At 44.5% G+C, this 144,179-nt stretch overlaps 1 protein-coding gene across 2 annotated transcripts; it reads left to right on the top strand.

Moving 5' to 3' along the window:
- Window positions 1–23,036: 23,036 nt before the first annotated feature.
- On the top strand, window positions 23,037–89,219 carry ETS1 (ETS proto-oncogene 1, transcription factor). Of its 2 annotated transcripts, XM_082628986.1 has the most exons (8): window positions 23,039–23,501; window positions 56,116–56,235; window positions 58,016–58,216; window positions 60,961–61,038; window positions 61,806–62,054; window positions 66,443–66,703; window positions 84,145–84,263; window positions 85,446–89,219. In XM_082628986.1, exons 1-8 carry the CDS (start codon window positions 23,420–23,422, stop codon window positions 85,659–85,661), a joined length of 1,326 nt encoding a protein of 441 aa, XP_082485112.1. In that variant the 5' UTR covers window positions 23,039–23,419; the 3' UTR covers window positions 85,662–89,219. The 2 variants fall into 2 exon arrangements, with proteins under 2 accessions (XP_082485113.1, XP_082485112.1); XM_082628987.1 differs by lacking the exon at window positions 66,443–66,703 and having other exon boundaries at window positions 23,037–23,501.
- The last annotated feature ends 54,960 nt before the right edge of the window (window positions 89,220–144,179 follow it).

Here is a 144,179-nt window from a genome sequence, read left to right as displayed (position 1 = left end):
CCTGTTCCTGGTCTGTTGAGTAAAGATTGGAAATTACAGAAAAGTTGTCGTGTTGCCTTCAACCAGATCCAAAATATTCAGGCATTTCATCAGTACTTTGTGCTTTGAGAAATTTGAGTTTCAAGTTCCTAAACAACAAAACCAGCCTACCATGGTGCAAAGTTTGGTTGATGTTTAGTGGTAGTTTTGTTTTGTTTTGTTTTCAGCATGGTTCAGATCCCTCAGAATTTTCAGTTAGATATCTGTGCTTATCTCTCTTCCTTGCTGCTTATCTACCAATCAATTAAAAAATTAAAAATGTAGAGTAAAAATAGTCCCTATCCCATTCTTCTTCAATTTTAAATAATCCTATTGTAGGACATCCAGGAGAAGTCTGCCTTTTTCTAGAACAACTTGAGAGGTAGAATAATTGCCGTTCATGAAATACTTTCTCTAGGCTAAGGATCACATACGTGTGGTCTCTTTGACTCTTACAACATTCCTAAGAGGGCGATATTATTCCCATTTTACAGATGAGATGAATGAGGTTCAGAGAGTTACTTCCCCCACAAGTCTAACTATAATTCTGGGAGGTGGGGAGAGGGTCAGTCAAACTGGGATCTTCCTTCAAAGCCCATGCTCTTAAGCATTGTACAAACTTTGCTGCCCAAACATTTTTTTTTAAACTGCATCGTTGCCTAGTGGCTGATGTCCACCCTATAGGATAATATACGCTTTTCTAATTTCCCCACAAACTAGAGACCCTTAAAAACCTTGCAGAGGTGAAATAGAGGAAATGAGCCTCTGTGGTCTACTTTTTGGACCTTCTCTCTGGTTTCTTTTGGTTCCACATTGGTTCCTTAAGGGCATGAAGGAGCAAGGTCATCTGCAGAGCTGCCATGGAGAACGGTTTCCTTTGCTGGCATTCACTTCGGGTCTGTCACCGAAGCATGGCACTCCCTTTGCCCCTTGCCCCCTCCCTCCATCAGCCAGCTCTGTGAGCAGACAGAGTCGCTGAGCCCAGCTCAACCCTGAGAAGTTTCTGAAAGGTTATACCCTTGAAGCTCTCCACAGTGCCGGCAGCACGTGCTGAAGTTTACACAGACTCCTCGGACCTCTGAATAGAGAGACTAATTGTGGGGAAGCTGCCTTTCAGCGCACAGGATGGGCTGTTCTCTGTGGGTTTTACTATCAAAAGGCTTTCAAAAGTGTAGTGGAGCCATTGTTGAATATTTCACAATGAATTAAATACCATTTCTCTCCCCACAGCTGTTCCATGTGAGTGAGCAGAGTGCTTTTTTTTTTTTTTCCCCTGGCAGAAGACGTCTGCTGTATAAACCTAAGCACTGGGGTAATGAGATTATTTGTGTGCGAATTCTTTAGGAAAAGCATTTCTTTATTTTAAACTCAATGTGATGCAGGGCTGCTGCTCAGGAGATGGCAGGGAGAGCCTCGGAGAAGAATGCGATGGAAATGTCTGAGCAGAGCTGGGAAAGGCAGGGGTGAGGTGCTCAGGGACCAGACCGCCAGCCTCTGTACAGCCATCCACATTTCCCCAGGGCCGCCTGCATCTCCCAGACCTACTCGCTGGGCTATGGAGCCGGGAAATTCCATATATTTTTTTAGTAACAATTAATCACTTTTCCATCTGCCCTTTCAAAATTCCTTCCTGATCTCACAAGTTTTTAATGGCATTGAAGGAACCCTTGTTTTGCTCCCTACCTATTTTTATATCAAGGAGCATTTAAAAACTTTAAAGTGTAAAAGACACAAAGAAAACTGCTTTCTTGTAACATTGAGGGCGGTTTCCACAATTAGGACATATTTGACCTTACTGTTGCTAGAACGTTAAGTGCGTCACGGAGTATCCACTCATCTTCCCTTGCTTGAATTACTTTTCCTCTTCAAATTTTTCATTGCCTTCCGTAGACATTGAGCTTCAGGTAATCAGTGAATTGGAACTAAGTATAAAATTGATTAATATTAAATACTAGCATATCCTTAACTCTTCTTAAAGTATCATCGGGGAGTTACCAGCTATTCTTTAGATCCATTGAAATCCAAGAAAAAGACAGGGGAAAAAAATGGGAAGAAGAGGGATTTAGATTAGCCACGGTGAAATTTAACTCTGAAATCTATTATTAAAGGACTTTGCAAATTGCCTCTCCCTTCAAATATCCTTCAGGATATTTCAGAAGTAGTTTAAGTAATTTTTTATTATCCTTCTGCTTCTATCACATAAGACAAAAATTTTGAACCTTTTGAGAGAGGTTCAAGGGAATGTTTCAGGATGCTATCAAATGGGTAAGAGTAGGCCAGGTAGGAAAAGAAGAGGGCAGAGCGCCTGAAATGTAATTCTGAATTTCTCCCATTTTGATCCCTTACTCCCTCCGCTTCCCAACTTTCCCAAAGTCTGTGGCAGGGTGGGCAGGTGGGAATGAATCATTCTTTCCCCGCTCTAATGGATGTGAAAGATCTGCTGGAAAGGCAAGAGCAAATCTATGCTGTTTCCGTTGCTTTAAAACACCTAATCTTTTCCCTCTTCCTGGCTCTGTACCTGTGCCATGTGCGTATATACCAGGCTTTGTTTATTTTGTTGTAATAATCTCTATAAAAATCATACATCTCTTTAAACAAAATGTGTAAATTAAAGACTAGTCGGGAGGGGAGGGGGAGGCAGTTCAGTTCCATCACTAATGGTTAACACACTGAAGTCTCTTCCGTGGATATTTTCTCTGTGACCAGTTCACCTGGATATCACACAGGTATCTCAGTTACCACTGGGCTTATCTCTTACTCTTTGCCTCTGTAGGAAGCCTGTCTTTACCCTCTACCCCAGTGTCACATCCTGTACCAATCACCAGGCTGGAAAATGGGGACTTATTATCCACTCCCTGCTTCGTGCCTTAAGCCTTGTGTTGGTCAAGGCTCTTTTTGTTTGCAAGTGGCAGAAACCTGGCTTAACTGGCTTTATTTTATTTTATTGTTTAACTTTTTATTTTATATTAGAGTAGAGTTGATGAACAATGCTGTGTTAGTTTCAGGTGTACAGCAAAGTGATTCAGTTCTACATATACATGTAGCTAGTCTTTTTCAAATTCTTTTTCCATTTAGGTTGTTACATAATATTGAGCAGAGTTCCCTGTGTAATGCAGTAGGTCCCTGTTGGTTATCAATTTTAAATATAGCAGTGTGTGCATGTCAGTCCCAAACTCCCTAACTAACCAATTTCAGAAAGGGATTTATTGAGTTATAGAACTGAGAGATCCAGTAGAAGAGCCAGCCTGGGGAACTCTAGACAATCAAATAATCTTGCCAATTCCCCTTTTCTCCTCTCCCTCCCCCACTTCCCCCTCCTCCTCCCCCTCTCCCCCCCTTCCTCCTCCTTCCCTTCCTCCTTCTCCTCTTTCTTTAGCTCATGTCTTTGCTTTAGTAGAGGGGAGCTGAGAGGGGTCCCATGCTCTAAGAAGAGGGGGAAACTCTCGAGAGAGAAAAACAGTAGATGACCAAGTCTGTCAACTTTATCTTCTAAATATCTCCTGAATTTATCCCATCTTCTCTCTTATTATTGTCAAAACCTTGGTTCAGGTCCCAGTATCAGTGAGCTAACCCTTTATTGTTGAGATCATCACACTGTGTTACAGTCACTGGTTTTTGTTTTCCCTGTTAGTCTACATGCACCTTGAGGGTAGGACTTTGTCCTTGTCATGTTCATAGGACGTGGCAGAGGGCCTGAACTGTCATAGGCACTCAATTCAGGTCTGTTGGGTAAAGAGACCCGGGTTATTAAATTCATCTGTCAGGATGATTGTGAAGACTACCCAGGATTTTAAAATCAATTAAGTCGCTAAATTAAAAAACAATGAAACCACCCCCCCGCAAAACCCTTCAAACGAAAATTCCAGTATGGTCCCAGAAGGCCCTTTGTATTCCGGCTCTTCTCCTTCTAAGGTCGAGGGACTTTACCATTTATTCCTGTGTCCCCAATACTGAGCCTAATACTTGCCATGGAGCAGAAGGTTGATCAATATCTGTATCCTGCTTGTCCAAACTCACCACGGCTTGTGGTGGGTGGTTGGTGGCTTGGTAGTCAACTGGATCAGAAATAATTCAAAGTTTTGCACTGCGTTAGGGTCCAAGTTTACCTTGGTTAGAGCCCTTTTATTCTGTCCTTCATCAATCAGCACATACATATTGAGCTCTTGTTCTGCATGGGATATTGGGCCACAAAGTAGGGTGGCACACTTGTCTTCAAGGAGCATCAGCACAGCCTTGGTGGGACGCTAAGGCAGATACAGCTACGCCGGGCAGTCAGGTGAGCCTGGGAGGAATGGGGATGATAAGGACGGTATTTTTGCTGCAGACTCCAGGTAAGGAGAGACCAGCACAGCCGGGCTCCCCCAGGGCCTCTTTCCAAATTGAGTGAAAGGGAAGGTGGTGTGGGGGGAATTCATCTTGAGGTTCATTCATTTGTCCAAACTTGGTCAGGGGAACAGGACAGAGTTCAATTTGAAAAGGGGTTGTTTTACTGATGTTTAGAATAGTGGCCACTCTTGTTCTGCTTTATGTATCCTGGTTCCTTGTTAGTCTTTCCTGCGTTCCCCTCTGTTGATTTTCACCTCCCTGGCCCTAATCTGCCTGCCTCCAGAGATGAGTTTATCCTCTCCTCGGGCTTCCCAACCTGAGTGCAACGTTCCATTCCCTGGGTCTGCTGCTTCTCACTTCGTTAGCGTTGCCGATGTTTATAAAGCCAGGAGATAATATTTTTAGGTTCCATTTGGAGTTTCCCGGGCAGCCTCTCTTTAAGCCACTTAGGAAGTTTAGAAAAGAAGGTCACAGAAATGTTAGATGTTTTTCCACTGAACTTTGGTTAAGCAAATGGTCTTGGGATGATGTTCACAGACTCCACTGGGCAGACTTACTGGACGATTGGAACTTCTTTCTCTTTCTTTTATTCGTCTTGCTTCACCTCTGGAAAAGCACAGGTTTTTTTATTCTTTTTAAACAACTTTATTGAAATAAGCTTCATTGAGATATAGTTCATTATACAATACAATTCACCCATTTAAAGTGTAAAATTTAAGGGTTTTTAATATATTCACAGTACTGTGCAATTATCACCATAATTTAATTCTAAAATATTTCTGTCCCTCCTAAAAGAAGCCTCATACTCATTAGCAGTAAGTCCTATTCTCCCTCCTCCCTCCCCTCCCCCCCCCCCCATGCCCTAGTAACTACTAGTCTAAGTCTGTCTTTTAAAATTTGCCCTTTCTGGACTTCTCTTGTAAATGGAATCATACCATATGGGAGCTTTAGTGACTGATTCTTTCACTATTTTCAAGGTTCCTCCATGTTGCAGCATATATCAGTACTTCATTCTTTTTTTTTTTTTGCGGTACGCGGGCCTCTCACTGTTGTGGCCTCTCCCGTTGCGGAGCGCAGGCTCCGGACGCTCAGGCTCAGCGGCCATGGCTCACGGCCCCAGCCGCTCCGCGGCATGTGGGATCTTCCCGGACCGGGGCACGAACCTGTGTCCCCTGCATCGGCAGGCGGACTCTCAACCACTGTGCCACCAGGGAAGCCCAGTACTTCATTCTTTTTTAATCACTGAATACTCTTCTGTTATATGGATATGTCACAACTTACGCGTCCATCATTTGATGGACATTTGTTGGCCCTTTGTATCTGTTAGAAATAATCCTGCTATGAGCATTCATGTGTAAGTTTTTGTGAGAACATGTTTTCATTTATCTTGGATTTATGCCTAGAAGTGGAATTGCTGGGTTGTATGGTAACTCTATGTTTAACTATTTGTGGAACTGACAAACCATTTTCCAAACTGGCTGCACCATTTTACATTCCCACCAGCAATATACAAGTGTTCCAGTAATGACATATCTTCACCTGGACTTGTTATTTTCTGTTTTCTGGTTAGATTTCATAGCGGGTATGAAGTAGTATCTCATTGTGGTTTTGATTTGTGTCTCCCTAATGATTGATGATCTGGAGCACTTGTTCATATGCTTATTGGCCATTTGTTTATCTTCTCTGGAGAAATGTCTATCCAAATCTTTGCCCGTTTTTTAACTGAATTGTCTTTTTACTATTGAGTTCTTCATGTAGTTTGGACGTAAGTTCCTTCTCAGGTATATATATATATATATGTATATGATTTGCAAATATTTTCTCCACTGGTATGAGTTGTCTTTTTACCTTCTTGATATGATCATTTGCAGCATGAAGGTTTTTAGTTATGATTAACCCAATTTATCTATTTTGTTTGTTTGTTTCATTTTGTTGTTGTTTGTGCTAAGAAATCATTGCCTGACGCAAGGTTATGAAGATTTATGTTTTCTTGTAAGAGTTTTATAGCGTTAGCTCTTAGGTTTAGATCTAGGATCACTTTAAGTTCATTTTTGTGCATAGTGTGAATAAGGGATCCGATTTTTTTCTTTTGCATACATATATCTTATTGTTCCAGCCCTATTCGTTAAAAGATTTTTCTTTCCTCAATGTCTTGGCCCTCTTATAAATTTAAAATACATAGGCCACCTATGTTTATGAACTGTCTTCTTAATATATGGCATAGATAATAATTTGTAGGGCTTCCCTGGTGGTGCAGTGATTAAGAATCCACCTGCCAATGCAGGAGACGCGGGTTCAATCTGTGGTCTGGGAAGATCCCACATGCTGCGGAGCAATTAAGCCCGTGTGCCACAACTACTGAGCCCGCGAGCCACAACTACTGAAGCCCACACAGCTAGAGCCTGTGCTCCACGACAAGAGAAGCCATCACAATGAGAGGCCCGTGCACTGCAAGGGAGAGTAGCCCCCGCTCACCACAACCAGAGAAAGCCCGCGTGTGGAAACAAAGACCCAACACAGCCAAAAATAAACAAACAAACAAACAAATAAATAATAAATAAATAAAATTTTGTATTAAGTGGTTTTTTCAACATTGTTCACTATGATAAATCAGTATTTTTTTGGTTTATAGTGAACTTGGTGGGTTAGGATACCAGGGTTCTAAGTCTGGTTTGAAATGTGATTTTTTTGAACCTGAAAAATACCCCAAATTGCCATTTATTGTTTATTTTGAGCCAGATACTGTCAAACATTTTACATATATTATCTTATTTAAATCTCACCAAAACATCCTGTGAGTTATTATTAGCTCCATTTCATAGATGAGGAAGCTGAGCTTTACATAGTTGAAGTAACTTGCCAAAAATTACACTGTTAGTAAGTTATAGAGCCCGAATTTGAGCTCAGGTCAGCCTGACTCTGTAGCCTAGTATTAAACACCGTGCTGGGACTTGAGCAACTTATGTGAAGTAATAGTAACCAGGAATAAGAAACAGAAAGCACCCACTATGTGTACAATTTTTGAAGAATGCAAAATCTGAAAATCTAGTTATGCTAAATAATTATCAATTTCCACATCTCTAAATAGGAACATAACACCTTCCCCTGACCTCCTGTGTTACAGTTAAATGAAGACAAACGGTATTTAATTTTGAAGTTACTTAGTGTATTTTAACTCCAAGAAGAAAAAAAAATCAGCAGACTTTTTAAGGAAAAAGTCACCATGGTTTTATGAATTAATTGTACAAATCTCAACTTAATGCAAGTGCGTTTGCCAAGACATCGATATTTCTGTTTCATCCTTTTGGTCTTATGTTTGATAAGTTTCTAACAAAGTTACTAACTGTTGTCTGGAGAACACCCTGAACGTACAGAGTTGACCATACAAAAGACTTTTAACCAAATTAATATGTTCAATTTGGGCATCTTGAAGGAATAACCACTGTGAAGCCCAGGGAAGTAGAAACCTGTATTTCTACTGTATTACACCTGTAATATTGGAGGTGTCAATACACAGAAGACTTGAAATCACCCCCACATCCTCTCCCCCATCTCTTTTCTCTTTCTCCCTTCTTTCCAGTGCTCACTTCCCTTTGGTGAAGAATTTGGGGTCTGTGACTTTACAACAGTGGAATGTCTCCCAGGATGTATTGTTTGTGTGTTTGTGATGCCTCGTCCTACTTGTCATGAAGTCTCTACTGGAACGTGTTATTATAAAGTCCCAATGAACATATATAAGTGGGAAAAGAACTATTAGAAATATGTGTTTTGTGACCAGCTGCTCTTACTGCTAATACGTCCCCACTTTTTCCTGCTGTAGCTGCAAGGAGATGGGAGGTTGACTGGAATGTTCTGGGTGCAGGAATCCTCTTGTCAGTTTCCTTTGCCCCATAGTTCCCGAGGGAAGGGAGCTAACACCATCCTCCACTTCCTCTTAATCCCCAATCCTGATCTCATTCCTCCTCTGGTTCATCCTTGAGTTCAGGCAGATGCATCACTGGGAGTCCTACTGTATCCTCCTCCCAATGACAGCTTCGCTTAATTCTATTTTGAGTGGAGATGGGTAGGAATTAATGCATGAATCGTCTTCTCTCCGCTGCACCATGCCTTCCCTCCTTCTCCCCCTACACACACTTTCTTGGTGGAAAAATGATGACTCGGTTTGTGATATGTAAGTGATAAAAGGTCTAATAAGAAATCCAACAAATGATGACAAAAGACTTGGCAGGAGAAAACCACATTTGAAAGTCCCCGAGTGATAGAGGAGAGTAATTCGGGACATAGGAATCATCTGAAAGAGTTGCATGAATGTGTGCCTTCAGTATTTTGCACAGCTGGCTTGGATCAGAATCATGCAGACTAGGAAAGCCTCTATACCTTGGACAGATGCTGTATGCTGAGGGCCAGGAGGCTTGCCTTCCTCTTGGACATTTCTCAGAGGTGCTGTGAGATGTTGATGGAAGTGACCTTCCAGGCTATAAGGTGAAATGTTGCTGTTATTTCAATCAGAGGAAAGGAACCTTGCTTACTCACATTTAATTCTGAGGTTTGGCACATAAAGGACTTAAAATGACCCAAACTCTATGAAGATAGTGGGAAAGGGATATCTCCTAGTTGCTCTTCTAAGGGACCCCATTTGCAGAATTACATGGCCAGCTTACCCTGAAGTCATTGCTTAAATAACCTGCTAACTGGTGTATTGACATGAACCATCAACACAACTTCTCCCAACGGTCAATTCCAATCTCTTCCTGCTCCAAATAAGAGGTTCCTTGTGTGTTTTGATTTGTCTATATTGTGCGTTTTAATATTGCTCCAAACCACAACTGGATTTAGAAAGCAGCTATTGCTATCACACATAATGTATGCTATTTTCTAAGACCTTAATAATATTGTGTTTACCCATTGTACTTAATTCTTGTACCCAATAGCTTCATGACAGTAGTCATATTTACAATACATATTTCTTTCCTTATGTTCCTATTCTTTGATTAAAGTGCATTGATTATATACATCTGATAGTTCTACTTGATTAATGCTATGGCATTCACACCTACGTTCATTTCCAATCATTCTTCTCTTTCTACTATGTTTTCTATTTATCTTTGTTGTTAGCCATTTATTTCTGCCATGTAGTTTATTTGATCTGTCCTTGATAAATTAACAAGTGGGATTTTTACACTCTCGACGCTCAGTGGCTGCTTTGTAGTCATACTAAGTGGTACGTTGAGGAAAAAGTCGCTATAAAAATGCAGATCGATTTGCCTTCATCTATTATCCTACTTTATACAAATCTTAGAGGTCTTGGATGAGTCTTCCTTAAGGCAAGACCTGAGGATGGAGGCACACTGTGGTAAAGGCAAGTAATAAAGAGCTTATTGCCAGCCAGAATCTAATTTTACAGCTTTCAATCCATTATGATCATTATAAAGTGGGCATTCCACTTTAGCAAGTAGGAGGCTTGCCAGAACAAAGTGGCTGCCAAAGGAATGGCAGTGTTTTCTCCCTTGGTCTTAGGTTGGAGGTTCTGTACTCACTGATATGATTACTCATTGCTGTAAGATCATGGAATCTTTCTCTGTGTGTTTATCCCCTTGCTTTCTCTCTCTATATAGAAGGTACCCTCAAATATTAGAAAAACACATCTTTCTAAATGTTGAGATTGTGATGGTAAAATAACAAAGGAAGAACTGACCCCATATGGCATTGTGCATGGAAGTGAATTTATACAAGAACCATCAGGGAGTGACTATAAGGCTTTATGTTTTAAGGATGGGAATCATTCAGTGACTTTGGCTGTTTTTAGATGTTTGTGGATTTGGCAGAGTTCAAAATCTGTTTTGCCAAGTGCTTTAATTTTTTTTCTGCTAATTTTGAGGTCCATGAGTATTACATGGGAAACTTAAATTGTATATGGGATTACTTTATAATTTAGCCATCCATTCATCTGTATAGGACATTTGAGAAGATTGGTGACTCTTCTTAAAAACACTTAGAAGGAAAGGTTGGTATGGTCTGATGATTAAATGAGCTACAAACCGCAAAGACTGGAGTTGATTTGAAAAGTTAAGCTCTAGAACTATTAAACAGATTTAGAAAAGGGCTGGTCTCCTTTCATTTTATTATTTAAAAAAATTTTGTGTCTGAAAAGTGTGTATGTGTGTGTATGAGATTGGACAATTTCAAATGGGGAGAACCATGTCATAAGGTAATACTGCCCTTTTCTAAACACGCAGGACCATCTATCTATAGTGAAGCTGGAAGTGGGCCTGATTTTACCATCTCAGATCACTTAAAAAAATACTTTATTTATTTATTTGGTCGTGCTGGTTCTTAGTTGCGGCAGGTGTGCTCCTTAGTTGTGGCTCGCAGACTCCTTAGTTGCTGCATGTGACCTCTTGGTTGAGGCATGCATGTGGGATCTAGTCCCCTGACCAGGGATCGAACCTGGGCCCCTTGCATTGGGCGCATGAGTCTTAACCACTGTGCCACCAGGAAAGTCCCTCAGATCACTTTTAATATCAAATGGTTGTTTTAGTCACTCCTCCATTTCTTCATGATTTCATTCATTTATTCATTTATTCAGTTATCTATTCTTTCAACATTTATTAAGCATTTACTATGTCACCAGGTCCAAGTCACTGTGTTTTAAGCTGGAAATTAAAATTTGAGTAGAATATGACTCCTGACCTTGAAGGGCTGAGATTATTTTAAGCCAAGTAGTAAGTGCTCAGTCAGAAGCCCCTGGGCACTGACTTGAAGTCAGTTTGTTGTGAGAGTGCAAAGGAGGAAGTGCCTGATTTTATCCCAAAGACCCAGGAGACCTGCAGGGGGGTGGGGGTAGGGTGGGCAGGGTAGGTGTGATGTTTGCTGCTGTTTCCTGATGGATGAGTGGGACGGGTGGACCAGGGCTTTCCAGAAAGGGAAAGGCCTGTAAAAGTACACAAAGCGGTGAAACACTAGGGCATGTTCAAGGGATTCCAACAAGTCCAGGACTGTTGGAGAGCAGGGGAAGAAGGTGAAACCGGTCTGAGAGCTGGGCGGGGGCCAATTTGGGCCATTTGGCCCATGCTTGGATTTCATCTGGTTAGCACTCCAGAGTCTTTGAAGGAATTTGTAATTTCTACATCGCGTTAAAAAAAAATGGGTTGAGAGGTTCTCTCGTATCTCTGCTTTCCTATATAGTGTCCTTCTGAGAAGCTTGTGCTTCTGCTTCACGCAGGTCTGGGCGGATGTCTTGGCTGCATCCTCCCGAGGCTCCTCGACTTCCATGGAAAGTGCTTCGGAAACGCTCCGCTGCTGGGGTAACACTTCCAGATGGCGATGTGGGTGGATTCCCACCAAAGGTTTTACATTGTGACAGAAGTGTTGCCTCCCCAAATCATTTATTTTTATTTATTTTTGGCTGTGCCACAGGGCATGTGGGATCTTAGTTCCCCGACCCAGGGATTGAACCTGAGCCCCCTGAAGTGGAAGTGGAAGTGCGGAGTCTTAACCACTGGACTGCCGGGGAAGTCCCTTATTTTCAAAATAATATAAAATTTGTCTCTTTCTTTAAGCTGAGTATAACTCAAGCCTGAGCTTTGGATGAATGTGGAGCCTGAACAAACCCGGCAGAACTGATGCGGTGGCTTTTCAAAGGCCAGCAATCTGCGATGGGGGAACAGTAGGAGAAGTGGAACATTAGCTTGTCTATCTCTAGGCGCTTTGCAGAGGTCCTGGATGGAGGAAAGCTAATCAGGAGACCTGCATGGGGAGAGAGGCGTGTTATTTAATTAGCTTTACAATGGGCTGACTTGAAGGCACGTGGTGGTTTTAATAGAGGCAGATAGATGTCCTTTTTTGCAGGGCTAATTGTTGGGAAAAAGCAGGGTCTTTGTTCCGGCCCAGCATGAGGGCTCTGATCTCTTGGAGCCCAGGGCTGCCCCTGCTTATAATTTTAGACAGAGCTATTCAAGGCTGCCCTGTAGAGAAAAGAAGAACAAGAACAGTATTGTGTATGCAGGATCTGTGCCCAAACCTCCCCAAAGTCACTAGGAAAAAAAAAAGAGAGAGAGAGGGAGAGAGAGAGAGAGAGAAAGAGAGAGAAAGAGGACCCAGCCATGTGCATTTTAGAGTATTTCCCCATCACTTATTTGCTATGTTTGTTGGAAAGGGCAAAGCCATCCTTTAATCAACTTGGAGCTGAGGTGGGGTGACAACTTCAGAAATCCAATTAAGTCCACTTTCCCAGTGATATGGCATTAATCTTGCCAAATGGAGCAGGCAACTCGCAAGGAGAGTCTGTGTGTTCCATGCTGCCAGTCTTCATGGCCAGATGCCAGGCATTGGCGATGCCAGAGTACGAATTTTGTAGCGGATGCCCCTAAATAGCAAACTCTGTGCTGCTGACTGGCAGCACGGGGGTCAGGGTGGGCTGTCTTCCCTTAGGGTTCACCTGGCCGGCACAGGTAATGACACAGCACGTAAAGCACTTCATCTGAATGCCAGGAGGCAAGTCCAAGCTCAGAGGGGGGCTGCTACATGGGCCCAGAATTCTGTAGCTAAAAATGCATGGGTACGGCACAGTTAGAGAAGGCTAGAGGTTCAGGTTTACAGCACAAGTTAAGTTGTTAGGAAACTTCTAGCTGTCAGAAACAGAGGGGATAACGTAAGAAAAGACTTCTGTGAAGTGACTGCAATGGTGTGTGCGTGGGGGGCGGTGGGGTGCTAGTTTGGGGAACGTTTCAAGCAGCAAGATGCAAGGTAAGTACTGGACAGTGTGTGTAAGATTCTGCTAAGTTAGTGATCAGCTCGGAAGCCAAATAGTGAGGCCGTTTGCTTGGGATCTTATTTTGCTCAGTTTGTATGAAATCATTGAATGGGTATCAAACATACAACCCAGAGTGGGGAGAACCCAGTATTGGAAGGAGTCCTAGAGGGTGTATCTTCCTCTCTGCCCTGCTAATGTGTGATGTAGCTGTGACCATATGTTTAGAACTTCCATAACCATATTTCATGTCTACAGAATGGGAATCAACTCCCTTTCATCCAAGGGGTCTGGTGTCCGGATCTGTATAATTTACATACTCAGACTTAAAACTACCTTTATTATTATGTCATGACTTTCATGGGACCACCATGTCCTCATCTCTTGGTGAGAACACTATCTACCACAGCTTGGATTAACTTCCATGAGAATTTTATGGTCACCAAATCTAAAGTCACGATTCCGATTTTTTAAATTATTAATAGCGGCGAAGCGGTGTCAAGTGCTCATTCTGCATTAGACATAATGCAAATGGCGAGGCACAAATTCATTCCATCCTCAGATCAGCTCTGTGAGCTGGGCACTATGATCAGCTCCATTTTACAGATGAAGAAACTGAGGCTTTCTGAGGCCAAGGGACCGACAGCTGGAGAGGGGCCAAGCTGACTCAAACTCTTGTCCACCTGTGGCCAAAGCTTGTGCTCTTAACCACTCTACCCCACTGCCTCCTCAGTTCTTTTAGAGTTTAAGGGCATCCCTTGTAGTTAGGAAACCAAAGCCTGATAGTTGATCTGGCAAAAAAATGGGCTCCTTGGAAGCAGGGACATTTATTTGGAATTGTCTCCTTATCTCCACACCTCAGTTCCATTCCATTCAATTAAAAAAATACTCTCCGGGAGAGAAAATGTTAGCGCAATAAAGATGGGGAGTAAATGTGGATGCTGGGCCTTTCCTGGATCTGGAATGGTGGTTGCCAGCCATCTGGTCTCTTTCAAGGTTGTGGAGTTCCCTGAAAGAAAAGTCCATGATCTTTTTGATTTTTCAAAATTCTGAACATTATTTAGAATTTTTAATTCCTGGAAAGGGACATCTCCTGGGAACCTTCCACAAGAGAGCCCCTTGCCGTTTGCCCTCCCACACTCTGCTGCCAGTTCCCCAACCAGCTGGACCTTCCTCCTCCCTCCTCCCCTCCCCTCTCCTCCCCTCCCCAGTGGGTCCCTGGTGGTGCTTGCTTCCACTCAAGGCCTTGTGTGATGAAGTCTTTCAAGATGGTCTCCCTGTCTGGGGAAAACACATGTTTCTGATCAATCTGATGAAATACATTTCCATTAAGAAATAACTTCTCTGTTTTCTACTTTCTTCCTTCTCCACCTTACCTATCATTACCCATCATCTCGAGCCCTCAAGGCTTGAAAGGACTTCCCTGGCCCCGACTGATTACATGGCGCCTTCTTGCACGTCCCATATGCTGGATTTGCTTCTCTCCTCTTCACCAACGTGAAGGGAGAAAGGTTTTCGTTGTACAGGAGCCAATCCAGATAGATGAGATGTGAGCTGGGGTCGCTTCCACCATCCGCTACATTCTGACACCTTCATAAGGGGTGATGCAATGTGCCTAGTGAGCCCAGCTGTCTTCTTGTAAATTAAAGACGGCTTCATCTCTTTGGCCCTGGAGAACAGAATTAAATGTGAGCTGTAATCCCAGAGAAGTTGACATATCCCTTCTGGAGATTGTTTTTCAACTGTCGTTCTATCAGTGACATATTTGGGGCTCAGTACATTCTAAATATGAATAATTACTCAGGACACCCTAGAGTTGTTTTTATGGATTTATGTTCCTGCGTATTTATGAAACTTAGATTCTGTGCACATTTTTTTTCGGGACAGGACACATACAAAAAGAGATTTGAAACAGCAAGGGACTTTAAAAACTGCTCTGCATCCCACTTCCTCTGTTACTAGATTTAGCCTCAACAAACAGAGAATTCGTATAAATTCATTATGAGGCAGGGATGCCACGCACTGGAGGATGCTGAAGGCCAGGGAGGGGTAGATGTCTGAGTGAGATATTTGTAGATGACAGCTTCAAAGTATGTTAGTTTTCTTGGCTAGTAAGACATTCTCAGTGTGATACATTTCATTTTTTCTTGGGTCGATTATGTGTAACTAGCTCAGAGAAAGTGATGTAAAACGATGTGTGTCTCTAATTCTCTTCACAGCTTAGTGGCAATGGTGGACCCTAACCAAACCCATTACTTCCTTGGTTTCCATGGTTTAAAATCAGCCTGCGTTTCCCTTGCAACATTTCCATGATGCATCAGCAGATATAACAAATTAAGTGCAGGGCGGTGTCATCTGCTATGGTCCAGCCAGCCAGAGAGGTTAGGCCTTCTTTGAGTGTCTTTGTGCCACCTGCTAGGTGGTAGCAGCTCATTTGACGTTCCCTCCCCTCCCCTTGCCCATCACCTCTCAACGTATCCCCTTTCTCACTGGAGAGGATGCCTACAGCATGGCCAAACAATTAAAAAAAAATGCATTGCTTCTGGGGACCTGACAAGTTATAGTAAATTTGAGAAGATGGAGGGGATTTGTAACAGGCACTGGACTCCCTATAAAGGGTCTAACTATTCTTCCTCACAAAGATGGAGAAAATTGGGTTCATTTCATGTATTCTCTTATGTTACGAACAATGGATATAGCGATTCTACATCTTACCTTCATGATAATCAGTGAAATAAAAGATTCAAGTTAAAGTTCAGAAATTCCTGAAGCCTGCTTCTGACAATATGAACGATATGCTGTGTAAGAGTTCAGACCGATGACAAAATGACTGGTTTGCTTTGTGGTAAGCCAAATGCCATTTTTCACAAACAGCTATACCTGTATACACTCAGACGAAAAATAAAATGAATATGGTGACCTTAACAGCATTTTCCTTTAAGGGCATGAGAGGCAGGTGATGAGAACAGCAGAGTAAAACTTTATAAAGACCTTTTCAGTTGGAAAAGAGTCACCTGGTTATCTCTTTAGTCTTCAACTTTGGGCAACTTTGAGTCTTACATTACACCAAAAAAAAAAAAGACTGATATTTGAGTTCAAGATCTGTATTTGGAATTTTAGGAAGTTATCTGTTCATTAAGTAAATAATCAGCATAATGTATTGAGCTCATACTGTTTTGAGCTGAGCACTGGAGGTGATGACAGAAACTAATCACTGCCTTGAGGGACTGTAGGAGGCGATGTGCATATTCAAATATTCCCTTGGGGTGTGCTTGGGCTGTTGGGCAGAAAGGGGCACCTTGTGGGTGTGGGGAGGGAAATTCTTTGCATACAGAACATGTCCATGTTGGGGAAATACTGAGAAATACCCTCTGTGTTTGGTGTAGATTTTCAGCTTGACCTTCCCTTGCATCTTCTGTGGTCACCTCCTTTCACCTCCATTCTGCTCTGAATCCTTTGCAACTCTTCCAGCTTGAGGACCTCCTACTGATTTGTTTGACTGTCATCCCTTGACTGTTGGTCACGCAAGTCAATGAAATCGACTCTGTGAAGGTACTGGATCCATGCCCAGGCCTCAGTTTCATTTTGGAATCTTGGAGATTTAAGTCCCAGAATGACAAGGACATAGAATCCCTGGTGACTCTACCTTCTCATGTCCCCCCTCACCGCCCATCCTTCCGCTCTTCTCAGCAAAGTTCCCCTCTACTGCTTCCTCCTGTACTATCTTTCCTTTTTCTCTTAGAGCTGTTTCTTCTTCTAGTACAATCTGCTTCCTCTGCCTAACTTCCAGCATCTAGAACTGGATGGAGAAACTCTCCACCCCATCCCCGCTCCTTCATCTCTAGGGTGGTAAATGCTCCTCCTTTGGGGCAATGGACTTGGCATTTCAAAATGAAAGGGGGAAAAGAAAGGGGAAGATTCCACAATAAAATTATCTTAAGATTTAGACCACAACTGCAAAGAACATCTGTTTTGAAATCTGGTGTTGTCTTTGTAACCCAAGAGAAAAGCAGGGTAAGATCAGAGGAAGGCCTTAGCCTTCCACCAGAAGAAACCACCTGCCCTGTGGGGAAGGAGCCGGGATCCTGTCCTCCTGGGGCTCGGAGCTCCCTGCCAGGAGCCTGGTTCTCTGCTTCCACCCTGTTATTAAAGAATATTGGGTCTCCTGCCATTTGTGCTAATGTCATCGCCACTCTACCTCCTCCAGAGGCCAATTTAGGACAACTTACATTGGAATTCATACTACATGATCCCAGAGGCTCCAGGGTAGCCTGCCTTCTGCATGACCCAGGCCCAGGAGGGAGCAAAAAATGCTGGGAAATGTGCTCCGTTCGCTTCAAGGAAGCCAGCTGCCCGTGGTGTGGAGGGAGCCTCTGGACCCCGCAGCCTTGATCGGCGGCCCCTCACCTCCTTCTGTGTGGGCAGAGCCTGAGCTGCTTCAAGAGGAGTACGTGCCATCCGAACTGGTGGATTTTCAAATGTCGCTTGGTCTGTGGATGAGGCCCATCCATCCCACATTGCTGGGGCTGCAGATGCAGCTGAATGGTTCATAATTACAGTCTAAAGAAACTGCAGACAGCAATAGAGCCAGCCCAGACCCTTTCTCTCCTCACAGCCCATGCCAAGCTGTCACCCACAGGGAATGCTAGTGTGGTTACCCTGCAGTGTGCTTGCCCAGAGACAACACGTCCAGTGCAGAGGAGACTGTTAGATTTCTAGAAATTGAGGCTGATCATCTATCTGCTCCTGTGTGCACTGTATCCTGCTTCCTTTCTCAAGAGTGTCTGGGAACAGACCAAGCTGAACTGCAGTAACTTCCCCTGCAGTGTGGTATCTGTAAACCCAAGGAGATGCCCGGAGAGAGGATCAGGGGATCTCATTCTAGAACTGACACAGTCTTTTTCAGGCTGTGTGGCCTTGGGCAGAATGACCCCTCTGGAAATAAGAGGGCTGACCTTGACTATCTCTAAGAATCTCCATCTCACTCTAACATGTGACAAAGCCAGGACCTAGGGTTTTGTCACCACAAACGTGATCTTCCTTCTGAATTTGAAATACAACTTTTCGGTGACTCTTAAATACAAGTCTGCAGTTTTCTCTCCTAACCAGGTAGTGTTGGAATTTCTCAACTGAGGCCGAAGCTGGGCAGGTTCCCAAATCAGGAAGTGAGAGGAGGGGCTTGGAGAGATTTTTTTCAATTAGATATGACCGTTCTCCTTATCTCTCCATAAGACAGTTCAGGTGAATAGGGGGTCCATGTTACTCTGTAAAGGGGATGACCATGCAGAAGATTTTTATGCGGTTCCTCCTATAGCCTATGGTCTACTGGCTGTTAATATCAGTAACAGTGATTTAACTTTGAGCTCCTCTTCTGACCTAGACACTGCGTTAAATGCTCTCCATGCACTATCTCATTTAATCCTCCAAAGGACCCTACTTTAAGCAGGGAGGGACTGAGGTTTAGGATTGTTTAAATGACTTCTGCGTAGTCATTCAGCTGCCTAGTGGGTAGAGCTGGAATTTGAATCTGAGCCTTATTCCAGACACTGCGCTACTCACGCTCATCTTGGTTTTATCCTGGAGAACTTTCCCAGGGCAAATGGGGGCCCCCCCACCCCACCCCACCCCCGGTCCTCCCCTCTCCCCGCCCACCCTCTCCTCCCTGGCTTCCCTCCTTACTTATCGCTCATTGTTTATTGTACCTTCTAAACAATAGTTAATGAGTCTGTATTACACGGTCGGAGAGCCAGGGGTGATTTTATTCCCTGAAACAGAGATGAGGTTGTGACACAAGAAGGTTAAGTGGCTTTGGTGAGGTCACAGAGCCAGCCCGCAGTCGGCGACAGCGGCTCCGATCCCCCACTTGGGTTCCTGAACTGACCCTAAGGCCTTTTGGCATCAGAATTTAATTAAGGGAGTTCTTTTCATTTTCTCCAATTTTCCATTTTATGGCAGCTCCATAACTTAGGTAGATACCTAAGCCCCAGGCATCTTTCTCCCCCCAGGGTGCTTTTTAGTGACTCAACTTATCACACAGAAGCCACTTGCTTTAGAGTTAAGCTTTAGAAGCCTGTTTCTGTGTGTGATGGGGGACTGCTGCTTCTTTTCTCAGAGAAAAACAACCACAAATGCAAAGCGGGCAGGTTGTTAATCAAGGACTTTTTTTTTCTTTTCTTTTCGATCTTACATTTAAGCCAGTAAATGAACATCTGTGAGTCATAAACTTGCTCTGGATCAGCCGTTAGTGGTCTGAATGTTTTTGCACCTACCTCTAATAAAGCATCTTTTAGCTCAAAACTCAGAGATTCTTCGGTTTGTTGACGGTCAAGATGTGGGAAATAGAAAAGTAACTTATTCTAGCACGCTTCTGCAGGAGGAAAGTCTGTCTTTCAGGACTGTTTATAATTAGGTGTATTTTTATATTTCTTTTTTATTGAGGTTGGAGCGGGAGTTGAGGGAGGAGCATAAAAGAGAAAGTTTATGTTTTTTACATACTTTATGTTTTTGAGGGAATTCTTATAAAAAATGTGACTGTTTTCTTGATGTCACTAACGTCTAACTTCACACCCCTGTCCCTCAACTCCTGCTGTCTTTTTTTAACCCCTTTGACATGAGGCTTCTAGTTTAAGGAATTTCAGCCCTTGCTGGGTGTGATTCCCAAGTTTTGGGAATATTTGAAAATACAATTCTGGTTTCTCCCAAGTACCGGAGGAGCAGACTGCTGCATTACCAGCAAAAAGAAAAAGTTGTCCCTTGGTTGATTTTTCTTGAGTGCCTTAAAAATTAGATATAGTCTTGAAACAACTTGCCCAAGGGGATGGAAGGCAAAGCTCCTCTGATCTTGTCTTGTTAGTGGAGAAACTGAGGCGCAAATGAAACCCAGTGGACAGGAGTGCTGGGGGACAGAGCTTCTGGTCTGCCAAGGCCAGACCTAGAGGCAGAGTGGCTGACATTGTTTAGCTCATTTTCACAAGCGCCAGCATAGCAAACTCACTTAACCTTTGAATTGGAAAGCCATGGTGGCAAAGTAAAAGCCCCTAGTGACCAGGAGGGTGATAGCTCACTATTCAACACATACTGATTGAGCATCTGCAATGTGTCAGGCACCGGGCAAGGCACTGTTTTTTAGGATACGGTAAGATAGAAATAACATCTAGAGTTCATAGGAACATTTAGAAAAAGCTACTTGTGTCCTAGAGAGAATAAAAAATTCGTTGATCAAAATTGATCAGATTAATCAGGTGGGATCATTGCAGGCCTGATCAGATCATTAATATCCCAATTAATATTGGGATATTAACTAATTATTAATATTGGGATATTAATATTAATACCCCAAATATGTAAAAATACTTTAACTTGTCCATATTAAGTGCTCCTTGTTTCCACCAGATCCGAGGTTAGATGCATAACTTCTGATAACATCAATACTCACACTTGGCCTCCTGCAGGAGTAACTTTCCTGGAAGTCTGTGGTGGCCTCTGGCTATCTTCCAAACCCCACTCCCTGATTTGCACAGTCAAACCTTTCAAACTTCTGTGCTTCAGGACAGGGTTAGAAAGGATGATTGACAAGTTGAGCTGTCATCATTGAAAGAACTGAAGGAATAAATTCCCCCATTGCTGAAGTGGACACTGTTTTCGGATTCATCATGGCGGGCTCTTCTAGTGTCTAGTTTGGGGGTGAGGGAGGTAGCAGCCGTGTTTAGGCTAGCCTGGGAAAGAAGGCTGAGAAACCCACTGAGGGAGAGAGACAGGACTTGCTCTGAGGGAGCTGCCTTTGAAATAGAGCACTTACACCTGGATTAAAAAAAAAATACCAGCATTTCCTTAACATAACATCCATAAAACAAAACTCCGCAAAGCAACTCCTGATTTGCACAGTTCTTTTGCTGATGTATTCACAGCGGGTAAGGCAGGATTGGTTCAAGATCCTTTTCTTTGCTGCTCATTTGGATGTGTAAATGCACAATTCATTCATGCGTTGTTTCCCTCAGCTTTTTCCAGGATCAGACGGGTCTGTTCTTGTCATCTGGGGGCCAGCATTGTTTTCTGATACCTTTTGGAAACACAGCTGGATGACAACATTCCTTCGACAATTAGGATTATCACATACAAATACTTCCCTCTGGTCACTGGAAGACTAGCATAATCTGCAGTTTGAACCAGGAGCCTGAGATATGAGATTTATCTCCTATTCTTGGCTCCTTCCCTCCTTGGCTGTGGGAAACGTGTAAGTTACTAATACTTCAAGGGGACAGAACTGGAATTAGATGAAGGTAAGCAGGTGTGTTAAAACTTATCAGAGCTTGAGGTTACAGTTACAGCCAAGTGGTGGGAGCTGAACATATGCTTAGAAATCAGGAAACAGTATTAAAAATAGCTTTCTCTGAGGTTGTTCTGAAAGATTTATGTTTTTAAAAATTTTTTATTTATTTTACTTTTGGCTGCATTGGGTCTTCGTTGCTGCGCGCGGGCTTTTCTCTGGTTGTGGCAAGCAGGGGCTACTCTTCATCGCGGTGCATGGGCTTCTCATTGCGATGGCTTCTCTTGTTGTGGAGCACGTCTCTAGGCGTGTGGGCTTCAGTAGTTGTGGCACGCGGGCTCAGTAGTCGTGGCTCGCGGGCTCTAGAGCGCGGGCTCAGTAGTTGTGCCGCACGGGCTTAGTTGCTCAGCAGCGTGTGGGATCTTCCCGGACCAGGGCTCGAATCCGTGTCCCCTGCATTGGCAGGCGATTCTTAACCACTGCGCCACCAGGGAAGCCCCAGAAAGATTTATGTTTAATCTTTTAGTTCATCAGAGATAGCTATCAGTGCCTGGCTCCAGCTATACATATGTGTCTAGGGTTGCACCTCTGTGTCTACTGCTTGATTTGTTAATTCAGACCAACTCTCTCCATTTATGATAACCAGTGTGCCAGTGGCAAACCATTAATTATGCAGGATCACGTTATGGTGTCTGAAGTGTCTGGGCTTCCCAAATGGAAAAGGGGTCTGTGTACTGGGATTCTGTCATGGCTGCGAATGACGTACTCCAGAAATTCGAAACCACAGAGCCTGTGCATCACATTTTTGATGGTGGTGATCGGAGGGTTGTCAGTTTTATCTAGTGGAGGAGAATCTGTGAAAGGAAAGACAAAACTTTTGGCCAGTGGTGACATAATTAGAGGAACAGAATAATAGTTCTCCCTGCCACCCAACCACTGCTGTAGGGAAACTGGAAGCTTAAGGAAGCCCAGGAGTGGATGCTAGTTTGGGGACCCTGTTCCTGACTCTCCCAGTAATAAAGACGACGTTGGGCCTTTGTTTTGGGTCTCCAGAACGCTGCCTTGGGCTCGATCCTTATCAAGGGCAGGTCATTTTCAACTAATTTCTTAACGATGACACTTGTTGGCCCTTGAAAAATCGAAGGCTCCTCCAGCAATCCAGTCCCGATCCCTGACTCATAATCGGCTGGAGTCCAATATTCCCAGAGCCCTTTGAGGACACTGGCTCGGAGCCCCCTGCGCTTGCTCGCACGCATGCCCCTCCAGTCGCTGCCTCACGTCCTGTGTGTCAGTCTTTGTGAATGAATGATAGACACGCACTTGGAGAACTATGCCGCTCCCGGGACGGGGCGGGAGCGGGTGACCAAGTCCTCAAGAATGCGTGGAGAATCTGACGGACTTTCCCGAAGGGCCGGAGCGGCCTCGGCGCCCGCTGGCTCCGCGTGCGGCTCCTCTGCGGCCCGGCTGCAGTGCCCGGGGGGCAGAGGGCGCGGCGGGCGCCGAGCTCCGCCCAGCCTTCCTTTCGGTTTGGACCGCCGCCGGCGATTGGCCGCGGGTCCAGGGCCCCGCCTCCGGCCGTGCCCGCCCTCGCCGCCCCGCCCCTCGTCCCTCCCGGCCCCCCCGCGGAGACCCTGGGGGAGGGGGCCGGGCGCGCAGACCCACGGCCCGGGCTCGGCGCCTTGAGTAACGCCCCAAAGAGGAGGGGAGAGCGCGCGGGCGAGGGAGGGAGTCGGCTCCGGAGAGCGAGGGCGAGGGCGAGCGCAGGCGGCTGCCCGCGGAGAGGAGGGAGCCGGGCCAGGACTAGGAGGTAGCCGGCGGGGCGCAGGCGAGGCGGGGACCCGGCGCGCGCACTTTCCCGCAAAGTGCCAACTACCCGGGAGAGAGTTCCGGCCGCTCACCTTCTGGGCGCCGGGGAAAGTCAGCGGGAATTCGAGATTTTAGGGGAGAAGGTCCGATCCCCCCGTCCCCTGTCCCTTGTTACTTATCCCCATTAAAAAGAGAAACAACAAGAATAACAGCAAACTTGCTCTAGTCCCGTCTGTCCCCCCACTCCTGGCACCATGAAGGCGGCCGTCGATCTCAAACCGACTCTCACAATCATCAAGACGGAAAAAGTGGATCTGGAGCTTTTCCCATCCCCGGGTGAGTGGTGACTGCCGAAGCCCCCACTCCAGCTCTCGGCCAGAGGCCGGGGTCCCCTCCGCTTCTATCCCCTTCGCTCTTCCCTTCCAGGCAGTGGTGCGTTTCTGCCGGAGCTTCTGCCTGAGCAGGCGATGCTGGTGGCAGCTGGAGAGAGGTAGAGAGGAAGAAGAGGACTGTTGGTGGCCCGAGACCCTTGTTTGGGGGGTGGTATTTATTTTCACAGCTGTGTTTCTGTGAGTAATGGGGAAAAGCTTTTAGAATGGCCAGCACTCCCATTCTGCTTTTTTATTTTTCCAAATGAGCGGGAACCCTCTGGCCTTATTCCTTAACGTTAGGGGGGTGGACACTGCCGCCGAGGACATCATCCCCTGACCCTGCAGTCATGCCCCAGAACTGGAGCCGGATGGAGGGCCTTGGGTAGTAAGAGCCCAAGCGGTGTCTAACTGGCTGGCCTTCATGCACATTTTCAAATGTCTTGCCTTCCTGAGCTCCCCTGTCACATGTCCCTTTGCTACCTAGCTTCTCTTTTCTGGGTTGAGGATAGGGAGGTGGGAGCGGAGCTGAAATGGTCATCTTAACCGCAGGAAACATCCCGATTCTGTTCATGCAGGTTACTCACTTTATCCATCTTTCTAATCTGCCGAAAATTGTCCCTTGGTACCAAAGATCTGTTAGAAGAGGGAAAACCTCCCAACACCAAACGTGACTTTGGGTCTTTGGTTGGTGTGTTATCCAACGCTTGGATTTGTAGGATTTGAAAAGAAAAGGGGTAGGACAGAAATTTCGTTTTGTCTTAGACACAGTTTTTGGTGCTAAGCACTTTAATGGACGCTGGAGCTCCAGAATTTCTGGAATAAATGCAATTTGAGAAGAAAAGACGCTTTCTCGTAGGATAGGGAACTGCCAGCTCTCCAGCTATCCTTAAGAGATTCGTTATTCTGGAGGTAAAGCTATATAGAAAGATGTAGGGAGAAGGTGGTGCTTTTTGGAAAAAAATTAATCGCAGTAACGTGCTGCTCTGTTGTATTGGATTATCAGTAAGTTCAGCGGCTCCCCATGTTTACCACTTCCTTGCCTCCGCCATAATTAGTTGCTTATTTTAACCCTTTCTTAATCTGCTTAAACTTTCAACACAAGCCAAGCTGACGTTTTGTCATTTGGAGATCCTGCAGAAATCTTAATAAAGACATGGTAGTGGCTGGTGTCTTCTCCTCTTAGACCCCCTAACACGCAAGCCCAGGGTTGATCCCTGGGAGGTGCAGGAAGACTAAGGCTGTTTGTTGTCACAAGGATGCTGAGATGAACTGGCACCTCGGAGACATTTCGGCTACATAGAGCTACAGTTCAGAAATGATGCTGCTGTGATGGTGGTTTTGGGGAGTTCAAGGCAGCCAGAATAAATTCTGTTAGTCACAATTGATTCAGACCATTTATAGAGGAAGTGAAAGGATAGTTCCCAGCAAAGATAGATCTCAACCAGTAGGTCCTTTCCTTAAGTACGGCTTGTTTATATGTGTGTTTATGGGGAAGAGACAGATTTGGTCATCTGGGAGATGGTGTCGATACGTCAGTCCATGAACCTACAATGGAGTTGGCATGCTGGGAAGGAAAAAGAGCCCCTAGCAACACATGTTTTAGATCACAGTAAACAGCGGAAGCATTTTGGGGGAGTAATTTAGTAAATATTAGAGGTTTTAAGTATATGGTGCTGTTCTGTTGATTATGGATAAAAATAAATCCTGAGCAAGTAACTATTCTTAGCTTTCCCATCTGTAAAATGGGGACAGTGAGGCCTAATGCTGCAGTCATACCCATTATAATAAGCAAATTTACAGTGCCCTTCTTTTGCAAAAATATTTTGTCAGCAACCTTCAATACAAGAAAATTTCAACTGATCAAAGAAATTGGGCAGTCTTCTGCCATTCATTGTAACGAGATTTGATTTCTGGCGCTGTCAACTAAGTTTGAGCTCATCTTTTTCTGGAGGTTTAGTAGCATATACGTGAATATTATGCCCATACCCCAGAAAGGGAAATTGAGGCACAGAGAAGGTAAGTTACTTACCTAAGAATGTCTAGTGAGCCAGCCGCTCAAGTAAAACGCATCCCGGTTTCTATCATCTCAGTGTACAGTTGCCTTGAGTAATACTGCAAGTTGCCTCTGTAAAGCTTAGCAGAGAAACTTCAGTTGAGACTTAAACTTGCAGGTGCAAGGATGCAGGAAGCATTGGCCAGGGCTGCTTGCTTTTGTTGGTAGGAAAAGACACTGACTGGCAAAGTGGGGATTTGCTTTGCCCATCAGACCATACAGGACATTTTTAAAGTTTAACTTCTCATAGCGTGGCTTTGTGTCTACAGCTGTGACAAGTATTTGTCAGAATGATTCTTTGGGTTGTTTAGTTTCTTATGTGTGGAGACAACTATTTGGGGAACTTACCTGGTTTAAATAATTAAACCAGGATTTCTTTCTCCCCCCTCCCCCCATATATGAGGGCTGGAGAGAGGCAAGAGGGAGGTGGGTGTCCCAGCAGGAGCTTGGGTCATTTGCCAGTCTCAGTGGCTAGGACCTTATCAAGAACCTTTATTCACTTTGATTCTGGGTTGAGACCTCACAGGAGTTTTGACAGCTTTAAGTGCCAAATTACCATATACTTGGAAATAACATTGGCACTGAATTTTCCTTGTAGGTGTAAAGTTGGATATATCATTTTGATTGTAATACATGATTGCCAGGTTCTCAGAGCTTAAATAGGTTAAAACAGGCAAAGCCATAGAGTGTCCATGGAGTTCCCTCCTGGTGTGGAGTTTGCTGAGAAGGGGTGGAGGCTGGGTGCCAAAGCAAATACATTCCCCAGCCGCTTAATTTTTCCTCTCCTTTCCCACTCCACTTTCTTGGTGAGGTGAGCATAATGCTCAGGGAAGATCAGGAATTCTAATTCTGCCTGTTTGCGCTTTTACAAGAATGAAAAAGGATCAGCCCCCCTCCTACCCTAGGAAAGGATGTCCATCCCTCAGGGACCTGTATTGCCCTTAGAGATAGGAAGAAGCTCCGTCCCTCTCCCAGTGCCTTTGGTCAGTCTTTGTATCTTCATCTGTACAGACGAGAAAGAAGGGCAAGCTGCCGGGCTCTTAGGATCGCCTGTTCACTGTGCTTCCAGACCCCCACGGACCACGCGCCATTAGTGACTATGAGGCCAGCATTTCCCAGCAGGGACTCTGTAGCCAGCCTGTCTGGGTTTGAATCTCAGTTCTGCCACTTACTAGCTGTGTGACTTTGGACGAATTACTTCATCTCTCTCTGTGCTCCAGCTCCTGCATCTGTAAAATGAGTGCCATAATCCTTCTACGTCATAGGGTTGATGTGAGAATTAAATCTATTACTGTGTGCAAATCTTAAAACAGTGCTGATCCACAATAACAACACAAAATGACGACGGATGTAGAATTTTTAGGGGCCCTTGAAGTGTTTTATAGGGGCTACAGCTGCCTATGCCCCTCCCCTAATCGCTTATTTGAGAGGGAAAGAAGAGTAAAGTTAAAGAGAACCTTTTCACCTGCCTCACTGAGATCTCACACTCCATGCTGTGCCCCAGCAGCAAACAGCGAGCCAGGTAACTCTCAGAGTGTCAGGGCATCTCCGGGGCCCGGCTGTCAGTTACAGGCTCAGGGATCAGTCACTGTGGGTGATGGAGGTTGTCAGCGCTGCCTCAGGGCCAGAAGGCCACCAAGACTAGGGGCCGGGGAACATTTGCAGGGTTGATGGAAATGTAGAGTTCTTCAGTTATGCAGGGTTGGGAAATGCATCACGTCCAGTTATTATAAAGTATCTCACATCTTCTTATTTATTTATTTGTTTGGCAGAGCTTGCATTCCTGGCATTTTTGGTTGGTTTGTATTGCTGTTTTTTTGGTCTGTGTAACTTTTTTTCTTTCTTAAAGAGACCAGACCACCCTGTAGGGGGATCACCTCCCCCTAGAAGACAAACCAGCCCGCGGTCAACCTCCCAGAGCCCAGCTTGCTCTGGGCTCCATCAAAATCTCTGCAAAACCGAGAGCTGGTTAGTGTAGGTCAGGATTTTTTCAGGAAAGCGAGGCTCCGTATTGCAAAGAGCACAGACAACCCTACAATGGCGACAGCGAGAGTATAATTACAGCCATCCCTGGTTTGCGGAATGAATCACCCATGGCTGCGGTGGCATTCCCTGAGCTTGCAGTGAAGGTAGATTCCTGCCATTCCCAAGTTGTAGGGATATTTCTGAAACACGTATTGAACTTGCATTACGTGCCAGGTTCTTTCCCACTTCACACCACTAACTCTGGGGTACGGGCACATATTATTATATCCATTGTTAGATGAGGAAGAGGATATTCTGAGAGATGCATAATTTGCTCTAGGCCGCACTGATAGAAATTTATAAACTGATGAGCGTTGCGAGCATTTTATACCTAATGTAAAGCACCGTCTTATTCACAGAAACTCAGGGAATTAAGAGGGGAAACGAGGAGGCACTGGTGGTTGGTGCTTTGGGGGTTGAGGGGTGCAGGGGACCCCTGCCGCCCTGCACGACTCCTCTGAGCTTGGGGTTAGGGCCTGTCTGTCCCATGAGCTCCCTCCAGGACTGGCAGTCGAGGTGTGTTGCTTTAAGAAGATGCTTGAGGGTTCCAGCGACGCTTGCCTGAGATCACCAAGCAGAGAACCAGGCTTTTTGCTTTTCCAATGTCTTCCAGATGTAGTTCGTTCTCTCACAGGTGAGGACGTGATTGTGTTCACTTCCAAGGTCACATCCTTCCCAGAGCCTCCCCATTTGGCCTGATTTACCTCTTTCGTCACGGACACAGCTCTGCATGTATCTCACTCACAGTCTGGGCGACGAGAGACACACATCAGCAGCAGTTTATTTTCTTAGTACAGATGTAATTTAATTTTCCTTCCTGCAAGGAGGCCAGAGGTACCTGCCTTGATTGTCTGCACAGCAAATACGTTTTATCTTTTTCCCTGCCTAAAATGTAGGGTTTTCAAGCCCGTGTCATGGGTCAGGGCACATTGTGTGTAGCTGTTCTGGCACAAGGAGGGAAGTTGAGCCCCAGGGTGCTACCTGCAGACCTGCCCACTCCAGCCCACCCCCCACCCCCACCCCGCTGGCCCACAGCTCAGAGGGAAACCAACAGGCTCCCTGGCGACTCGTCCATGGGTGAGGTCCTGGTTCCTCTGTCACTGCCTTATGGGGAGCAGTTTTTTCCAAACAGTTAATACCCCTGGGTCCCACGGTCATCACAGAGAGGAATCTGTATATTCACAACTCAGTCCTCGTGTTTTCATCTGGCTGCTCCCGAATGAAGTGGGGGCCCCATCCCCCTGCTCAGACAGTCTCAGATGGGATTTGCCTCCCTGTTCACGCTATTCTAGGTCCACCCTTTGCTTACAGCTGTTAAGCTCTTCTTAACTCTGAGTTAGGAATGTGAAGACAATCCCCAAATCTATCATTTTTCCTTGGCAGGTATCTACAGCTCCAGTTTGCTTTTTTTTTTCAGTTGGGTTGAAGAGCTCTTTCTCCAGAACTTCAGTAGATGTTTTTCACATTGCAGAAACAGGCTGTTTGGCTACTTTTCTTGAAGCTCTGTGCCTATCTTTGTTAGCTTTTTCTTTCACTTGGGTAGTTTATAGTCTCTATGAAGATCCAGAAGGAAATTGGTCTGTAGTGTAGGTTATAGCAGATCCAATATCACTGGCGGGGAGCCATGCTTACAGAAACACTCAAAATATTGCTGTTTGAGCCATAAATATTTATTGATTATTTGGCCGACTTCTTCAGATTTCTCAGGTGCTTTCCAGTTTCTGCTGCTTGGGGGCAGGCCTGTCGCTGGGCACTGGAAAGGTGGCTTCTTACTTCCCCATCACCTTTTCCCCATTGTCCTTTTTCTGTAGCATTTTGCTCGGTCTCAGAATTGTAAGAGATTGACCCAGATGGTGCTTTAAGGCCCAGTGTAGCATTGGAAAGTTTTAGGGTATTGGATTTCAGATCTTGATGGTGTCTGCTTGTAATTTACCATCCAAACTGGGACACTTTTGAGAGTGTAATGGGTGCTGTTAATAATTACACCACAATGAGAGATAGACTAGTCCCTGGAAATGGGGTGCACACTCCTTAGACACTGATTTTGGACAATAATATTCTTTATGATACCTACTTAGGCCATCCAGAGTAAGCTAAAAGAACCAAATTAAGAGTTTGAAGAAATTCAAGTTCAGTGTGGTTTCCCCCAAGCATGAGTTATATTTGTAAATGTGTTTTTTGACACATAATATAATGTTTCTCAGCACCTGGGAAACAACTAAAAATCAACCTCAAACGAGTTCACTTTAAGCATTTGAAACCTCTTGGTAGCTTTGAGGAGCTATGCTAAGCTTTCAATTTTTGCTTTGCAAAGTTCTGCAGAGGAACTGTAAACTCTCTGCGTGTAGGGTGTGTGTGTGTGAAAAATGAACTTTTGAGTAGGGGGAAATGCCATCATTACACACGTGAAGACAATGACATTTTTCCTTTGTTTTGTTTTAATGTTTATCCAAGATGAGAAGTTTTACGTTGGGATCAAAAGGGGCAAAAAAAATTTTTTTCTTTGTACCGTTCAAATGGGTAAAAACAAAAAGAAAAGTAAAACAGCCAGCCCTCAATTTTTTAGGACGGAGGAAGGGAATGGAATAGTGGATTCAACTGCAATATCCCGTCTGGCTAAAAAAGAAGAGAAAAAAAGAAGAGAGGTGACAGGAGAAGAGTTAGAAAGTATGAAAGGACTAATTAAAGAATGAAAGGAGATAGTGAAAAAAACGATCAAAGAATTTAAGTGATATTTCATAGACTTTTGGAAAAACCCCCATATGGACCAAACATTGCACTTGGGTAAGAATTCTAGTCCAAGTGGCCAGGTGGGTAATCTGTTTCCACTCGTTGTCTCTGTAATCATTTCTGAATACTTTACATCCTGCACGGCTGTATGGCAGGTCAGGGCAACCCAGATGGAATAATCGTTGTGCTCTAGGTGCTTTCATGGGTAAAAGTGCAGGAGGAGCATCATTTGAACTTGTGGAAGTACATGAGGATCAATGATTCTATTTTCTGTGTCTGTTGGGCGCTTTCTTCCAACAGTTCTAGGTTAGAATAATTTCCTGGGTCAGCTTCAGGGAGACCATGGGTATTTCAGAAAAATTTGGCAGATGTGGTTAAAAACAGGGAGAGGAATATTTTAAATAGAGAGAACAGCATGGGGAGAATGCTGAAAGTTTTGAGTGAAAGAAAGGCTTACATAACTATGAAGAAAAACACCTTGATTGTAGAAAGGGAAGAGAGTTGCAAGTGTGAGACCAGGACCTATGTGAGAGCGTTTTGCATCTCAGGATGAATTTTGCCTTTGAAAGTAGGGAGATTTTAAGGACAGAGCAGTGTCATTGAAAAGGCTTATGAGAGAAGTGATTTTTTTTTCTTTTGGTAGCATTACTTTACCTCCCAGTCATACTGTTAGTTGTTAAAACCTCTGTATCAGTTTATCAGAATAAGCGTTAAACCTCAGAGAAGATGAAAAAATCAGTCAGGTACATATTTTCAAGGTACAAATGGAAAATAAGAATCTAGGTTAGGCCAGGGGGTTCCTAATCTGGTGAGTGTTTGTAGATACATGGTTTTTTGAAGTATGTATTTAGAAACCCCTACTATGTGCTGGGTGCTATACCTGCTCTCAGTTAACGATATTTTTGTGCAGTTAGACTTTTGTGCCGGGATAATCACTGTCATTACTTATCATTCATGAGAGTGTGTGGTTGAGTCTGATTTTCAAATACCCTTCAGAAAATCCACTACAGGGCATTTCAGTGGAAGAGTTTCCATGTATTGACTTCTATACTTCTAGTATTTATTTTTCTTTTTCCTATCTATTTGAGATTCCCTGCCTAGGTTTTTTTTTTTTTTTTAACTCTATACATTATGCATTGGTTATCTTATATCATTGAAATACTAATTAATGTGTGGAATGCAGTGAGGATTCAGGACTAATAAGGGGAGATCTATCAACCTAGTAGGAGTACGTTTTGTGTATAAGCCTAGCTGAGTGTCCACTCTGGGGAACCCATCATTGCCTGGAGACCCAGGAGGCCTGGATTCTAGCCATGGCTTTGCAACCCTTTGTCTGTGTGACCTTGGGCAAGTCATTTCTTTTTTCTGAACCTCCAGGTCTTCATCGTTAAATAAACTCACTGGAGAAGATGACCTGTAAGGTTTCTCTTAACGCTGATAGTGTATGAATCTAGATAGCATTTAAAATAATTAAGGCTTAGAGAGAGCATGGAATGTCATTCAAGAGGTAGGCAAAATGGGGATATTTTTCTCCTGGTCCCATATTCTGTTCATCACAGTTCCATCACTGGGAGGATTTTGAACACATTTGTGAAGACTACCTTTCATGGGGAGAGGCGTTAGGAATTGTCACAGGCCTTGCCTACGTTTGGAGAAACACATTGTCCCTGGGGTGACGCTGGACCAGGCGTCATACCTTCCTCTTGGTCCCTCTCCATGAAACAGCTTCCTTTTTCCATCAGCCTTTGCTACGGTTGCAGCGGAAAGCAGCTCCAGTGCGGGGGGTCTGCTCTGGAGGAAGGAGATGTAGGCTGGGGGTCCGGTAGGTGAAGCAGCCAGCAGCCCCAGCTGCATCCTCGGAGCTGAGCGTGTGGTCTGAGCCAGAGCTGTTTCATCTCGGCTGCTCCTTCTCAGGGCGCTGCTCTGGGCAGAAAAGGCCCCTCCTGGAGCAGGAACGCATTCTGCTCAAAGCCACCCTGGTGAGGCCCGTGCCTCTTGTGTGTACCAAGGCAGGGGCCGGGCCCTGGCTGCTGGGCGCTCGGGAATGGGGTCTGGGCCTCCCGGAGGTGCTGGCTGCCAGGAGATCCCACCTGCTCTGGTTTACCCGGGTCCAGGAAGCTGCGAGTGTGTGCTGGGGTGTGGTGAGCACGGGCTGCCGGCCTTTCAAAGGCTGCATTTACAGCAGTGGAGGCACGGCGCCTGCACACAGTTGTTATTTGAAAATCAGGTTCTTGATGTTATTGCTACATTTTGAGAAAGATCTGACACGGTTGCCCTTTTCTTTCAGGAGCAGGGACCTAAGATCAGCGTGCCAGTTTGGGGGAAAAACAAGAAAAACTGCCACTGATAAGAGGGCAGAGTTGATCTATCCGTAATTGTGTAGGCATCTCTCATCTCATTTTTACCTTTTTCTTGTTTTTTTCTTTTCTGTTAGTTATTGGATGCCAGCTTATGAACGTGCCAAGAACCTCATTCTTTTACCCCTATCCCTGATAGCTAAGTATTATTCTCATCTCTCAGATGAAGAAACCATGAGGTTAAACAATGTGCCCAGGGCCACACAGCGGGTGAGCGGAGTTTAGATTCAAGCCCAGCTGTAGGTCACTCCAAAGCTCACTCTTCTCAGAAATATTTGGATATTTGTTGACTTTGGGGAAATACTAAGGTCTGTTTGTGCCTATTGTTTACCACTTCACTTATTACTTGGTTGTGATCTGGTAGCGTTTCGCAGTCTGACATGTGACTTACTCCCCCTTTTAGCTTCACAGTCCCTTGAGTTACAAGTATGTTACAGGTTGGGAAATGGATGCCCATTTGTGATGCCAAGATCCTTTCCCAAGGTAACTTGGTAAGTAAGTGGCAGAGTTAGAACAGGAAGCTGGAATTCTCCTAACCCCTTGACGTGTCCATTCGGCCACACACATTTTAAATATTTCCTTGATTGGATGAATACATAGTGCATTCACATTACTACTATGGCTACTAAACATTAGCTTGAGGTAGAAGTCTTAACAAGGCATCCTCTGCTCTTTTGCTGGAGACTGAGTTCCCTGCATATTTTCTATGTATAGTTAGTCGGTCCCCTGTAGACAGTTGGCTGATTATTCAGCTTCGGGTGGGTTGCACAAATCACTATCATATGGGGTCTGGAAAATTTGCACAGCTTTCCATGATGCCAAACCACTGGCCAAACTTTAAGTAGGATGGTAGGTTAGTTCTTTCTCAAGAAGTAGAAAAAGGTGAGTTACCCCACAGGCTTCTAGACAAAGATGCAGTTTTCCTCTGGGGTAGGCTGACTTTGGACTTTGAGAAATGCATTTTTTTTTTTTAATCTAAAGAGTTTTGAAAAGAATTCCTGTCCAACCCCCGTTTCCTTATACTGAAATATTGCTTTGGTCTTCGGAGCCTCGGTTTACCCTTTTTAGCAAATGAGGTCCACTTTAATGACAAGCACGAACTTCAGGTAGGCAGAGGAGCACTTCAGGATAAAAAGTAAAACAAAACCCCAGAAACTTTGCATCTCATACTGCATGCTATGGGAAAGAACTGTGCCAGAGAGGTGTACAAGAATTACATTTTCGGTGAGTGATGTTTTTCCCCTGTTAGTTTCCATGTGGGGCAGGGGCATTTGCTATGGCACCAGGTGTATACCCTTGGAGTTTAGTTAAGTTATATTAGATTATCCCCCTAATACAATGTGTTGTTCCTTAGCAATAAAAATAAGCCTTCTTCCCCCTGTTTTGGTCATTCTGGAAGCAAGAGCATTCCAAAGCCAGATGACAGGTTGTTACACGGAGAAGTGGCCCCTTGGCATGTGGCTGTTTCCTTGGGAGTGAATTTAACTCTAAATGGCCAGCAGTGCCCTCGGGGGCTTCTGGAGTATTGGGGAAGAGGAGGTGGGGATGGGTGTAGAGCTTGGTACACTTGATTGCAGCCAGAATGGAGAATAGGTTTAAGTTTGGCATTTTCGGATGTGGGCACTAACTTTAGTCTTGTCAGGAACATTAGTCTTGTAAAGCAAATCTTAGTGTGGCTGCCAAGTGTCACCTCTTCAAAATGGGGTTCAGGCCTCGACTTCTGAGTCGTTTTGGTCAGGCCTGCAGTGTCCTTGGTCTTCCCTTTTCCTGGTTTGAGCATTTTCTGTGTTGGTAGCCAGACAGGTCCACCCAGATAGGTGCCCATCCTTTACCTTTTGCTGCCTGGCACGAGAATCAGGATACATGATTCACTTTGAGCTGCCAGATTCTGGCCACATCTCTGCGTCACCTGTCACCTCCGTCAGCTCCGCATTCTTCTGGAAGAAGGGCGTTCCTGGTGAGTGAGCTGCCTTTGCTTGGAGAGAGTGGGACTGTTAATGAGCTCACATTTACAGAAAACTCTGGAGGCACCCGTGATATAAGGAGTGTTTTAAATTACTGGGAGATATGATACAGAGTGGCGATGCTGAATACCTAGGAACTCTCTAAGGGTGAATCGTGTGTGTGTACAGGAAACGCATCCTTGATTTCACATCAGATCAAGAGTTCAATCTTACACCTTCCTTACCTCCTAATGGAAATCAAACATTCTCCAGAACTGCTGGGTGCTTGTTTTTGGTCTCTGTACATATCTGTGCTTCAGTTTGGAGGCATGAGAGAAGTGAAACTAATAGTTCTAGAGTACCTACTGTGTGCCAGGCACTTTGCAGAGTGCTTCACACAAATAATCACATTCTTTAAACAACCCTCTGAAGTTGGTGTTTTATTTTTTTAACGTTTTTAAATTTTATTTTAAAAATTGTTTTTATTGAAGTATAGTTGATGTACAATACTGTATAAGTTATAGGTGTGCAACATAGTGATTCACAATTTTTCAAGGTCATGGTCCATTTATAGTTATTATAAAATATTGGCTGTATGCCCTGTGTTGTATTATATCCCCTTGTAGCTTTTTTTGTACATAAGACTTTGTACCAAGGTTGGTGTCTTAACCCCCATTATGAAGATAAGAAATTGAGTCTCAGAAAGGCTCCAATAATTTTCCCAAACCCATAGAACTCTCAAGTCACAAATTTAAACTTAGATCCTTCTAATTACAAAGTCCTACCAACTTAGAATCTGTTTGGAGAGAAAATTTGCTAACATTCTCATCAGAGTCTTTGATTCTTGGTGCGTCCTTCTGCGCAGTGTGCTCTTTTGGGTTCCTCATTATTCTCAGGCTAAGAAAGAAAAACATCCAGTATATCTATAAATATATACCACTGGGATGTGTAATAGAGCGGAAGCCAAAAACACAGTTCCCATCATTTCCATGTGCATTTTCAAGTTCAAAGTGGACAAATGAAACGTAGGTACCTAAATTTACTAATGCATAGAGAGAGTTGCTGCTTTTGGCTCCATTTTCCAGATTGGGAAATCGAGGAATGAAGTAAGGGCTCCACTCATTCTTGAGAATCCTCCAGGGAGTGGATATTCAGAGGCACACGTCTAGGCCTTGAGGCCACTTGATACAACAGGAATGTTTGTAGAAAAATAAACACACACATGGAATGAATCAATGTCTGCATGATGGACCTGGATTTAGCCTCTGATTCAGTTGGAGATTTAAAAAGAAAAAAAGAAAAATCTCTTTATTTCTGGATTTCTGAAGGCCTCTCTTAGGGGAGCCTTGTGGCTTTTCTATGCCCTCACCTGTGATGGATGGCCTGATGGGAGAAATTTGAAAGTCCAGGCTGGCTGCAGTGTCTCCAAAGGGTTTTGGGTGCTGGATGAGCAAAACAGCAACTTCATGTTTTAGATGAGATCGGGCCCCGGCAACTTGCTGCTGGATTCACAGGGTCGGGTTAGCGTGAGCTACTCACAGGCATCGGCTACAGACAATGAGCGGTGACCGGAGAGGATGAGTCCAGTCTCCAGGGGCCCCAACTGCCTTGCTTTGTAAGAAAACACTCACGGTGTTTTTACGGGCAAACCAGTTCCAAGGACTTAGTATTTGAATTTCCAAAAGCTGGTGCAAGATACGCAGGAGGCTCCTCCCACACAAACTCGCCAGGAATCTGAGACTCTTCTTCAAATTCCTCTTCTAATGGAGCCTCAATGCGGTCCACTTTTTTCGTCATTGGAGCTTGGTTCTTATATTCATCAGATGGTCTGTTTATGCCAAAGGTTTCTTAGCATCATCTTAAGATACAGATGCATTCTCTTCCCATTCGGTAGATGAGACCTCATAGTCCCAGGGGAGGGATCCATTTTTGGGTGGCTCCATAGAAGATCTTCTTTTTCCGTGAATCCCACAGCCTCTCATTCATGACATTGGTTGTGATGACGTCTCTCCCTGCAGCCACCGCCCTGTCCTGGCAAGAGCCGGGTTTGGAGGTGAGACAGCCCCGCGTTTGAATTTTCTGCTCGCTAATTTGCCCTTCGGCAACGTGTTTAACTTCCCCAAGCCTTCCTTGTATAATCCTTACAATGGAGGCCATCATAAAGGGCTTTCAGGGCTCTTGCGAGGGTTTGAGGTAATCCCCGTAAGATACCTTTCCACTGGCGCAGGGTCTCGTAAGTGGTTGTTATCCTTCTGTTCCGTAGGCCGCCAGTTCTGCACAGATGCTCTTTGCCGACTGTTGGCTACTGTTGCTGTCGCCACTTCAGTGGTTGTTAGGACTGTGGTTACTGTGAACCTGGTTACAGAAAATTTTCCACTCGACACCCCTATAACCAAGTGGGCTGGAGCGGTCCCTGTGGCCAGTGATAGTGTTCTCTTCCTCTCACGCACACTTACCAAACTTGAGCTTGGCCTCAGGTCATGGGTCCGACTTTAAAAGCATCATGTTCAGGCCCTGGCCAGGTCACCAGGGCAGGTTCTTGGAATTGGCGTTATCAGGATATAGAATTATTTTAATTGTCCTCTTCTTCTCTTCTGGGAGTGACCTAAGCATGTGAGGTTTAGGAGGAAACCTCTACGACCTGTCACTGCAGCTGGCCTGGAGTGGAGCTGCCTCCTTCAGGCTGCCCTCCATGTTAGCTTGCTGCTGGGAAGGGCCAGGTCAGTGCGTCCACTCGGCGCCCTCCTAAAGATGATGAGCCTCGGGTCGGAGGAAGCCCACTGGCCTTGCTTCCTTCTCCACACCCCGCGTCCCTTCTGTCCCCCAGCAGATGCCCAGTAGACCCTCTCAGTACTAGCAGACTTCCGCTAAAGCGCTTCGCAACTGAAGATGCCTCCTCTGGAATCTGCCTGTGGCCAATTGCAGTGGTTGATTTACAGCCAGAATCGGGCACCTGGAAAAGGGGATCCTGTGTCTTTAAACAGCTGTGCTCCAGTGTGTGTAAATGTGCTTGCTAATCCAGTGACTAATTCAGTATGTTATAAGGCAGCAATGAGCAGGCTGCCAGGGCAGGGCTGGATCCCAACTGGAGTGGTGTGTTAAGGCTCAGGGAATTATTTCTTGAATTCTGCCACACCACCCGTCTCTGGAACGGACTGGACATCTCATCTGTCTGTTCCCTGCACCAGAATCAGCACTTGCGTTCTCCGGATTCCCATCCTGCTCTCGCCTGCTCCCTCCCTCCAGACCTTGGGTCAGTTTATTTACTCATCCGAGGGTAGAGCCAGTGCTCCATCTGAGTCAGGGCTGGGGAACCAATCAGAGTTGCTCTGGGGCATTCCAGGGGCCCAAACTCATGATCCCTCTTGGAAGAGAATTTTCCAAAAGGCCCCATTTGCTCACAGTGTTGTGACTGCACCTTTTCTCGGTTCCTGGCCAGGGAGCCTGGTCCCGTGTTTGTTTGCCTGAAGCCCTTTTGTCTGCCTTTCCTTTTTTCCCCCCAGGGTTGGGAGAGAAACCTTCAGAAAGAGCCAGGTCTGATGGAGATCTCCTTCTCCTGAAAGCCTTCAACGTGGAAATATACAAATGCTAATGTCAGTCTCCGTGGGCCCTGGGCAGCCTCTTCTGGGGACAGCTTGGGGTGAGGCGACCTTGATGCTCTCTTCCTGTCTCTTGGAGTCTGTGGCCTCCCTCTCAATCCTCCTGTAAGTGGTCCCAGAAGTTGTAGACTCCAGGCATCCGCCTCTGGAAACGACCTCTCCCAGCGTTTCTGTGGCCTCCCAGTGAGTGGGCCTGTCTGCCTCTCATGAGGCTTCCCTGTGGCCGAGCTCACAACGATGTCTCTTCCCTCTTGCTAATGCCACCCACCTGCCACTGGAGTTGTCCTTGACACCTTGGCCCCTCTTCTTCCTCACCCCCCTACACGCCAGACGTCGGCACCCTTGCCCCAGTGCTTCTGGAAGCCAGCCCGTCACTCAGTCTCAGTCATCAGCAGGAGTTGTGAGTGTAGAGAGGTGGTCTGTGTGCTTCTGTGAAGGGTCCATGTCTCCCAGTCACCGGGAGGTGTTCCCATTGCTTGGCTCATAGCAGGTGGCTCATTAGCTCTTTAAAAAAAAGTATTGCTTTTTCAACTGAGATATAATGCACATAATATAAAATTCACCATGTGAAAGAGTACAGTTCAGTGGGTTTTCGTACATTCACAGAGTTGTGCAGCCATCACCAATAACTGACTTGGGTACCTTTCTGTCACCCCTGAAAGAAGCCCCCCGCCCATCGCAGCCAGTAGCTCTTTTTGCGTGAAGGCGTGCTGGTCAGGCTGTCCAGCAGGGCACAGGGGGACGTGGAGCTGTGTCTCCTGGTGAGAGTCCCCGCCGCTCTCCCCTGATGCTCCAAGCACGGACCCACAGACCCGGGAAGCTCTGGGCTTGCTTGTTTTGGCTCTGCTGTGTAGGAAGCTAGTGTCTGTCTGGGCATAGATAATGAGCCCTTTCACTAGCTGCAGGGCTGTTCAGTCCCGGAGCTTGGGGCTGTGGTAGCTGCAGTTTCCTAATGGCTTCCTGATGAGGCAGAACCACTTAGCAGCAGCGGATGAGGATGAGGGTATCCGCACCCGGGTCCTTCCCTCTCCCACCTGAGGCTGCGGATGGAGGGTGGCTTCTGCTCCCTCCCCTTTTGCATTGATCATTTCTTCTCTGCTCTCCACCCGTTGGCCTATCAGGCCCATGGACCTGGAGATGGGGTCTGCCTGGGGACTTCTCAGCCTCTTGGGTTTGCCCCTGGGAGAGGCCTCCGATGCTGTCTGCTCCGGGCCAGTGTGGGCGAGACTCTGGGGTCGCCTTAGGGCTGCCAGAATGCCCCGGGCTGGGTGTTTGGGGCCCCATTCTGAAAGGAGAGAAAAAAAAAAAAGAAACCTGTGGAGGCTACAAGAGACCACAGCACGACCCTTAGCTGTCTGCACTCTGAATGCATTTGCAGTTAGAACAGGAGCTGCTTGTGTTGCTCCAGGACCTGGCCTTTTTGAGTTAGACTTATGGCCTTGTTCAGATGCATCAGGTTCAACTTACAGGCCAGCGCCCCGATCTTACGTCCTGCCTTTGTCAGTGGGGTTGGTTGTATCCCCTCGTTGCTATCACCATGCCTTCTCTACCCTTCCAGCAGGACTGGAACGGTTGCGTCACAGACCTGGTGGATGACACGATGGTGCGCTCCTCTCCTTTCAGTGCTTTTTAGGTGAAGGTCACTAGATCACTGAAATTAACTGCCGCCTCCACTCCTTCTGGATCGATAGGAATAGCACCCTCAACGTTCAGACCTCTTACGCAGAGTGGTTTCGTGCAGTTGAAGTTGGGTGTTGGAGATTCTTGCTTTATGATCCCTGGCATTCAACTGGGATCCCTGCTGGCAGGAAGCTCTTCTACCGTAGAGCCTGGCCATCGTGATTGAACATTTATAACCTAGAGCAGGAGCAGATCCCATCCTGGGCCCGTTATACCCCGTGCTTTTTAGATCTTTGGATGGCTCGTTCCTCTGTTGTTCTTACGAACCTGGGGAGCAGGAGAGTTTGTCCCGAGTGATGACCGGGGCTTGATAGCAGCAAAGACAGGAGGGAGATGTCTCCCTCCCAAGCCACCATGATAAGGAAACAGCAGTGGTTCAGAGGACAAAAAATATGGGCATGGAGCCAAGAGGTCTCGAATTAGTAACCATGTGATGTCACTTCCCTGAGCTTCGTTTTCCCCATCCGTAAGAGAAAGAGGTTGAACTAGGTGATGTCTCAAGTCCCTTCCAATCCTGTGTGTTCCGGGATCGGGAGTCCTGTGGGCCACCTGACCAGGGCGGGCGCTCACCCACCCTCATCTCTATGGCAGCTTCCTGTCATTCATCTTGTACTTACGTGGAGTTGCCAGGAAGGGGAACATCCCTCCAAGGACTTGTTAAAGCTTTATAGCAAATTCTGTGAATTCCTCTTTTCCCTTTTTGGCCGAGGATAAGCTGTGTGCATCAGATAACCACAGCGAGGGCAACACAGTGGACCCGAGGCAGGGAAAAGTGTGAACACGCACGTAGGGTGCGCGTGGGCTGCTAGCCCCTGCCCAAGGCCATGGAGAAGGCCAAAGCTGAAAGGATAGAGGCACCAAAATTCTAGATCAGGAATACCTGGAAGCAGCCTCAGATGCTAGGCTTAGCAGGGAACCTAATGGTTTAGGGAGAGGACCCATAATCCCTTGAAGCTGTCCCTCAGGGTTCTAAGTACCTCCCTAGCAGCTCAGGAAACTTGAGCTGGGACTCAGATTATTCCCTAAAACCCTTAAAGCAACAGGATTTCTGACTCCTCGTTAGGGATGTACGTTTGGATTTACTGAGCTGAGTGGGGCCTTTATTTCACGAGTTGTTGAACATGTAAAGCCTGATGCTGTAAATTCCAGATGCTCCACATTAGGGCAGTGGCATCGGTTTTTGGTGCACGTAGCTGGTGTGCATTTTGGTGCATTTAGCAGGCGTCTTTGAAGACTGTGATCGGTCCAGAGAAGCGCTGTCTCGTGCGCTTGCCAAATATACTATGGGTGGGAAGTCTTGCATCTTCTCTGATGTCAGTCTCTTCGGGACGGGAACGTGTGTTCCTCTGCCTTCTCCCTATATTCCTGCCATGTGGCTCCCACGTGGTTCTCTTGAATGACACTGGGATGAGTCAGCAAGGCCCTTGGAGAAGAAGGGGATGCTTTCTTAGCCTGTTGGGAGCAGGGCGTGGGGGAGAAGTCAAGGAAGCAGTGTTTGAATGAGGTCCTGGACCAGGTTGGATGGCCCAAGTACCCACTTAGATCTTAAACAGTTTGGTGCCTTTTAGGTGGTCGTATGTTTCACTTGGGTTTCAGTCTCCACCATCTGCTTAGGACAGCAGTGTATAGGGGTGTTTGCTTGTCGTGGCCTTGTAGGTGGCATCTCAGATATCCTCGTGTTTCAGGTTCAGCAGGCCACTCTACAGATGGTCTGACCCCTGAACATCTGGATCCCTGCACTTCTGAAGTCAGCAAAGAGAGTGTGGGGATGGGGAAGGAACACAGTGCATCACTTTTAATCACTCGTTGGTTACATTGGTCCCAGCTGTGTGCAGCACTTGCCTGCTCTGTGCTTAAGCTTTTAAATTATACGACATTTAAGTGCTCCCTCCCGCTGTGGTGACATTACCTGGGATGTTCTCGGTGAAACACCCTAAGCTATTTCAATGGAAGGGACGAAAATGATCTTTTTCAGGTTCCTTTCTACCTACTTAGTGTTGGTTTTCCAGGAGCAAGGAGGTTGATGGCAGGAACTCGTAGGCATGAGCGGGGAGCTTCAGGTTTTCCTTAGCGGGGCGTCTGTACGAATCCCTGGATGTCTTGCCTTTGGGAGATTCCAGCTTTGCAGTTAGGATTCCGAAGTCTGTAAGCTTGGACTGGATCCAGGGGGTGCAGTTACTGACTCTGTTAGTTGCTGGTCAGTGCCGGGCTGTGGGTGGAAACTCACAGTGAAGCCCTGCTGCAGGAGGGCTACTCGCAGGGCCTACTCCAGGGTCCCTGTGCCTCCTTCCCCAGCCCAGGCCCAGGCTCTGCTCATTTTTGGTTTGGTGTCTATCACAGGCTTATGCAACCATTGCTGGTCCTTGTTAGTAAGCCTCCAGGAGGATTAAGACTGTAAGTAACACAGCTGGGAAGGATTAAAATTGTCACTCCAAAGTTATGTCAGAGCAGAAGATGGCATTTCCAGAAAACAGAGAAACTGTCCAAAGAGGATGATCTAAAGGGGAGTCAGAGGCCTTTATTGAGACGTGAGGTACACGTACATGTGAAGATCAGCCCTCAGCCTCTTTATGCGCCACAGAAATGAGGAGGGAACGTTCCCAAGAAGAAACACTCTGAGAGGGACTCCAACCATGTGTCATTAACAGACCCGACGGGACCGACGGGACCGTTGTCTCGGGAACAAGAGAGTTGACCTCCGTCTAGTGGTCAGGCTTTCCGTGCACCCCTGCCTGCATGGCTCTGGCCTGGGCTGAGCAGCAGTTACAGTCTGGACCCACCCCTTCTCCATGGTGGCTGTATTTTAGCAAAGTAGGCACGCACACTTCTTCACTTGGCTAAAGATGATCCTTTAGGCTAAGAAGAAACTACTCTGTGAGTGAAAAAGGAGCCTATTTCTAAGCAGGCAGTGTTCTGGGTGACCTCATCTTCCTCCCAGCCCAGATCCAGTTGGAGCTGTGCGTACAGGGCAGAAATCCAGTTCCTCCTGTCTGGGACTCACAGTGGCAGATAAAAATAGACCAAGACTTTGTCTGCAGCCATTGTTCTCTAAGTGCCCATTGTTTCTGGAAGCAAAGTGGCTGTGGCTCTAGGGCTTTAAGCTCTGTGCTCTCTCTCTCTCCCTCTCCCTCCCCCGCCTCCCCTCCTCCCCCTCCCCTGCCTCCCCTCCTCCCCCTCCCTCCCCTCCTCCTCCCCCTCCCCCCCCCCCCCCCCCGGCCTTTCCCTCTTTCAGTGTGCAGGGATCTGAGTCCCGGCTCCCCCATTTCCCTCAGCCGCCTTTGCACTTGTCTGGAGCTCCCCAACGGGTAGATCGACAGACTCCACTGAAGACTTTGTCCAAGTGTTTCCATGATTTGTGGCCAAGATGTGGACCTGTGGATCCAATGACAGTAAAGGCAGGAGGATCTGTAACTGGTTGAGCAGCTAAACCCAAAGGGTCTTGATGAATGTGTCAGTATCGGAATGATGCCTCATCTCTGGTGTTATGTTATGGGTCCAGTACTTGGTCGTTGACGTTTCAACGTTTTTATCAGGGGCTCAGGTTAGAGAAGAGTGCAGAAAGTATACTTAGTAAATTTCAAATGGTGCAAAGCTACTAGGGTGAGGACAGATTCATGATACAAAAAAGGTCTCTACGCATGGAAACATGGATCCAAATAAGGTGAAGTTTAGTATGGATAGATGCAGCCTCTGCATGAGGTTAATGAGACTCAGTCAATAAGTGCAGAGCTGGCTCAATCGCAGCGCCTATGGAGAAGGTCTGGTGGAGCACTTCGAGTGAGTGGCTTTCGCAGTATGGCTGTTAGAAAGATCGGGGTTGGTCTGCACCAATAGAAATGCGGGAGTAGGCTGGTCATGTCCGTGTTCTCATTTGTCTCCTGAGAAGTCTGGTTCAGCTGTGAATGTTCATGATGCTTTTTAGGGACACAGACATACAGGGGTGACCCTGGGTGGAGGCATGGCCAAAGCCAGGCCATTGTGAATGGTTGCAGGAACCAAGGAATTTTAATACCTGGACGGAAGTGATGATAAAGGGATGAGTAAAAATATTGAAAAGCTGATAGATGAAGAAAGATTAAAATTGTACTGTGTGATTTCAGCCATCAGCACTGGAGCCAATGGTTGGAACGCGTAAGAAGGCAGACATTAACTCAGTGTGTGCAGTTGTTTTAAAATAATTATTGCAGTCCTTAAGTGAAACTGAGTGGCTCAAAAAGTGGAGAGTGACTGAAGGTCTTAAGTGAGAAGTTATACTAAAGGACCCCTCCAGGCCTTTCTGGGGCGTGTAGCCATCCCGTCCCAGATCCTGCCCTGCCTCTGATTGTCATTACTTTTGCAGATAAACCTTTGTGGGTCTGGGAAGCTTGGCGGGGGGGTCATGCACATAGAGTGTATTGCTTCCGTGCCTGCGGTTGGCATTTGGAAAACGGTTGGCATTTTGAGATCATTTGTCTCTGTACTGGGAAAATGGACATAGATATTCTTATTTTTCACTGTGGTTTCCCTGGGTTGAAAACAGACAGTTGCACTGTGTGAATGTCTATGAGTATGCTTTTGCCCTCTCTGTCCAGATTTATTTATTAAAAGAAAAACACATCTGCATAAAAAAGCCTTAGAACACAGGAAGAATGTCCACTTTGTTTTTCTTTCTGTAGCACCGAGACATGTGGGGTTTCAGCTTCCTCCAAGGGGTTTTTGAAGACTGGCTTTCATCTCAAACAAGGCTTTTTCCCATTGGAAAAAACAGCCCATTTTTTTTTGGTTTGAAAATATATTTATATAATGTATAAATAAATAAGAAAGACGAGAGAGAATTTCCTTTCAAAATTTATGGAAAAATGCTGCTTTCTGAACATCATTCATTGGTAGTTCGTTGCTGGCCCTTCCCAGCCCACTTCCACTCTGCCATGTGTCCCTTTATTCTGGTTTAAATTTTTCCAACATTGGCTTCCTCTGCTTTTCCCTTTCCTTCCCTCTGGTCCCTTCTCTGCCGTCCATCCACCCTCCCCCATCTTCACTGCCCTCTCTGCCTCTCATCTCCTCTCCCAGCTGCTCCCTGTCTGCTCGCCCCCACTCCTCCTGCGTTGCTCCTAAGCCCCTCTTCTTCTGCTTTCCCCGGCAGCCCTCAGCAGCTAGAGCCCTCACTGGAAGAGGCCTGTCTCTGTGTTTGTTTCCTGCGTGGGAGGGAGAGGCAGGCCTTGAGAAAACAGTTCAAAAGTGCAGAAAAACTCCACCTCTTCCAGCCTAAATAAACGGGCTCCACTCCATCTGTTTGCCCAGATTGTTCCTTTGCCCACCGAGAAAACTCTTCCTCCTTCACCTGGACCAGCCCGGTCTTCCTAGTTGTGCTCGGACGCCCCCTCCACGCCCGTCTTGCCCCCAGGCCAAGTGCGGAGGGGGCCCTGGGGGGGAGCCTCTGACTCAGGCTTCTGGGTGGGAGGCACAAGCTCTGGTGTTGCAGCTGCTGTCTGCGAAGAGAGTCCCAGCGATGGAGGCGCTTCCTTTGTCATTACTTTCTCTGTAATGAAAATAATGGAGAAAAATGAAAGGAAATGTTTCTGTGTCCATTTCTGCCTCCCCTGCTTTTAACTCTGTTAACAGGTACGGGTGGAAAATACCTGGCTTTCATGCCCAGTGCTCTGGGTTTGACTGGTGGTAAGATCACTCAACTGGCCTGATTATCTTGGTTCAGTCACTGAAGTACCCTTTGTGAGCCTCCATACCCTCACCTATGTGACACAGAGAATACTAAACCCTTGGTTGTTCTCAGGCTCATAGTAGAATAGGGGAGAAAACATTTTCTAAAATGTAAACTTCTACTCAGAAAGCAGCACTGAACATCATAGGTGGGAATCAAGTGACATGGAAATGAATTGGTCAGCCTGATTAGGCAGCATCTCCGGGGCCTCAGAGAGTGAAGCATCTAAGAGTAATATGTAAACTGAAATCGCAGAAGCTGGGATAATAGCAAGATGTAGGATGTCAGATATTTTCCAGAGTCTTCTTGAGTGGGGTTGTCCTTTGCCATGTTGTTGCCAAAAGCCTTCTGACCCTGTCATGAGTATTTTTTTTTGTTGTTGTTGTTGCGGTACGCGGGCCTCTCACCGTTGTGGCTTCTCCCATTGCGGAGCACAGGCTCCGGACGCGCAGGCCCAGCGGCCATGGCTCACGGGCCCAGCCGCTCCGCGGCATGTGGGATCTTCCCGGCCCAGGGCACGAACCCGTGTCCCCTGCATTGGCAGGCGGACTCTCAACCACTGTGCCACCAGGGAAGCCCTGTCATGAGTATTTTAATTGAAGGCAGGACAGGACAGGAGTTTGACATGGCTCAGAAGTCGAAGGTTGGGGAGGAACCAGTGAGATGCACCATGGCTCTCTGCGAACCTTGGAGCTGAAAGGGCCCAATGTATGCTTTCTTCCAGAGTAATATAGAGACCTTGCCTCTGTGTTTTCCGTGACAAAAGAAGTGACACTGTTCTGGGACATCCAGGACTTGTAAAATGCCTGGCGTGGAGTCAAGTGTAACTGTCTATGTAGGAAATGATTTGAAACATGTGATATGTTCTGTAAATGGCTTTGAATGACCATTAAAGAACTTTATTCTTTAAAGTACCCTATTGAGGCGGGCCTTCTATGCAGGAATCCCAATCTTAATAGCTAAAACATTCTTTCAAACTGTGAGCATGTCATTCATTTAAGGGTATATGTATGGCTTGGGTAAAATGCAGCTTGGGTTCTGGCAAATACCAAACATGAAGGAAAGAGTTTTGAGCACAAAATTACAGTTTTGTTTTGTGCCATATAGACTCTAAGCTGGCACTCTTAAGAAGTTTTTAAAACCAAAAGGCATCTTAGGTCCCTTGGATCCTGGAGCTGTGAGGTGTTGTCGTGGCAAAACACATATTCTAGATGATTACTGCTACAAAAAAGATTCCCCCCATAGCGGATTGGAGGGTACAGAATAGGTAAGGAGTCAGTCTGTCTGCTAAAACAAACAGCCAGATTCAGGGGATGTCAATTTCCATTTATATCTCAGAATCTGATCTTTACATTCATTTTCTCATTTTCTCAGTTGCTTGGTCGTACGTACCTGGGGAAATCGCCAGGTTCCTTCTCCTTGCTGTCTCTCTAAGTTTGGGGAAATAAAAACGTATTTTTTTTTAGTCTTTCTATTTTACAAGATACTTTTCAGTTCAGTTCAAGTCACTAATAATTCATTGAACACCTACTAGGCTTTGGTATTTTCACACATATTTAATTGAATCCTCACTGCCAGGTAGGCAGAGAATCCTAGCGAGTGAAGGATGCTCCTGAGCTCGCAGTGGTCCCCAAGGACGTTGCCACACACCCTCACTTGCCAGAGCTGCTGGAGAAAACACAGAATTAGGAGCCATTCCAGCAGGGCCCATTCATTCAGATATTTCCTCTTTCAGGCCATGTGCCCAATATTTGGGGTGGGAGATCTGAACTGTTCTAAGTAAGGAAAGAGCAAGAAAACGTAGCTGCGGGACCCAGGGGGCAGTTCTGCTTTCTGGCGCAGCTCCTGGAACGGAAGAGCCTCTCTGGGTTTCCCTGAGCACCTGGGATTGATTTGGGTTTTGCTCTGACTTGGAAACATTTGCTGAGGTGGAGGTTGGAGGAGGGGTTGGGGAGGAAAGAAATAAATCCAGTGATTAAAAATAGCTTGTGCATGTCAGGTGCCTGAACGAATTGGGGAACACGCCCACAGTCCCTTTTGTCTGGCAGGTCTAAGCTCCTGGCTGCCGAATTACAACCGCTTTCATTTGTTTTTCCTGTTCCCCTACCATGTAATGGTCAAGGGCTCATTGGAACCATGTGTGAGCCTGGTGAGTCACCAAATCCTCGGGACTTCGGTGGCAATAATGTGTTAAAACTCCTTTTGGGGGATGGGACGGGGGTGGGTGAGGGGAGAAGGGAGAGGACTGCAGTCACTTCCTACAGATGTTCAGGGTCCTCGGCTGTCTCTGCAGCCTTGGTTCCCAGGCCCAGCTGCTGGGCCCAAGGCAGGCTTCCCTGGGCAGTTTGCAGCCTGCTTTGCCTCTCAGAGGACCATCTCTTTTGTCCTGGGACAAGTTCCCTCTGAGAAGAGGCATCTACCTTTGAGTTTGGTGCGCTATACCCCAGCAGCGTGCTTTATTTCCCCGAGGCAGTAATTGGAGACTGGCTCGAATTTTTGGTCAATCAGATCATTGGAGGGTGAATTGGGGATTTTCTGTGCAGCTTCTTTCTCCATCCCTCAGAGTTTTTTTTTTTTTTTTTTAATTCGCTGGTGACTTCAAGGGCATTGGTATCAAGAGAAGAACCGAAGCCCAGTTGTGTTTCCCTAACTGATAAGAAAACTCTGTTTTGGGGTCCGGGTGTCCCATCATTTGGGGCAGTGATGGACTGCTTGGTTGGGACGGGTGGTCCAACCACGGCGCTGAGCTATTCTTGCTGAGCTCTTGCTGGAGCCAAGGATCCTGCTTGTCTCTCATCGCTTTGTCACTTCATTAGGTTTGCGAAAATGGGGTCGAGGGGCTGAGGAGGGACACATTTCCCTTCTTTGCATTAGCCTCGGCCAGAGGCTTTGTGGATTATACTGACTTCCTCAACAGGAAGCCCTGCCTTGCCAAGTTTCTAGCGCTTGTAACGGGGTTTGGAATCAGGAGTGTAGGACAAAGAGAACCCTTCCTTCCTAGTTCCAGTCCATCCTTGCATGAATGAGAGAAAGGTTGAATGAGATTTCTTTTCACAGCCTTCTGAGATATTAGTGTCTTCACTGGGTAACTTCTCTTAGGGACCAGTAACAGCTTTCTAAGGACAATGTTGATCATTCAGAATCAGTCCCTGACCACAGCCATTTTGCTATTTCTATTGATCTGAAGGGGTAAAGGTGCCTCCTCTCTTATTCTAGGCAGTTTGACATCTGCCCTTTGGGTGCTGGCCAAAATCCTCAGCTCTTTCTGCCCACTCGTAGTTACAGTTATAAGTTCCTGAGGACCTTAGCAGTCAGGAGGACTTACCTCTGCAGTCTTTTGCTTGTAGGGCGTGGTGGTCAAAGGAATGGCTGGCTGCCCTGATTTGAAATCATCCCTCTCTGATCCAACTTCATCACTCTCCAGGTCATGATAATGTTGCTTTAAAAGAAGTTCCGTGGTTCGAGTGGACCAATGAATGAAATGTAGACCTAGATTTAAGCACCGTGGAAAGTAATCTGAAGCCTTATTTTCTTTTTCCATGAGCTTATCTGTTTCTTGTAAGCTTTCATAGTATGATCCTCCTTTATCTCAAAAATATCCTCGTGACAATAAAATATTTGTGGGTGAAATGGCATGGTGCCTGGGATTAGCCTTACAGTTCTTCTGTGTTGGTGGGGGGGGGGAGATGAAATAAAAACTGGTAGTGTTGATGGATTTTGAATAGGGATTTATTATACTAGTCTCTCTACCTCGGTGTGTGTTTAAAAATTGGCGTAATGAAAAATTTAAAACCCTATGAGGGATATAGACACTACCTATCAACAGACCTCTTTTTAACAATGCACTGATGGAGGGACTTACCCAGCGTGATTACGTAAGTGGCAAAACTGAGAACCCGTGGGTTTTGACCAACAAGTTAAGGCAGCAAGCCCAGTGCATTGTCCCACTGTGTCTTTTCCCCCTGTCTTCAGAATCCTCTCTTTCCATTTGGGACAAGTGTCCTTTTTTTCTTCTCTGTATGAATGAGGTTTCTTCTTGGTCCTTTCACTTTAAGGAACCTATTTCAGCCAGACTTTATGTAACTAATTAACCTTATATTATGTGCACAATTGCCCATCAGGGTGACTCAGGGGTGAACACAGACAGGGAAGGAGGCCAGGTTGTCATTTACCGTGTGTTACTTTGTATGGAAGGAAGGAAGCCTCAAGACCCTTAGTTCCAAGAAAGGAAAAGATTACAGTCGGTTCTGTAAATGGCTTTTAATTATGTCTTTATGGGGTGAGCTATATGAAATCCTGGATTTCTTCGATCCAGAAATGGTTTTGTTTAAGTTTTTAATTTACTGACTCAAGTGTATCTCATTTTCAAACTGAGAAATAAAAGTCCCATTTTCTGTGTCTCAGCTGTAGAAATTTTAGTGTTCTTGGATTTCTGATCCATTCCTATTTGCAGCAGCCGTGGAATTGAATGGAAAGACCTTGGATGTGAGAGTTGAAAGATGGAGTTTAAGGCAGGCTCTTGATCTCTTACAGTCTTGGGTTTCTGACCTGTGAAGTGGGGGTCCTGTAATACTTTCCCAGGCCCCCCGGAAGCTTTATGTTGTGAGGATATTGGGGAACAGTATATGGGAAGGGTCTCGGTGGACCATAGTGGTTTTCAGATGTAAGGCGTATCATTCATTCCTGGTGTTTCTTTCCTGCTGCTGTTGATTGGGGCAATACCCACCACCCGTGGCTGGTGTCGTCATGGTAACCCACCAGGCTTTGGCCAGTCCAATGGCTGCACAAGACTGGAATGTGCACCTTGGATTTCTAGTCCATTGCCTAACCCTCGGGTCCCAGATGCTCCAGTCTTCCTGCCACTTATTTGAGGATGGTGAGAGGAGGAACATCTCAGTTCATCAAGGCCATAGGTCTTGAACTTCTCCTGGAACCAACGCCACTTCAGGCTTAGATTCTAGGTAACATTGCTGATATGAGCCGTTCGGTTTCAAACGACTTACTAGAATGGTATGAAAAGTCACGTGACATGTTCTTGATGGGTTCTTGGACACTGAGCAGTCCTTAACTTTGAGTTCCATTATGAGTGAATTGAAACCCTTGTTCCACATTTGACTTAAAACATCCTTGGGCTGTATAAGCTTTTGTTCAGGATTAGGTCACAGTGAAAAAGAAGCAGATGTTTCCCTGCATTGAAAAGGCCACAATTCATTGTGTTCCTACTGATGCAAGAAAAACTATCTGCTAATTTCTGCTCTGGTACTGTGCAGTCTTGATTGGACAGAGTTTGGGACTGTTATTTGCTCACTAGCTTCTGTACAACTCTCCTCTCAGAAATCTGGGTGATTCCTATAAATATTAACTCAGATTTAGGGTCCTGAGGAATAATCCCTGGGTCAGAAATCAAATATACTTGTAATATGTTTATGTTTCATAAATATACTTGGAGCCTCCACCGTATCAGCGTAGTATATTTCCAGGTCAGGTGCTCAGCATTTTGAAACAAATGTGTTACTGCAATTCAAGATATTGCAAGTACAATTATTAGCACAAAGGCAATTTTAGTTCTTGTCCATAAAATACAATTAGTTAACTTCTGTGGAGCATTGATTAATTTATAGATGCTGTTGCTAAAATTAGAAATATTTTTGGTAACTAATAGAAAAGTATTTTAATAAGTAATGAGATAAGGTGTGGTCAGAATAACAGAGATGCCTGCTTGGGCCAAACCATGTCATGTCAGCTTCTCCACCTGTGTAATGATTTCATTATTTTTATTGGTCAGTGTAATTGACAGAACTGCCACAGACATGAACGAGCAACACAGAGGGCATTTTTGCATTCGTATTCTTCATGATGAGAGTTTAATGTTTTATGTTAATACCACTTTTGAAAGTGGTTATTCATCATCATTTACATGCAGTGTCTGTGCTACTAAAAAAGACAATCCTGGCTGATTGTTCATTCACTTATAGAGGAGTTTTGATTTTTTTTTTAAACCTTCCATTCCACACTTCATGAAAATAGATAAAGCTCTGACTTTCCTTTCTGAATCCTTTGGGTCCAAAGGCACTGATACGCCTTCTCCTGAGCTCATCAGGTCCAGGTGTCCCAAGTGTGTGGTGTTGGCTTTCCCCAGCTGGGCTGGGAGCACCTTTTCCAGAGACCCAGCGCTCTGAGTCCCCAGTCAGGGGCACAGCCTTTCGGTGCCATGCAGCACCTAAAGCCTGGCATGTGGACCAGGCTTTTGAGAATGGCATTGAGGTGGACAGGCACAAGTTAATTCCAGATACTTCCCTTGGAGAGAACAAGCCAGAACCTGGAAGTGCCGGCTCCCTGACAGGAAGTGGAAACCTGTGCGGGGAGTTGTCAGCCAGAGGCCCTGTCCTGGCCGGACTGCTGGGGCACTGCTGTGATAGGAAGCAGACTCCGGGCTCTCCGCTGTCATCCTCAGCCTTCACATCACCCTAGCATCCAACTGCCCAGGCTTTCCTGTTCAGAAGATGTCTGGGGCCTCCTAGCCTCATCTTCAGTTCCAGTTTGCAGCAGAACCACTGCTGGTCCATTTGGCCTGGCCCACATTTTCCACGTGCATTTTCCTGGCCCACTTCGGCCATCAGTAGAGTCCTTTTCATCGAGTCATAAATCCAATGGAGAGAACAAACACACACAACAAAACCCACACAGTGCAAGTTCATGAATTGGTGTTGGATGGGAGCGAAGGGAAGGAAAGCTGATTCACGTTTGGAAGACACTGAATTCATCCGGCGTTTGTTGATTGACTCCTGTGCTGGGAGCTGGGGTTGCTGCATTTTCCTTCTTTCAGAAGCGATACTCTTGATTAAATAGGGAGCCCTTTCTCTAAGGTCCAACTGACTTCCACTGTAAGGGAAGATCTCCTGGACCTGTCCCTTAGCTGTTCTTGGGCGAGGAGAGTGGGGACGAAGGGGGAGCACTGATGTCTTTCTTAGTGACTCATGTGACGATTATTCCATTGTTCAAAGGGCTGGATGTTATGTAATCAACATTTTATCCCATCCCCCTACTTTTCCCCCCTAACAATCTGGGATTTTCCAGCATTTTGTCAACCTTCCTGGAAGTGTGTTGATTTTTCCACTAGGCTTTTTTGGGCATGTCCCAGGGCAACCCAAACTCTCCACTCCCTATAACTTCAGATCCCCCTCAGTGCAGGGCCTGGGAGAGCCACAGCCGTGAACCCTTCTGTTCTTCTAGGGCACAGGGCAGACTCTGGGCCGTTTCCTGATAGCACCGCTCAAAGCAAACTGAGGGAAAGAGCTGCCTACCCTTCTTTCGTGCCACGTAATTTCCATTCATTTTGATGTTCAGAGGCAATATATTTGTCTCTTTTTTCAGAGGTCACCAATTATCATTTTTTTCCCTCCTATGTTTCCATTTTATCCAGCCAATAACACATTACTTACATCCAGGGAACTGTTTAACTAGCCAGTGTTTAGAGATGGCTGGTAGAGGAACTTCTCCAGTGGCCCCGCCATTTTCTGTCAGTTCCATATGATACACTGAAGAGTCAGGGTGAGCAAGAGGGCTTCTGGAAATTACTGCAGTAAAGTGCATTGCTGTCTAAAGGTCACAGGACAGCTGGTAGGAATTCTCAAGTCATTTCTTTGCTTGTTTGCTTTTTGTTGGAAATTGTGCCTGAGGTGAATTTGGAGGATTTTTAACTTGAACCATATCTATGTATCTTGGCTTTGAACATGGTCTGCAAGTACAAGAGGGACACAGCAGAGATAAAGATGCACGTGGCAATAGCAAAGGAGGACACATTTGTGAATCTGCAGATCTTGATTCCTCATTCTTCTTCACCACCTACATAAATCAAGTTTTATAGGTGTTACCTCCTATATGCATGTCACATCTGACCACTTACATTTTCTGCAGAGCCATCTTCCTAGCTAAAGCCACCATCATCCCTCACCACAACTGATGCAAGAGCTTTTTAACAAGTCTTCTTGCATCCATTTGGAGTTACCTCCTAAACCATTCTTTACCGGCAGCTAAGGCAATCTTTTTTTTTTTAACCCATTTTAAAAAATTGTGGTAAAGTGAACATAACCTAAAATTTACCAACTTAACTATTTTTAAGTTACAGTTTAGTGGGATTAAATACACTCATAATGTTGCACACAACCTTTGCCACCATCCACCTCCAGAACTCTTTTCATCCTGTAAAACTGAAACTCTGTCCCCAGGACACAACCCCCCATTCCCTCCTCCCTCCAGGCCCTGGAAGCTACCATTCTACTTGCTGTCTCTATGAATTTGACAATTCTAAGTCCCTTATATGGTTTGTCTTTTCATGACTGGCTTATTTCATTTACCATAATGTGAAGGCTCACCCATGTTGCAGTATATGTAAGAATTCCCTTCCTTTGTAAGGCTGAATGATATTGTACTGTGTGCGTATATACTACCTTTTGCTTATCCACTCATCTGTTGATGGACACTTGGTTGCCTCCACATTTTAGCTACTGTGAATAATGCTGCTATTAACACGAGTGTACAAATATCTCTTCAAGACCCTGCTGTCAGCTCTTCTGGGTATATAGAGAACTCCTAAAACTCAACACAAAAAGACAAATCACTGTATTAGAAATGATCAAAATGCTTGAATAGACATTTCTCCAAAGAAGATACACAAATGACCAATAAGCCCATGGAAAGATGCTCAACATCACTAATAATTAGGGACATGCAGATCAAAACTACAGTGTGATACCACTTCACATCTATTAGCATGGCTACTATAAAAAATGCAGAAGATAAGTGTTGGCAAGGAGGTGGAACCCTTGTGCATTGTGGTGGGGCTGTAAAATCATGCAGCCACTGTGAGAAAACAGGATGGCAGTTCCTTGAAAATTTAAAAATAGGATTACCGGGGGCTTCCCTGGTGGTGCAGTGGTTAAGAATCCGCCTGCCGATGCAGGGGACACGGGTTCGATCCCTGGTCCGAGAAGATCCCACACGCCGCGGAGCAACTAAGCCCGTGCTCCACAACTACTGAGCCTGCGCTCCAGAGCCCGTGAGCCACAACTACTGAGCCCATGTGCCTAGAGCCCGTGCTCCGCAACAAGGGAAGCCACCACAATGAGAAGCCCGCGCACCGCAAGGAAGAGTAGCCCCTGCTCGCCGCAGCTAGAGAAAGCCCGCGCGCAGCAACGAAGACCCAATGCAGCCAAAAATAAATAAGTAAATAAAATAAAAGTAGACTTACCGTAAGATGATATTCTTCAGGCAAGATGTAGTCATGTCATTCCTCTGCATAAAACTCTCAATGCCTGTTTTGCTCAGGATACAATTATAAATTCCTTAACACACTCCTTACTTACGTTTTCAGCCTCCTCTCAAGCTGTTGTCCCCTTGATCACTCTGCTCCAGTTGCATGGATCTTTCTGATCCTAAAACAGGCCAAGGTTCCCCTCTTCCCCCATCTCAGGACCTTCATTTGCGCTATTCTCTTATCTCGGATCACAGCCCTCTAATTTTAGTGCTCATCAGGATTACCTGGATTCTGTGTTACAGACGGATTTCCGGGCTCCGCCCCCTCAGAGGTTCCGATTCAGGAGGCCTGGGTGGGGCTGCGTTCTCCCAGGTGATGCTGATATGGCTGGTCTGGGGACCGCACTTTGAGAACCACTGGTCTGGAGTCGTTTTTTAAAAAACTCCTGTGTATCCTTCAGGTCTCAGGTCGAACATCTCACTTCTAAGGGAGGCCTTCTCTGATTCCTCTAGACCTGCGGGACTCCCTGTTACGTGTTAACACTGCGTCTTCTACTCTTCCTATGAAGCCCTTACGGACATTGTATTTGAATTGTGTAAATAGTTTTTCTAATGACTGATTTCCCTGCCAGAATCTGATATCCAGCTCCATCAGGGTAGGGATCGTTACTGTCTCGTTCACTGTTCTTTCTCTAATCCCTTGCGTGTAACAAATGCTAAATAATTATTTATTGAACGAATGTTGTTACTTCCTTTTCATAGGTAACAGCACGTGTGCAGAAACATTAGTGTTCTCAGTGAGCGTGAAGGATGGGTAAGGGCTGTGGGGGAGTTAGTAGAGCTATACAGAAAGAATACACGTACTTTGTCAGAGAGGCAGGGCGTACGAGGCAAGAGTCGGGTTTTTAGTTTTTTGGTTTTTTTTTATGGGCCCTACCACATTGTGGAAAGCCCCCCAAATTTTACCTGCCCTGGTGAGGATGCTACTACAGTTATTTCTCAGCTTGTCTTCTTCAGACCATTCATGCTCTGTGATATTTTATGGGTGGTTAATTACCTATTTAGTTTTATCTTTAAAACTGAGGTATAACTGACATGTAACCTTGTGTTAGTTTCAGGTATACAACATAACGATTGGATATCTGTGTCTGTTGTACAACGTGCACCAGCATCAGTCTGGCTAACATCCATCACCTATTTCGTTTTTGTTAGTATTCATGTGATATTTTTTCCTTACAGATATGGAATGTGCAGATGTTCCACTCTTAACTCCAAGCAGCAAAGAAATGATGTCTCAAGCCTTGAAAGCTACTTTCAGTGGTTTCTCTAAAGAGCAGCAACGCCTGGGAATTCCAAAAGGTAGGTTTTGTAGCTGGAAGGAGAGAGGATGGGATCAGACTTTGAGGTATGGTTAGTTTTCTCACCTGTTGGGTGAGATAGACATTATTACTCACCACACTTCAGTCAGCAGCCACAGATCGTTGCAGACATCTGTTGGAACAAGCATAGACGCATGCTGATGCTCCTTCATCTCCCAGGCTTGCCCCTGCCATCTTGGTTTTAGGGCAGTGGTGCCCAAACTTGTTTGCACATTAGACAGGGGATCGTCAAAAAATTCCACAGTCCAGGTCAGGTCCCAGACCAATTAAGTCACAACTGCTGGTTGCATCAGTAATTCTGAAGCTTCTCAAGAGACTCCATAGTACAGACAAGTTTGGAAGGCATGGTCTTGGAGTCATTCTGGGCCACCATTGGATGAACTCGATGAGCTGCATTTCTGGGAATTTACTCTTTTCTTTTCCATGTCCTTTGGTGAAATGTGTTTACCTTTGGGTGTTCTCATCCAAAAGGGTTTATTCGGGAATGTAAGGGGAAGTGACCTGCGTTGTCAGAAAGGAAAAATGATGGGGGAAGACTTAAGCCTTGACCAAGCAGCATTTCCTGAACAGTTGAGAGCAGAAAGAACACTTTGCTATTGAATAAGAGAAACAAAAGCTGTCTTTAGACCAGGCCAGTGCTACTGCTGCATGAGAAGCTTCCACCCTGCCAGACGCAAGCCTTTGGTAGATTCTGTGAGTGTATCTGTCTACCTTTCCATGTATTCTCCTTTCCCACAAACCTCAGCTGACAGCAATGCCCAATCACAAGGCAGAATACAGTGAATTCCGACCACTGGGTTTTCCAACATCTCATAAAGTCATCGTCTAGATTGAGGGGGGTAACTCTGAGAGCAGGCATGCTGTAGGCATCACAGCCTGCCATCATCTGAGCTCTTTAAGTGTCATTAGCTGGTGTAGTCATGTTAAACCAGGGGTCATGCGTGAAGATTATATATCGTCTGTCCTACACTTCTGCTCAACGCAGGGCCTGTGATGTGTATATATTTTGAAGGGTATCTGGTATAATACAGGTATCTAATAATGTCGTTATTACTAAGTATCATTTGAATGGCTTACTGTTACCGATTGCTGTGATTATTACAGTCAGACCTCCGAGGGCTCCTCATTGGCAGATTCAACCAACCACAGGTCGGATTCGCTTGGCTGAATCTGCAGATACAGGGGGCTGACTGTACCCCGCCCTTTTATATAAGGGAGATGAGCATCCACAGATTTTGGTATCCGAGGGGGTTCTGGAACCAATCCTCCTTGGATACCCAGGGACAACTCGGCTAACCATGATTAACTAAGATAAAAATAATTAAGCATAATGGTCTCAAGTAAATTATAAGAGTTAAGAGCAGGGAGAGGTGAGTGCAACGTCCAGAGCACACTTGACTTTGTTATTATTGCTGTTAAAGAAGTCATTTGTCCCCTTGTCCCCCAGGCTTTAAAAAAGTCTGATGGAAATAAGGCAGTGAAAGAGGAGATTCCTGGAAGATTCTAAGGGTAGAGAATACTCTGCTACTTTTTAGCTGATGACAGTGATCTTCTAGCTGGCAAGATAGAGAAGATGGGGCTGTTGGATGCGGGGGTGGGGGTGGGGGGAGGGTTATGGAAGATGCCCCCATCAGGCATTCCTAATTCTATGAATCCGAGAACATCCTCAGTGAAGGTCAGATGCTTCTGTGTTGTCTCTGAGGCTCGGGGAAGAGTTAAGAGCCCGATCTGCTGGAACGTCATTTGATCTCTCCCCGCAGACCCCCGGCAGTGGACAGAGACCCATGTTCGGGACTGGGTGATGTGGGCTGTCAATGAGTTCAGCCTAAAGGGTGTGGACTTCCAGAAGTTCTGTATGAACGGGGCAGCCCTCTGCGCACTGGGGAAAGACTGCTTTCTCGAGCTGGCCCCAGACTTCGTTGGGGACATCTTGTGGGAGCATCTGGAGATCCTGCAGAAAGGTAAATGCCTGGGGGCAGGGTGAGGTGGGAGCCGTGGGGCGTGGCTTCGAGAGTAGGTCTGGGAGCATGCCCAGTGATGCAACGTCGATGCCATCACCTGGGCATCCAGTCACAGCACGTGTGGTCTACGGCGTAGACAGTGCCTGGTAAATAGCAAGTGTTCCATAAATGTTAGTTTCTTTTTCTTCTGTGTACTGGAGGTTCCAATTTTAATCTTTAGCTAGACTGTACTCCTGAAGCTTATTGGTATGCAAAGTTCTGATCCCAATCTTTATCTTAGACTCATGTACTGTTTGAACAAGCAGTGCCCACAGCCAGCAACAAGAGAGTTTTTCTTTCTTTCTCTCTCTCTCTCTCTTTTTTTTTTTTTTTTTTGATAATCTTAAGACACACTCTCTTGATCCATGGCCACATCCAAGCTCCGTTTCTCAGAGCTTCTTAATAAGCAGGCTTCTCTGCCCACTAACTGGATTGGAATTGCAGTCGCGAGGTACACCTTTTCCATCCGGAGCAGAAACCGGGGTTATGTCAGGACGCCGTGTTGCAACCTTGTAATGACATGGCCTCTCCTACCAGCCTCTTCCAACCTTTTTGGACCAAGTGACTCATGTACCACAGTCCTGGCTGAGTATAGAAACAGCAGCAGGCGGCAAACTTGGGTGTTTTTGCGCTTATTTTTCTGAATTTCTTCTTAAAATAAATTGCAGTTACCAGCAGTCAGCAGTGCCCTCCAGCTGACTGTAAGCCTAGAAGCCTGTTGCCCTCTCTGACCCAGGCCCACCCTTTCCCTGTGGTCACCAGCTCCAAGCCCTGGCGCAGACGCGGTGACGGGGGGAGGGGGGCAGGGAGCAGAACTCAGGCTTAGCACTTTTATTCCATATAATACCTCCCTTTGTTTAAGGATATTTTCCACTCTGCAATGCCCAGGAGAGACCCAAATTAGACTCCTCTGGGCACAGAAGTGTTATCTTTTTCTTTTTTCCCCTTCCCTTCAGCTTCTGCTGAAAAAGAAATAAATAAGCAGAGTCGAGAACTAGGTGAATCTGGCCTTCCCCGAAGCAACGCCGTGGTCTCGGTGTAACTGCACACACACACCACCTGCACGTGCTGACGTGAGCACCTGTGTATAGAGGGAAAAGATACAGCAGGCTCAGAACAGATCTGATGCAAGCATTGGCTTATAGACACAGCAGTGGGGGGGGCATACCAGACCGTGTCGCCCCAATATATGCTGCTAATTCACCGTTTCCCTCCAGCCTTCACCCTGGGGCAGCCAGCTGTCCTGGAGTGTCTAAACCTGCCTCTGATCAGTTGTAACTCATCCGTACAGCACCTCCTTGTTTCCGAAGTACTTGAAACTACGTTTTTCTCTTTGGATTCTCAAAACAACCCTGGGACGTGGGAAGGGCATGTTCTCTCGGTGTCCTTGTCTGTAAAATGAGGACAGGTTAGGTGGTTTCCTCAACATCACTTGTTTCCTTAAACCTAGGTCTTTTCAGTCGAGCTTCCTGTCCTGTGTTCTTTGTGTCATGATGCGGACTCGTGGGGTCGCTTCTGGCCTACCTTCCTGCAAAGGAATAATAGAAGCAAATTTAGGAGAATTAGGAAATAATGGAGTGGGTTTGAGGACATCTCACAACATTTTCAAGGGAGAGAGGCAGGAGAATCGTCCTTCTTCAGGTCCTCGAACAGCTGAACGTGACGTTTGTATTGAGGCTACAGCTTTTGTTCTGTGATTAAACTAAGGCAACCCAGCGCCGAAAAAGCATAGCTTTTCTGGGTGGGGTGGCAGGCCAAAGGTACAGGGGATGTTTTAATCTGATAAGCTGCTAAAGCAGAGTTTAATCATTTTATCTCAGCTGGGAACTGTTTTTCTGTGCAGGCATAAACTTGTTTTCCCAGCAGTCTCTGCTCCCAACAAGCTATCAAATACCTGAGGAGAAACCCAAACCAACCCTCTGTCTTTATGTCTGATTCTTACAGTGAAACATAATCAGACTGTTCCATACAGTGGTCAGGGGCCACCACCAGATTCCAGGGCCATTAGACGATCCACACGCTCACCTTAGTCCCATGGAGAGAGCCTTCCTCTGCTTGGTTACCTTCATCTATGGTCCATTCTCATTCCTGCGGAGGTTGGCACCTGGACAGGAGTTTGTATGTGGCTCTTCTCTCTCTTTGTATGAGCCCTGTCATACTTCACTAAGTAGAGTCACCTCACTAGCATCTTATGTGGGCCTGAACTTGACATTTGAGGGCAGCAGAAAAAACACAAAACAAACACCAGACATCTGTTGGAAGAAATGGAGGCTCTAAAATCTACCTGCCTAGAGATTGTCCTTTATGTCTGAAAAGCTTTGGACCTGATCAGTTTGAGTGTTGGCGACTGATTTTGGTAACCTCCCAAGATGCCTTCAAGCCTTGGCTGCTGGCGGCACACGCATACATCCGAAGGAGGGTGAGTGCCTTCCCACCCCTTAGAGGTTACTCACAGAATGCACTTTCTAAGATACTAAATCCCATGCTGCAGCTACTGGAATCATAAACTTAGCCATACTTCAGCGAGCTCGTCTCTAGACAAGGCCCCAGTCAGGGGAGACTCCGACACCAGCTCAGTTAGTGGACATGCAGATTTCTGCGAAGAGGGGCTGAGATGGCTGTGGTCCTTTTGTCCAGGGTCCTCGTGGGCTGAGCGTTGCTTGCATGCTGACCTCTTTGTTTCATTCCTCTCCTGTCTGTTGCAGAGGATGTGAAGCCGTACCAAGTTAATGGAGTCAACCCTCCCTACCCAGAGTCGCGCTATACCTCGGATTACTTCATTAGTAAGTTCGCCTCCTGCTCTTCTTCGCTCTTCCTGTCACGGGAACTTAGGAAAGGATCCCTGTCCTAGGCCATCTTAGGCCCCTGCCTGGTAATTCTACAGAAAATAATATTTCCTTAAATGTAGACTCTTGGTTGTTTTGCTCTTCCCACAAAGCACAAGGCTTCAACCTACCTGCACGTTTTATTCACCTGCACGTTCCTACACTGGGGTCTTTCCCATGTCTTCAGCATGAAGGTCACACAGAGAGACAATGACTTGCCTCCAAACTCTTATGTGCCCCGTGGTGGCCATCAGGGTGGGGGGGGTGGCTGGAGGGAGAGAATTAGCCTAGGGCTGTGCTTATCTGATGGCTTTGCTTTCAAAGGGCATCTTAAGCAGGTTTATTTTCACTTCATCTTTTTACTATTATGATTTTTATCCTAACTACAACAACGAGCTTATTGTGTGCTAGAAATGTCGGTAGGCGTTTTCCATGTATGCTGTCATTCGATCTTCATCACAACACCCTGAGGAAGGTTGCCACCATTCCTATTTTCGAGATGAGAAAATCAAGTCAGAAAAGGGAAGTGTGTCGTCAAGGGCCACGGCTCTTGAGTAGTGGAGCAAGGTTGAAAACCCAGGCCCTTTTCACTTCAAATATTTTTCTTGCATTCCCAAAGGTAGTCAGCTTGTTTGACATTGCGGGGCCCTTGTAAATGGGGAGGAATGACCTGTTTCCGGTACTCATCTCTCCTCTCTCCAATTGCACATGCTCTGTGTTTCCAGGCTACGGTATCGAGCATGCCCAGTGTGTCCCTCCGTCGGAGTTCTCCGAGCCCAGCTTCATTACAGAGTCCTACCAGACCCTCCATCCCATCAGCTCGGAGGAGCTTCTCTCCCTCAAGTATGAGAACGACTACCCCTCGGTCATCCTCCGGGACCCTCTGCAGACGGACACCTTGCAGACTGACTACTTTGCCATCAAACAAGAAGTGGTGACCCCAGACAACATGTGCATGGGGAGGACCAGTCGTGGTAGGTCGGATTTCTGCTCTAGAAAATGCTAAGAATTACCTGCGTTGGTGAGCTCTCCAGGTCCCACTTTTCCCCCCTTGCTCTTAGCCCCGGGCATTCCTGAGTTTTAGCCTTTCCGTCTTAGAATGTCTAGATATTAAGAACTTTGTATCATGGAATGTTAGCCAAGTCCTTCATGATGACAGAGGCTCTGGGTCCATGGTGGAACTGAAATCTCGCAGGAAGAACAATCACCTTTCTTATTTGGGTAAAACATTTCCCCACGTGATAACTTGAGGTTCTTGTGGCTGTTTTTTAAGGTATGTGTTATTTTCTTGGAGAGGATTTTGCTTAAGGGGAGGACACAATCACATAAAAATGATTCAGAGACCCTCCTGGAGAGCCCTTGTCTCTGCATCATCCTGGTGTTCCAAATATTCCCAGTCAGACTGCACATCCTGGCTTGGTATCTGAATGACCCCTGCTTCTCAGCCTGGGCTTCCTAGCCTCCTGTGACTTCTTTGGTTTGGGAAGATAGAAGATGGTTAACCCACAGCTTGTTTGGAACCAGTCTTCAGCAGTGTGGAGAAAGTGTGTATTTAGCTAGAGGACCAGGGAAAGAGGTGGCCAGAGGCTTCCAGAAGAAGGTACTCTTGTTGCCATGACCGTTAGGACAATGATAAAATATTCACTGACAGTGAAATAAATGGTTCAAAATAGAGCTGGCTGATGTTATAAAGCAAAAAAGGTTAAATACGCCCAATTTTTAAGATCAGGACATAAACATTCAGAGGCACGGCTCACCTAGTGAAGTGTCCAGATTGTTTTGTTTCTGACAAAAGTGCAGTCCGTCGTAAAGAGGGACTTGTTCATCCAGGAAGAGCTAGCTGATTTCTAACAAGTTGAAAAAGATGACTCTTCTGATGGATAAATGGGAGAGAATTACAGATAGGAAGAGGACAGGAGAAAGCCCTCCCAAGCGGTGCTTGTGAGGCCTTTGGTCACAGAAGTCGGGCCTGGCCGCCTTGTGGTGATTTCTGCTCAGTGATGACCCAGCTCCCTATCCTAAGACCCCAAAGGCCTCGTGGGCCGTACGCATTGTCATCTCCTTCGAGTGTTCAGGCTCCTACTTCCTCCCAGCAGGCCTCGAGATGACCAGCAGGCCTGCAGAGGGAAAGTCCCCAGCAAAATCGGAACCTGTAATCTGCCTTCTTGCAGCCCTGGGGTGTTTGTGTTTCAGACAGAAGGGGATGGGTGGGACCAGCTTTGCCTTCCCCTTTCTTCTTTATTTTTGGATGCAGGTCTATTTAAATGCTTACACATATGTGTACCTTTTTTCTCAGGCGGGTCACAGCAACAGAACGCCTTTCTTTCTCACGGGGCTTCCTGTGCGTGTGTCATGAGGCTGAGTGTGCGTGGGGACTCAGCCGTGGTGTCACTTTGGGCAGATCTGCTGCCAGGTCGTTTTCCAGTTGCGTCTGGCTTTGCATTTGTGTAATTCCCCCTTCTCCCTCTCCTCCTCTTGGTTTTTGGTTTTGGTCCCCAACTGCCCCGCGACCCCAAATGAATCCCGATGGACCAGACGGTGACCTGTACAAAGGGACAGGAGGGCTTTCTCTCTGGCCTCCTTCTCCCTCCCTCGCACCAAGCTTCACACCACACAGACTTGAAGGGGAGACCGGTCTGTTCACGGTTGCTTCTGGCGAGTTAGAAGTGCTGCACACAGGATGTATTCCAGGGGCTGATTGGCTCTGACATGGTAGGATCGGTCGGTCTAGACTGAAAGCATCACTGTGAGCTGCTTATTATCAACAATCATCGTAGTGTTTGTGTACTGCATTAGGGTATACAGAGTGCTTCTATGTTCCACTTCTTTGGACTCGGAGAGCTTCTTCTTCTTTGTGCTGGTCTGTTCAGTGGGCTACCGTTGTCCTCCCCAACCTACTGTTCTGAGTGCTCCGAGGTCTGAGTGGTGGAATAGCCTTAGAAGGACCTCGCTGAGACATTCCTCAGGAAAGCCAGCTGATGGATGGCCTGGAGGACACAAGCTTCCCTGCGTGAGCACAGTAGCCTAACCGAGTGTCTAATCCAGTTGGAGTCAACCCATTTTGGGAGAAAATACCCGTAAATGATGGTTCCCAGCTCCAGGATTGTGAAAGAGAGCTAAAATGAAAGCAGCCTCCTGCTATAAACTGCAACTCTCAACAGACTTGCATTTGGCTCATGTTCGAGAGGCTGCCAGAGAGTGGTTCTGGCCTCGTTTAGTGCCCTTGCTTATTGGGTCTCCTTGGAAGCTCAGCTGTCTTGCATGTGAAAATTCCAGTCTCTGTGCCCTCCAAATATAAAAATGACTGAGAGGATCATCTCAGGGACATTTGAGTATAAATACAGCCTCAACATCGGTGACTTCGTGGGAGTGTTCTTCATGAAAATATAAACTTTGTTTCTTAGGTTTTTGTGTAAGATGTGTAAGATGGATAGCTGGTATGAGCAAATACCTTTTTATGAGAGACCACAAAATTTCCTGTTCTGTTGAAAAGAAGCTGTTGCATTCTTGGTTGGGGGCTGTTTTCTTGAGTCTTTTAATGTGAATTTCTGGAAGGGACAATCCCTTCCTTTTTTATTTTTAAAATATTTGTATTTAGAGTAGAGTTGATTTACAATGTTGTGTTAGCTTCAGGTGTACAGCAAAGTGAATCAGTTATACGTATACCTATATACACTCTTTTTCAGATTCTTTTCCCATGAAGGTCATTACAGAGTACTGAGGAGATAATAATAATGAAAAGTTGCAAATATGACAATGGACTGGTTAGGTGGGGCCGATAATTCCATGAAGCTCTTCCATTTACCTTCTGGGGCTCTTCCATTTACCTTCTGGGGATTACCTTTCTTTGAATGAGTGATTGGAAGAAGGAATGAGATGAAGCAGATAAATAACTATGTTTCTGTTCCAAGCAGTGTTGGAGGGGTTAAGAGGTTCAGGAAATCTACAAGGGGAGATTATGCAAAAATTACATATTTAAATGAGTATCTTTTATCTGGGGTTAAAAAAAATTTTTTTTGGAAGCAATGTATCTTCTTTCTTAATTACTGTATATTTAATTTTGGTTTGGACACCAAGATTAAATATTTGAATTTCACTGGTTTAACGAATTCCCTCTGTTATGAAGGGGAGAATACACCAGAAACATATTAGTATTACGTTGTGTATGCCAGCCTTATTCTGGGATTGAAATTTCATGGTAGACCAGCCAGCCCTGACTCACAGGTATTTCTGCATACACATTTGTCACATCCTTTGGCTTCTTGAATTTGCTGAAGTGGCCATTTAATCTCCCATGATTTAATTTAGGTTGCCTGGAAAGTATCTGGAAATAAAACATAAAAAAATATTCCCGTGAGCCTTTGCAGTAGTTAGATGCATTTATTTTTGTCCCCCCCCCCCCCCCGTTTTGTTAGACTCCTTTTTAATGGCATTTTTGCCAGTGGAAATTTCTCTAGCAGCTATTATGCAATCATAGCAGCTGTTTATAACCTGGTTTGGGAAATTAATGAACTTGCATGATCTTGTGGTCAGTTAAGAATGCCTTAAGCAACTCATAGAGAAAAGGATTTCTGACATTGCTATGGACCTTAACTCTTTAATCAACTTCTTTGTTTTTTATTGCCTATATTTCCCTAATAAAGTACAAATTTCAAGTACAAAGCTGCACTTGGAGAGGATAAAGAATATGGATTTCTATTTAGAAGAGTGATAGTGTTTTCGTTTTTTTAACCTCCTGGAAAAAGCATCTCATAACTTCTTTCTCTGTTTGAGAAGGCATAGAGGCAGTACTGCATTTATTTCATTTTAAAAGAGTGTTTGGAAAAAAGGCTAAAAAATAATATTGTAGGTCCAAGGTCAAGGAAGGTCAATCTGCTCTTAGTCTAAAGGAATTTTTTTTTTCTTATGACCAGACTATTTTGCCAAATGGGGCCTTTTGAAATCGTCTCCCTGGCTTGAGTTAGGATAGGGAATGACTTGAGCCTGACACTGCTCAGATTTCTTCACCTACTCATTGGGTCTAATTCATCAGCCAGAAATCCCATCACAGCAGACATGATTCTCAGCCTGTAGATTTCTGGCTCTGGAATTCTTGCCGTCCCAAACACTGTTGTCTCCCTCTGGCAGATGTAAGTTGCGCCCGACTCTGTATCTCTGTCCTAGGGGCTCTGGAGCAAGACGAGACCATGCAGGGGGCTCGGAGACAGGGCCCAGGCAGCCCCTCCTCCCCAGAGCAAACCCACACGCCTCCATCCCCACCGGCCACTCCCTCCATCCCTCCTGCGCATCCTCACCGAGAGGGTTTCACAGTGTCTCTTCCCATCCCTCCTCCCTGCCCTCCTCCCACCTCCTCCTCTTCCAGGCAAGCTCGGGGGCCAGGACTCCTTTGAGAGCATAGAGAGCTACGATAGCTGTGACCGCCTCACGCAGTCCTGGAGCAGCCAGTCATCCTTCAACAGCCTGCAGCGCGTCCCGTCCTACGACAGCTTCGACTCAGAGGACTACCCAGCCGCCCTGCCCAACCACAAGCCCAAGGGCACCTTCAAGGACTATGTGCGTGACCGTGCTGACCTCAACAAGGACAAGCCTGTCATCCCTGCTGCAGCCCTGGCTGGCTACACAGGTAGGCCCCTGCCCTGCCTGCTGCTTGCTGAGCGGGGGGGCCCCCTGGAAGCTTCTGCGCCCATTCCCAGCCCCTTGAAGTCAGCCTCTTTCTTTCTGGGGGGTGGGGAGAAGTAGACTCTGAGAGGTTGGGTTAGCCTCTCAAGCCACTCTGTGAATAGCCATTGGGTTTTGGAAGCAGGCAGTGTCATTCTATCCCAAGGGATCCTTTCCAAGATTGGTAGGGAAAACTGATATTTTGGATATTTACCCCTAACTGGGAGAAGGGAACTCTGTTGATTTGGTGTTTCTGGAACCTCTGCCTTGTGGTCTAGCATCAAAGGACTTCTCGCCTGCTCTTGGGAGGTCTCTGTAAACCCAAAACCAGCAGTGGCATCTCTCAGAGCCGTCATTGAATGGCCTACACCCTGGACTCATCTGCAGTAGAATCCTCATTATTAGGCTGGTCTCTCCAATGGGAAAAGTGCCCTCAGTCACCCGACACTCTGGCCGGATCCTGCCCTATACAGGAAACCTTTCTTGTCACTTAGCTTTATTGTTGATTTTTTTTCCAGGAGTGAAAGCTGTAGTAGTGGTGAACGAAGAAAGATCATAGAGAAAGGAAGATGTATGTTGAGAGTCTGGGCTCTGATTGAGAATCTGGAAATAGAGCAAAAAGATTCATTGTCCAAGCAAGGTGTGGCCCATAGGCTGTCTAACTTTGGAAGGGTTTGAAGAGTATATCTGAGAACTATCCAAGGAGCAGGCGCATGTGAATGATCAGACCCTTTCTGTAAGATGGTCGTGTTTTGTGAACATTAGAAATTGTGTCGCGAGCAGAGCTTATTTTAAGCTTGGATGACACAGCTGTGATCTTGCCCTCTCTTCTCTTACAGTTTATCCACCCTGGACAGGTCACTGGTGGGGACCCTTTGTATGGATGAAGACAGACAGCAAAATCTGCGTTTCTAGTGACGTGTCTGTCTGATCTGAAGCGTGTGCTGGATCCCTGTTCTTGTGTGAGGGAAATCTCAGGTCTTTACTAGGAAAGCCAGCTGACCTTTGAGAACAGCTCACATGCTTAGAAAAGTTCCTTCTCCTTCAAGGATCAGGGGTGTGTGTGTCTTCTACATTGCATTCTTCCAGCTCCCCATGCAGTTCAGTGCACGGATAGGTGCTCAGGAGTTAGGTCTGGATTTTGAGGTAGCGACAAGGTCTGTATGTAGAGTCATGGGCCAGAAAGGAGCTTAAAGGTTCCCTACTTTTTTCTTTCTGCAGTATTCCCCAAGTCCTTGCTGGAACATCACAAGTAGGTGGGAACTTGCTGCTTTGCCAGGGAGTTCCTTCCCATCTTGGGCAGCAGACAGTGAAAGTTTGCCCTTTTCCATTAATGACATCTGGAATAAGGAAAGTATATTAAGTCACTTTCAATATGCACAGGAGTGCTGGCTCCTCTAATAACCCTTAGGTATTGTAAGAACTGGACTCCAGTTGGATACACTGAAGAAGGAGGAGAGAAGTGCTGCTTAATTAGGAGGAGGAGAGGCCGGGGTAGCTCTGAAATGACTCTGGGCTGTGGAGGTGGCAGACATCTCTAAGTGGCTGTGTTTGCTTCTGTTTTATGGTGCAGGTTACACTCGGCTCTGTCGTTTGCCCAAGTGTAAAGGTCACCTCTTCTTCTCCTTCTGCCCTACCTTCCAGGACCAAATCCTCAACTTAGTTTCTCCTTATTAAAGGTCCTGCCTTATTCCCTCTGGCATAATCTCCATCATAACCACCATTACCAGGCACGGTTATAATTCTTCTCCCATGACAATTTTCATCATTCTCTCTTAGCTTGGTGTACAATTCTGAAAATTTTGCTAGTTAAGGCGGTTTTGTGGATAATGATATTAAATAAACTGACTTTAAGTTCTAAAGTTTGGTTATGGCCAGAGAGAGTCTTATGATTTAGGTCAGCCTTCATGGGAAAAGATTCTGTTAAGGATTCACGGCTACACTACAGAAAGTCTAGAAGTTTCTAGAAATGGTGAAAGCCTCATCTCCACCTCAAATAGAAACTCCTCTGAAAGGGGTATATATATTAGTTATTGGATTTCCTAGATGGGAGAAGCTTGCAGAGCTAATAGTCTACAAGAGTGATTTCAAGGGTTTTGACTAAGATGATCTCAGTACCTTGGCAAGGATTATCTGAGAGTTGGGGATCTCTCCACGTGTCCCAGTTTCAAGAAGAGAAGGAAGAGGATGAATTGGAAATTTTAAGAACTAGGAATGAGTGTGAAGTACAAATTAGGGACATGAACTGCCATCAAGAGGGCCAACACCAAAATGCCACCTGTGAGTCTTCTCTGGCAATCCTAACCCAGAGCCAAACAGATGAGAACATCAAAAGCTCTTTTCAGGACAAATACAGGAATGTCCTGGAGCTCTGAGTTATGTTTGATGTCATCCCTTATTTGGATAGATTATTTTTAATGGGTGGCCCTCCCTCCCTCCCTCCCTTCCTTCCTTCCTTCCTTCCTTCCTTCCTCCTCCCTCCCTCCCTCTCTCTCTTTCCTCTCTCTTTCTCTGTCTCTCTATCTCTGTCTCTGTCGCTATCTCTATCTCTTTCTTTCTAGGGGAATAAAACATTCAGTGAATGCAAGAAAAGAGAGGATGATTATCAGTTAAAGATTTCAAAAATTCAAGTAGTCATTTGAACTAAAAACATTTTTTAAGTATCTTACCATTCAGTTGTTTCTTCTTTATAACTGGGGATTTAACTTCTCAAACCATCTCAAATGGAGGTGCAAACAATAGCCCAGAAAACAGAAGTCCTCTGTGCTCCTCCCAGCGCTAACACACTGTGTGATTTCAGGCAAATTTACCTTGTACCCTCTTCTACTTTTAGTGAAATGGAAGTGTCCCTCCCTCTCTTGGTGGTAGGAGATCTGTGAAAATGTAATTGAATTAACTCAGTTAACGAGACAAATGAGGGCTAGACGTGGTGCTAGACGCAGGGGAGAGAGCTCGCTTGTAACAAATCAATTATTTCAGCAAATCTGAGCACATGTTGAGTGCAGACAAGTGTTCCTCATAGCCTTGGAAGGTTCACTATCTTGACGCATTCAAGACACTGTCATTGTCCTTAGACTTGAACTGGATTTTCTTACTGCTGTGGTTTGATGAAGGTCAGGAATTTGTTAGGCATGTCGGCAGTGGTCCACATTTGGGTGGCTTTTCTTCCTGTGTTCAGTGCCTGGTGGACTTCTCCTGTCCGCAGTGCAAACTCTACCTTGCCCCTCCTTGTGACCCCTTATCGTTTCACATACATCCTAGGGAACGGGGAAGGGGGATGGAACATGCTTACTCAGCCCCCTCCACCACGCGGGGAGCGTGTAGTGCCTGGAGTTTTTATAAATGGATCTCTGAGTCTATGCAGACATGCTAAGATGAGCTGAAGTTTGGAAAAGTACTTTGAAAAGTGGAAATCATTGTAGAGGTGTTGGCAAAACTTTTCATTGCTCATAAATGTCACACCTATTTTCTATCTCAAGTTCTGAGCTCTTTTTTTTTTTAATCTGTTTCCTTAAAATTCGACTAACTCCAGAGTATGTGTGGCCACACAGTAAGAGCACGTGTACCTTTTACATCACTCTTACTTGGCTTGAACTAAAGGATGTATGTATAGATTCCCTGTGCTGGGGTGTGAATCCATCTTCCTGCCAGTGCCCAAGGAGCCTAGGTCTCTGTTCATCTCACTCTCAGGAATACATTTTACTTCTTCCGATGCTGTCTTAGTTACAGCATTGTAAGTGTGGCAATCAGTTAGAAACTGAATTTTCACATTCTCTTGCACAGTTGCATTCTTCCTCCCAAGATAAGAAAATTGCATCAACCTTCACTGGGCTCCCATGGCAACTTGTTAAATTAGGTCAAGATGTGTGGGCAGATAACATGGCCTGAACGCCTGGCTGTTAGCTGAGTTAAGAATACATCAAATGCAGTGCTGGCTTCCGCCAAGCATGCACCTTCTTACCTTACTGGGACCGCTTATGGTTATCAAACTGATTCGATCAGAGAGCTCCATTTTCTTTTGTTCGAAGATACATTACGAGCCCCATCTGATTACAAAACAAACCGAGAGAAGTGGCCTGCTGTTTTCTATGTATTTGATGGACCTAAACAAAAAGCTTTCTAGATCCTTGACAAACATGGGCATCTCTGATTTTTTTTTTTTTTCCATTTCAGCAGGTGTAGAATAATATGCTGGATTGTTAAAGAGTATCTTCCCTTCCTCTCTGTCCCTCCAGGCCCCTTTTATCAATGATGAAACTGAGGCACCAGAAAGGACTTATTCCAGGCCTTCTGCAGGAAGGTAGCTCTTGAATTGAACCTTAAGTGCCAGATGTCTCACCTGAGTACGAAATCTTTCTCCCCCTTAAAGAATGAGAACACTCATTGGTTATCTCAGTTGCTCCCATAGAGTAGATAAAGAGTCTTGTCTCTTGCTTGTCCCTAATTCACACTGTGTGTTGTGGGGGGAGGGGGGTCTTGGGGGCAGGAGGGAGTGGAGCTATTGGTCTGTAAATCAGCTTTATAGAACTTCACTCCAGATTGCCAGACTTTTGTTGCTACAAATAAGGAATCCTTTCCTATCACTTCTGCAGTTGGTATGGAGCAGGCCTGCTGCTAACTGTCGTGTTGTCGTTGTCTAGGAGAAGCCCCAGCTTTGTGTTGTAATTGTTGATGAAGTGGTGAGGGTCTCTTCTTTATCCTGGAGCCTGAGAAAAGCTAAGCCCAAAGCTAGTCAGTAACTATAACGAAAGTATGTTTTACCATGCTGGGCAGATTTGTGAATAGTTGATCTCTCAGTCTCCTAAAGGCTCGATATGGGACTATCAGGAATTCAACTTGCAGATGTTTTTGCGTGAGGTATCACACGAAGCCATACCAGCCTTGTAGAAATAGAAGCCCTAGGTGTTCCCCTGTTGCTTTTGGCCTGAGATAAACCTTCTTCTTGCTATTTTGTAGATAAATTAGAGTCCGTCCACCGTCACACAATAACAGAGTCCCTGGGCCATGCCCAGAACCCGGGGGATCTGACTGGTCACTGACTTTTAGGGTTCAGGAACCTAAAGCTACTGCTAAAACATGTATTTGAAAATAAACAACTTTCCTGCAAAAAGAAGTGCTTCAAAGCCCTTCAGTTCAGAGTGAAACGTGAGATTGGATGGCATTTCCTGAAATCTCAGTTTTCTGACGGAAAGCTGGAGTGCAAAATCATCCCAGCATCCTCAGGTACAAACAACCACCAAGGAAGCTTCTGGTGTGAGCCTAAGTCACTGATGAGGAAGGGGGGCGGTGCATCACCAGAGCAGAGGAGTGGTGCGGTGTGAATTTGTGCAGAAGATTCTAATTCTAATCTACAGGTGGGTATGTTATTAGGAACAGTTCGGAGTGTTATAATTGGGGGAGGGTGGTTATTCCCTGAGCCAAGCTCTGGAATATAGTCTTTCCATGTCCCTGCTGTTGCGATGAGGGTGTGAATTGACTAAAGTCAAGAAGAACCAGCTTGCTGACATGAGTGTAGAACTCTGGTGCCTGTTTTGTGCAGTACTGCCTATCACAGGGGCCCTGAGGTTCTCGGCCCAGGCAAGGCTGGGCCTGGCCTCAGGCTTACAGGAAGCATCACAGTCTTGGTGTAGACCATCCTTGGGCAGCACCTGGGTGGCTGGGAAGAAAAGAGCTTGGCAGTGAGAAAGGCAGAGACAGAGCCTCTTCCCTTTCCTCCTCACAGGACCCTGTGAGTAGCAGGCTGTAGGAAGCCAGACAGACCCCCTGAGCCTAAATGGAGGCTTGCTGCCGGAAGCCGGGGGGACTCTGATTCTCTGTGTTGTGTTTGGCGCTGGGTCCTAAGGGGGTGTGTGGAGTGCATTTGGGATCTCACTGGAGTAACGGGTTAACATGCTGCTCAGTTATGAGGCTGCTGGGGAAATACTTTGGAGCCCGGGGAAGGAGAACTCCCTGGCAGCTCTGGGCTGGAGGGGGGGGCGGGCAGAAACCCCTTGGTGTTGCCTGCATGGACGTTCCACTGCTTCCGCCTCCTGACTGGTTGGCTTTGGGACCGTTTTTCTTAATCATCTGCCACCCGTGGAAAAGACCACACGATGGGAGGATTTGGCCTCACTATTCATTTTTTTCTTCTAACTGGCTTCGAAAATATGGACAGGGAGGTTCCCTGTTTCCGTCAGTTGCCCTTGAAGACCGCAGCTGGCTGAGCCACCCTGGGGTCTGGACGCAGCTACGGTAGCTCCGGCGAGCTGCCTTTGAGGCAGAGGGGCCCCTTCATACTTTACAAAACAGATCTCAGACCCTGGTGTTCCAACTCCCTGAGGCCTGTGGGTGCCTGGATTAGGAGGCAGGAAACTTACATGATGACCCATCTCTTCTGGGGACCCAGTCCCTCAGCTTTAAAGGAGTCTCTGAGTCTCCCATTTTTTGGGTCACTGTTTCTTTAACAAAATCTAACTCCAAGTGGTGGAGCTGGGTGGTGACAGTTCTGGAATTCCACTCTGTCTCCACTTTGAAGCTCCACCTTTTTGTCTTTGAAGTCAGATGTTTCCACTGAACAAAATTCAGCCAGTGTGTTGCCGAGGCATCCACACAGGTCCTGCCGGCCTTGAACAGCTGGCCTGGAAACTCCTGCAGCCTCTGCTGGGGAAGGGCTCTGTCAGGTGGCCCCGATTTCGCCCCTTGGCATCTCCTGGTTCCCTGGATGCCTTTGCTGCTCCGGACGCTGATTGACCAGTGGTTCCTCGGCGCGGAGACTCCATTCAAGAGGTGCTCCAATTGACCCTTGAACACCACGGGGGTGAGGGGCGCTGACTCCCACACAGTCAGAAATCCGAGTATAATCCCCAAACTTAACTACTAGCCTACTGTTGACCTGCTAACATAAACAGTCGATTTACGCATACTTTGTCTGTTCTATGTACATCTACGTATATTTTATGCATTCATGGCATACCTAACTTTTTTCTTAGTTTTTCCATATTTCTAGGCTATGCGGTTTGTCTGAGTTTTTCTCAAATTGTTGCAAATCTACAAAAAAATTTTCCAATGTATTTATAAAGAAAAAAATCCATGTATAAATGGACCCATGAAGTTCAAACCCCTGCTGTTCTAGGGCCTCTGTATATCCCTCCCTGTTCTCCCTAAAGTGACTTTCATGTGATGCTTACAGATAGGATGATTATCAGCACCCCATCTGTCACTTTTATGCCTTCAGACTTAAATCCAGGTTAAGCACATGAGAGGAGACCATCCAGGCTGTTTGACCACTGGGTGTGTTGCAGAGGCTTCATCGTGGTGGGGTTAAGAGTATGGACTCTGGAGCCAGGCAGCCTGAGCGTGTCTTGGCTTTGCTACTGATCAGCTACGTGACTGTGGGCAAGCTGACATCTCTGTGCCTCAGTTTTCTCATCTGCAAAATGGTCATAATAGGAGTTCCTATCTCCTAGGATTATTGTGGGAATTACATGAATAGCTTATGGAAAGCACCCAGCACAGTGCTACGTCCACAGGAAGCACCCTCTAGATGCTAGTTGTTACCACTGTTTCGTATTATTCTCCAGACCTTCTGTCCTTCAATACAGTTCATTCTTCGAGGTCAGGGGCTGATGGATTTGACTTACAGAATTCCAGTAATTCCGGGCAGTGTCTTGGGGGCACAGCCAATATTTCATATCAGATTAGGTCACTTCAGCTATTCAGCTCAACCCACATGTGTGTTGAGCTCCTACTATGTGCTAGACTCTTTCATACGCATTCTTTTTTTTTTAACTGTCTCCAATGACCACATGAGGAAAAATCTGTTATCCTCATTGTACAAAGGAGGGAATTGAGGTTCAGAGGGGAAAGAAGTCTAGCCCAAAGTCACACAGCAAACAACAAAGGGGAGGCCTTTCACAGGTTTTCACAACATCAGACAATTTGTAGGAAAATAACCAACATTAGTAGCATGTTAGTTTGGGTCTGCAGATGCCAAGGCATGATTAGACTCGGGGGAGAACATCTGAAGGACACAGTGGGAAGAGGAAGAGAGGGCAGGGGAGCCTTCAAGCTGTGCCGCAGGTAGGAAGAGCCTCCAACTGCAGCTCAATTCCAAGAGAGGTGTGGCCAGGCTGATGGGGATCCTCGGTCAAAGTTGCCCGGTCGGGGAGCTCTCTGCCTTGCAGGAATGGCCTCATGTGCCCTCTGTGCCATCCCTGGCTGGAGCAGCCCCAGGAAGCCTGACCTTGGTGGGGACAAGGTGGATGGGATCACATATGCTGCCTGTGGCCAGAGGGCCCAGCAGCATGTGGTCATGGCCCCATCATCCCTGACCGATCAGCGTGGTGTCTGGCTGGTCGTACGGCAGGACTCCAGACCATGGTCCCGACGCTCTTGGTGGCCCATGACAGGCTTCTGGATTCAGTGCCTATTGTTGACTTTAGCTTACAGAACTGCATTGTTTGCTGTGTGACTCACCTCTCCCTGAGAGATAATGAGAGTGAAAGTTGTCCTAAGGTGGGTGAATGTGAAAGTCTGAACTCGGTGAGGAGGCTGGGACTTGCTTGGTGGGAGAGGTGCTCTTAGGGCTGGGCTCCGTGGAGGTGTTTGACCTTCAGAGCTGAGATGGGTGCAGTTTCTCGTGAAGGCCCCTCAAGGCTGGGTTCTCGCTCCTTTGTTCTTTAAAGGCGTGGGTAGCGCCTTTTCAGCTCATCCCATTATGGTGGAACAGAAGTGTTTCTTCTGCTGCCTCTATGCTGCTTTTAATACCCTCTTCTGTTATTCCACCCAATCTGGCTAGCATGCTTTGCGTTTGAGGGCTGTTCAGAAATTACTTGCTAGATAAAGGCTTGAAAAGTTATATGCTCAAATGCTGGCTTAGGATCTAGTCACCTCCCCAAGAATTTGAATACGTTAACTAGTCATTTCTCGAGGGGGAAACTTGGTATGAGGGGGAAACGTTACCCCCAGGATAAAATAAAGCTCCGATTGCATTTGAGAACCTACTAGAAAAGGTCCAGGCTTCAGAACTCTCAAGTCCTATTTTCTAGTTCTAATCAGTGAAGACATCCTTCTTTCTTCTTGTCACCTACATACTTAGGAAGGCATTTTCTTTTGACATTTACATTAGTGACATAAAGCTTTTTTTTTTTTTTTTCTTTTTTGGTTTCTAAACAAAAATTTCACTCTGTACCGTCAAATCCAAACCTTACCCATTTCTGGTGACTTCTTAAAACAGTCAGTTACCTCGAAGACATCAGGAGGAAAAGCTGTAAAGAAACCCACTTCCTGGCTTGAGCTTTGCTGGCTCACTGTCCAAGTGTGTGTCTGAGTGGCAGATTGAACATGGTTAGGCAGAGTTCTTGGGTTTGGAGGAAAGGTGCCTGCGTTCGAGTACAGGCTTCCCCTTTAAGAGAGGAAGGGTCTCCTTTCCCTGCGGCCACTCCCACACATGTGTACTTGAACACACGCAGGTGTAAGGAGCCCAAGCAAAAACAAGGGCCTTTCCTCCAGACACTTAAGTGTGTAACTGTCTTGTTCTCAGGCCCCAGGCAGACTCAAGTGAGCCTCACTTTCGTCTTTCCCAGGTGGGGCAGCCCAGCTGACCCATTGCCAGCCAACCAGACTGGCTGCCCAGACTGTCTTGGACATTGATAGCTGGGCAAGACTTTCTGCTCTTCCTTCAGTTAATACCGATGGGATCTGTCTCTAGGGCCAAACTACAGACATTTGTGGGGAATGCTGGACTCATTCTAGCTCAGCCCTACATAATTACTAGGTGGGGTGTGCTTTGGTGATGAGTATAAACGATTAGGAGGGGAAAAACGTGCACTGGGGAAAAGAGGATCTAAGTCTGTCTGTGGCCAAGATTTCCCCAAACCATAAAATGTCGGTGATACTTTCACTTGCAAAGCAGTTTGCATCTGCTCTATCTTTTTGTGCCTGCCTACTTTGAATTAGAGCAAGAACTTCAGAGTTATCCCTCACTTTAAAAAACCTTAACTGGTTATTCTCATCTACAGTGTTTAAAACATTTTACACTTACATACTTGAACCATTTTGTCTTAGTTTCTAACTTTCTCCTTTTTCAAAGTTGCCATGTAAAAGGCCCATTGAATTCTTGGAAGAATAATTGAATTTGATCTAGTGCTTTTGCTATTTTTTTTCAGCCCCATCTTTTTTTCCTTTTGCTTTCCTTTTGGAAAAGTCTGCTTTTAAAAATATTTTTTTTCTGTTGTTTAATTCTTCCATTGTTGTGTTTTATTATTTTATTTTATTTTTTTGGCTGCGCCGCACAGCATGTGGGATCCTGGTTCCCTAACCAGGGATTGAACCCGTGCCCCCTGCAGTGGAAGCGCAGATTCTTAACCACTGGACCTCCAGGGGATTCCCTCCGTTGTCGTGTTTTATATTGTTCGCAAACTGCTCTGCGCTGTGGTCAGCTCTTTATATATATGCATATATTTATATTTATGTTTATTTTTAATAATAGGGACTTAATCTACATCTCTATAAAGTAGAGAGGAGCAGGGATAACTAGTTTCATTTTAGGGATAGATAAACTAAAGCCCAGAGAGGTTAACCAGCTGCATGAGATCGCTCAGTGAATCAGGGAAGAAATTGGGATCAAAGCTCTAGACACTCGACTCCCTGTTTTGGGCATTTCCCACCATCCTGTATACATTTTCATTTTATAGGATACTATCTGTTGTTATCTCTCCGTCAGTATGTCCAATGCCTGACATCTTTGTTTGTTTGTTTAAATTGTTTGAAATGCTTCCTCCTTTCTTTTGGTCTAATGTGTCAGAGACATGGACTTGACATTAAAAGCTGGTTTTAATTGTTCTCTAACTTGTTTCCATTGTTAACTCCCGGCTATACCAGCAATACATAAACACAAGGGCATGAACGTGTTGTCCCTCATGACGTCCATGAGGTGTGTTTTTCAAGTGCCTGTTAGAATGTTGTTTGTGGTTATGAGTTGAATTATTGGAACTTGTATCCCTGATTGCTACCCTTGTGTTACTAGCCATTGATAGAGGAACATGTGTATAGAACATATTGATCTACAGTGATTCACTGAACCAAGGCACCTTGGCCAGTTACAGAATGTATCGTACATATACAGATTGTGTTGGGAATGAGGTGAAATTGGGTTGAGTTGAGGGCAAAGGAGGGACATAACTCAGAAGAAGTGGGAAAAGGCACCTGCAGGCATAAGGCCAAGCCAAAGTATGAAGCAGTCTCTACTCTTCCTTCTTTTGAAAATCCCATTGCTCTGGATGCCAGACCATCCAACAGGACATCTCTTGGCTCATTCATCCTCAGGCAGGAGACAGTGCAGCTTCATGGTGAGTTTGGCCCAGAGGGCAAGAGACTGACAGGATGCTTTCTGTTCAACTTGTCATTAAACGTCGTTTCATAAGGACTGAATGGAAACAGAGGGACTTGGAGATCTTCTGTGAATGATAATTTAGAAGGGGGTTTGACAAGAGGGGGTGATGCTCAGACTCCGGGGTGACCCACCCCCTCCAGAGGTGGGCACTCCTGCAGTAGTCTGAAAGACAGATACACTTGTGAACAGATGGGTCATTTCTGGATTTGAGTGTTCTGTTTTTGCCATCATCGTTTGGCTGTGGGTAGAGACACCTGGGTGAAAGGGAGGGGCCAGTGGGTCCCGTTCCTCTGTTTTAGAACCACCTGTCAGATGTGTGCTATTGGGGCAGAGTGAACCCTGTTGCAAGGGTGACCAACCATGAGAGTTTCATAGGTTAAAATAAATGTGGTGTCCTGCCCACACTGAGGTATTTGACTTTGAGAGTCGAGCTACAGAGATTAGATTCTCAAAGTAGCAAATGAATTCCCCAAAGGACAGGAGGTGTGGTGGTTTTTATTTTGGGGCCCATGTTGATGAAACATAGCCTGGGAGTCACCCATATTGTTTGCCCCCAAATATAGTTTAATAGAGAGAAGCAGTTTGGGTCGCTTTTTTAAACCCCAACACCTTTCTGGAGAGGAGGGTTGTTTTGAATCATGCCGTTCAGTAAATGTTTACCGAGCACCTGTCCGAGACGAGGTCCCAGGCCTGGCATTGAACACAGAGGGGTCAATCAGACGCAGCCCGGGCTTGCAGGGAGCCAACAGCTGGAGTCACTTAACAACAAATAGCTTTTTGATAGCTGGTGTTTGTTGGCGAGGCACCATCCCGGGCTTTGGGTTACAGCAGTGAAAACACACAGTCCCCGCCCTTGGAGCATGTGTTCTAGTGGCGAGAGAGACGCAGGGAGAACAAAGCTGTCAGAGCTGGTCTTGGTGCAAGCAGAGCATGATGGGAGGCTGCCCGAGAGAGCCGCTGCCCCGGGCCACACTCTTGTGTGTTAACCTCGCGCCGGGCACAGGTGACAGAGTGAGAACTTGCAGCTGAACTGCAAAGGAAAAACTGAAGTCCCACCCTGACCCCGGTTCATGAGCAGTGAGCTCGTTGCCATGGCAGGCAACCCCCAAGCCTAGACACTGAGAAGATACCTATACATGGCCACATGGAAAGAATTATGATCCTGAGCATCTGGAGCACCTTTCTAACATCCCATTCTAGCCTGTTGCTTTCCTTTTACCAAAGTTGCTCACTTCTTAGCCTCGGAGCAAGGGAGTAAAAAAGCAGGGGCTTTTTAAATAACCATCCCTGTGTCATTGAGATCGATGGGGATCTCCCAGTCCCTAGACAAAGAGAAGGGACCTACACAACCAAATGAGTAAGACCTTACTTGAAGCTTTGCCTTAACAAAAAAAGAGATTGTAGCCTTGGATTTGAAGTGCTTTGAGGGTCCCCTCTGGAGGGAAGCATCCTCGTGTGACTTGCTCTGCTGACCTGGGGTCCCTCCAGGTACGCACCTGATGTTGTCTCTTCTGAGATTGTGTCATAGTCTTCAGATCAGGACTGTCAGTGTTGCGCTAAGAATTTTCCTCTTCCCCCCAGAAGCCGAGAAGAACAAAGCAGTCAGAGGAAATTCCCCACTGCGGCCAGGGAGGGGGCCCGACGGTGGCCTAGGGGGGGTTGTGAGTGGGGCAGGGGCCCTCCCTCCCGCACCGCCTGGGGGAGAGACTTCCTTCTAACAGGGACCCCTCTGTTGTTGCGGTTCAGAGCTCTGAAGCATAGTTTCCCAGTGATGCCACTGGATTCCTGAAGTGTGACACCCCAGGGCAGCCTGGTGAAGGCCGCCGTTGACTGCCTCGGGGCCCCTGGACAGGGACACCATTGTGAGTCACATTTGGTGTATGAGCTCCCCCTTCCCATGACTGGCACTATTCTTAGTACCATTCTCTGCTCCCTGGGACAAAGGTCACTGGGACCACAGTCCAGTTGGGTGGGTGTGTGGGCCTGGGCCCAGAGCGGAGAGGAGGTGCCAGGAAAACAGAGGAAAAGGCTTTACCACGTGAGGGCGTGTCGGAGGGAGGGCACGGGATGGAGCCCGGCCCGGAGGATTTGAGCAGACCAACTCCAAGCGCTGCAGAAACAGCCCCTGGGAGAGCTCAGACCGGGAGGGCCAGCCTCAGCCATTGTTTGCACAAGTCTGGAGCTTGAGAACTTGCCTTGGGCCTGGACTCGGGTGCTGGCCAGGAGGCCAGTGTCACCAGGGACCCCAGAGCCACCTCCAAGTGCTGGCCTGTCAGGTGGCCCTGATTTCCCCTCCCGGGCCCTCCCACAACCCTGTTGTTGTGGAAACAGGCTCCCGCGTTGGACTGTCCACTGGTCGAGCCAGCGGACGAGCCGTCCTGACGCCCGCATTCCTGCCCTGACCCAGCATTTCTGGCCGACAAAAGAACCCCATGTCCTTCCCATTTCTGTTGCCTCCACAGCCAAAAGGAGGGTCGGGGTGTCAGCAGAAGTGTACAAGAGAGGAATCTCTGGGAGGCATCACGGATCCCTTTCATCGGGGTCACCGTGAGGGCTTTCTGAAGGGTTAGCAGCAACTTCCAGAAAGCCCTGGGTGGGAGCCCTGTGTGCACGGGTGGCCTGAGTGGGCTGGCTGGATTTTTCCTCAAGAACTGAGGAAGGAGCCTTGAGCTGACATCACCGCTGTTTTGACTTTGCTATTGTGCAGCCCAGCAGAGACTCCCCATCCCAGGCCCTGTGCTTTCTTTAGGCATCTGGTTTTCGTATTTATCCTCCCTCTTCCCTTCTGTAAATAGGAAAAAAAAAAAAAGAGTTAGAGGACACCACACCTAGGACCTGGGCTCCCAGTTCCCAGATTTCAGCTTTATGTTCCTTATGAGCAAAGGAAGACTCACAATGAGGGAAAAGCGAAAACACCCACATGCAAGGGCCCACCCCGCCCTCGGCCACATCCATAGACACCAGGGGTCCGATGCACACAGAGAACGGTCTGGAGCTGCAGGGCCTGCGGCTCGGACATCGCAGTTCGGGAAGTGGCAGCGGTAATAGTTCTGTCTGACGTCCTTTCCTCACGCGCTGGTCCCAGCGACGCTAATCACAGCCCCTTCCCCGCTTGATGGCCGCACGTCTCGAGGGTGGAGGACGGAGGTGGCCCTTGGACCTCCCTCCCCGGACTCGGGATGTGCTTGCTGTTCCCAGCCAATGGCCAGGACTTGCCTGGAGACAAAAACCCCCTTATTTCTTTCCCTTTCCTCAGCTTGGTATAATTAGCACCCCCTTGTCTCCCCAAAGGGATTTTAAGACAAGTAGTGCGGGAGACGTTTTAAGGTAACTAGTGGGGGGAGAAATAATGAAGTTACGTAGACTAACGGTGACCACGAGGGGACCTGACTGGGCTGGAAGTGCCACCTGTGGCGGTGGACACCAAGGTCACTAGTGACGGCTGTCTGGAGGGCCACTGGCCACCCAGTGTCCTGGACTGCTTGCTGTGAGAGGCGGGCAAGAGAAGATGTGTTTATAAAGCCGGGTCCTTTGATCCCTGGGACCACTGCAGCCAGCGGGAAGTTTAGATGCCAGCTTCTGGGTTGGTCTTGCTTAGGGGAAATGGAGTGTCGAGATGAAGAATTTGGGGGTCAGGCTGCCTGGGTTCCAGCCACACCACTTCTGACCTGCATGGCCTAGGGCAGGTTATCTAGCCTCACAGTGGGTCAGTTTTCTCTGCTGTAAAGTGGGAGAAATGAATATGATAACAACAGCCTCCACCCATGGACTTATTGTGAGGGATAAATAAGATGCTATAAAGCATCACATGTTACTACGATACATAGTAGGTACATGGTAAATCATAGCTGCTGTTCATATTTTCCTTTGCCAGGTGTCTGAAAGCAGCACCCCCGCTCTCTCTCATGTCTGTGGTGTGTGGTATTGACCCAGGAGAGGACCGTGAACTCCCTGGCTTATTTACATAGTTTTGGACTGTAGTAGTTGATTTTTCCTTACATGTCTCCTTTCATGGATCCTGAGGGTATCTATACTCATTCTCCACTTCTTCAGGGAACCTATTATGTCACAAGGGCTATTATAACTGCTTTTTTCTTATTATTTTGCCACCAAAAAATCCACAGCATTTCTTAATAGAAATCTCTTTTCTTACTCCTGTCCATCCGGATGACTTCTTAGTGATTGCCCATAGGAAGTCACTTTAGGACATTACCCCAGGCAGAGGGTGGTAGCTGGTGACTATCCAACTGCTAAGAAACCTGCAGATGTGTCCGAGCTGTCCATGAAATTGTTTTTCAGCGAGGGGTAGAAAGAGAGAAGGGTAAGGCTTTACCAGTGTAGTTCCTGGGACTGTTTCCTCGAACATTAATATATTTTGTAGGCATTTGCTGAATCATTTAATTCTAGAATTTGTGTGAGCTATTTCTTGCCAGATGGGTTTAAAGTACTCAGACTGAGGATGAGGTAGAGATATTTCATTTTCCCTGTTGAGCTTGGGCTGTGCTGACGAGGGACCCCTAGGAAGCTGTTGCTATAGCAGTTGCTTCCTTTGGCTGTCCCAGAGCTCAAAGGAAGCTTCCAAACCAGCTGCTGTTTGCTCATAGGCGTCCATCAAGGTTACCCTGGTGCCTGGGAGTCAAGGCCCGGGCAGTAGGCCCACCATTTTCTAATTGTGCCTGAAGCAATGTCACATCACTTTTCTGAGCACCAGTAGAATGGAAACAGCCCAGTGTGCCTTGCCTATAAGGAGGGTAGAGAGTGGCTTTTAGGAGCAAGCAAAATGGTGCATGTGAACATGCCTTATAGACGTGTAAGACATAACAAAAGTTTGCCCTTAGAGGTCATAAAGGACATTTATTTTTTAGACTGAGAGGCAACGTAAAGCTTGTTTCCTATTGAATCTCAATTTACTTTGGATCAGACAAATTTGAAACTCAGGTTGAGGATCAGAGTCTAAAAACAGTCAAGTTTTCCTGTATGGGTTAGAGCGTGCCAGGCTTTCTTCATCTACATGGACTGGGTCTTTCCTAGCCACACCATGTCCAGATTGCTTCTGAGATGGTGTTATAAAGCACAGTGTAACTTGTAACAAGCGTCATGGACTATTGAACCCATATCTGTCTCTGTAGCTACACACATAAACTAGGTAGGAATCACTGGCAGCATTGTCATTTCTGAGTAGAAAGCTATCCTAGAAGGAAATCTATGTAGCATAAAGCTTTGAGCATAAGATAAATTGATAATCAGAGTATGTCAGGCCTTCTAGAACTAAGATCTTGGCAGTGTTGATGACTAAGACAAGAGACGTGTGTGTGTGTGTGTGTGTGTACAAATTAGAGTATACCGAACCCATGGAGAATTTCTGAGACAGTCCTCACCTGACCTCTGAAGATTTCAAGTTAGTTCCTTCCAAAGTGCTTATCTTCCCTTTCTTGGTTTGGGTGCTTGCCGGTAGGTGGCCTGGGGGACGGGACGTTGGTAGAGAGGAATATTACGACCAAAAGAACATCTAACTTCTGTTTCCTTGTTAGATCACCCTAGGGTAGTGATCCTTCTCTCTCGAAAATCAGGGGCCAAAGGTTCCCTAATCTAGAGGGTGCTAATGGGCTTTGACTTCTCATTGGAACTGGCAAAGGCATTCCTTGCTTGGTTCATACCTTGAGTACTTTGTAAGGCAAAAATAATGACTTCGTTTTTGAAGGCAAAAAAGATTATGCTGCCTTAGAATATCTCAGAGGAGCGATACAGTGTTTTCTTTCTGGAGTTTGCTTAGCAATAACAATGGACTGACCCTTAAGTCGATCCAAATAAGGCAATTGCTATTCTGTCTTAAAGGCTGTTTTGGTAGGAATTCTTCACCTGTTCAGTCTGTTCAAGCTCCTAGCGCCTCCTGTATTGCTTGTGCTCTGTGTTGCCTTCATTTTCCCCTGGCTGATGGGCTGAGAGAGGAGGGGTCGGGAGTGCCCTGTGATGGGATTAGTTGCTGAGAGTGTGGAGCGTCTGGTATAATGATTCACGATGGCTTGTGTCTCCAGGCAGTGGACCAATCCAGCTGTGGCAGTTCCTTCTGGAATTACTCACCGATAAATCCTGTCAGTCTTTTATCAGCTGGACAGGAGATGGCTGGGAATTCAAGCTTTCTGACCCAGATGAGGTAAGAAGGGAGTGACTTCAGAGTCTCCTGTTGAGGGAGGATGAGAGAGAGCTCTGGAGATGGGTTCTGTGGGGTTGATGACGTTTTCTAGGGTTCAAATCCCAGCTCTGCCACCTGCTACTTGGGTGACCTCGTCTGAGCCTTAGTTTCATCATTTGGAAAATAGTGAAAATATCTACATTGGCCATTTGTTTTCCAGGATTCATTGATATGATGCCCGTAAAGTGCCTGGCACCTAGTAGGCCCTTTGTAGACACGAGTTGCTTTCTCTGACTTTGCACCCTCCCTGGCCTTGTGGCTCTGTGAATATGGAAAGGGTCTGACAATTTGAGAGGCCTTGGAAGATTGGTACAATTTTCACATTAACTTGTGTTTTCATTAACAAATGCTTTAGTGAGGGGAGGAGGAATAAATTGAGTTTGGGATTAGCATATACATGCTACTATTTATAAAATAGGTAACCAGCAAAGCCCTATTGTATACTACAGGCAACTCTACTCAATATTTTGTAATAACCTTTAAGGGAAAAGAATCTGAAAAAGAATATACATATATATAAAAGTGAATAATTTTGCTGTACACCTGAAACTATCACAACATTGTACTCAATTATACTTCAATACAAAAACAAAACAAAACAAAAAATGCTTGGCGAGTGGTTGCTCTGTGCCACGCCCAATTCTGAGGATAAAGAACAATGAACAAGAGAGACAACCTCTCTGTTCAGGCAGACATGAGGAACCCTGTGCCCGGTACCAAAAAAATGCTTCCTGTTGATGAAAGGCAGGTGTGATTGCAGCTCAGCCGTCCATCCCTTGCATTAGATTTCATGCTTTCAAAGCAAGGACATTCTATTAATAATACAGGGTAAGAGGAGACACTATAGTGTTGCTTTTCTTTTTTTCTTTTTTAATATCAGATGCTTTAACTCCATTCCCTAGAAGTTCAGGGTCACTGTGTTTTCATCAACTCAAAGAATCAACTTCACTGTCATCGTTGCCCAACCCTTGAAATTTGGAATTCAGAAAAGATTGGTCAGAAAAGTAACTTGTGTGTACATGAATCTCTAACCCTCTCTTGAACATCATGGGTCACCATGGACGGGTGCAGGCAAATAAACGTGTATATTTGGATTATCCTGTAGATATTTACCCCTCTTCCTTTTTTAAAATTAAATTTCAGGTGGCCAGGAGATGGGGAAAAAGGAAAAACAAACCTAAGATGAATTATGAGAAACTGAGCCGTGGCCTTCGCTACTATTATGACAAAAACATCATCCACAAGACGGCGGGGAAACGCTATGTGTACCGTTTTGTGTGTGACCTGCAGAGCCTCCTGGGGTACACGCCCGAGGAGCTGCACGCCATGCTGGACGTCAAGCCCGACGCTGATGAGTGATGGACAACAAGGGGCCGGAGAAACTCTGCTGAGACATTTCAAAGAACAACCACGTTGGTCGGACTCTTAATTTTTAATTGTTATTCTATTTTTAATTTTCCAGAACTCATTTTTTTACATTCAGGGGTGGGAGCTAAGTAAGCTGCAGCTATAGTCAATTGTGCGCCTTTGGAGGAGGAGAACCAGGACTTGTGGGGTGGGTGGGACAGGAAATTCTTGAGCGGATTTTCAGGAGAGAGACAAGGGCCTTCTTAGAAGCTTGAAGGATCTGGCTTAAGGGAGGAAGAGACTAACGTGTCCAATCATTTAAAAAACAATCATCCATAAAAAAAAATGTGTCTTGAGTACGGACCTATTAGCAAAAGAAATTGATGCATCAGGAGTCATGAAACTAATAAAAGGCAATTAATTTCCTTTTGTTGTTAGGTCTGGGAGGGTGAAAAAGAGGGAGGTGGGGTAAAGCCTTTTTTGGGGGGATGCACTAAAAACCAAGGACTATTTACCTTTTATTCTACTTTCCAAACAAAGGTGGACTTCAGTGGGGAGGGACCAAAACTGTTTTTGTGTTAAAATTTATTCTATTAAATTTTGTGCCAGTATTTTTTTTTTTTCTTAAAAATCGTCTTAAGCTCTAAAGTGGTCTCAGTATTGCTGTACCATGCAATTTTGTTTTTATTTGCTGGCTGAGGATTCTGTCACAGTGAAAGGAAACTGTTTATATAGACCCCACTGGAAAGACAAAGCGCTGTCACTGAGATCGGGGATCCCAAATTCATGTGACTGATGTGTGGAGGAAAAAATAAGGCTGATTTGGGTACAAAGGAACTGTGCATGTGAATTTCACCTATAATTTTTTAAAATTGTGATGACACCCCTCTACTTACTTGTCATCAGTGGATTCTCAGAGTTTGGACTTAACGTTGAGCTAAGCATTAAGTCTTCGAACTGAATGTATTTTGCAGCCCTGGTTTTGGACCACAGGAAATGTAGGAGCACTGTAGACGTCATGGAAAGGGGATCGAAGGGGGAAGATTGACCTGGTTCTTTACTGGTTTTAGACCTGTAACGTACATGACTTGGAATAAAATCTGTATGCATGGGCATTACCCCTCAGGCCTTAAGAAATAAGTCCTGAATGCATGTCATTCCCCACTAACACTCTGTACTTTCTCCTTTGTGTATTATTTTCCCAGCATCCCACATTTATTGCTTTCCCCCACTCTGTTGTTCAGTAGAGAGAGAGATGTACAGCTTTCTGATGGGTGAGTGAAAGGGTAACTACAGACATGACATGAGTTGGAGAGCGTCTGATAAAGCCATTTAGATGTCTTGAGTTTTAGGAGCCATGGAAATGAAGGGAGCCTATGAATAAAATGGGGCTTGGCTGTCTTTGGGAGAAGTGCAAGGTTTTCCTTTGAAGAGTTTAAGGCAGCTGAGTCGGGTGTCAGGTGAGACTGGGTGGGCAAGCAAGGTGCATAGTGCAGATGCTATGAGGGCCCCGTGCTTTGGATCCGTTATTCTGGCACAGGGTAAGTGAAGGTTAGTAATTGCAGAGGAAGGAAGACTTGAAGGGATAGGAACTATTAGGAAAGGAGCTGGAGTGTAGGAATAGGTGGTCCATGGGATTCAGATCTATTTTTAGTTCTCCCAACGTTGAACTACAAACGTAATCAACTGTGGCGTTGTTAAAGGGTCATCTGAAAATGGAGTTTGGGGAGAGAGGACCAGCATCTGACCACTAAGGAAAAGTGCCTCATACAACTAGGATTCCCCCCTTCCCCGGCTATACAGGTGCCTGATTCAAAGGAAGGTGACAGAGGGATGGCTTTTCGGGCTTCAGTGAGGACGGGCTCCAGCTGAGAAACTGGAAGTCCTAACTACCTTCTAGCGTACCTTCAAGGAAGTGGATTGTTTTCTCCCAGGTCCTCTTGCAGACCCCGAATTATCAGGAACTTAGCTCTGTGATTCACGCGTTTCCTCCTACTGAGAAATCGGAGCGTCTGCTTGGAAAGCAAAGGCTGAATTTAGCCCAGCTGTGTATTTTGATCTTCTTCCGGATGCAGGTGCCTTAATGAAGCTCTCAAAATATTTTAGGAGCTGCTCAGGGAGTGTTAGACAGAACTGTTTGGACTACATTGTTTTCTCTTAGATTATGTGATCTTTGTTGGGCACTGGCAAAGATGTGTGTGCGCCTGTGTGTGTGTGCGTGCGTGTGCGTGTGTCTGGGTGTGGGTGTGTTTGCAGACATGCAAAACTGCAGCTGAGATAATCCCGGGGCTTTCTTGTGAAGTCTTTCCACATTTCAGTGGTGGGTGAGAGTAGGACCAAGGCTGGGCATCGGTCACTGCTTGTTTGCCACCAGGCATAAAATCACTTTCTCAACTCATCAACAACCTTTCCTTGTAAATTGATGCTGAGAACTCCCCTGTGTGAGTCCTGTCATAATTCCCTAGCAGATAAGATGTAAGCAAGTGCTTCCTCATGCTCTTCAGCTGCTTGTCTGCTCAGATGCCCTTTCTCTCTCAGTGCACCGTTTTCAGTATTTGTAGATAGTGTATGAGTTCAGACAGCTTCGTCGATCTGGCCAGATGCTTTTTCTCCTTCTGTCCAAAGGCCAGAGACCATCCCAGGAAGAGTGGTGGGTGGTTTATACACTGGAAATGTAGCAGAATTGTTGGAGTTCTGCTTTAAAAAAAACCAAAAAACATGTTAACTTCAGAGGAAGGATGGGCAAATCTGGTTGAGCTGGGTGAAACTCTTATTTTCCTGGAGATGCCTTAACCTGTGTTGGTTTTGGCTGTAGGGTTCAGGGTCACTTTTGTTCCCTTCTGCATTCAGGGGAGGGACTTGCCTACACAGAGCCCTGGTTTTGTGGCTTTGGGGATTGGAGGTAGCATTCAAAGATCAGATATGCTTTTCCTCACTTTGGAGACGAACACTCTGGGTTTGAGAGCATTAACCTGCCTAATCTTCATGGTGAAAATGACACCTTCTCTATCCTAGTCATGCTGTGCATGCTGCTTTCTCTGTTGGGGTCTATATAAATGTGTTGAACTCTTATCTACATTCCAAAGAAGTTTCGAGGAACCATAAATATATGTATACATATACATATATAAAATATATATATTAAAAGGAAATTATCTCTATCAGGAATACTGCCTCAGTTATTGAACTTTTCTTAGAATACTTTTTTTTTAAGCTCGGAAGTATAGGGGTGAAAAAGATGTTATATTGTGTTTGACTATTTTCCAACTTGTATTTTCATATAATTTATATTTTTTAAAAGCTGAAAATGTAAAAGCAAGATGAAAAAAAAGGAAAAGCAGGTGCTTTTTAAAAATCAGAACTGAGGTAGCTTAGAGATGTAGCGATGTAAGTTTCTATGTGTTTTTTTTTAAATGCAAAAAAATTTCTTATGGGGGAGTTTTTTGTTTGTTTATTTTAGTAGCTGATGCTGGCACATCATTTTGCTGGAGAATTTTTTATATACTGTAGCCTGATTTCATATTGTATTTTAAACTGTGTGAGATTAAAAGCAAAGAAATTCATTCATAATGATGTGGGTTTGGCTTCAGTCTTTCCTGTCTGGTTCATGCGTGAAAGCAGGACAGATTAACCAACCAGAGACAAGCACAGGAAGGAATGCAACTCTGTCTTGCTGATCTCACTTGCTCTACACCATTTCAGATAAAAATTTCCTAATAAAGTGAGAACTATAATAGGAATAGGGGGAAGTGTAATGTGACATCCCAATTAGAAATAGATGGTATCATCCTTTGTGGAATGTCCCCGGCCTCATCATACCGCATTTTGATTGTGTCTGGAGGACTAAGAGGCACATGAAGAAAATTTTTGATGACTCAACAGATAAACATTTGATTTCAACTAGGTAAAGTTTCTGATACTAACACAGGAAGTTGAACACCTTTGGTCCATACTCAAGAGCAGCATTCTTCTCCCTCCTTCTGACATTCATTTTGTCCTGTGCCAATGCGGACCCATCCTATCCGTCTCCTTGGCCCCAACTCTTTCACTGGGGCTGAAAACTGGGAATGATAAGATCCGTCCGAGCCCCCAGCAGCCAGTGTCATCAATCCGATCGTATTTATAGGTGCTTTGGGGAGGAGGGTTTAGGAATACATCCTGCGTGGTGCTTTTCTCTTGTTGTTGGAACTGTGGAAGGTGTATGTCTTTAACACCAGCATTTGCAACACAAATCCCAACTCACAGCTGGAAAGAGAATTTTTGCTGAATTGTTCACAAAGAGAGCTCTGTTTTTGGAAAATCGGTTTCTTCAGGCCTGGAGCTTGAGGTTTGCTGAATGCACGTTAAACACTGACTGTGTGGTCCAGTGGTCAGGGAGCTGGCCTGGCCGCGAGAAGGGCTCCGGTCTACAACCTAGTCAAGCCACCGCCACTCACTGGGGCACTGTGGGGAGACGGCTGGAGGTCCTTACATTTTTCAGTCTTCAGCTGCCAAGCTGGGCAAAGCCACAACTCCAGAGCCAACCCGAGGCCACATCTAAGCTCTTCTCCCCCTGAATCCACAGAGCACAGAGAATAGGTTTCTGCCTCAGTCTAGGATTTGGTCAGAGAACTTTCCTTCAGTGGCAAGTTGCTGTTTATTCCCCCAAAGTATGTGATTTCATGCTGACCAGGATAAAAGATACAAGATACACTGGAACGAAAACAGCTTAGGTCTCTGTTTCTCAAACTACGAGCTAGAGTTGAGCTGGGGAACTCAGACACCTGGGCTTTGGTGCTCTGTTAATGACACTGCTGGGACCACCGAATTGAAGTTGGGGTGGTGGAGAGACAGTATCGTCTAAAACTCCCTCCAGATTTGGGGAAACGGGATAAGGTGAGAAGGGGATGCAGGGAAAAGAGGAATCATTCAAAAGAAGCTGGTGGTCAAAAATCTACCGATTTTGACAGGCTTTTGGGCGGTTGTAGGATCAAGTAATTGCCCAAGCCTAGTCTGGCTCCAGACTGCTATGGCTTTGGAGCAAGCTATAGCTCCCATGCTAAAAATAAATTAATAAATCCTGACCAAAAATTGACCAAGAAGAGCTTACCTGTATAACTATTTTCACCTGAAAACGGAAGAGGACTGTGACTTGTACTTTGAGTGAAACAAGCCAGGCAGTGGAGACTACAGGGTACACACAGGTTGACTGAGGACTGAGTCTATGCCACAGAGATGTTCAGTGTGGCCTTCACAGTGTTGGGACTCACTTCTGCAACTCAAGTGAACAGTGTCCGGCAGAAAGGCCATGGGGTGATCTTGGAATCCTGTCATTCCTGTAAAGCAAACACCCATGGACGCTGAGTGGAGGCTGCCCCCTTCGAGATGCACATGAATCTCCTGTTTTGTCTCCATGGCTCAGCCCAACACATTTACATCCCTGCCTCATTGCTGTAGAATGTGAGTTTGTCAACCCCGTGAAGGTATCTCTACACCTCCCATGTTTACTTGGCATGAAACTTATTTTATTCTGGAAACCAGCAGTGGAAGAGAGCACAAGAGGTCATCAGGTTCATCAGAGCCATCTGACTTCTAAACCCTTGTTGTCTCCATGATGCCATGTTGCCACCCAGGAACTCTGAAAGGTCTCCTTTGATGATGCTGGCTGATGGCTCACCCTCCATGGAAGCCACAGCCCTGGTTACTAAGAGGGATGCTTCATACACCGAGTGTGGAACAAGGACAGTCTTCTTTCAGTAAGGAAGCTTTTCCACTCCCACAGCTCTTTCCAACCTCTGCTTCTCCCCAGCGCTGCTCTGGGTGGTGGTTTGTGGTGCAATTTCAGTTGTACAGAGGCCTTTCTCTAGCTCAGATGTAGGACTACTTGACCCTCCAAGGACTGGCCTATGCCCTTTGATGGGCTCACCACTCAGCCTACTGCTGGCTGTCCACTGCTCTTTGGGATTTCTCCCAGTTACAGGAATCCTCTCCAAAGAACCACAAATATCAGAAGAGAAAAGTGCTTTCTTGGCTTCTCTTGCAATGAGGCAGGGATTTAAGAAAGTCTGATTAAAAAAAGCAGGTGTTGATTGACCAGTGAAAATTTTAAAAGGCTTGAAATTGAGGGGGGAAAAAGTCCCATTTATTGGGAATTGAGAACTTCAAATTAGCTGGGAAAGGTGGCTCTGGCCTCTCTGCCCCTCGGTCATTGCCATTTCCTGTTTTACTGAATGTCCCAGTCCCTTTCGTTTTTTTCCATTTTCCTGGAAAATATTTCTATCCTGGGAAAGCCAGTTTCATTCGATTGCCTGGGGTACCTCAATGTGCTGATGCCCAAGGTAATGACGGTGATGGCCATCTGCCCGGATCAGCACCGGGGACTCGACAGTGGCCGGCTCTCACCACCTGCTGGGCAAATCCCCAAAGCCTTTGTGAGTTGCTAGTCCTGTGCCTAATCTCTTATCCTGCCATCCAGGCTCTCGTGGGCTCTCGGCCGTAGCATCTTTCAGAACTTTGATGTCAGGTTGGCTCTGGTCTCTCCATATGACAGCATGTGGAAGGGCAAGGAGGTTTTCAGTAGCCCCTTGTGAGAGCTACCGGGGGTCAAGAGAATGCCACCGCCTTCTCCCTGCCCATTCCACACTGTCAGCTCAAGACACCGGCCCTGGGCAGGAACAGGCTAGTTTTAACCTTTGTACAGGCAAATCCTGAAATTTCCGTCTTGACTCTAATGCCCTTTCCTCCCAGCCCCAAACTGCTTCCTCTACTCATTAAATCTCATCCACTTTCCAGGCAAAACAACATCCTGGCATAAAATTGATGGATTCAGAATTGATCATGACAATCATTTCTATTAGTTCGGATGGATTCCAACAGTCTGCTAAATGCCAGTGTTCAGGTTGGACCCTGGGGTGGTGAAAGGCTTATATCACTGAAATCATTCCTTTGATGTGCACCTCAGCTATCTGGGGCCAGTGTCCTGTGCTTTCTCATCCTGAGTCTCCTCAGGGCGCACCCTGGGGAGTGGCTGCAGCCTGATGGCTGCTAGATGGCAGGTATTTTTTCCTTCCTGAGTTCCCTCAGGGCTCACCAGCTCACCTAGGCTGTGGCCGCAATTGCTGATGACTGCAACATCCTTTGTTTACTGACCTGGCAGGAAATATTCCATTTCTCAGTCTGGATGTGGTTCTGTGGAAACAGCACAGGGTGCCACGGAGTCATGGTGACAGGTGAGGAGGGGAGAATGGGGAGAGGAGATCATTCAAGGCCTTGTGAGCCAGGTGAGAGTAAGGTGGGACCCTGAGGATCTTCCCACAGGCTAAGTCACATGACCCGATCTGTGCTTAGAAGGACTATTCTGCCTGTAGAGCAAGAACAGATCAGAGGGGACAAGGATGGAGGGAGAGAGACCAGCTGGAGAACGATTTCACTTGAAGCCTGCCAGAGTGTCAGCCGTGAGTGGATGAGCAAGGTGCTCAGGTGATGGAATCCCTGGGACTGGGTGGGTGGTGGGCTGCTGTGCGAGCACGGGGATTTGGGTGGTACCCAGAGATGACTATTCCAGTCCCTGTGCTCGGTCACCATATCCCCAGTGCACAGATGTTAGATCTGGAAAGAACTTTAGAGATAAACCCAGTCCCCTCATCGTGTAGATGAAGGGGGTTTAGGTTACTTGTCTGAGGTCCCATAGCTAACTGGTGACAGAGGCACAATTAGGTCTTAGCTCTGCTGACTCCAAGGCCAATCCTATGTATCCAGTGAAGGTTGAGGGCTTGCCTCTCCAACACAGGCAAGAAAGAGTCCACCTCTTCCTTTCCTCCCTCCCTCCCTCCCTTCCTTCTGAGAATAAGAGCTATTTAGCTTACAAATGGGTGCGACAGGCCTCCCCATGTGATGACATAGGCTGTCTCCTCTCATCAGTTTGCTGATCTCCATGGAGCCCTGGGCACCCACCTCCACCCCAGGCTGAAATTGAAGAGAAAGAGGAGGTGTTGGTTTCTCTGCTCCAGTGGTCACTCCTCCGCCCGCTGGGAGCTGCCTCAGCCCCCCTTGCTTCGCATTCGCTGAGCATTATTCCCAGAATCCCATTTGGCGCGGGAGAAAGACCAGGGGTCTGACCAGCTCTGGGATAGCTTGCTTTCACTATCAGGCCATCTTACCATCTCTATATCTTGGTCTCACACCGCTTCTCTGAGACTGACAGGCTCCTGCTTTTTTTTTTTTTTTTTAATTTAAATCTCTATTATGCCAGTTCTTGGTGACTCCTCCTCTTTTTCTCACCCGTTCCCTTTATTCTCCACCTGAGTTTCCTCTCTTTGTCTCTCTTATCTTATATATCTAGAGAGGAAATGTCATAGGCTGGAGAGAAAAGGCAGTGACTTTTAGGAGTAGGGACTCTGATGCTAAACTGCATGGCTTTAAGTCCTAGCCCTGCTGCTTTGGGGCTGTGTGACTTTGGGCAAGTTAATGCACCTCTCTGTGTCTCGATTTCTTCATCCATGAAATACGGATGATAGTACCAACGGCACGGGATTGGTACGGTGACTGCCATTTAATATATGCTGACGCTTGACCCATAGTAAGTGTTATGTAAGGGGACCCAGTAGTAAATGAGGAACTACAGCTCGAGAAAGTCTTTTTCTCCCTTTTGGGAGAACGCTTTTCTCCCCTGGATTCCTGGGACAAGGAGAAGACTTCGGCGTTTAGGGTAAGGGCTCTGAAGGGGCTGTCTGCAGAGTCAGGTGTGTCTGCTCTGCCCTCCCAGGCCTCTAGTGCCAAGGCTCCCTTGCCTGGCACGGCCAGCTTGCTGTCGCAGCTGCAGGTGGGCAGAGCAGTGGCTCCAGGCTTGGAAAGGCGGATGCTGCTCTGGCCAGCTCCAGGACTCAGCGTTTTCCACTCCTCTTCTCTCTGTTTGTGTTCCTTTTTGGGCTCCCCCCGCTCAGCGGGGGCTTCTGAATGACGTCCAACAGCAACGCTGGGCCGGCTCCAAGGCCTCCCCGTCTCCTCCTGTCGGCAGGCGGAGGACCCCGGGCCTGGTGGCCCCTGCACAGGGCTCTCTCGCTCACAAAGTGCCATTGTACGGGTTGGTCTGCGGGAGACAAATGATTTTGAAATTTCAAAATCAACGGCAAGTTATTTTTATCCACGGAAGGGCTGAAATGCCTTTATTTTCCATCTTGGAAAACAAACCTTAAGGGATCACTGGGCTGCAGAGAGCATCTCCATTTGCCCTGGGATTCAAGCATTTGCCAGGGAAGCTTTTGAAAGAGCGGGGCTCAGAAAGGATGAAGTCGAGAACACCAGGCCGTCGGGGCCCACGTGACCCTCCCAGGATGGGGGTCTGCTGGGCTTGGCCCAAAACCTGTGGCTGGTGTGGCCTCCAAGCCCTCGAGCTTTGCTCCTGCCGATGCCTGAGCACTGACGTTGCTTCTTCTTGTGCCCGCACCCCACCGACCCGCCCAGCTCTTCACAGGCTGCTTCTCTCACCCAGGCCCTCAGGCTTCAGTGAGGGGCAACTCAGGACTATTGTGTCCACTTCTTCTGGAGCAGGGGGTCTCGTGGGGGAGTGCACACTCCAGGGATCGCACAGAATAAGACATGGACTGTGGGAGGACTTTGATTCCTATTTCTTTTCACTCTGAAAATAGGAGACACACTTTTACTTACTACTAAGGAATATGCTTATCCACCTCGGTGCCTTTGGTCAGCCTTCTCTGGCTTCTCTGCATGCACTCAAAGCTCTGCAGGCCAAGGTGGGATCATGCAACATAGAAGGCAGTATACACTGCTGCCCCTGTTTCAGCAAATTATGGTGTTTTAAGGTTTACATGTACGCAACGAGTAGATTTACAACCCAGAATATCTAATTTTAACCAAACGATCTTCACAAAATGGACAAGGGGCTTAAAATGTTTCCTGCAATGAAACTGGATTGTAGACAATAGGAACAATTCAGGCACACGAAGACAAGAAAAAAAAAGCCGGATTACTTCTTCAACCCGTGGAACAAATTACTTGTCATCCATATAGGGAGGTTAAGACAACAATGATTTAATTACATTTGGCCCAAAAAAGTTTCCAAATTACCAACACTATATTAAATATAGACTTACATTCATTGTTGTCAAGAAGCATCAGTGCCCCGGGCACTAATATTATTATCAATCGATGCTAATAGATATTAGCTAGTGCATCTAATCTAAAAATAAATATGCATCTATTGGAGGTGGTGCTTGAAGATGTTTACTGATGGGGGTATAGGGCCAGAAACATTTTGAGATGACTGCCCTAAAAGAATATTTGCTGTGAGCCAGCAATTTTTCTGCTTATGATGAAAAAACCTCATTTGCAATCAGTTAAAATCAGAGTTTAAATCCTGACTCCATCACTCAATAAACTAGTCAATATCTTTGCATCTCAGTTTCCACAAAATCACAATAATAACAGTTACCTCATAGGTCCATTTTGAGGATCAATATAATAATTCATGTTAAGTGCATAGAACAGTACTTAACATACAGGAAGCGCTCCTTTCCCCTTTCTCATTCTCTTCTTGCTTCTGCTGGGACCGGGGAAGGTCAGACAGTTCAAAATGGAATGGAGCTCACTCTCTCCAAAATCCCACTCTGACCCTCAGGGAGCATTCCCTCATGACAGAGAAGGTGAGCCTGTGCTTTTCAACACATGGCTGGCTGTTCTTGGCTGTAAGACGAAAGAAGATTTGAGTGTGTATGTGTTTAAAAACCAGCCTGGTAGGTCTTCCTGGTGGCTTTCTAACAAGTGTACAATAAATGGCCCTGTGTTGGTTTTACTTGGCTTCCCAGCAGACCATTTTTCCACGTCAGAAGGTAGAAGCCAGCAGTGCTACAATTGGCAGTAATTAGCCCCACCATGATGCAGATCAGCCGAAGATCTCAGACGTGAATGAGCCTTCACTCATTCATGGGGGGAAACGAGGAAGCCCACACCGAGCCTGGGGCCCGGCCTTTGGCAGAGGGTCTGGCACCGCCCAGCTGTGTTATGGAAGAAGCAGGGTGAGGGGCTGTGATGGGCGGTGGGGCTCGGTCCTTCTGGTCCGTCTCCCCGGCTCCCATTTTGCACATGAGGATTCAAGATAAAGGATTGGTGAAGCCATCAAAGTGTGAGAGCCATAATCTTCCTCTCTACCAACTGTCACCCATGACTGTTGCTCAAACTAGGATTTGAATGATCTCGTAAAAACCACGTGCCAGCTTGGAGAGAACATTGACCAACACATACACATGGACACCCTTTACCCCTCAGACCCCCATTCTAAACAGAGCTTCAGGCTCAAGTCTGAATCTCAGGTCCTCCACCCTGTTGTAATTGGACCTGGCAAAGCTTTGTGAGGAGTCTGCCAAAACGATCCATGAATGTTTCGTTCACAATTCTAAGCTGGGAGATGCAAGAAAAAGCAAATGAGGTTGTTAAAGCCTAGCATTCAAAGTATGCTGTATCAATAGATATTGGAAGAGATTCACTTCGCAAAGAAACAGACTCCAGCAAAAAGTGGAGGGAGCTGGTGTGACCTGAGGGGTTGACACGGAAACTGCTCTGGCCCGTTGCTCTCTGGGTGACCTCACCGGTGAGCTCTCCTGCAGTCCATTCCAGACAGGTGACCAACCTGTGAGTCAGGCTTGCCTGGGCAGGAGGCAGCTGGTACAGAGGATACACCTATTCCTGTAACCTGACAGCCTTGACCCCTTGGCCTCTGAGGGGTTACTCCATCTGGGGACAAAGCAGCCTTTGTCCTTGTAAGGTGCCCACAGGTTGTAAGGAGGGAACAGAGCTTCCTTCCCTCTCCTTCCACCTGCCACGTAGGGTGTAGAGCTCATGGATATTCTCCGAGCCACCCACTTCTCCTTTTTTTTTATCAGGCCAGACTTCCTTGAGTTTCAGATGAACTATGCTTGATTTGTGACTCTGCCTTCACAAATAACTTGCTTTGCCTTTTTAAGAGTGAACTCCCAGAGTCCAGTGTGGCAATTCCTAAGCCTGGAGACGGTGATAAATTTCTGGGACTTTTCCATCCTGCCCAGTACTCTTTACTTTCTGAATTTCAAAAATCCATCTAGGGGCTTAATTCTCTTAAAATCAAAACATGGACTTCAGAAGTATGCAGCCCTAAGATCAGCTTGGGGGACCTTTGACACATAACAACCTGTGTGAAGCACCATTTCTTCTTTTGCAAATAGGTTAATATGATCAAATGGAATAATGTAATAAAGTGGCTTTTAAAGGACCTGATATATAGCAAATGCCCATTAAGTGTTAGTTTCCTCTCAGTCATCATTCTATAAGGTAGAGAATCCCCTGAAAATACTTTCATTCTTTTTAAATATTAATTTTACATATTTTCTAAAAGGTTGTATATTTATTGAAAATTTAGATAACACTGAAAAATATTCAGGAGGTAATTTAAAAAACACCTTTAGTCTTCCCTATGGAAATTTTGGTGTAAATTCTCTCAGAATTTATAGATATGCATGTATATTTGATGCTAACTATGCTTTTTTACTCAGGTAAAATTTACATACAGTGACGTGCACACATCTTAATTTTTCCATTTGACAAATCTGTGTAAGCAGCATATCCAGAAAGTTCCCACCCTGTAGGCATTTGCTATTCTAATTTCTCTTACCATAAGTTAGTTTTGCCAGTTTTTGAACTTCATAATTCATGGGGCATTGGATGGAGTACTGAGAAAGGTTTTGCATCAGTCCTGGAACAAATTTAGCCCTAGACTAAATACTGTTGTTCTCCTGCCTAATAAAGCTGAAAAGCACGACTCAAAAGGGTCAAACTATTTCCAAGTAACTTAGCTCAAGAATATTTTTAGGAATACAAAAATATCCAGCAAATCCACAATGTCTGGCATTCAATAAAAATTACCAGGCATACAAAGGCACAAGAAAATGTGACCCAAAATGAGGGAAAAAAATCAGATGGTTGAATATTTCCCAGAAATAACACAGGTATTAGAATTAGTACACAAAGATATCAAAAGAGAGTAACAATTTCACATGTTCAAAGAGTTATGAGAACATGATACATAGAGATATGGAACATATTAAAAAATGACCCAAGTCAAGCTTATAGAGATGAAGGCTATAATGTATGAGATGAAAGATCTGCATGGGACTGATGACAGGTTTAACAATGCAGAAGAAAAAAATAGTGAACTTGAAGTCATAGCAATAAAAAATATGTGAAATTAAGTACATAGAAAAGAAAGACTGAAAAGAAAATGAGCAGAATGTCAGTGAGCTGTGGGACAAATTTAAATGCCTGAATAAACATGTAATCAGAGTCCCCAGAGGGGCAGGAAGTGTGATAGAAAAAAAATACATGAAGAAGGATTAATGGCTGAAATTGTTCCAAATTTGATTAAAACTATCAACACACAGATGTAAGACACAGAAGTCCACATGAAAATTAAAAAAAAATACAGCAAAACATCAGAATCAAATTGTTTAAAACCAGAAACAAAAGAAACCTTAAAAGTAACTAGTGAAGAAAGACACATTATATACAGAAGACAAAAAGCAAGAATAGCAGCAGATTTCTCATCAAAAGCACTGTAAGCAAAAACACAGTGTACAACATCTTTAATGTACTGAAAGGAAAAAGTCAGTCAACCTAGAACTCTATACTTAGTGAAAATATCTTTTGAAAACAAAAGCAAAACAATGACTTTTTCAGAAATAAAATATTGAAGGATTTTTAATCACCAGCAGAACTGCACTATAAGAAATCACAAAGAATATTCTTCAAGCCAAAGGAAAATAATACTAAGTGGAAATCTGGGTCTACACAATGGAATTAAGAGCCTAGAAATGATAATTATGTGGAGAAATGGAAAATACTTTTTTTTCTTATTATTTAAATCTCTTTGATTTATTTACTTAAGAAAATTGATTGTTTGAAGCAGCATAAGAGCAGTGTAATGTGGGGCTTATTACATGTGTAGAAATAAAATGTGTGACAACGGTAGTCAAAATTCAGGAGTCAGAGAATGGAAGTACATTGTTGTAAAATTCTTTTAATATATGTAAAGTGGTATAATATTACCTGAAGGCTGATTGCAATAAGTTAAATCATAGTTTATGAACCCTAAATCAACCATTAAAATAATATAAAAAAAGAGATAAAATGGAATAATAAAAAATATGCAATTAATCCAAAAGAGAGCGTAAAGAGAGGGGAAAGGGAAAAAAAACAGAATGAATAATAATAAAAAAAAGCCAGCTGGTAAATTTTAAATCACCATATTCACCAAATATATAATCACACTAAGTAGAAATAGTTTAATTACCCCTGATAAAAGGCAGAGCCATCAGACTGATAAAGAGAAAGCCCCATCTGTATGTTCCCTATAGGAATATACATCAGACATAAAGATACAAATAGGTTAAAATTAAAATGAAAAGTGATATACAATGTTAATACTAGTCAAAATTAAGTCAGATGGCTATATTAATATCAGAAAAAGTAGATTTTAGAACAAAAAATACTACCAGGGATAACGAGGGTCATTTAATAATGATATAGTGGTCAATTCACCAAGAAGATATAACAATCCTAAATGTTTATGTAACAAATAACTGAGTTTCATTATACATGAGACAAAAAGTGACGAGCTGAGAGCAGAAGCAAACAAATCCACACTTAAAGTCGGAGATGTTAATAATTGATAGAAAAAGTAGACGCAAGGTAAGTATCTAGAAGATTTGAACAACACTGTTAATCAAATTGACTTAATTGACAGTTTTAGAACACTACACCCAACAACAGCAGAATACATTCTCAAGAATCAATGAAACATTTACCAAGAGAGACCATGTGTTATAATAAAACAAATCCTAATAAATTTAAAAGGAGTCAAGTTATAGAAAATCAGTTCTATAACCACATGGAATTAAATTATAAATTAGTATCAGGAAGATAGCTGGAAAGCCTCTAAGTAGTTCAAGCTAATCTTCATAAATAACTCATGGGTCATACATAAATCTAGAGAGAAATTGTAAAGTATGTTAAACTGAAAGAAAATGGAAGCACAACACTGAAATAAGTGTATTCAAATAATACTTAGGGGGACATCTATAGCTCCAAATGCCTTATATTAGAAAAGAAAAAAGGTCTAAATCAATGAATTCAATTTCCCACTTAATAAACTAGAAAAAGAAAAGCAAATAAAAACTAAAGAAAGTAAAAGACACAGAAAGAACAGAACCACAACCAATGTATTAGAAAACAGAAAAGCAATAGAGAAAATCAGTGAACTCAAAAGGTGATCATTAAAATCAATAACTCTCTAGCTAGACCGATGAGAAAAAAATAAAGAGGGAAGACACAATTTACTAATATCGGGAATGAGAGAGGTGGCATAACTAGTTTCTAAAGATATTAAATATAATAAGGGATGAAATAGTACACATGGTATGATTCCATTTATATGAAATTACAGAAAAAGGAAAATTATTCAGTACCGAAAGAAAGCAGCTCAGTAGTTACTTGGGATGAGGGTGGAGGGAGGAATGGCTTACAAAGGGGCCACAAGGGAAATTTTGGGGTTGATTAAGTATTTGTTATTTTGATTTTAGTGATGGTTTCATGTGTGTGTATATATATATATTTCAAATTGTACACTTTATATGTGTGCAGTTTAGTGCACTGTAATTTTACCTCAATAAAGTTTCTTTGTAATGCTGTCAGAGGCTGGTTAGTTCATTTGGTTGATGTTCAGTGTCAATGAGGCCAAGACCATAAGCTTGAGTCCAGTCATAGGTCAGTTAGCTTCTATTTCCGATAGCAGCAAAATGTACCTCTTTTTCCTAAATTTTAAGGTCACTGAATGTGAGTGTGGATGGCTCAGGGAAACCCACAACCACTACAAGGGAAAAAATAATTTATCCAAGTAAATTGTTTACATATAGGCAATGGATCTTAGCAAACCTTTGGGTTTATAACGAAGAGCACTACATTTTCTTTTTCCTAAAAATGATTTCTAACTAATCCTACTTAGTTCTGAATTTTACTTTATCCCTTAACACTAGATCTAAACATTATGACTAAAGATCTAAATAGTTGTCACTTACACGTTTAAACTTATATTTTCATGTCATTTCTTTGCATCTAAATATCAGTTCTCCTCTTTCTTTTTTTTAAAATAAAATGTAAGTAGATTCATGGAGGTATAATTGGCATGTAATAAACTGTACAAATTAAAATGTACAATTTTACAGGGTTTGACAATTTGTGAAACCATCACCACATTAAAGCTAATGAATATGTCCATCACCACAAAGTTTCCTCAAGTCCTATGTAATACCTTCCTCCTACACAATCCTTCACCCCATCTCCTGTCCTCAGGCAACCACTGATCTGTCTTCCATCACTGTAGATTACATTTTCTAGAATTTTGTATAGATGGAATCATATACTATGTCATTTGGGGGGGGGATCTGGCTCCTTTCTAGCAGTATAATCATTTTGAGATTCACTTACACTGTTGCAATTCATTCCTTTCCATTGCTGAGTGGTATTCAATTGTATAGATGTACCACAACTTACTTATCCACTCATTTGTTGATGTATAATTAGGTTGTTTACAAGTTTTGGCTGTTACAAAATTTATTATGTTAGCTTTTCTGTTCAGGTCTATGATGCCTCTGGGTTAATTTCTGTGTGTGGCCGTACATGGTTCAAACAAGCAGGCACATAAGCAATTGTTGTTCTACCACTGACATTTGTTGAAAAGATTTATCCAAACACTTCCAGTACGTTTGTCAAAAATGAATTGAATAGATACATATGGGCCTATTTCTGAACCCTCCATTCTATTCCATTGATCTATGTGTCTATTTTATCTACCAAAACCAAACTATCTTGATTTTTGTAGTTTTATCATAAACTTTGAAAGTGTCAATAAACAGCTAAGACCTCCAACTTTTGGGTTTATTTTTTGAAATAAAAGTTACTTTGGGGCTTCCCTGGTGGCACAGTGGTTGAGAGTCTGCCTGCCGATGCAGGGGACACGGGTTTGTGCTCCGGTCTGGGAAGATCCCACATGCCGCGGAGTGGCTGGGCCTGTGAGCCATGGCCGCTGAGCCTGCGTGTCCAGAGCCTGTGCTCCGCAACGGGAGAGGCCACAACAGTGAGAGGCCTGCGTACTGCAAAAAAAAAAAAAAAAAAAAAAAAAAAAAGTTACTTTGATCCTTTGTATGTCCATATTAACCTTAGAATCCCCTTGTCAATTTCTACAACAGAGCCTGATAGAATTTTGGTTGATATTGCATTGAATATATAGATCAATTTGGGAAGAACTACTATCTTTACAATATTTAGTCTTCCTACTTGTACGCATGGTATACCTTACCATTTATTTGGTCTTCTTTAATCTCTCTCAGGAATATTTTATTCTTTCAGTGTAAAGTCCTGGGCCTCTTTTATTAGATTTAGTATTAAGTGTTTTATATTTGGAGGCAAAACTACAAACGGAACTTATACATTTTTATTTTCCATTTTATGTTGCTAGTGTGTAAGAATAACATTAATTTTTATGTTAATTTTGTATCTTATAACCATGCTAAATCCATTTATTAGTTCTAATAGTTGTTCTGTAGATCCCCTCAGATTTTATTTTCATTAAAAAACTCATATCATTTGCAAACAGGGACAGTTTTACTTCTTTTCCAATAAGTATGTCTTTTATTTCCTTTTTTTTTTTTTTGCCTTATTGCAATATTTAGGCTCACTGATGATTCTGGGATGTAGTTTGCATAACCAAGAGCGAGATGGGCTCTCACTAATATTTTGAAATCCCTTCATCCCCTGACTTTTGTTCAATATACCATCAAATAAGTCAAATCAGTGATAAAAATTAAGCTCTCGTACCTAGAAATAGATTTAATGTCATGATGGACAAATATCATCTGTATGCTAAGAATATAGTAATGGAGTATATAGTATGTGATATAATTTCCATGCTATTTTATGAATTTGAATGTACTTTTGTATCTTACACATAAGTGAACAAAACACAGTAAACAAAAAAATCCCAGGGAAGTCACAAGTTTGCTGTTTTAAAAATCCAGCTTCTGATGGCAGTGTAGGTTTCTATAACATGCAATGGGAAATAACCACTGAGTGATAATATCTTGTGTAATGAGGAAGATGTTAAGATCCAACTCAGTCTGGAAAATTCACCCAAAACTGTAAACTTCCAGCTCTGAGTTGCAGTGCAAATATCATAAACAAGCAGTCACAGCAGGCATACTTGTAGTTACTAGAGAAGAGTTACATTTCCAGCGTTTTCTCATATTTGTGATGTACCTTGTAAATATAGAAATAGTCAACCATACCTTGGGACACTTACCAAAGACCTTTTGCAGTTAGTAAGGACTTATTCAAAGAAATGACCATCCTGACATTCACTAGTAATGACTATCATGGGACACAGAAGCAGCTCGGCGGCAGTAAAAAAAGGGAAACAGAGTTAGGGAACTGAGGTTTCCCTTTGCCAGGAAGCAAAGTTGGGTAACAATTGCCAAAACAATCTGTGGCTCTGTTGTCATTTGGAAAGGTTTTTGTGTGTCTCTGTGTAGTTAATTCCATAATTTGAGTGTAACTTTTTTGGTAACTATTTCTTTTTGTTAGCTTTTACACATCACGAACAAAAGCACTAGCTCTTGGGCTTCCCTGGTGGTGCAGTGGTTGAGAGTCCACCTGCTGATGCAGGGGACACGGGTTCGTGCCCCTATCCGGGAGGATCCCATATGCCACGGAGCGGCTGGGCCCGTTAGCCATGGCCGCTGAGCCTGCGCGTCCGGAGCCTGTGCTCCTCAATGGGAGAGGCCACAACAGTGAGAGGCCCGAGTACCGCAAAAAAAAAAAAAAAAAAAAAAAGTACAAAGTTGGTCCTATCGGATGCTCACTGTCAAGATCAATAGTTAGGGAGGCGTACCTGTTGAGTGTTCCACCCTTCTCACACTCCCAACCATTATACCATTTTCCACACTACATTAATTTGAATAACATCTTTGGAATTTTGCGTCATAAAACTTAGCTCTTATTTCCCCATAAAATCAGAATAGTCGTAGTTAGTATTTTGAAGAAACTCTGGCTGTAGGCAAAGCAATGTGCTAAATACTTTGCATGCTTATTTTAAAATAATAGTACCCATCTTCTAGGGCTGCTATGAAGATTAAAATAGATGCTATATGTAAAAAACAGGGAATTCCCTGAAGGTCCAGTGGTTAGGACTCGGCGCTTTCACTGTTCCCCTGGTCCGGGAACTATGATCCCACAAGCCACGCAGCGAGGCCAACAAAACAAAACAAAACAAAAAACGCTGTGACCAGTTCTTTAAAAAACAAACAAATGAACACATAAATAACAAAATTCAACTCCTGGTACAAAATGAATGTTAAGTAAGTGACTAAGTATTAATTAACAATATTGATCTACTACTGCTACTCCTAGGTGTTATTTTACCCGATCGACTTGATAGTTATTGGAACTATTGACCATTTTATCACAGTTACATGCAACACTGATATTTATCTTTACATATATAACTTTGCAACTATTTCCTAATTCCTTAAGGCCAAACTCTTGGAAGTGGAACTACTTTTGAGACTCATTTAATTTGCAAGTAACAGGAGGCATCTTGAGCTCTCTGAAGGAAAACACCTATTTCATGGACTCAGTGATGGGCCTCTGTGACCATCAGGAAGGCAGCTGGAACTGTGAAGTTTCCAGAACCAGGGACTGAAAAGTCATCAGGACCTCCTATCCATCTCTTCTTTTCCCCTCTGTATTTCTTCTGTAACATTCTCTCTCCTCTTTACAGGAAACACGACTTTGGGAAAGTTCCAGAGCTTAGATGGCATAGACCCTGCCACACAACAAGAGACCAAATCTCTTTTCCTCTGTCACAATTTAAAAATCCCAGGAAAAGGGCTCTGATTCATGGGTCACATGCTTACCCCTGACCATTAGCTCAGGCTGTGGGGAAAGACACCCTCTTGCTGGGAGCTCCACTAGTGGTAGGGCGAGCAGGGGTCCAGAGAGCAGTGTCTGGGCAGGCAACTCAGTGTTTCCACTCTCCTGGGTCAAAGTTTATGTACGTGACAATTTTAATTCCTTCAAAGGGCCTACATTTCCACAAATGGTATATAAGCGCAACACTTTCTAAATCAAATTAACAGAACGAAATAATGCCATTTGCAGCAACATGGATGGACCTGGAGATTGTCATGCTAAGTGAAGTAAGTCAGTCAGAGAAAGACAAATATCACATGATATCACTCATATGTGGAATCTAATTTAAAAAATGATACAAATGAGCTTATTTATAAAACAGAAACAGACTCACAAATTTCAAAAACAAACTTATGGTTACCAAAGGGGAAACATGGGGTGGGGGAGGGATACATTAGTAGCTTAGGGATGAACATACACACACTATTATATATAAGATAGATAACCAACAAGGACCTAGTGTATATAGCACAGGGAACTCTACTCGATATCCTGTAATAACCTGTGTGGGTGAAGAGTCTGAAGAAGAATGGATGTACGCATACGTATAACTGAATCACTTTGCTGTATGCCCGAAACTAACACAACATTGTAAAACAACTCTACTCCGATGAAATAAAATTTTTAAATGTGGGCCATAAAAATAAGTTAATAAATAAATGAACAACTCTCTTGTCTGTTCTACTACATCCAAGCTTTGCAAATGTAATGTTCAGCTTAGGTAAATGAAATATTAGAGAGACAGAATCTCATGTTATGCTTTTTACCTACCGTGGAGCGTGTCTCCTGTGTCTTCAACTCATTTCTACACTCCTTTACTGGAGCCTCCTTTTCTTTTGCCCCTGATTTTGGGGGGTCTCAAGGATCTGGGCTCAGCGTTCAGGGTGTGCCTCCTCTCAGGGAGCTCACCAAATTTCATGATGTCATTTAGTACTTTTGTAATAATGATCTTCAATATCTACAGTCCCATCCTAACTGCTCTTCTATTCTATCCTTAGAACCAGAAGTCTTATAATATTTATGGCCAGAAACTGAGACATCAACCTGGACTTCTGCATTTCCCTCCTTTGCTGTATCCAATCTTTTGCCAAGGTTTTGGCCCTACGCATAAGCATCTTTTTTTCCGATCTGTCCACCATCTATCTCTGTTATTCAATCCACATGAAGGCAATGAATGGCAGGTCCTCAGCCCCCAAGTTTAGATTTTACGATTTAAGGCGCATATGAAGACAGACTATATCTTTCAGTCCCAATTCCAAAGTCTCTGAGTGGGTCATGTTCCTATTTCTGAACAAATTACATACAGCTGGGGGTCAGGGTCATGAAGCAGAAATGTGAGAGGTTATCAGCCCTATGGATGGGGAGTGTTGTTCCCAAAAAAGAGGGTCTGGGAGGAAAACTCTATAGTTGGCCTTTACACGAATCATTGAAACATCATGGGAAGGACTTTAAGCATTGTCTGAAGTCAGAATTTGGGGTATATTCTACATACTGTTGATGAATTTCAGGTTCAAATATGGGTTCCCTAAGTAAATAAAGCTTAATATTAGGCTGGAAATTTTCATATAACTATTTCATGAAAAAAAGAATCCTGAAAAGTGCAAAGAAAGGCATCTTCCTGGCTTTCATTTAAGTAGAAAAATCACAGCACCAGCCATCAGCAGCCTTTTCAGACCCTCATTTTTCATCATCTAGACATGCAGTATGTAATTCCCCTGATGTCAAGGTTTGTGGCTTCCAAATCCCTGCTGCTCCACGCCACAGGGGTGACATCAGCATTCTGGGTTTTCCCAGATGTGAGCCCAGAGACTCTTAGTACCCTCAATACATCTTGTTTTCAGATAAGAAAGTGTAAGCAGACAGGAAGAGGAGACTTCCCTATAGCTTATAATATTGTCCCTACTGCCCTAATGACCAAAGTTCAACTCAAAGAAAAAAAGAATAAACTCAAGGAGAGAGTCACCTTTTTGGCTGCTCAGTATTTAGGCATATCTATTAAGTATTCCCGGGTGGAGAACGGCCTCACCTCCCACGTTCTGTACTACATTCATGAACGATTTTTTTTTTTTTTCATCCAGGGATTTGCTAACATCTCAGGCCTCTGTGTTTATGCAACGGTCACCTTTGGCTTTTCTGTGTGGGTAAAGTTTACTTGTTTGCCAAAGTCCAGCTCAATTATCTCCTGTTCTTTGAAATCTCCCCCCGCCCCCCATTTTTCCTTCTCCTCCACTTCTGCTGATATAGCTGTTCCTTCTTTTTTTCTCTCTCTGTCTTTAATTTATTTATTCATTTAGTTATTTTTGGCTGCGTTGGGTCTTCGTTGCTGTGTGCAGGCTTTCTCTAGTTGCGGCGAGCGGGGGCTACTCTTCTTTGCGGTGCACGGACTTCTCACTGCGGGGGCTTCTCTTGTTGCGGAGCACGGGCTTTAGGCACACGGGCTTCAGTAGTTGTGGCTCACGGGCTCTAGAGCACCAGCTCAGTAGCTGTGGCTCACGGGCTCAGTTGCTCCGCGGCATGTGGGATCTTCCTGGACCAGGGCTCGAACCCGTGTCCCCTGCATTGGCAGGCGGATTCTTAACCAGGGAAGTCCCAGCTGTTCCTTCTTAAGTGAACCTGCTATACATTGGCTCCTCTCTCTTCAGCAACATTTAACAAATAGGTTGAACACCTATTTGGTGCCAAGTATGAGTCTTTGACTTGTGTAGATTGAAAAGATAGGATGAAAAGGCATGTTTCTTGACTACAAGTACCATTTAATCTCATGGAGAGACAAAAAGGAAAAACACCATATAACATGATTGAGAGTTCTGCTGCGTGTATAGGGTAAGGGATAGACAATCATCTTCTCTGCTCCTAGAGCTGCACGTGGTGCCGCCTTAAATGAGGAAGGAGGTCCATTAGCCTAACGCTCTGAGCCTTTCTCTGACCCTTACTTGCTCTGTTCCAAGGAGTGATGTGTTTGATTGGTGAAGTTTGAAAGAAGAGATTAGTCCTGCTCATAGCGGATTCATATTCTCTTCTGTTAGACCATCCCATAAATCTTCCAGTGGGAATTCTGACTCCGTCCATCTGAGCCTGTGCCTCAGAGGGTAAGTTAGCTAAATTCTGGGTCTCTAGGAAGCTCCTTTGTCCACTTGCCCATAGGTATAAGTTCCACACTATTAAGTCAGCTTTATCAGTAATAAAGGTAATAATCTGGTATCCTGTTCCATCTGCTTTCTTTTTTTTTTGATCTTTTAAAAAATTTATTTCAGAGCTCAGATAGGAAAAAGGGGTGCTATGCTCTGATCCCTCAAAGAGGAATCAGACAAGTTGTTACAGAGAAGGTGATGCTTGAACTCTCTAGTAAAGTAGTAGGAGTGTGCTGGATGGACAGGACAGAGAAACTAGTCCTAATATGGAGGGCAACATGTCCACAAAATTAGCACAGTGATTTCATAGAAGAATGTGTCATCTGAGTTGAAGGGCTGAGAGTTTCCAGAGATGTGACTCGATAGGAAAATAAGAATCATATCACAAAGGGCTCTGTTATGTTAAGAAATTTGGTTATTTTCCTATAACAGTGAAGGATCCATTAAGAACTTTTGAATTGAGGAATGGTATGAGATAATTTGGGTGCCAAAAATATGACTATAGCTGCGGTAAGAAACAGGGTTGGTTATTAAACCAGTATGGTATTGGCTTAAGACAGACAATGTAGACCAGTTGAATGAAATAGAGAGCCCAGAAATTAACGCATGCATTTACAGTCAATGGATCTTCAACTACAGTGCCAAGAATGTGCAATGGGAAAAAGATAGTCTCTTCAAAAATAGCATTGGGAAAATGGGATATCCACATGCAAAAGGATGAAACTGGCCCCCTATCTCACCCCATGGACAAAAATGAATGGAAAGTGGATCAAAGATTTTAAAGCAAGACCTGAAACTGTAAAACCCCTAGAAGAAAACACAGGGGAAAAGCATCATGACATTGGATTTGGCAACAATTTCATGGATATGACAACAAGAGCAGAGATAACAAAAGCAAAAACAGACAAGTGGGACAACATCAAACTACAAAGCTTCTGCATAGCAAGGGAAACAACAGAGTGAAAAGTCAGCCCACATAATGGGAGATATATTTGCAAACCATATATCTGATAAGGGGTTAATTTCCAAAACATGGAAAGAACTCCCAAAACTCCATAGCAAATAATCCAAATAACATGATTTAAAAAATGGGCAAAGGACTTGGATAGACATTTCTCTAAAGAAGATATACAAATGACCAACAGGAATTTGGAAAGGTACTCAGTATCACTAATCATCAGGGAAATGTAAATCAAAACCACAATGACATCACGTCATGCCTGTTAGTATGGCTGTTATCCATAAACCAAAAGATAACAAGTGTTGGTGAGGATGTGAAGAAGTTGGAACCCTGCTGCACTGTTGGTGGGACTCTATAATGGTGCAAGCACTCTGCAAAACAGTATGGAAGTTCCTCAGAACTTAAAAATAGAACTATCATATGATCCAGCAATCCCACTCCTAGGTATGTATTCAAAAGGATTGAAATCAGGGGCTTCCCTGGTGGCGCAGTGGTTGAGAGTCCGCCTGCCGATGCAGGGGACACGGGTTCGTGCCCCAGTCCGGGAAGATCCCACATGCCGCAGAGCGGCTGGGCCCGTGAGTCATGGCTGCTGAGCCTGCACATCTGGAGCCTGTGCTCCACAACGGGAGAGGCCACAACAGTGAGAGGCCTGCATACTGAAAAAAAAAACAACAAAAAAACCCAAAAGAATTGAAATCAGTATCTCAAAGAGATATCTGCAATCTCATGTTCATTGTAGCATTGTTTACAACAACCAAGATGTGAAAACAACCCAAATGTCCATTGACGGGCAAATAGATTTTAAAAAATATGGTATATACATATGATGGAATGTTAGTCTTAAAAAATAAGGAAATCCTACCATTTGTGACAACGTGGATGGATCTGGAAGACATTATACTAGGTAAAATAAGTCAGTTCCAGGAGAACACATACTGCATGCTTCCACTTATATGATGCATCTGAAATAGCTGAACTTACAGAAGGCAAAAATAGAATGGTGGTTGCCAGGGGATGGGGGAGGGGGAAATGGGACGTTATTGTTGGTGAGTATGAAGTTATATTTATACAAGAGGGATAAGCTCTAGAGATCTGCTTACAACACAGTGCCATAGTTAACGATGTGCTGTTGTGAGCTTAGGGAAGATCTCATGTTGCATTCTTACTACAAAAAGAAAAAAAAAGCAAAAAGACCAACTTTTGGAGGTGATGCATATGCTTATTACCTTGATTGTGGTGATGGTGTAACGAGTGTATGCATGTCTCCAAATTCATCAAATTGTATGCCTTAAATATGTGCAGTTTTTTGTGTATCAGTCATACTTCAATACAACTGTAATAAACAAAAAAGAAACTGACTTGGTGGATGTAAGAAGATGGTTGGAGGTATGGACACTGGTTTTGCACGAGTCCACGTGACAGGTGATGAGGGACCAGAGTAAGCAATGACAGTGGGAAAGGAGCAAAGATGAGGGATTCAACAGATCATAAAGAAGTGGACTCTATAGGACATGGTGGTTGAACGTGACAGATAAGGGTCTATGCTGGCTCCTAGATTTCAGGTTTGATCATATGAGATGCCTCCGATCAATACCTCTATCTGACCACCTAAAATACTGCCTCATAATTCATTGATAATTCAGCCACACTCCTGAAAAAGAGGGACTACGACTTTTATTTAAGTATCCAGAAAGCCTTGCACATTGCCTGCTCTATAGTAGGCTCAAAATACTTCTGAATTTTTCATTTAAAAAAATATAGTGCTTCCTATGTGCCAGGTACTACTCTAAATGCTTTACAAATATTATTTCACATACTCCTTGTAACAATCCCTCCAGGATAAGTATTATTATCCTTACTGTACAAATTAAGAAACTGAGGCACAGAGAGATTTACTAACTTGCCCAATGGGATAATAAATTGCCCATCTGGGTTTCAAGCTCAGGCTTCAGAGATGCTGTTCTTCACCACTGCATTACACTGAATAAATACTATTGACATAGGGTCAGTTAATACCTCCAAAGCAACTTCCATCCACCTTTAATTGAATAATATCTTCCAAACTCAGCGCACATATCCTCTGACATTCCTCCACTCACCTGAGCCCAAGGTTGGGCTCAGATCACCTCCTGTTTGCTTCCACAGTGTCCAGCGCTGACCTCTGTCCCAGGACAGACCCTACCCACTTGGCACTGCCTATTCATTTCTCTGTTTCCTTTTCTACCTTTTGAGCTCCTTGATGGCAAAGGATTATGTTTATACCTGTCTGTGGTCTGATCACCTAGCATTCGTTTATTTTGGGTAAAATCAGGAAGAAATGATCCAACAAGGTCGGTATCCATGTGGCAGGGCGTCAGGATGAACCTTGAGAGCTGGAGTAGGAGTTGCTGGGGGGCAGAGGGTGGGAGGTGAAATGCAGGTAAGAGTAAGAGTCTGTTCTCAGGGACTAAGCCCCTCTAATCCCATGAAGAGAGGGGGTCGAGGTGGGGAATTCCCGGCCAGTGAAGGCTCCGAACATCTGTTTCTCATCTTACTATCCATTTATGATTTTCTCCCTCTTCCTCCCTCTGGCTCTTGGAGTTGGCTGCAGCCGGAAAGCCCTTGTGGAGGTAAAGTTCTCGGTAAATCACCGAGAAGCCTCCAGGGCTTTGGGGCTCATTTTTCACTAGAAAAAGCCAAATCCAGGGGAAGGTGGCAAAGGCTGGTAAAGAAAGGTGGCTGGGATATCTCCAGGTCCTGTTGCTTCTCTGCACAAGTAGGGAGTAGGGAGTGAGTGGGCAGACTGTGGTGTGTGTGTGTGTGTGTGTGCGTGCGCACGCACCGTGTGCTGGTCCATGGATGGTTCAGACCCTTCCTTGCCGTTCTCGGTAAGCAAAGCCTCTAGGTGGTTGAACCTTGGCAGCCGTGTCTACACATCCCAGCCCCATCCACATAAGGACAAGGGTATCCTTCCATGAGAAAGTCTCTGCAGAGCCTGGGTCTGAGCCAAAGCTCCTGCTCTTCACTTGCCGCCCACAGACTTCACAGGAAAGTAAACGGGGGCAGGGAGACCACACCCAGATGACGAGGGAATAGTAGCGAAATGGGAACAGACTGAGGCAGGGAAGACTGTGAGCCCGTACAAAATAAGTAGTAGGAAATGCCCTCTTCTGGAATCTCTTTAGGGCTGGTGGTAAAACTTAGTTTCTCTATCACAGTGTTGCCTTTGACATGTAAGCTGCTTTCTACAATTAAGCTGTTTCACATCCACGTTTGGTGAGAGCCAGGTTAGGGCACAAGGTTCCACAGGCTAAGAAAATCAGATGAACCTGATAGGACTCTCAGGTTCCGGTCTGAGCTCTCCCATAGACACGGAAACTTTGTATAGATCATTTAGCCTCCAGGTCTTTGTTTCATCAGCATGGAGAATTCAGGTGATGCTGTATTAGGAATAACTAGATTTTTGCTTTGAGATTCTCAAGGGATGGTGTTAATATTAGTTCTCTATTATGAATGTCATCATTCATGGGGGGAGGTTTTTACTGGAACTTCAAGCCTTCTGAAGACCTTGAAACGACCCGGAATGGGCCTTTGTGGTACAGTGCTTTGCTTGGTATTATCTGTGGTCTCCTCCACTTGCCAGCCCATCAGATTCCTAGAGTGTCAGCAGAACTGATTCTCTCTGTCTAGGGTTCTTCCCATGAATGACTCGGCCCACTTTAACAGACTAAATTTGAGCCTCACAAGCATAAAAAAGGATTTCTGCACCATATCCAAGTGTGAGAAAAAGCCTGGGAAATGTAGTTTCCAGAAAAATGTGGATGGTTTATGAGAATAACAGATAAGATGATTTAAAATTGAGACCATTCCTGACAACCTAGGTCTAAAAGTTCCCATTGCACAAGTGCCTTTCCAATTTATTTTTTAGGATTCCAAGAAAGAACCTCCGGCTTTCTACAGTGTTTGCTACAGACTTCCATTTAGCCCTTAGAATAATTTTTTCAATGCTTCTACTGTGAGGGAGAGGCGATAGTCTGGTGGAATTCATACTAAGAGGTACATGACTAACATCAGAGCCTGAGGGCAATGGAGAGAGAGTTTGAGTGTCTGAACTGAACTGAACAGAAAACCCCACCCCCTACGACAAACAAAAGTGCAAAGTCCCGTAAGAGGGACCTACCTGATTCTATTTATAGGAACATCTGGGAATTTCCCCACAGTGTGTTTGGCTAAAGCTTTGCTCCTGGGATAATTCACCATACTTGTACCTAGCTCCAGCTTTTTTTTGGAATGAGTTCTCTCCTAGAGACCCCACAGGGCTAGTAAAACTAAAATTTTTCAGATGGCCTCAATTATGAATTTGACAGAAATGCACAAACATGTTTGAATTCAGCCGTGCATGCAGCCTAGACTGAATAATAATAGTAAAAACAACAACATTTAACATTTGTTGAGTTCTTACTGTGTGCCAGGCACTATACCAATCACTTGGCCTAAGTCACAACAGTGCTAAGAGGAAATTACTCTTATTTCCGCCATTGTGCATGTGAGAAAACAGAGGCTTGGGGAAAGAGGTTAAATAACCTGCCCAGATTCATGCAACTAATACTTGCTGAGGTATTTTTTACCCGGTTGATTGACTGCAGAGTCTATACGTGCCCCTACCATGTTTGCTGCTTCTCTGAAGCCGTGGAGCCAGTGGAGCCTGAGATGTAAGTCAACATCTAGCCCAGCACCTCCGAGGACATCACTTATCATACCCTTGATGACCTAACTAGTACACACAATTGATACTTGGAGCAGGACTTGGATGCTTAGTACCTTTCTTCTTCCATCTTCCCGGGAATCACTCCTGGCAATGTTTGTGGTCTTGGTACTCATGTTAATTCCATTTCCATGTAAGGAGGTAGGTGGGAATGGGAAAGGGTGCACATGATTACTGGTACCCACTGAAAATGTGTGAAGCAGTGTCCAAATTACGGGAAATGTCAGGATATGACGTTCTTTGAGCAAATCCAAAGGAAAGGTGAGAAGAGGACAGGTGATTCCATTCCTCCAACTTTCCCCTCCCACTTTGAAGTGATGGAGAGAAGGAGAAGGCTGCGCATGACGCAGAACAGTGATGGACGTGCCAGGTCTGGGCCGAATGAGGAGAACTTGCTGGGATCAACCAGCTAATCCAGAAGGACCAGGATTCTCCCACAGTTCTTAGAGCCCAGTGGGGCACCTCTCTGGTGGCCACCCTGTGCAGACTTAGCTATTATTCTTATTTTGACGATTCTTACGACCAAATCCCATACTTTGGAGAAGGAAATACCCCAATTCCTTAGTCTGCCCAGAAGCTGTAGTCCCAGGTCCTCCCCTTTTCCTTTGGCCTCAACACCCCATACTTGGATGGGGAAAACCCTGTTGACATTTTGGGGGAAGAGAAAGAATTGATTAGGTGGGTGGGTTCCAAACCCTCTTCCTGCTGCTGTGCCCTTTACACGAGCTCTGCACTCTTGGGGCCTGGAGCCCACAATAGGCTCTCTTGGTCTGTGGTTTTCCTATCTTCTAACTGCCTGAACCAGAACAGGGTGGGGAAGCAGGAGCTGTGGCCTGGAGGGAGTCCGTATCTCAGACAATGGACACAGGGAGGTGGGTCAACCAAGATGACAGCAGCTAGAATTGGCCCTTCTCAGGGACCCTGAGCTTTGAAGGTGGCCTGAGGGTCTGCCCGCTGCCTGTCCTAGGGCCTGGAATCCCTCCTCCCCTCACCCTCCAGGCCTCCTGAGAGGATGGCGTACATTTTCCTGGTTTGAGACGCGATGTTATCTGAAGGCTGGTCATTCAGTGGTTGAAAGAACCTCTGTCCTGGAGTTTGGAGGCCTAGGTTTTGAGGCTAGCAAGCAGCCAAATCTCCTCAAGCCCCATCTATCAGATTGGCCAAAAAGTTTGTTCGGGTTTTTCTGTAACATCTTACGGAAAAATCTGAATGGACTTTTTGGCCATCCCAATACAAGCAAGAGCAGTGTTGGCTGTTTTGTAGGCTAGCTGGGACTCAGGTGAGGTGAGAGTACCAACATGTCCAGTCAATCCATAACGGACTGTTCCCGAGTGAGAGGTGACTGTTATTATTACCCAAACAAGGCAGTATGCTGTTAATATGTATTCATTTTGTTATCAGTTCATAATATAAGCAGTTAGTATTTATTTAACAGACACTGCCTTAAATATTTTTATTTATTTTAATAAAATAAATATTTATTTGGGGCCTACTAGGTGCCAGGCACTGTCCTAGGAACTGGCAATTCAGTTGAAAACAAGATCCTTGCTCTCCTGGGCCTTACTTTCTCCTGGGAGAGACAGATGGTAAACAATTATACAAAGCTAATGAAGGTAATTTCAGACACTGATGAGTACTGTGAAGTGAATAATATAGAAAATGGGAAAGAGAGTCTCTGAGGGTAGATACAACAGTTTTATATAGATGGTTGCCTTCTGAAGAGGTGATGGATGTGCTGGACTTGGATGAAGCCACCCATGGCAGGGGGGTTCTTGTTGGGGGTGGGGTGTGTTCCTGGGAGAGAAGAACATGTGTAAAGGTCCTGAGGCAGAAGCAAACCTGAGGACCAGAAAGAGGGCCTGGCATTTGGAGGTGGCCTGGGCCTGGGGCTGGGGCAGGAGAGGAGCTTCATGGGGGCCTCCAGCAGGCGTGGCCTTCTGGGCCACGGTGAGAATCCCACTCCCTATGGAAACCATTAGAAGGCTTCAGAAGGGAAGCTTTGCAGTCTGAGGCATCTTTTCGAAAGAGTGCTGGCTGCTGGTCGATAAGCATTAAAAGAGGCAAGAGGGGAAATCGGGAGATCTGTTAGGAGGAAACTACCTACAATATCTCAACTGATTATCATAACAACTGGGTGAGGGATGATGCCATAGCATCTTAATTGGGAAACTGAAGTTTTTGGGACCTTGAGTGGCTTTTGCCGGGTCGTACGCTGGAGAGTGTGGGACCAGGAACGGAGCCCAGGCAGCTTCATCAGCTTTCTGTAGACTGCTCCTCCTCCCCGCAAAGGGCTTTGAGAGCTACTGCAAGTGATTCTGTTCATTGTGGCTGACCAGCGGATGCAGGGAGCAGCGGAGATGGGAGAACGGTCCAGCTGGGGCGGGGCTGGGCTGGTGGTGGGGAAGGCAGCTGTTCCTTGCATCTCAGTCTGGATGGCTGGCCAGGCCGCAGCAGGAGGCTCCCTCCACCCTCCCGGGGGAGTTTCCCGTCTCGTCACAGGTCTTCTTTCCCCACCACGGAGGGTCCCGGGCTTCTGTTTGTGTTTGTACCCAGCGCTCCACTGAGGCCTGTGGTCGCAGGATGGCTGCCCTCCTCACTCTGCCTCAGGATTCGAGCTGAGGGGTGAAGATCAGCCACTTCTGTTTTGCCATAACAGCTGCCTCCATGGTAACCGCCTGTGATATCACTGGAAAAGTGATTTGCAGGACTACCGAGCTGGAAGGAGAGAGACGGGGTGGGAGCTGAAGCAGGAGGCGGAGAGGGTAGCGTCCACGCCAGGGCTCAAAGGTGTTACACACACGACCCTCCCCATCGTCCCTGTCATGTCCTGTCTCCTGGTTCAGGCTTTAGCAAATCCAGATGTTCTTCGGAGAGCTCGGGCATATTCAGCCCTGTTGTAAACTTCTCTTCATTTTTCAGCCAATCTGACAAATATTTGTAAGAGCCTCATTCTGTGAGTCTCAGGACACCTTAGGGCTGGAGGGCGTTAATGAGGACCAACCTCCCACCCGGGGACTATCCCTGCCCTCTGGTTCTACCCCCAGTCATGCCTGGAACAGGAGGACTCACTGTCCAAGGGACCCGGTAAGATATCCGAGCAGTCCTTTCTTAGAAACAGGAAACCGTCCTCTGCCAAGTACAGATGAGCTGAAACACCCAGAAACCTGAGGATTTCTCCAAACACAGGGGCTTGGAGGTAGACAGGGAGGGTTGAACTCCTGGCCGGGTCTCTGCCTCGTTCTTTCATGAATGGGGTGGATCTCAGCTGTCTCAGCCACTCTTCCTTGCACTCAGCCCATTCTATCCATAAGTGCTGGGAACACATTCATTGAAATAGTTTTAGCAAAATCTTTTTCACTCCTAGAAAGAAATGCATGAATAAAGACAATATCGGATGGACCCAGAGATTATCACACTACGTAAGCCAGACAGAGAAAGACAAATATCATAGGGTATCACTTATATGTAGAATGTAAAAAAAAAGATACAAATGAACTTATTTACAAAACAGAAAGAGACGCACAGATATGGAAAACAAATTTACGGTTACTAAGGGGAAAGGGTGGGGGGACAAATTAGGAGTTTGGGAGTAACATATACACACTGCTGTATGTAAAATAGATAACCAACAAGGACCTACTGTATAGCACAGGGAACTATACTTGATATGTTGTAATAACCTATGAGGGAAAAACATCTGAAAAAGAATATATATACATATATATATATACATATATACATATATATATATATTTATACATATGTATAACTGAATGACTGTGTTGTATACCTGAAACTAACATGACATTGTGAATAAACTATACTTCAATAAAAAATTTAAAAAAATAAGTCTGTTCCAAAGCTATGAAAACAAAAGCAAAACAGAGGCCACCCAAAGCACACCATCACATAAGTAAAAAAAGGTAAACTTCTGAGTTAAGGCACCAAGAACTGGGAAATTGCCTTTGTGGTAACTACTCTGAATTATTCTGATTTTCAGTAAGATATTTGAGCTACCTTAGGTAGATTTGTTCAAAAAAAAAAGAGAGACGTTATGTGTTATTTTTCTTAACCTCATAACGTCTTCATTGGATAGACCTTCATCACTAGCATGACTGGGAAGACTGCTGACTGAGGCCATTCTTTGAATAGAGAAGGATGAAACGAAATGGAGATTGTTTACTTCTAAATATAGCAGTAGGAATGGGGAACACCGGGTAGAGAAGGCTATTTGCTGTGTCTTATTTGCTAAGCTGCTTTATAACTCTGTAAACTCTCTTTTCAAGGGATAAGTCGATACCTCTGCTCCTTGAGGATTAAGAGCACATCTTTAAGTTCTCTGTGGCATCCCCAGCACCTAGCTTGAGGCCTAAAATTCAGTAACTACTCAGTGCATAGTTGTTGGTGAATACATGAATGACCAAATCAGTGAAATTAGTTCTTGATTCATTGAGGTCATACTAAACCAGAGATTGGGTGAAGGGGAATAGAATCGGGAAAGAGAGTCGGTGTGCCGGTGGAGAAGAGCTCTCCCCTCCGGGGCACTGGCAGGATGTTAGCAGAGGCAATGTACACTACCAAACGTAAGGTAGATAGATAGTGGGAAGCAGCCGCAGAGCACAGGGAGATCAGCTCGGTGCTTTGTGACTGCCTGGAGCGGTGGGATGGGGAGGGTGGGAGGGAGGGAGATGCATGAGGGAAGGGATGTGGGAACAGATGTATATGTATGACTGATTCACTTTGTTATAAAGCAGAAACTAATAAAAAAAATAAAATAAATAAAATAAAAATAAAACCAGAAGAGCAAGGATTCAATCCTGACTCTGTCACTCGGTAGCTGTGTGACCTCAGACAAATTGTTCAGTCTCTCTGGGCCTCAATTTCATCTCTATAACAAGACGTTTAGTACCTACAAATATGATGATAGTAACTTTGGGATGAAATGAAGCAGGGCTGGGAGAGAGCCTAATGGTGTCCAGCCCAGGGTCTCTGCACACCCTTTACAAGCTGGCATTTTAGTGCGCTTGGCTGAATCTGTGCCTCCATCTTTTTTAAATGTACGAGACAATTTGTTTTCCTACCAGTGGAGCTCAGTGTATATCTTCCAACCAGCCAGGGTCCACTCTCCTCTCGGTGTTCTTTCTTATAGACCCAGGGCCAGGAAGCCTCTCTTGTCCTGTGTGTGATGTTTCTCCTGGGTGGGTTACCACCCCCGAGTGTCCCCAGCCTCCCCTCTATGGTTCCTGGAATCAGCAATGCAATGGGTCTGAGTGAGCACCTCATAGAAACTCAGAACCCATCCTCATGTGTTTGGGGAGCTGCGGGGTGTGGAGCACAGATGGGAATTTTCTGCTGTGCTTTTTACCTAAAATCAGGCCTGGGGCCAGCACTAATGACTGTGCTTTATGAGCAACAGCAACTCAGGCTGCAAGGAGATCCAGGCCCTGGTCCAAGCCCTCCTTCGGTTCCCACTCCTCTGCCCATCCCCGCCACCACCTACACACAGGCGCCGGGGACAGCTCCTCTGGAGGCGGCCCCTCCCCCTGCTGTAGCACTCTGGCTTTCCGATGGGCCCGCCAGCTCCGGGAGTGGCTCCTGGGGTTAGGTCCCCACAGCTCATTTTCCATTAAGGTCACCAGGCAACCACCAGAAAGCGACAGCTCCTGACGCAAGCCCTCCTCTGACCGGCGACAAGCTCTGTATCCCGTTACTAAGCCTGGGCTGGCTCCAGGGCTGTGGACGTGCCAAAGGCGTGTTGCCTGGGAGGGCGGCCTGGACAGTTCCAGCCGTACCCTCTGCGGTGCCCGTGGAGCTGGGACCTTGGGCCATGGCAGTGAGGGCGTGCGGGGAGTCAAGTAGGGGCACCAAGGCTTAAAGTCAGACATGGGTCCCAAATGAAGCCTTGACTTTATCTCATTCTGACTGGAACTGTTTTTCTTTTTGGGTGTCACCCTGGAAATAAACTGCTGCGCTACTTAAAAAAAATGATACTAACATCACATTTTGATAGGGTGATTGACAGTGTTCAAAGCAGATTTATATCCATGGTTGAGATTTATCCTCCCACTAGCTGTTTGAAGTAAGTAAGGTATTGTCTCCATTTTAGAGATGGGGAAACTGAGGCTCAGGGAGAAATTGACAGGCCCAGGGTCACTTCAGCAAATAAGTAGTTGACTGAGACCCATCTTAGGACTTCTTCCCACATCAAGCTGAGGTGTTCATGTGTTCTTCTTTCCCAAGGACTTTGCTGTCCTTAAGTTAATTAATCCAGTCACCTACGAACTTACTCATTGATACTCATTTAACAAATACTATGGAGTGCCTACTACATGCCAGGTACTTGTAAAGCAGTGAACAAAACATGCAACCACCCTGTCCTCATGGCACCTGAATTCTGAGAGGAGACAGACAGAAGAATACTTGTGAGATGTCAGTTGGGGATAAGAAGACTGGAGAAAGTGAAGCAGAGTTGTGGGCTGTGGAGAGCCAGTGTGTGTCCGTGTCGGAGATGGACCAGAGCCCCTGTTTACACGGGCTGATCAGGGAAAGCCTTTCAATAAGTTGCCATTGGATCAGAGCCCATAAGAAGTGAGGAAGCCCTCCCGGTGGTTCCTGGGCGTGTGCTGGGTGACATCATGGCTTTGGGTGTGCACCCCAGCTCCCCAAGGAGAGATGAGAAAGCCTGCGACTAAGTTGCCCAAGTCCCAGTGCTCTAAGTAGGGAAGAAAGGGAGCAGACCAAGGTCTGTTGTCAAATCTCTGCTTTTCCATTTTTTTTCAATTTGGCCATGCCATGTGCTGTGCGGCCAGGGATTGAACCTGGGCCCCGGGCAGTGAAAGCTCTGAGTCCTAACCACTGGACTGCCAGGGAATTCCCTCAAAGCTCTGCTCTTAACCACTCCCAATTTCAGACCAAGACATCTTATCGGGTGGGGAGATACGAGGGGCAGGGTCCTCTTTCCTTACATTCCTCAAGAAACATTTGGTGTTTGCCAATCCTGCCTAACAGATTTCAATAAGGCACAGGCTGGCATAATAAAAACAGTGGCCTGTTTGTATGATCTGACTTCCTTTTTATTTCCTGTTTATATGTCATATCAGGCAAAGGACCAGAGTGCAGAGATTACAGTCAACATCAAGCGTGCTATAGCCAGGGAGATTGGACTAATGATGATAAGTTTTCTTCAAATGTCACCATATGCCAGGCGCTCTGCTAAGTACTTTATATCTAGTATCTCACTGAACTTTCACAAAAATCCTCTAATACAGATTCTCCTTTTATCTTCATTTTACAGATGATGAGCTTGAGTTGCATAACCCAGCCAAGGTTACATGACCAAGAAGGATCTGACTCAGATTCAACTCACCTCTTATACTGTAAACTGAGCTCTAAAGCCCTAAGGAATGGGTGAGGGAAGTCGTAAGTGGTGAGAGCTGATGAAAAGGAGGCAAAAGGGCAAAAGGCAGAGCAGACTGTGGGTCCGCTTTGTTGGCCCACATGTGTGTCTAATACACCCAAGTGGAGTAAATTGGGATTGGTTCTAAGCGAAGTGCCCAGAGCTGTACCATGGAATTATGACAAGCAATTCATGAATTCACTAAGAATGTGGGGGTAACTCTTGACATACTTAACATTTGATTTTTTAATTTCCATTTTTTTCTGATTATTAAAATATAGGCTTATGGACAATGAATGAGAACATGCAGAAAAGAGTGAAGTAAAATGAAAGCATCTCTAATCTTAACAAAGACAATCACTATTACCATTGTGCTATCCTAGGGTCCTGTCTTCTTTCTAGATTTCAACAAAGCATATACATATTAAAATATGTAATTTAGTCAAACAAATTCTTTACATGTAATGATGCAAGATCACCTCCTTCTGTGAGTGGAACTTGCCTGGGACCCCATCTCCACATACACAGCTGGGGCTCAGGCTCAAAGTCTCCCCTTTCCCCTTTACCCATCACCTATGGGTTGCACAGGAGTCTGTGTAAAGCCAGGCTCTGGCTGGGTGCTGTGGTCTCCGGAAGGATTTTCACTGACCCTGGGCTCTGGCACAGCCAAAGGGCATCCGCCTCTGCTACTGTAGCTATACGTTTCCCTGACAGGAGCTCCTCTTTGCCCTGCCTAGATGGAGGACATTCACGAGCAGACAGCAAGATTCACGGCCATCTGGCTTCTCCCTGTCCTCCCCCAGATGAGCTAAAGCCAGATGACAGAGCCTGAGACAGACCCGAGGAGGGGCAGCTGGAGGATGGATGGCAAGCCAAGTGGAGGAAGACAATATCTGGTCCCTGATCGGCCTTTGGCTTAATCGTAACCACATGAGCTAAGTCAGAGCTACAGAGTGGAATTGGGATTAGAAGAGAGTTTCCTTCCGGAGGCTGATGGGGACAAAGCTATTACTGCGTGAGACCATGTGACGTTGCCGACATCATCCTTTTAACAATGATGGTAACCGCAGCTGACGTTTATTGAGCGCCCATTATTTGCCGGGCACTGTACTCAGTGCTCTGGGAGGACGACCCCATTAGTCCTCATAACACACTGTGCAGGTAGGGGTTACTGATGTCCTCCTTGTGAAAATGAGGATGCTGAGCCCCAGAGAGTAAGTAAGATGCCCAAGGTCACCTGGCTAGTTCACGGTTGAGCTGTGCTTTGAGATAAGACAGTTTTACTAAAGATCCTTTCACATGAGGTTCAATTGCATTCATTCATTCATTCACTAAGCAAGCATACTAATTCAAGCTACTGTCGTCTCTCACCTGGATAACAGGTAATAATAACTTCTTAAGTCTTTCCTTTCTCTGATACACAGAGGTTCAACCTTGGTTGTATATTGGTATCACCTGGGAAAGTTACATCACTACAGATGCCTAAACTCAGAGATGCTCATTTAACTTGTCTGAGATATGGTCCAGGCAGAAGCTAGGTATATATAAATTCTGATCATGTCTCTGTCCTGCTTTAAACATTTTCCTGAATAAAGGCCTTGATTCATAGCTTGGCTTCCCTCCCTGACTCTGTGACACCGGCCCCACCCTCCTTACCAGCCTCCTTTCACACAGCCCAGCTGCAATCTCAGCACGCTGCCACTCGGGCCTTCTGGACTTCCTGGAATGTTCCAGGCTTCTCGCTGCCTCAGGGTCTTCACATGCTGATCACAATTCCCTTCCCTGTTTGTCTGATTGACTTCTACTTATTCTTTAGGTCTTAACTTGGTGCAGCTGATTATAAAAGTAGTCACAATTCTTCACCCCCCCTCCATCGGCACTTCTTGCCACGTAACTTCCTGTGGAGGGGCAGAGTTTCTTTTCCCTCTTCTCGAATCTGAGCTCGCCTGTGACTTGCCTCCATCAACAGGATTCTGCAGAAGGGATGAGCCTGAGCCTCATCAGTCTTGCAGGTTTCTGCTTCCTCTCTTGGAACCTCACTGTCACCATGTGAACAAGCCTGGTCTGGCCTGCGTGTGGATCCCATCTGAGGCCATCTTAGACCAGCTAACCCCAGCTGATCTGGAAATGAACCACAAATTCATGAGGAGGCCCAACTGAGATCAGAGCCTGGTCTGGATCAACCAGTTCTTTCAGTTGATACACAGACTTGTGAGCAATAATAAATGGTGGTGTTTCAAGACGCTAAGTTTTGCGTTGATTTGTTATGCAGCAAATCATAACTGATACATTTCAATATTACTTCCTGTTTCTCTTCTAACCCAGATCTTGTTCTCCCATTTGTCTATTTTCATGGCACCTTGTTCTAGTAACTTTTGGCATTTATGATAATTGTATCACAGTTAAAAATTGTGCCATTAAGAATATTTTTCTCTCTCTGATTAGAGTTTAAGCTCCATGAGATCAGATTTGCCCCCTGAAATACTCTTTTCATCTAGCACAGTTTTGTACATAGTAAATGCTAAATAAATATTTGTTATAAAACAAATACAAAATGAATGAATATATTCACTAAACATTTATAGTGCCTTCTACATATTGGGTACTAGGCAAAATTTTAAAGATATAAGGATGAATGGGGTGCAGCCTTTCCTCTTATGGGGTTCACGTTTTTAAAGGCTGGGACATGCATGTGTAAATAAAAAGTGTAGCCCAAGTTCATACGCATAATTGAGGATTACAGTGTCGACAAGAGAAGGATAGAGTAGTTGGTTGAATACATCTAGAGGAAAAAAAGAGGTTTCTATATGGAGAAAATATTTGAGAAGATGATTCTGTATCTGATGAGTGTGTAGCATGGGTATTCAGATGGTATAAGTGGTGCTGCCCTTGGCAGTATGACTTTTCAGAATGACGAACAAAGCTTGTTAATTTTCCGTACAAGACAAAAGAACGTCTTCCCTCGATTTACATAGCAGCTGCATTTATGGAAAATGCAAACTGCACAAAACCGTGCTTTAAAATTGTACGAAAATTAGGTCCTATGTGTTTATATGTAAATGGAATTAAGTATTAGGCTCAGATAGTTATAAATAGGTTTTCACCCACACGAATGTCTGAAGGGACTTCTGAAAACAAGCCATGTGGAACGTGGGATAATTTTTCGTTGCCTGGGAATGTCCACTGTATCTAGGATACCTAGTTCCCCTGGCTTTTCCACACTAAATGGCAATGGTGTGACAATGCAAAATTCATTTTCAATTTCTAAGGCTTTTTTACCAGTGTGGCACCACAGCAGCTGAACTACTGATGTAGAAAAAACTGCTTTGACTAGTTCACCTCCATGTTTTATGAAACAGTGTTATTTGAAAGGCCTATGCTTTCCACACAAGTGTTCTAACACTTTCAAATTACTTTGGTATAATTGCAAAAGAGGATTCAACAGACTTTCTTGAAGGAGAAAGAATCCGAATACACCACTTCTGTCTCTGGAAGCAAATGCCCTTAATATCTGTGCCATTCACAAGAAGGATGTGGTCTGGAAGCCCAGGAAGCCCACATTTCCACAGGAGTAGGAACAGCTCAGCCAAAAACTCATTTCATGGTTCTTGGTCAACATCAGCATAAAACCTGTGAAATTTCCTGGAGACTTATTCTGAATAGAGCGAGTCCTCATTCATTTTTACTGATGGGAGTAGTTTGGATTAGTGAAGAATCCTAGTGGTTAGACATTTGTATAACATTTAACAAATCATTTTAAAGAGTATATAATCAATGAGCAAATATTTGAACACTGCATTAGGTGAAGTCACTATGCTGGCTGCTTTGAGAATACAGAGAATCTTACTAAATGTTTCTGATCTTAAAGGAAGTAAAAGTCTAAATTTGGAGATAGAATGTAATTGTGCAAAATTTACTGACAACAAAAATGGCAAATGCCTAATGAGTGGGACAGGCACTAAAGGCTTTCGTAGTTCAAGGGCAAAGAGGTCACTGAGAACTAGAGTCATCACGGAAGTTTTCACAGAGGCTGGAGCAGACAGGAAAGGGCATTCCAGGTGGAAACAATGGCATGCAGAAAAAAAAGAGGCAGCAATATGAATGGCATCTTCTAGAGACTGTGAATAGGCTCATCTGGCCAGAGTGTTACTAGGTAGTAGCTAATAGTACTATAACCATGGCAATTTATAGCCTCATAGCTAATCACTTCCAACACCATAGCAAGATATCAGACTTGGTGCTCTAGGAAAGAGGGGTCATTGAACATTTTGATCAGGAGAGTGAAAGGATCAAAGGTTATTTAGGTAATGGGAGAAACCTTTTGGTTTTTTACCCTGTTTTATATCTCATTGTGGATAAATATCTAGTAAAGAAATACTTCTGGCCTCTGAATCCCCTAATGTAAACATCTCCAGGGAAGGAGGAATTATTTTTCTAAATGAGAAATTGGGAGATACACCTGGGCATGTGTTATTCAGCCCCCTTCCTACTCCTCTCCTAAGATATTCCTGTAGAGTGTGTCTCTTTGCTACTTACACTCTGAATTTTACAGGGATAGGTCCACATGGAGAGGCCTGCATCCGGATGTGCTTGTGATTGGGTAAGTAACTGTCTAATTCAGAATGAGGTATTAGCATGCCCACTTGGCTACGAACCTCAGCTGCATTCTCCAAAATAGATTTTATCTGTAAAAAAGCCTGACATTTGGATCTGCAGATGTCTAATGCCAGTGTTTCTCTCTTAATTAATTCCAACTTTGGTGGAAGAGCGTTGGTGCCATTTAGCTTCTGCCATGTTGGAGATAAAATATCCGTTTAGACAGAGGTAGAGGAACAGCCTCACCAACTCGAAGACCCTAAAAATGATTCACCAAAGAAAGCTTATGCCTGATACACTTTAGACTTAAAAATTATGTTGGCACCGGAATAATCAAGATCCAGGGCAGAAAACAGAGAAATTTCAGGATACTTCAGATCAGGTGTTGATAAACTACAGCCCACTGGGTTAAATCAGGCCCATCACCAGTTTTTGTAAGCAAAGTTTTACTGGAGCACAATATTTATTTACATATAATCTATGGCTGTTTCAGTATTTAGATATATTCATCAGAATTGAGTAGTTGCAACCAAGGCCATATGGCCTGCAAAGCCTCAAATTATTTCTGAATTCTGAGTGGTCATTGGGAATCAGATACCATTTACACATGTTTTTATTTTAGTTTGCAAGAGCATAGTTTACTAAATTGAAAATCTGCGGTAGATTATGAAGGGAAAGGAATGATCTTTCTCATTATTTCCATCAAAATATAAACATTAAGAGATAAGTCATCTACCAAATAAATAATCGTCACTAAATATCCCTCATCAATTTATTCTGTTTGTGAAATTAATTCTTGTGCTGCTGGATTTTGGACAGCAGTCTATGTTCTTGAATTTATCTGCTTTTGAACTAAAAAGACTCCTGGTACAGTCCCATGGTACAGTCTAACAACTGGCTCAGCATTGTCAGCTTTAAGCTCTGAAGCCCATACTTTAGAATTTCTACTCCTTGAAATAACAATAGTTAACAGTATTTGGTAGAGTCCTTTGCATGAAGCTCTGAGATTGTCTTTTGTTGAACACGTGAAAAGCTGTGAGCTTTCAGGTAAGCATCTGAGGAAAGCAGAAAATATGTGTGGATAAAATTAACCATAATTTGTGTCGTTAATTTATTACAGTCATTAATAATATCCAAATGGAGTAGTACAAAGTTCTCTACTGGGGGACAATAAGTAACCATTTCATAAAGATTTAACAAATGTTTCTCCTGAGGATAAGAACATATTATAGAGAGTAAAGACATTAATAATTCTCCAGGTACTTCCAATTCAAAAAGTGTACAATTTCAGAAATATTTATATTAATGACATTTTACCTACATAAAACTATCCTTTGACTTAACATCTCTTCCCATGCCGCTCTGAAAATAGCACTGAGCTAATTAGGAAGTACAGATCATACCAAGTATACCTAATCATTTCTAGTATTTCTTTTTATAGAAGGTGAAAGGACAAATCTTTGTGACTGTCCAGGGCTTTCTGGGAAATCTCAAAAATAGTTTTGGGTGTAAAAGAAATTGCAATTTCTTTTTTTTGTGTGTTTTTCAAATTTGGGATATGCTCTTAGCAAACTAAATTCAAGAGAGTTCTAAAAGTAGATTTGGTGGCTTGATTAAGATAGTATCACAGGTGCCTGAGAAACAATAGTGTGAAGGATAATTTTATGCGTCAACTTGGCTGGGCCAAGGTGCCCAGATAATTGGTCAAACATTACTCTGGATGTTCCTGTGAGGGTGTTTTTAGATGAGATTAACATTCAAACTGGTGGATTTTGAGGAAATCAGATTGCTTTCCACCATGTGGGTGGGCTGCACCCAATCAGTTGCAGGCTTGACTAGAACAAAAGGCTGACCTCTTTCGAGTAAAAAGGAATTCTGCCAACAGGTGGCCTTGAACTGCAGCACCAGCTCTTCCCTGGGTGTCCAGTCTGCTGGCCCACCCTCATGTTTTCCTTGATAAACCAAAACACTTTCCATCATTATGAAAACACAGTTGTATTTTCTTGCCACTATCTCTGCTAGTATAGTATTAATCACCCATATTTACTATAACTTGTAACTAAATTAACTAACTTGTACTTTCATAGGAAAAAAACTGGGAGGAAGGTGATTGATAATTATTTGTCCATTTGCAAGCATTTTAGCAGAATTGCTAGCATATGATATACATGGTACAACTACCCACAGTCACATACACCCATTTTACAACTTCCTAAAGTGACAAAATAAATACATCCATTAACATGACCCAAAGGTATAGTCACTCCATAACATACAAAAATATGAAACAAAAGTATATAGATTAGATACATATTATGATCAATGTTTTAGTATTCTATTTTATTTAGAATCTATTCAGGTGTACAGAGATTAGTCATTAATTAATTTAATATCAGTTCTAGTTAAAATTAACTAAGAATCTTTACACTTATTTTTAAGCTGAAACATTACAGAACATGTTAAAACTTTGTTGAAATTATATTTTAATTTAGTTGAACATCAAATCTTATAAAAACAAGATAAATGCTTATATTATACTTAACATTAATAAAATCAGGATTTGAAAATATGATTATTTTCAAACAAAATGACCAAACCAGTATGGATTCACTTTAATTATGTAAACTTGGATTTTTACATAAAAATACTTCTGGGCTAGCAGTTTCTATGAAAAGAACTTTTTATTCCCTTAAAAATATATTTAAAGTATTAGGTGTTTAGTTTCTTTATTTTCTGGGAAAATATTCTGAATTCTGGGAATATATATTTATAAGCACTTATTCTCGCTAAACTAATTAAAACATAGCTCTTTTAATTTAAAATACATTATGATCTCATTTCTTAATATACTCTAGAGGTAGAAAAATATTTCACATTCACACACTGAGAGGTAAAGACTTCCCTCCCTTATACAAAGAGATACCCTGGCTTCAGTTTTACAACTTTAACCATGGGTCAAAGTAAACAGAAAGACTCATCAGACTAGATCTCAAAGATTAGTTCTCCTTCTCAGAGGACATATAATTTTTTTTTTTTTTTTTTTTTTTTTTTTGTGGTACGAGGGCCTCTCACTGTTGTGGCTTCTCCCGTTGCGGAGCACAGGCCCTGGACGCACAGGCTCAGCGGCCATGGCTCATGGGCCCAGGCGCTCCACAGCATGTGGGATCTTCCCGGACCAGGGCACGAACCCGTGTCCCCTGCATCGGCAGGCGGACTCTCAACCACTGCGCCACCAGGGAAGCCCAGGACATATAATTTTTATTTAAGCTCATAAGTAGACAGACAAACAAAAATTAATAAAACGGATTCTCTGCTGTTTCTCAGCTTAGAATAGATACCCATCATCCAAGAGAAATCACCAAATGGTCAGATTAATAAAATTAGATGCCCAATCTTGTTGCCGTCGATAAGGAATAACTGATCAGCCATGCACAAATCAGACCCAGAACTGAACTTGGCTAAGTATAGAAACGAAAACAAAAACACAAAATCTGGAGGAAAAGACCAGAAAAAGGGTCAAGACAGGTTAAGTTGTTGTGCCCCTTGAGAATCACTCCAAGAACCAACAAAAGAGATTTTTGGACTTGCTCCATGAAATGAATATTTAGATAATTCAGTTTAATTGGCTCTGTAGGCATCTCAGTGGGACCTCCACAACTGTTAAAGTATAATTTTCAAAAAGTTAAAAACATGACTCTCATTCACATGTAGGAGGACTACTTCTCCAACATTATTCTTAGTTTTTCATAGTTGAGGAAACCAGTAAGATGGTAAAGCTGCCTCAGAGAGGACAGCTTTGAGGAACTGGATATTTTATAAGCATTAAAAAATAAAAAAGAATGTTAGAATAAGATTGTTAGGATAGGTACCAAATTGGTTAATGTTCAACAGGACAATAAAACTGTAACCTTTGGGATTATCTTCTCTAATAGAAAGAAATATGCTAGTTAACCTGAAACTTTACAGCATCTGGGCCATAATCAAACTGTATTAGGAAAGTCAAACATAAAGAAATTCCCCAAGAAAATTAAAGAATCCTTGGGCAGGCCTATTCAATGCTTCTGTATGATATTGGAAGAAAATACCATCTTCCCCTTTGATTATTTTTTACAGGTTTTGGGCAATTTTTCTTAATCTTTTATTGCCCCTGTTCTGTTTGTATGACTCAAACATGTTTTGATTTTGCAAACAATTACAGTTCTTCTTGAATTTCCTAGGCAGGCTTGATTTCTAGAGGTCAAGCCTTTTAAATATAGGTATTTCAAATTCTCTTCTAGCATTTGGGTTTACAATGATTCCATTGATTTTTTTTCTCTTTATGTCCTCCCAAGATAATGGTATATTCTTTTAATAATAAAGACTCTCCTTCCTTTTTCTTTGTTTCCTAAAGCAATCTATAATAATATTCTTCTGTTGGAGGAGCTGTAGCTTGGGACTCCAACGTCTAAAGCCTCCTTCTAAACATATGTGATTAACTAAGTTACGCCATTTACTCTGGGGTGACTCTTGGTAAGAAAAGCTGCATGAATTCAAAGTTATTCCTCCCACATTTTCCTCTTTGGGCTCTAAAAGGGCTTCAAAACAACATGGAAAGATGAACAAAATTATGGGTAGCTGATCTAAGACTAACTCTTCCTGGTTTAAACACTTAAAGCTAGCATGTCACATCACGGTGTTCTGTAGCACAGGTGGGAAGTGGTTACTTTTTTAAAACAAATTTATTTTTATATCTATTTACTTTTTATTGAAGTATAGTTGATTTACAATGTCGTGCTTGTTTCAGGTGTACAGCAAAGTGATTCATTTACATATATAATCTTTTCACATTCTTTTCCCATATAGTTTATTACAGAATATTAAGTACAGTTCCCTGTGCTATACAGGAGGTCCTTGCTGTTTAGAAAAATGTCTACCCTTGAAGTGTAAAGTCTATACCTCCTTTCTTGTTGGAGAAATGCAGCAGAGGCAGCCAATGTTGTTCTGCAGGGCCCCTTCCTGGACACTGCCCAGCTCCTCGCTGACCCACCACAAGGCCTGCAGGGCTGTATTAGCAAGACTTTTTCCTGTGATCAAATTCTTGCTAGAATAGGCACAGCTTTCACGCGCTTACTAAGCCCCCCTTTTGTTGGGCATTTTGCTATGGTGTGTGGGTGCTGAGGAAAGCTACAAACCTGCCGAAGAAAAGTGCCATCAACTCTAGTGACTTACAAATATCAAAATCCCATATGGTTGACTTCTAAAGCCTGAGGCCTTAATCTGCCTCCACAAGCTGCACTAGATAAAAGCCTCACAACCCACAACTATAACAGCCAGCCGCCTGGCATAAGGTCAAATCTCCACAAAATCCATGGTTGCTAAAAGCTATGACCTAAAGCCTGCAATCAAGGCCCCATCAGGAACCTTAATCTACAGGTGCTGTTTAGTTTTCCAAATTCGAATCCTTTTCTATTTCTGAAGTTTTCCAGCTCATTAAACTGAATGTTGGATTCATAAGGAAAATAAATAACATCCCATTTTTTTCTTGCCCCAGTTTGGATACTGAGAGATAGTCTATGGAGTTGACAGGCTGAAGATGGACATAGCATCTTTCTTTGAATGAAGTGGTTGGAGACCACGGCTCAGGTGAGAAGGTCGTAAGGACTTGCGTTGCATGAAGGCTTCCTCTTCCACTACCCTCACACATGAGGCAGAGTTTCCAGGAATTGTGCATCGGTGGAGGGAATGTGAGTGAAGAGGCTTATAAGCTACAGAACTAAGGTACACACAGGTAAGTTACTCTCTTGGGAAGGAAGGAGTAACAGGAAAGTGGGAACATCTTCTAATTGAACTCTTTCCAGAACATCGAGTCCAACATGAGACACAGAGAACTAGAATCACTTTTTACATCAGGACCTTGGAACAAAAAGTTGACAGGCCTTGGGATCTTAGAATCTTCCATTCATGTGTTAGTCATTCCTTTGTTCATTCAAAAATATTGATATTCTACTATGTGTTCCACATTGTACTAGAAACTGGAAAGCAAAAATACATAGGATTCGTAGGGTTCCAGCTTTCATAGACTTTCTAATTTGTGTGAAAGACAGAAATTGAACAAATGCTTGCCCTTATCATGGCTGCCAAAATCCAAGAAAACACAGGGCTCTCAGGAACTTTTTCTCTTGAAAATGAGGGAAAATCAAAATCAAATTGGCTTAAGAAAAAAAAAGCATTTTATTTGCTTACGTAATTAAAGAGTTGACATCTTAAGGCATATCTCACAGTAGGGGTTCCAGAACTATCCAAGTTTGGTTTCCCATCTCTGCTTCTATTGTGTGTATGCCACGTGCTGTTTACAGAAGGCTCTTGGAGATAGAGCAGCTCTAGATCTTATGTCTCAACTTCAAGACCAGTGGAAAAGAGTGAGAATCTTTATACCAGAATTCTCAGAAAAAGGTCTGATTGGGTAATAAGCCCATTTCCATGCCAATCACTTTGGCTTTGGCTTGTGCCCCATGGAGCTCCACCAGAATGAGATGTGTGGTGTATGATTGAGGGTGAGCCTAGGTCCCCAGAAAGGATGGGATAGGCTTATTATTAGAAGGTTGAATGGACACAGGGACACAAAAGCCACAGTTGTTCACCATGAGTGAATTAGTCTGAGGATAACAGAGAAGCCTTCTCTTCGGAAGACATGGTATCTCCATGATCTGAAGATCTGAAGATCTGTAGAGGTTAGTTAGAGGTAAAGAGCATTCCAGGTTGACGGAACAGCGTGTGAAAGATTAGAGGGAAGAAAATTATATATTTCAGGCCACTATGATCAAAAAAGTGATAAAGGGAGGGGGGAGACTGGAGAGTAGGTTGGAAATGTAATAGGTATCAGATTATAACAAGTCTTGTCGGTCATAGCAGAGCCTTTATTTTGGTTTTAATCTAGCCATTTGGATCAAGGAATGGTAGACAAGGGAGAAAGAAAGAAAGAAAGAAAGAAAGAAAGAAAGAAAGGAAGGAAGGAAGGAAGGGAGAGAAAGAGGGAAAGGGGGAAGGGGGAAGGGAGGAAGGAAGAAAGGAAGGAAGAAAGAAAGAAAGAAAGAAAGGAAATTTACCTGGGTGACTATATATTCTATGGACAACATTCCATTATAATCTCAAGGGTCTGCCCATTTTTTAAAATGTACTTGAATGTAGATATAGCTAATATTTCTTAAAATAAATGGTCCCTTAGCTGGGCATTAGAAATCATTGTGCTCACCAGAGATATCTGATAAAATGATACTTAGTGGGTATGGGCTATTACTTAACATACCGAGAAACAATATTATCATCATTCTCTTTTGATTTAGACTCACTGTTCTTCAAATAACTTTTTTATCTTTCAGTGGTTGGAACCAGGCCAGTTCTAAGCAACAGTTATATATTAATAATAATAAGAGGAGGATGTGTGTGCAATGTCTTAGCACAGCTATCATTTCACCAAGCATGAGGTGTAGGGGCCAAATCATCGGGTCAGGGCATGGCTGCATCCTCCTTGGAGATCATGCTATCTTGGAAGACAGAAACTTTTTAGAGAACAGAAGGCAATAGAAACGTCAGCGGGGCAATTCTCTTCATTTTGCTGCCAAACTTTTCACCTTACCATTCTCCAGATTATTAAGAGATCAAAAGCTACTGTGGCGATGAGCCAAATCAAGAACTTTTGCTGCCGTCACTGTAGGGAGAAAGCTAATGACTGAACAATATCTGTATCCCAACAACATCAAGATGAGATAAAAGCCTCCTTTCTAAGGGGAAATTGAATAATCAGAAAGAAGTGTTACAGAGAGAGGCTGGAAGGAGTTTAAGTCACGGAGTGAAACCTCTTGCTGAATCAGGATTAGCAACAGTGATTTGACAATATTTTCCTAGGCATTTCTTGACTGAAGTAATGGCAGAAAAATTAAGGGTGATGCTGTAACTGGCAGAGTCTGTTGTTCCTCAGAAAGAATGCAATTATGTGAAGTGATGGATGTTAACTAAACTTATTGTGATCATGTTGCAAGATTTACACATAACAAGTCATTATGTTGTACACCTTATACTAACACATGCTATAGGTCAATTATATCTCAGTAAAACTGGAAAAAAAAGAAACAAACAAACTAGGAAGCGACAACTGAAAAAAAAAAGTCTCGTTTATGCCAGATGTGTACAGCTGCTGATTCAGAAATATAAGAAGTCTTGGACAAGAAAAAAACAAAAGAATGTAAATTAATGGATAGACGAGTCTCTTAAGAGTGTAGGAAGATGTTGAATGGATCCCCAGCTTCCTAAGAATCAAAAATGCAGAAAACAGAAACAGAGATATAACAAGACCTAGGTGAGAGCTATCCTAGTGCAGATCCACCCAGAGAAAAAGGTCAAGATGACCCTTGCTCCTTGGGCTTATGTGTGCTAAGGTCTCCAGTTCTGAATGTTTCTGGCAAGAAAGTTATGGAAGGTTTTAGGGTTTAGGGTTGTGTGCAGAAGGGCCTTGGTTTGGGAACATGTGTGTCTAAATGTATACGGTAAGTATCTTTGCTTTTTTGTGGTAAGGCTACCCCCTCCCCCAACTTGTGAACTAAATAAAGAAACTATTCTACCACCACGTCTATTGTTTCAAAGCTGGCAAGAAAAAGAAGAGATAGAAAATCATTAGGCTTGACTGAAAGGAAATCAGGCTGTAATGTTTTTGAATTTGGGTCAAATTCCAGAGCTTTGATACTGAACTCCTTTGGACAATTTCTATTAGATATATCATTACTGGCCTGTGTCTAGTGGCAGAAGAGAATTGTAAGCATTCTGTGGGCTAAGAGAGCTGAAACATTGTTATGAGGTTGTGTGAGCCAGTCTTTCAAGGATGAGTGCTTCTTTTCATATTTCTTTTGGGGATCCCATATGCCATACCAATAACCAGCACTGGTCCCTTAATTGTTTGGGGTCAGATGAAATCTGGCAGAGCAACAAAGGGCTTTGGGTTTTGCAAATTGATGATTGCACAACTTGAGGAAAGGACAACTGTTCTGTCTTAAAAAATGGCTTTCTCAGCATATGGGAACCACGAAAGTTACAAAGGTCTTGAAGCAAACTGGCTGGCAGGAGCAAATTCCTAGGGAAAACACAGTGAATCACTGGGACTCTCCTTACCCCAAGCAAGAATATCTACCAGCTCATATAAGCTAATTGACAGTGTTGCTAGTCTTTCTCCTACCTCTTCTCAGGCTTGCTCCCAGTCGGAAGAGTTGGTCTTTGGTTGCTGGGTCCCTGGAAAAATAGTTTCCCACCATTCTTTTCGTCTTTATCTTCAGCAGAGATTGAAGGAGGCAGACAGAATGAGGTCTGTCTGCAGTCAGCATGACTGTGAGAACTGTTTACATCTGTGTAAGTCTATGGGGGGGACACTATTCGCTATGAGAGTGGTTGCTCAGAAACAGAATAGGGAGATGTGGGTGGCGGTTACGGGAGAGACATGGGAGGGGGAAGGACGGGGGCCAAGGGTGGGTTCCTCTGCTCATGGCCAAGGACAGAAGGGCTGTTTGCAGAGCTCAGCCTGCAACTCAGAAACTGTCTGCGCAACCCAAGATGCAAGACGTTGCAGGAAGATGTGGTCCATGGTGACCGCAGTGAGGATTGGGAAGGCAAGTGACCCAATGAGACTTTTCAGCCTTAATCTGTGCCATTTGACCCTTGGTCCAAAGACACGGGGTTTGTGCCACTTGCTCCAGGAGACAAATTTGCTCAACTGCCTCCAGTTTGAAGGGGGACACCTCGGGGTGTCCTGTCCACCTCGGGGAATTTTTCTTCTGGCCTCTTCTGTCTCCCCTCCCCTCTCCTTCTCTCTGTCTCTCTCCCTCCTTCTTGTTTGGCTGGTCATTCATTTCTCAAGAGTCTTCCCCTATGAGCTTTTACCTTTCTTCTTTTTTCCCACCAGCGTCCAAGGCAAAGTCCAAGGCGTGTTTAGAGGACTTTTAATGGGCGGGAGACTGGGGAAGGGGTGTGGGGAGGATAAGGAACGTAGCATGGAGACCACGAGGGGCTTGGTGGACATGAACTTGCCTTTTTGTTTTTTGCCACTGTTCTCTTAAATTTGTGCGATTGTTTATTGGGTAATCATGTTAATTTTCTTACCTTCTGAGGCATGCACGCTTCTCTCTATGGAGAGATAAAGACTTATTCACTTCGGGCTTCCCTGGTGGTGCAGTGGTTGAGAGTCCACCTGCCGATGCAGGGGACACGGGTTCGTGCCCCGGTCCGGGAAGATCCCACATGCGGCGGAGCGGCTGGGCCCGTGAGCCATGGCCGCTGAGCCTGTGCGTCCAGAGCCTGTGCTCCGCAACGGGAGAGGCCGCAGCAGTGAGAGGCCCACGTACAGCAAAAAAAAAAAAAAAAAAAAAAGACATTCACTTCAAACAACAGGCTCAGGCATTCCAGGGGTGCATATTCATAGCATATCTGTTAATAACCTCCAGATACATGATGTCACGTGGGCAGATCTGACCTGCTACGCTGCTTTCCCCACTGCTCTCTTCAGAAGTAGGTCCCATTTCCCAGGCTTCTGGGCAAAGGCATGCTGGGAAAGCCAAATGCCTTGGCCAAAGACGCTTTGAAGAAACAGGGAGTGAGGCAGCTCTTACCTCCTCTCACAGAACTTCCTGATTCATAAAATGGAAGAACAGTTAAGACCCCTCGAGGCCACTGTGTCCAAGCCTCTTCATTTTACAGAAAGAGAAACTGAGGACCAGAGAAGTGACTGGCCCAGGACTCCTATTTATGGTAGAACTGGGACTAGCATTTCAATCCCTGATTCCTGGTCCGGGGCTCTTTTCAGTCAACAGCAGGACACTCAGGGCCCCTCATTCTCCCTCCCTAAGCCCTGGAGCTGTGGGCGGGTGGGGGACAGATATGGTGGCTTTACACCCAGTTGTTTCCTTCGGTTCTCAGGCCCCCCAGCTTCTGCACGGGAGACTTATCCGCAATTTCTTCTTCCCGTCTCCCGAGATTCCTGGGTACTAGTCACTGCTATAACCCCAGAGAGTTCCTTCCCGGAGCATCAGGGCTTGTCAGCAGTTTTCGTCTCTGGAACAGAAGTGGCAGGACCTCAAGAACTTTCGCTTCTCAACACTCAGCTCAATCTCTACCTGACTCAGCAGAGGTTTCTGGAATCTCCCCTCTGTGTGCTGACCAAGTCTCAGATGGGCACTAACCAGAAGCGGTGGGTTGCCTCTCTGTTTCTGTAGTGAGAAGACCAGAAAAAGCTGATGATGACCACTGAGGAAGAAAACGCACAGTAGGTAAACACAGCATCCTCTGCTCTATAAATAACCCTAATTAAGATGAAAACACCCGCACAGTCTCATCGTTTTTTTAATTTTTTCTGTTGGACATCATGGGAGGTCCTTGAAGCAGAACCTCTGGTGCTTGCCAACAATAACCAGGCTCTGAGAAAGAGAAATGTCTATGCTTCTTCCATTTTTCTGGCTAACTTGACTCTGACTCTTTTCTGAGGCTTGACACTGATCCATCTTTCTTTCCCCTCCTGTCTTTTAAGGTGACTTTCAGAGCCCCCATGTCTGACTCCATATTCCCTCCTGAGGTCCCAGTTGATTTATGAAAGCAGTTCAGCAGGGCTAAATTCATCACGCAGTGAAAATAGTGCCAGGAGGGTTTCCCTTGGAGGGAGGAGTCATGGTTATTCTAGGCTCATTTTTAAAAGGGACCAGATAACATTAGACATTGTACAGAATTTCTTTCTCTTAGAGACTGGTGGGCGTGGGAGAAGTGCCTCAGCTATCTGAGGGGGCTGACAAGAGTCTTGGGCCTCAAGGGAGGGCACTGGAGTGTCTGGGTCATTGTACATGAAGTGGGTGGAGATACTGCTGCCAGCAACCAGCCTAAGAGCAGGCTGACTGCATGCACAGAGCTTAGCGAGGCCCTGCACTGTCCCTACCCTCCATCTCCTGAAACGGGAACTTGAGATCTTCCCATACTGCCCTGTGGGCTGGACAGATGACAGGGCCCACACTACCCAGCACCAGGGCCAGGGTGGGAAAGGCAAAGAGAGAAGGGGTCTGGAACCAGAGAAATTACAAAATCCCTGAGCTAAAAATTAGAGTTTATCAAAATTTAAACTCTGAAATGATTATCAATCAACTCCTAATGTTGTGAACAAAAGAAACAGATTCTGATAAGGTTTACTTGCTCAGGTTCACATAGATAACCAGTGGCAGAGCCAGGGTCCCTCATAAATGACAGATGCTAGGTGGTCTCTTCAGAATCACACTCTGCCTTTGTACATCTCATGTCAACTTTAAGTCTCCAAACACTCCCACACAGTTAGGCCACAAATATTTATTGAGAGTAAATATTTAGTGTCCCTTCATGCTCCCAAGCATCCCATGAACAACTCTATCATTTTTCTAATGACACTGAACTCATCTGTTTGTGACTCTCTCTCTTCCACTAGTTGTGAAGATTGAAATCGTGTCGTATTCAACTTCCTACGACTGGGACCTATGTTTGCTGAGTCGTATTGCTTTTTTTCAGGCTAGACTCTGTTCTTAAGAAGATATAAAAGATATAAAGCATATTCCCCTTTATTCCTGTAGCTTATAGCCTAATAAGAGGTGTAAGAAATACATGTGTGATCCTTTTATTTCTTTATACAGGAAGATCTTCAAAAATCACACTTACTTAGTAAATACAATCTGAAAACTTTAACCTGATGTCCAAAGTGGTCCTTTCCTTGGTCCCATCATCTTCTTACTCCCCTTACTCTCTTACATGTGTCAATTGCATGGACAATTTTAAGTCCCTGAAAAGTCCCTGCATCCCCAATTCTAGTCACTTTCCCTACGGAGTAATCATACCCTATGTTGAAATCCAACGTATCCTTCAAGATCCATTTCAAATGCTTCTTCTTCTTGATCCCTTTTACCCAGGAGTGGCTTTGAAACTCCTTCCACATGGTCTTTGTCCCTTATCGATATGACAGGGCCTTTTGTATCGTGGTGGCTGGGTGTATAAAGTGAATTGTACCTCTGGTTCCTTCCCCAGCCTGCATGTTCCTCATAGCTAACTAATTTCTAACTCAGCAACTCTCAGTGCCTAGGCTAAGGAATGCAAATTAATGCTCAATGGACATTTGTAGAATGGATCAATAAATCTACCTTGGTAGACTGAAGTTACTGTAGGCTGGGATTAAATCTTGTCTTTACATTCCCATCACATGTAACACAAGACTGCTTTTCCAGTAGTACTGGTTTCATCCAAGTTTGTTGATTGAAAGAACAACTAGGAATTACAAAGGAGCCTGCCAAAGTGCAAAGTATAGAGTGTTTCTTAAGGGTACTTGCCTAGGAAGCAGAGTTATGCAGTAGAAATAATGTGTGCTCCCTTGAGAAGGTGTTTCTGAGCCAGAATCTGGGTGGGGGAAAGGTGGGAGGAGAGTGCAAGGATGGAGAAAATCAGACTCCCAATAAGGAGAAACCAGCCCTTTGCATTCTAAATAAAGGGCCCCGAGAGATCAATGCCACACTCACCGCTCACATTTCAGTTCTTCAGCGGATGGGAATGTCAGTGGAGAGATATTGGTTTGGAGGTCAGAAGACACTTGGCAAGTTGTTTATTTACTTTGAACATCCACTTTCTCATCTATAGAAGAATAATTTGTTTCAGGCCCACTGGGTGGATCAAATGAAAGAACATACAAATGTAAATTTGAACTGTTTCTCTTTTGACTGTTTGAAGCAGCTTCTGGCATTTCTCTTCTGAGGCTTCTCCTCTACTGAATATATTTTTTTTGTTTGTCCCTTTTCTCTGGATTCAGGGATTTTATCTACTAGTAAAAGGATTATCTGCAGATCATGTGCTTGCTGTTGGTGTTCCTTTTAGCTATTCTTAAGTAAATAATCATGGATTTAGGTATAAAATTGTCTTTACAATATTGTTTATAAAACCTGAGAACCAGATGCAATCTACATATCTAGCTATAGAGAACTAAACAAAATACAAAACATCTGAAAAATAAAATGTCATTCAAGAGGTAGTTCAGTCTATCTTTGAGGTTAAAAATGATAATCACACTTTTGGTACCCATTTGCATTTATCTAATTGTTTAGAGAACTGCTGAGCATCTTTTTGTTTATTGGTTCCGTGTGTGTATAATATGTACTATTTTATCTCTATCTATCTATCTATCTCTATCTATCTATCTAGTTTGTTTTTTTATTTGTTTTAGTGTGCAAGATATCTCCAAAGACATGGAAATCAATCATAGATGACCATAGATTTTATCACCCCATCAAGATACTTCTGAGTGTGAAAACTGGTGCTATTAATAATATAACAGAAAAATAAGCCTATACTCTGATTGCCACGGCCAACATTAGGGCTGTATCACTGCCCTTACACAGAAGACTCCCAGCTTTCTTCTTCTGCGTTCCTTATTTTTGCCAAGGGTTCACTCAAAAATGCAATAAACTTGTTACTGTAATGGCTTTGCTTTACAGAAAAGTTGTAAAGATAATGCAGGGAGCTCCCATCTACCCCTCATCCAGTTTCTCCTAATGCTAACCATCTCACATTATCATGGTACATTTATCAAAATGAAGAAGCCAACAAGGTGCATTGCTATTAACTAAGCTCCTGAGTATCATCAGATTTTGCCAGATTTTACAATCATGGCCTTTTTCTCATCCATGATCCAATCCAGGCTTTCATATTGCACGTAGTCATCATGTTTCCTTAGTTGACTATGGGTTGTGATAATTTTTTCCCCTTGTTTTTCATGATCTTTAGGGTTTTAAGTAGTACTGACCAGGTAATTTGGGTTTGTCTGCTGTTTTAGTCATGATTAGACTGGGATTATGGATTTGGGGGAAGAATACCATAAAGGCGACAGTCTCTCCTCGTCATCATAGTAGGGGGTCCATGTTATAGATATGTCTTATCACTGGTGAAGTTTACCTCAATCAGTTGGTTAAGGCAGGGTTTGCTAGGTTTTTCTATTGTAAAGTTCTCTCACTTTTTAAAATGGAACTTCAACCTCAGTGATAGGAAACTGATTTTGTTGGGCTGATGTATCTCATAGCTTTTCTTTTATTTGCTAAATGTCAGGTCTATAGCCCCAGAGAAAAGACTAAGGCTAAATATTTCTTTAGAGCCCAAACTCCTTCCATGATGATCATAACACATGGCTCCTGAAGTATATAATCTACCCTCCAAAAGGTGGTTCCATCAAAGGTTCAGAATGAAAAGCCTGTAAATAAGAGCTGGTCCAGGAAACATGGGCAGGTCCAAGGCAAGAGTTCCATGATGATACAGTACAAATATCATCCAGATGTAACGTCCTTAAAAAAATACCCTTTCGCCATTCTTAGAGTCAGTCCAAGACAAGGCTGAGGGGAGAATGAGAGCATCTGCCCAGAGGCAGGCAGTAAAAGAATGCATTTTCTACCAAGAATTTAAAAACAAGGATGAAACTCACTATAAGTCAATCTGCATTTTTATTACCACCATGCACTGGGAATTCTAAACAATCTAAGTGACAAAATGCTCCTCCTCAGAGGGTAAACGTTGTCCACCACCGCCTCCTTGGGTAAGTCACTAATCATGACTGGTTTAGAGGATTTTGGATGGAGTGAGCCCGCTATCTGAAGGCATCTTCAAGGCAGCACTGGCATAAGGGTTAAATACCTGAGCTCATACAGCCTCTGTCATTTCCCAGTTTTGTGACTTTAGTTACTTATCCTAAATATTTCCTCATCAGTAATGTGGGACTAATTCCATATGATTGTTGGGAGGAAGAAATAGTTAAGTTATGCAATGGATTTAATGCATATGGTAGAAGTCAGTATTTAAAGGAATAGTACTACTTCAACCGCTTACTCCTGGCAACTATACTAGAACATGTCAACTTTGAGGATAGAAAATCTTTGTCAGTCTAAGGCTCTCTGGTCTCCAAGATGCCTTTGAATTTTAGAATAATGTACCATACTCCCAGGAAGTAACTGAATTCTGGGCAGAACTGGCTGGGAAGTTTGGTTCTGGTCCAGATTCAGTAAGTTTGGCTCCCTAAAAAAGATTAAATTCACTAAAGATCTTTCAAAACCACACTGAGACATAGGAAAAGTACACAAGGAACCCTTGTAGTCTCGGGTTAGGAGATAACCACTGAAAGAAGACTCCTCCTTAGGATGAATGGGAAAGCCACGTCTGAGGTCAGAAAGATCTCTTTGCTGGCTTGAGAGAATGGGGTTCATATGCAAGCCACACCCACGTTATTTTATTTCTATCATCATCATGATTATCTGTGATTCTGAGCCACCCAAAGCTTGGAGATCATCAACCCACCATTAAAACGGACCAAAGCATCTGTAAGGTGACAGTCAATAGCGTTTCTAAGGAACCAAGTTCAGGGGCTAATAGTGCACAGACTGGGGACAGTTGAACAAATTTGTCTCACAGAGTAAGTGGCACAAAGCCCTGTCTTTGGATCAAGGGTCAAATGGCACAGATTAAGACTGAAAAATCTCACATGGGTCACTTGCCTTCCCATTCCACACTGTTGTCACAATGGACCACATCTTCCTGCAACATCTTGCATTCCACTGGGGCTGTTATTGCCCGATCAGCTACCATAAAGTGGGAAAACTCTTATATCATCTGCAATACCTCTGGGATAAACAAATCACTCCAAGAACTAGCTAGATTTTATAGTCTGCCAAGAATTCCCTGTGGCTTTCTCATCCCCTGTGAGGAGCTTTCCCTCATAGGGAAATACTATGTGATTAGGATTCTAAAGGAAGCATTGCTATTCTAGATAGTCACAGAATTTTTACCACATAAATTGAAAGAATTTTCAAGTGAAAAGATACTTTGGTTCTTGTCTGAGTGAATTTTGGAGTGAGTGATTGTAGATCTCTGTAAGAATTGTATTTAACCCATTTTATTTTTATCTGACTTTATGCCACACCGAGTCTGTAAGATTAGGGCACTTTATCTAGTAACTTCCATATAGAAACAAAAGCAAAATTATTGAAAGAATGTCAGTCTATGTGGTATCAACTCCTTTGGGTCTCAATTAGTAACCAAGCGTAGTGTCTTTAGCAAGCAAACTGGGGCTCTTTCATGAGAAAAGACCTTGAATTCCAGTTTAAATTGAATAAAAAGGAGGTAAAAAATTATATCTAAACTCTCTGCAAATGTTTAAGAAATGTACTGTTGTTATCTACTTTTGTTATAACATAGATTGCTTCTCAATTATTTTGGCCATCAACCTTCTCGGTACTCAATAGAAAAGTTCCAGCAAACTAATAATTCTAATTTTATTGTTACATGGTCTGGTCGTTTCCATTTGGGGTACATAGTACAGGAAGAGGGCATAGATAGAGAAGCAACATAGAAAAAATAAGAAGGAAAAAATGAATCCTCATATATAGGTGGAAAAATAAAAGAAAATGAATTCCCCTGTGAAACAGAGCAGGGGGGTGGGGAGCATGGGAAGGATGAGATCCGGTACATGACTGAATCTGTCCTCTTTGGGCTAGAATCCGAGATTCCCTCTTCTTCACTGCTGATTAATTGAGGGTTCTTTCCAGTCTGTGAAAGGTCCCTCCTCAGTGCCTGGATGCCCTGAATTTGGTGAGAGGGTTAGAGCTTTGCT

Source organism: Mesoplodon mirus (assembly GCF_964341445.2).
Source record: "Mesoplodon mirus genome assembly, chromosome: 7".
Classification (NCBI taxonomy): domain Eukaryota; kingdom Metazoa; phylum Chordata; class Mammalia; order Artiodactyla; family Ziphiidae; genus Mesoplodon; species Mesoplodon mirus.
The sequence above is the reverse complement of the archived record's forward strand: the minus strand, read 5'-3'. Positions and strand labels throughout refer to the sequence as shown.

What these genes read in the sequence shown, in the direction of transcription:
- ETS1 (XM_082628986.1), top strand. Translation starts at nt 23,420, where the DNA reads ATGAAGGCGGCCGTCGATCTCAAACCGACTCTCACAATCATCAAGACG. An exon ending in ACGCCTGGGAATTCCAAAAG is followed by an intron (nt 56,236 to 58,015) that starts GTAGGTTTTGTA and finishes CTCTCCCCGCAG; the next exon opens with ACCCCCGGCAGTGGACAGAG. An exon ending in AGCTTTCTGACCCAGATGAG is followed by an intron (nt 84,264 to 85,445) that starts GTAAGAAGGGAG and finishes ATTAAATTTCAG; the next exon opens with GTGGCCAGGAGATGGGGAAA.